This window comes from Xiphias gladius, chromosome 8 (genome assembly GCF_016859285.1).
Source record: "Xiphias gladius isolate SHS-SW01 ecotype Sanya breed wild chromosome 8, ASM1685928v1, whole genome shotgun sequence".
Taxonomy (NCBI): Eukaryota; Metazoa; Chordata; class Actinopteri; order Istiophoriformes; family Xiphiidae; genus Xiphias; species Xiphias gladius.
The window spans coordinates 27496842-27603048 of NC_053407.1; the positions used below are offsets into that span (position 1 = coordinate 27496842).

The window sequence follows — 106207 nt, forward strand, 5'->3', positions numbered from 1 at the left end:
AAAGCCTTGCCTCTCCTGAACATAACGTGTAACACTAAACGACCTTAGTTCAGCTCCACTATCCTTCACATGTCACATATGCATTTTAGACAAATAAATCATAATGTCACCTGCTTCTGTTGGTTAAAAAATAATACTTTTATTAGTTTGCTTTTTTCTTTTCTCTCAATCATTTTTTTAACTGTAGCTTTACTCAGACTGATACGGATACACTCATTTTGGAAAAAATCTCTTTTGCTTTAACAAACCAAGTGCGATCTTCATGACCAAAATAAAGACATTTTATCCCCAAGGCTAATTTTTCTCTGTGTGGTTTCTTCTCTCTGATAACGTCTTTCTTTCGGGAGAGGAGGGCGGTTGGGATATGCAGCAGAGTGCCAGAGAGGTCTCGTAAATCACTCGGCTGAGATTGCATAAGACACTTTTCCTATACAACGATGAGCTGTCGTTCGATGGAACATGACCCGAGGCTCCGCCGTCAGACCCGCAGCCCCGCACAGCATTTCTACCTGTCGCACTCCTCTAACCCCTCTGCACTTAAACTTTGCGCCGCCAGCAGGGCTCAGCGTCTTTCCTCGAAATTTTTGATGTCCACTACTCCACGTGCGAACAGCGCAACCGCTGACACTGCTATTAACTAACAGTAACAGCCGTGCCGTGCGCTGTGTGTGGCTCGGTCAAGTTAATGTCTGCTCTTCACTTGAGCGAGCCACACACAGCACACAAGCTGGGAGGACGCGCTGCCTGCCAGGGGTCAACTGAGTGCATGAATTCTCTCAACCTTTGTCAAAACCGCAGACCAACGTGTCGGCTGTCAATGGCTCCCATTTTTAAAAAGTTAAAAAAAAAATGCATGGTATGCAGCTTGGCCCTGCGAAGCCCGGTCGCTCTGACTTGCATCGCCCGCTTGTGACTGAAAAATAGCCGGAGCAGTGCAGCCACCTTAACCACAGCCCGCGACGGAAGAAAGCGGTGCGTTGTCTCTTGAATAAATGTAAATTTAAGGGTCATCTGTCGCCTTCTGGTGTGTTTCAGCTACAGATGTCCGCCTGTGGGGTTAAAGGATTTCGAGGGGGAGGACCGACCTTTGACCTCCAGCCATAGCCGAAAATAATCAACAATAGCTGTAGTGGTTGCAGTGTAATTAAATTAGTTATGTAGCTACAGCTACTACCACTAGGGCTCCCGGACATGCTGCTAAATGATGCGCAGAGGCAACAACAGTGATCAGCAGCTGGCCCTGACCTTTGACCTCTGGCCTTCCTCTGGCCGGCAGAACTTCCCAACCCGGTTTGCAGCAGTGATGGCATGATAATGAAGCGAAGCAACTTCTACTGTATGCGGTACCGCTGTCGCTGCTATGCAACCACTCCTGGCAGCTGAGGGTACCGCCGCTGTTACAGCTGCCGCTGTTACAGCTGCTGCTGCTGCTGCTGCCCACACTGCCACTGGTGTGGTTAAATGAGCTAAACTGCCTCGTTTCGTTCCCCACCACCGCTGCTCCACAGTAATCTATTACTACGACTGCCTGCCATCACGTCGCCCAGTCACGCCTCCCTCACTGCGGCCCTCGCTGTTCCCGCATTGCTGCCGTTAATGACAGTCGGGCCATTTCCCACGAGTCTTTGCGTCGACCGAGCTCAATGTGGCACCTGAAAAGAAATCACACGCTTTCTCCCATTTTTTTTCAATTTTTTTATTGTTTCGTTTCACCTGCCTAGAATGAGTCCAGTCCACGCAGCTTTTATCGATCGAGCCCGGGCTCGTTATTATCCTCTCAGGTGTGGAACGTTTGAGCCATCGGTCGTTTTACCGGCGTCGTGAGTCACTCCCAAGGTGCGTTGATGCAAGAATGTAAACAGACCGGACTGGCCGGCACGGCTTCCCCGGTAAACGTCTCCATTCTCATCGGTTCTGATGACTCCCCTTATTGAATGTGTTTATTTATTCGTGCCAGTTTTAGTCCTGGTGCGTCTTTCCTGCTTTTCCTTGTCTCCATTAAAACCACCTGAACTGCTCTCCCTCGGGGCATGGCAGTTATTTACACCTTGCCATCCCCAGTTAACGCCCACGTTCCGCTGAACACAAAACTTTACCGTGCCCTTCCTCGATCCCCGACTAAAGTAACTCCACGCAGGCCACAACACCCCGCCGCGCAGGTTACACGGTGGCTCTCCCGTCTCACGCTCGCAGGTGAGTCCCGGGCTGCGAGGAGGCGACCTGCGGGGTCAGAGGAAACGCCGGAGGATTCCCCTCACAGCTCTGGCATTAAATTCAGGTCGCGTTCAGCAAAAAAAAAAAAAAAGGGCAGGATTTAGATCACCGCGGGTCCCCGAGAAGAGCCCCGGTCCACTCAGTTTGCCTCCACGCCTCCCTCTCGACTTCCTGCACTGCCTTCTTGTCTGTTCCACCGCGCTAGTCTGTTCAAACGCGAGGACAGCATGACAGGAGGACTGAAGGACGGCGAAACAGAGGAGGTACAGTATGGCTCTGCTTTGCAGCCGGCGCCGCTTTTACTTGACTGTGTTTTAGCTGACGCGCATTTTCCTTCACCCGGGAGTCGATTATTGTCGCTAATAATTTGCAATTATGAAGGAAAATGTGGACGTTTTTCCAGCTCCGGAGGGTCGTATTCAACCTTTATGTTTTTTTTCTTTGTTTGTTTGTTTTTTGGCACCTAGTCCCGAACGCCTCTCCCGCACCAAGTGAGGGGAATGTGGAGAACCATTCAGTGTGCAATAACATGAGGGTGTCAGGTTTAACCTGCCCCGGCCACCGTCGACAGAGCCACCGATTATTGTTTTTTACGCACCGGCTCGGAGTTGACATTTTCACGCGCAAAGCCCGGAGGAGAGTAAACCCACAAAAACCCTTTTCTGACATTGAGATTTCAGCCATAAGTCACGCACGTGCTTTAACACTGACTAGTGAAGCCACGCGCCTGTGAGTAGAGACGAGAGCGTGCTCGAAAGACCCGCAAGGGGGACAAAAGCTGGACTGTGGGGACAGAGGGGTCTTTACGCGCACACTATTTAAAGCGACGGACGCGGAAACCTGACGTGGTTTTTGCATTAACTCTGAACCTATATTCACAAGTCAGAGTACGAATGTAGTCCATAGCCCCCCGTTTGTTCAAAAAACTACAAAAATATGTTCAGACTAAAGAGAGGCGGGTTGGAGCTGAACTGGAATACGCGCCTTTACGCATTTCTTAAAAGTGTCGCCAATGCTCGCAGGCACACGTTGGATAAAGTCAGTGTGAGGATATTAAGCTTCTGTCTGGGTGGTGAGGACCCCTTGCGGCTAGTTCGAGGGGTGTGGTGCTTCACTCTCCGTTCATTTAAACCCATCCCTGTTTGTAGGGCAGCTCCAGTCTCTCTCCCTCGCCCTCTCTCCCCCTCTCTCTCTCTCTCTCTCTCCCTCTCTTAGCGCACCGCACACTATCCCTCCTCCTCTTCACTCTCTTCTTTTTCTGCCTCCTCCGGATCCTCGCAGGAGTTTCTGCATTCGCCGTTCATCCGAAAACAAGGGAACATATACAAACCCAACAATAAGGACATGGACAGCGACAGTCTGAACGAGAAGACGATGGAGGACGTCCACACCAAGGAGATCGACCTGGTCAACCGGGACCCCAAGCGCATAAACGACGACGTCGTCAAGGTGAGTCAAACCCTCGAGGGGCTGTCAACCCCTCGGCTTTTAAATTCGGGGCTAACGTGCATTTGCCGGGAGCTCTCTCGCTCTCTGTTTCGCGGGCACCTGAAACCACAACGGCGCCGAAAAACACCTGTTGCGGAGTTTGCACTTTATTTCTGCCGAGTGGAGCCGCCGGACAATCACCGCAAAACTTGAAATAAGCCCCGGGAGACCTTGAGTTTACGAAGCGTCGCGCTGGTGTTATGCGCGGCTGTGCGCGTCAGAGGCGCACTCGGTTCTTCCGCGCACGGCCGCGCGCCGCGGTTCCCGTCGTGCGACTGCTCAGGAAGACTGACTTTTTTTTCTTTCTTTTTTTTTTGCAGAGGTGTTAAAACTCATTTCGGCCGATTACAATGGCGAACGGGCCACGTTCGCAAATGTCCGTGCGTCGATCTGAGACGCGGGCTTGGAAACGTGAACACCCTCGCTCCAACGGAGGAAACATTACGAATTTCCTGTTGTTGGAACACACGTTTCCCACAGTCCTCGCTGCGCACGCGGTATTATTTCCGTCAGGCAGAGAGCAGCCCGGCCGCATCGGCCCTGACTGCTCGATTTGTTTAAAGGAGGCAGCACAGGCGGGGAGCTCGTAGCGGCGGAGGAGCGCTGCGCCGGGTGCCACCTGACGCCGGACCCCGCTCCAGCTGAAGCGGGCATTTCGCATCAGAGTGGGGTCGAACGGCTCCCTGCGTGGGACAGGAGGGGTTTGAAACGCGCGAACTCTGCCTTGTTAAAACAGGGAAACACCCAAGTAGCTGGTTAGTCTGAGGGGATATCCCTCACCACTCCCCGTCTCTCCTCCCTCCTTTCCTCCCATTCTGCTCCTCGCCTCCCACCTTCCCTTCCTCCCTACATTCCTGCAGTCGCGCCCCTGTAGCAAATATCCATGTGCTGCTCTTTATCGGCTCCTGTCAGCCAGAACATGACAAGTGACAGTCGGACGCGATCGATTTTACCGATTGGGAAGATAAGTGTGCCGACTGTCACGGGGCTCGTTTCAGTTCGGTGGAGCTTTAACCGTTTACTGTCCTCATCCCGCACGAGAGTGTGTCACATTTCACACGTGAATGTCCCCCAAACTGGAATCTATCGCTTGGGCAACGCCTGAAAACCAGATGTGCCAACATGTAAATCTGTCCCATGTCGCGTCCTGCCACACCTGTGAGAAGCATGTGAAATGTGTCTCAACACATGAGATGTGCTTCACATGGGATAAACTAACAGTAGCCTTTTTTTTTTGTTTTTTGTTTTTTTGAAAGGGAAATAACTTACGTTTGGTCAATATTTGGAGTGTTTAAAGAAAAAGGAGGAAAGTGTCCTACCAATGACCAACAGTCACACGCCGTTCTTCCAGCTCTGCCACATGACCCGTTTCACATGGGGGAGCTTGAATAAGCCAATTTCCTTCGAGAGAAGCAAAGGCTGAACGTCTCGATTAAGTTTGGGGAAATTTTCATTGAACCCTTTCGGAATTTTTGGGCATTCTTTCAGAAAACGAGCATCCGTCTCCACTTCTGCTGTTTTCTGCTTCTGCCTCCACTTCTCCCTCCACCCTCTCTCCCTCCCTCCCAACTCCCCCTCCGCTGTGACAGTGAGTCAGACTCTCCCCCGGGTCTCGGAATAGAAAGCAGCTTTGTGATTGGCCCACCCCCCTGTCTAATCAACTCCGCAGACCGCTGGTAAAATTATCTCTGACCATCACATGCGAGTACACCGTGAAAATTCAAACCTGCTGCAGGAAACTTTGAACCTGTAACCAGAGGTGGAAAGTAACTAAGCACATTTGCCAGAACTGTACTCGAGTACAATTTTGAGGCGCTTTCGCCCAATCTAAGTGTTTCAGTGTTATGTTATACTTCTACTCTTATACTTCTACTCCAGTCCGAAGATTCATTTGACAGCTGCAGTTACTAGTAATAGATAATTAGCATTAAGATACAATGCATTCTTATACACATAGTTAAATCCCCCAAACAGTTTGAAAAATAATTTAAATAAGCTTCAGATCAGCCAACTACACCTTTAAGATTCTATTTACATCGTAATGCAACAGTTGTGATTATTCAATACTATAATATATGATAATATAACACTGGCAGGGGCCATTGTGTCTTCATAAAGAACACGTTTACTCTTCATACTTCAAGTATATCTCTCTGATTGGTACTTTTTACAACATTTGAACGCTGTTTTACCTGTTTTTAGCAGTTCGGTTTGTGACATACGGTAGTTAGAAACAGGGGTATATGAAGTATTCCGATTCTGTGCTTGAGTAACAATGCAACCATGTAAGACGGTTCTTTGAAAGATCCCCCCTCGTGCAGACTCAACGAACCCCCGGCAGTATTTCCGAGGCTCGTCTGACACACACACACACACACACACACAGAACTTCGTTTTCTGTCGTGAAGAACCCGAGGCGGCCCACTGCCTCCCTCTGCATTTCAGGACAAATGAGCTCATGGTTTTTTTTACAATCTGCTGCATACAGCGGCGTCGGAGGTGTCTCGAGGTCGACGAAAACTTGGTCCTGCCAAGTGGGAGCGTGTGCTCGGTGCGCCCCAGTGAAAAGCACGCGCAGGGGAATCCCTTCCAGCAACCCTCACGCTGCAATCCACCGTGACCGCACACACCCCCACATGCAGCGCTCGCACGTGAATGCGTGTAATGTGTATCCAGATGTAATGTATGTATGCGCGCGCGCACGCACACACACACACACACACACACACACACACACACACACACTGCAGTGCTCTCTTGCCATCAAAGGGATACAGGCTGCTCTCCCGTAGCTGCTGCAGCTGGCCCCAATCGCCTGGCCACATCTAACAAGTTCCATTACTGACATGCATGTGGAGTTTTTCCCCCTCCGGAGAAGTCGTGGGTCTTTATATAGCGGAGAGGAGGGGCTCGAGCCCGGTGCTCAGTGCAGTGAAAATGCCCCCACTGGAGAGAGAGAGTTTTGAGAGGGAGCTGTGAGAAGTTTGACCCAGAGTCCTGGGGGTCAAAGTGAGAGGCATGAAACACTCCCGCTGAGACCTCAGATCTTCTGACTCGTTGACCCTTGACTACCTCATTCTGGACGTTCATCTTTTAATGATTTCTGTGCCTTTTTTTTGTCGCATTAAACGATTACACATTCCCCCGTGGGCCGAGACACCTGGTGCTAATGAAAGTCATCGCAGTGTGATTTGTTTCCATCCAAATGTCATGCAAATTTAGCAAAAACTACTGATACACGCAATCGCAAAAAAATATGCAAAGGTGTGTTGCATTAGTTTTTCCATATATTCATTAAAACTGATGAGATACGTGGCAGCTAGTTCCTGCTAAAAGTTAGACACATTTTGATAACAGGGTTTATGCGAAGTTCAGCTGGAGTGGTTTTGTGATACTAGGAAAACCAAGAATTTCCAAAAAGCAACTTGGATTTTTCTGACCAGGGGAAAATTACTTGAGTAATTTTGACATTGGTTTTCTGAGATTTAATATGATATGTGACATAAATTTGCGTGAAGGTGGTTTCCTGAATCGAAAGTACACTTGACTTAAACTATGGTGGATGGAAAACAACTTCTGCTTAACTTAGTGAGATGAGCCTCGGCCTGTGACTGTTGGTCACACGCGTCATCCTAATCTCTCCCCTGAAACAAAAACCAAACATTTCCCCCTGACTGCCGGAGCCCCCAGACCAACAAAAGACTCCATTGCGGCGGCGCAGTCTGACCTCCTCCTCCGGAGACCCGCTTTGTCTATTCAAGCATAGTTGACAGCCCGAAGATAGAGCTCTGGAAATAGCTCATCGCGTTATTTACTCAATAGCACAGTTGCCTTCCCGACCGGTCACATGCTGACCCTGAGACTCCATTGTTTCATATCAAACCTCTGACATGACTTGACAGAGGTCCACTCTTTGACTCAGCATAACTCAGGTTCTCAGTACTTCTGAGTGCTTTTTATACGGGACATGCTTATATCCCACCGCCGCTACTGAGAGTGCCTCATTCAACGGCTAATAATTCTCGAGGACTCTGCCGTTGACCACATTTTATCGAGCGGTTTTGTCAAACACTGGAAACCTGCTTCTGCTGGACAAAAGTACTCGCACGTAATTAGAGAGGTTGATATTTCTGTGTTTAATCCGTCACAACACTGACACTGCTGAAACTGAAGGTGGGGCTTGTTTTATAGACTGGATACCAAGCGCCCTACCTGAAGTGACTTCAGCTAATGCCGATGATTTGCCTCAAAACGTTGCATGCACAACGGTATTTAGAAAACTAAAAAGCTGTAAAGAAGAAAACAACAAACAACCTCACTTCACGATGTTATAAACTCTCCACCATCCCGCTGTGGTTGTGTTTGTGCCGCTCTGCAGAAGGCTCTCATTTAGTCTCAATCAAAGTTCTGGAAACTGGCGCAGAGTGGGTCCACTTTAAAATTTGTAGCTGTGGAAAAATTAAATGGATGCCACGCTGGTTTTGTGGCTGCAGTCAGATTTATATTATAAGGCTGTAGTGATCTCCGCGGGTCGGTGCTGTGAGAGCGGCTTTATGCTGCTGCCTGGAGTAAAAGAATTGGACTTACAAGCTGCTGTTTCAAGGCAAAAAAAAATTAACTCGGCTGGGATATTTGAGGAGTTCTGTTCCAAAGTGAGACATCCAGGATTGGAAAAACATGATGTTTACTCTTACATAATGAATAAGAGCATGCATTTAAGCCCTAAAATAGGATTTTGTAGTCTGCACTCACTAAATGTTACAGACACTGAAATATGAACTTCAGGAAATTATATATATATATATATATATATATATATATATGTGAAATTATAGAGGAACAATCATATTGCATACTGTAATAATAGTGTTGAAAATAGGGCTGTTACAATAAAGTTGTTTACATATTATAAATGCAGTTTATCTGTTTGCCGTAAACATAAATACTGTATATATGTATTTTCAGTAGAATATTTAATGAAAATGCTACACTGCTACACTGAGACGGTTAGCTTAGCTTAGCTTAGCATAGAGGCTGGAAATAGTCTTTAAGCTAAGACAGTGTGAAAAGCACAACTTGTCCATTTTACACTTCAGTTTCTGTACAGATTAAACATACAGGATATGTCATGGCAGTGATGTAGTGAGCTTCGGAGGGGCTGGTGTTTTTATTTTTTTGACCTTTGGACAGAGCTTCTAGTCTTCATGCTACTGTACGCTAAGCTAACCAGCTCCTGGATCCTGAGCTACGCCTGCAGCAAGACGAAGAGCTTTGCAGCCGGATGTCACCTAAGTGATTGGAACGATCTCTATTTAAATACGGACATTTGGCTTTACAGAGAAGAAACCAGCTCTGAATATGTTACGTGAAATTCATCAGTCAATTAACAGATCGAGTTCATTCTCAGGGATCTAAAATAGTAAAAGTAAATGCTAATGTGCTTGTCCTTGATGTCAGCAGTCACTCTGTGTGGGTGGGCATGGTGTCCTCCAAACAGTGGCTAGTATCACACGTAGGAATGAAGCACTTCACTTTGCCATTTGACCGTCCAGTGTGACGCAGGATAATATCTGGCTGACTTATTGGTGTCACAGCCATTAGCCGTGAGTGTCTCGACTAGTCCGTTAGACAAGCCACGGTCTCCAAAGTAACGGTGTGTTAAATATTGACTCGGCGCTCAGAGGCCTGTGGAGCCGGTGAGAGAGGGAGAGTCTGCATTGTGTTTACGGTCTGTCAGCCGCCACTTCTCCCTCCGTGCCCTTAAACAGCGCCGGTCAGGTCACGGACGCTGGCGGGGATCGTCCCGCTAAAGCCCCTGACAGATGTCGACGAAGGGGTCCGACGGGTCCCTTGTCGATCCAAATACCGCGGGCGGTGCCGGGGTGTATGCCAGCTGAGTGCCACGCTGTTTCTGTCGTTTGTCCGGTCTGGACCAGACCACCACCGATCACACTAACTGTGCAGTTCTCTGCCTGTTTATTCCGCACAAGCCAGCCACATGGAACACTCCGCTTCCTGTGCGCCTCAAGATTTTTCCTAAGAGAGGCGAACCAAAGTGTTTAGAGCAGTAAATGTAGAAGCGTCTAGGAGCTGGATTTAGCCTGATAATTATTTAGTTTATATCAAACCACCAAGTAGCTGAATCCCGACAGTGTTTTATTGGTTCCACCCGGTCCACCTGTGGCCTTAGTTTGTCCCTTTTTGGCACCTATCTATCTGTCTGTCCATCTCTATCGGAGGTGCATGTTTTTCTAGACGCCCTGGAGACTAACGTCCTCGAGATGATTTGCAGAAAGCAAAGCAGATGCCAGAGATAGTGTGTGTTGTAATCAGTATTTTGGGCGGGGCAGGTGTTAGTGGTTAGACAGTGTACCAGTCACTGCCGGCGGGTGTGTAAATCTTGCCAGGAATCCCACCCTGCATCTCAGCAAACTGACATATTACTGTAACAGTGAGTGAAGCAGCTGATGTAGGTGGAAATAATGAGTTCAGATCTGAGGGGACTATTGGGGCAGTTTGCACTTTGGCGCCTCTGACCCCAGAGTTAAAACCTGACCCGAAAACCCCCTGACGTCACTGTTTTTTCCCCCCCGGTGACCGTCATACTTTTTGTCACCAGGGAGCCATCTGCCCTGTTTGCTGAGATTTGTTCTTGTGCTGTTTGTGCTGCTTCTAAACGATACACCATGTGTGTGGTTACTGCAGTGGACGTCCTGCCCAACTGATGTGCCAAATGATTCCGAAGCTATTTGTCCTTCCTTTTTCATAGGCGAGTTCAGTCGTGACCTTTTAACAGTGCATTTGCACATGATCCTTCAGACCTTTTTAATTCAAGTATCGGTAGAGACTTAAAGGAGCTAAAACGCTGGCTCAAATCGAAAGTATTTATCTTTGATATTAAATCATCGTGACTGATACAGGAACAATCAACGTTAAAGTAAGACGAAAAAAATCAGTTTTAATAATTCATTCTGCTTCTTCGGGACTAGTTTGGTGGTTGGGTGTGGTGCGATTCAGTTTGATTGATGCTGGCATCGTGTGGTCAACAGCAGCACACAGCTGCTGTCATCTAATGAATTAAGTTAGTTAAATTAGGATTGGGATGTCGAATTACGCACTGCCACATTTTCCACCGCGACACTCCCTCCGGAACTAGTGGGAATACAGAAATCTCCATGTGGATGCAGTACACTTCAGACCTGGCAGACGATGGTGTGTTCATGCGGGACCACATTGCTGACAGTAAGAAGCTAATGGAGAAAATGGGTTTGCTAGAGCCTTCACCGGATAGTATCACTGCATCTATAATAAGTCAGTCCGGACCTGACAGAAGTGCCACCGCCTTCTCACTTTTTCTCTTTCTTCCTCTTCAGGTGGACTTTGAGGACGTGATCGCCGAGCCTGCGGGGACCTACAGCTTCGACGGCGTGTGGAAAGCCAGCTTCACCACCTTCACCGTCACCAAGTACTGGTGCTACCGACTGCTGACGGCGCTGGTCGGCATCCCCTTGGCACTAATCTGGGGAATATTCTTCGCCATCCTGTCCTTCCTGCACATCTGGGCCGTGGTGCCGTGCGTCAAGAGCTACCTGATCGAGATCCACTGCGTCAGCCGCGTCTACTCCATCTGCGTGCACACCTTCTGCGACCCGCTGTTCGAGGCTATGGGCAAGTGCCTCAGCAGCATCCACGTCCGCACGACCAAGGAGGTGTAGCCTCCAAAAGGAGGAGGAGGAGGATTAATGGAAAGAGGGGAGGGAGGATGGGAGGGCCAGAGCGACACAGATGGAGGGAACGGAAGAAGAAAAAAATAGACCTCTGGAAAAGAAGAAGTGAGACGTTTCCAGAGCTGGGCGGGGGATGTTTGGAGGTGAAGGGGCGAGGTCACGTGGCACCTGGCCCCGCCCTTTTCCACCTACAGTTTTTTCTCACCAGTGTTGACGTAACCAAACGGGTGGGCAGAGGAAATCAATGGGTCATTCTCCTGGGTTTTTGTAGTTATCTTGTTCGTGTTCCATAGTTTTTTTTTTTTTTTTTTTTAACCTCACTCTTAACTTTGTCAAGCAAGCAACCGAGCTCCGTATCTGTTTTCTGTTAAGTTTTGCCACGGGATGTTAAGTCCTTCCATTCTTACTGTTTCTGTGAAGAGCTTATCGCTTTGATTCGTGTGAAGAGGGGATGTTAGAGTGTATCACTGTCTTCTCTTGCGCTTGTTTGTGTTTGTTTTGGAGCCTCTAGGCAGGGCAGGATGGTAGGATAATAAAGTTGGGAGGGTCAGAGCAGAGAGAAAGAAAGGCCGCTGCCAAATTCTATCTGACTAAGCAAAAACAGAACAACGCCACAAGCCGATCAGCACAGCAACGCCCCTCCCACGGCCCCACACGACCTCCAACCCACCAAAAACAACCTCCAACCCCCCCCCTCTGCTCGGCTTTCCCGCAGTCTGACACACTGAACCTGCCCTGGTCCCTGCATGCACCTGCGTGACCTTGCCAGCAACTCGCCGTCCACAACCGCCACGCCTGCCACACCACCTGATGACGCAGGAATGATTTGCATCTCAGCTCACCCGCTCTCTTCATCGGCTTCTTGCTTCGCCTCCACTCCAAACGAAACTTTTCAGTGCAGGTTTCAGCACCGTCATCCCCTTAATCACATGAGTGTGTGACAGAGAATGTTAGCATTTGAATCTGACAAAAACTATTGTTTTTTTGTTTTGTTTCGTTTTGTTCTGTTTTGTTTTTTAACTCCAAGTTAGACCTTTAATTTTTCAGTGCAGCTCAACGCTTTTACATGCACATCATCATAATTCCATAGTGAATGCTTTTTTTTTTCTACACTATGAAAATGAAGAACTCTGCGGGGTTAGTTTCAATGCAATCGTTTTGATATCCTATATGTACTGTATGCGTGTTTATGCAGAAGAGACTTTACAAGCTATGGCCTCATTCCAGTGCACTAATCTATGGAGAAGTATTGTAAGTGAATAGCACTGATGAAAATCTCCTTTCTATATAACTCATTTGCAAAGGTAGTAGAGTACTAACAGTTACTTTTGCACACTTTGCACTTAGGACGTGCAGTTACGAGCGTGTGTGTGGAGGTTTTTTTGTTGCGCACTGTGGTACTTACGCAGGTTAATGCATTGGAATAAAGACAATGTGAGGTGGAATGTGTGATTCTGGATGCATTTTTCTTTGTTTTATGGTCATCATTTTGCAGCCCCCCCCCCCTTTTTTTTGTCTTCTTCATTTTAATTTTGTTTTTATTTCTTTCCTCTGAGGAGTTTGTTCTGCTGCCCTGCTTCTTGACTGTGGACACGATGCTGAAAAGCATCAAACTGACGCCTCCCACACCGGGGATGGGCGGGGTTGGGGTTGGGGTTGGGGTTGGGGTGGGGTTGTTATGTTTTATAGAGACACTAAGCTCGCTTTAACTCCGTCACCTTCAGTCTACCTGCTGTCTTCTCACAGGATGGTAATATCATAGCACCTGTTTTTTTGAAATGAGTATTTTAAGCTCAAAAGGTGATATTTTTATAAAAATATTTTTTTTTCCTTCCTTGCTTTTACTGTATAATAAAACGCTGTGCACATTAAAATTTAATATAATCCAGTGTTCATTTGTTTATGTTTTTTTTTTTCCTCCACAGTTTCATCACTAACACCTGCCTCTCCATGAAAGTCTGATTACAGGGGATTTTTTTGTTCTTTTTTTATTTTTAACTTGTGATATTGAGTCATAGCAAATCTAATTGTGCAATGATTCACAGTAGTTACATGGGGACTGCTTTCATTTCTTCTGTACTGCAGGAACAAGCCAGTTGAAGCTACTTGTGGAAAAAAACCAAAACAAAACACAAGAGTGAAGCTGGAGCACCTGAGATATAATTTCCAGCGGCAGCGCCCTCCAAAACGTCTGTAGTATCTGTATCCGCGTCTGCGTCGGTAAGGCCCCATGCCTGCGGTGTTGCTCATAGCCTTGTTTTTTTCCAAAGCCTGGCACAGCGTTTCCATGGTTACGGCAGCAACAAATAAAAGTCTGGCGCAATGCTCATGAGCCTGGAGTCAAGCCTCTCGACAGTAGCCAAACTCATTTACACCAAATACAGGCAAATAATTATGCAGCCCGAAACAAGCCTGGACTCTTTCTATAAACTGTGTTGTAAAACAGTATCAGATCCAGACTGAAGTCAAGTCGTCTTAACAATGGTTAAGTGTTGTAATCATTCGAGGGTTATTTTCAGGGATTCGGTGATTACAAAGGACGAATGGATACAAAACGGGAACGAGAGAAGCTGTTAAAAGCCGCCTCCAGGATTTCGGGTGAATTAACGAGCAAGAGCCGGCAGTGGCCCAGCCCTACTTTTGTGTCTCTCGTGTTTTATCAGAGCATTTCAGTCACGGAGCCACACTTCACGGCCAAAAAGTATATGGACAATTTACACCCGTGTGAGATTGCACGTGTCTTTCCAAAACCACTAATGAAGCTACAACAGCCTCCTCCGCTCTGGAAAGTCTCTCCACAGGATTTTTGGAACCTGGCTGCAGGGATTTGTTCCCATGCGGCCTCAAGAGCAGTAGTGAGGCTCATGCTAACGTTGGGCAGTAGGGCCAGACTCGCAGTCTGTGTTCCCGTTCCTCTGTGAGGTGTTGAAAGGGGTTGAGTGGAGGGTCTGCGCAGACCAGTCAAGTCCGGGATCTGGCTTTGCTGATAGGGGCATCGTTATGTCGGAGAGAACCGCCTCCAAAGTGTTGTCACAAACTTGGGAGCACGCCACAGCCTAGAGCGTCATTGCATGCTAAAAGAAGAATTTTTAAAAAAAAACTTGTTTTTCAAGTTGTGTCTCCACAATGAATCAACAAAATTCAAACGACTTAGAATCAACGAAGTGCATGAATGTCGATTTTACTTTCCATTGTTTAACATTTGCTCATGAATAATTACACTGGCATCGTACAAGGCCAGGAAGGAGATCTATCACGTCTGACTACCACCTTCGTTGGGATCGACAAATGACGTCACAACTTGGGAAACAGGTAAGAGCAATGTCTTTCCCATGCGGGGGACAGAATATGTTTGACAGAGGCGAGCGGAAGTCTTTGACGATTATGGAGATACCTTCAGAACTGTAGAAAACGACTCCGACTGACCGCAAACCGGGCCCAAGCGCAGCCTATTCAGCGTCACATAAACCAAATAATGTAGATAAAGTCCAGCAAGGTGAACTGAAATCACAAATAAGATGCTGGGGGGGGAGCAGGGAAAAGGGAAATCCGCCTTCAACACCCAAGAAAATGACAACTTTTGCACAGACTGAACCTCCCTCAACGGTCTGACCCCTCGGACACTCAGGCATCATTGTATACTTCAGCCAAGCCAGGCCACAACGGAGAACCGTCGAGCAGGATGCAGCAAAAGGCCCTGGCAGAGCGAAACCCGCTCATTTTTGCTCCACGTCGGGGGCATTTCCAGTGCCTTGCAGCGCGGGACTAAGGCAGACAGGACAGGAGAAGGAGAGGAGACGGCACCGCCACCTCCACACGGGGCGGGACAGGATTGGACAGTGGCACCTGTGAGCTAATGGCAGTGACCCGATACCACCCGGGTGAGAAGTCACTAGCGGCTGCTAGACCCATGCTCCTCTGCGAGCTGGTGGCTTTGCGTGTTTGCAACAGTTTTCTACAAATCACATATACTGTAGTTGAAACGTGGTGTTGTGTCTTCGCCACATTCAAAACTCTAAAACCCTGCAGCCTGAAACTTATCTGCTCATGTGTAAAGCTTGATACACACGATTTCTAGGCAAATATTTGCTGAGACACTGGTGTTGATGTTTTTTCGGGTTGTTGCTCTGCACCGTCTACTCCCGAAGAGAAAACCCCGGGGTTCGATAAATGTTATGTCACTAGCGTGATCTCTACCGGTTTCCCGTCGGCCCAGGGACACGCAGGTCAGGGTCGTTTAAAGACACCGAACTACCCATAAATGTGAACCCGTGTGCCTGGATGTGTTTGCTAAGCCGGAGGCTGTGGTGGTTTCTCGAGCTCCCGCCCCGGCGCTTTGCCGGCGAAGGCCTCGGCATCCTCTGAAAATGAAAGGAAAAGGGAAAAAGGTAGAAAAAGTTGATCAAAGTAAATATTTTCCACCTGCACTGTGTCACATTGCCATGAAATCCAAGATCAGATGCCCAACCCAGCTTTCACTATACAACGGCTCCCTCTAGTGGAATAAAGCCGGAAATCCATGTGTACAGACCGTATGGCCAGTAGTATTCGGACAGGCAGGCGTTACATCTGTAGGGGACTGATGAACATCTCGATTGAAGACGATGCGCGTGGATACGGTTCTACGACAGCCCCCACTCCTCTGGTCTCAGGTGGACCGCCAGGTTTCGGAACCCGTCGGCTGCAGGGGTTGGACCTTCAGCCGGAGGTCAGACACAAATGTTGGGTGATAAAAGCTCGACCGGCAGTCAGCGTCCCGGTTCTTCCCAAAGGTGTTGGATGGGGAGGGGGGGGCGATGGGCCAGCCCGGTTCTTCCAAACCGTTTCAGCGTCGTGCTGAAACGGGTCAGGGCGTCTCCCCAGCTGTTGGCAGAGTGTTGGAAGCAGGCTACACTGTCTAAAACAGCCGTGCCACCTCGGTTTTCCCCCGCAACTGAGGATCCCGAGGCCCGACCCAGGAACAGCCCCAGTCCGAGAGCACACCCGCGGTGAGATGGACAAGGGTGTCCGCATACATTTGGCCATGCCGTGTACCCGCCTAGAATCATCCGGCATTTCTTCTTCATGCTCTTTATTTTAACAGCTTTTCCGATACAACAAACTGCAGACTAATTATTTCAATTACTTCACGTCTGCCATGTTGCATCACCTCACACTGTGAGTGGAGGCAGGTTTTGCCTATTTAGCTCTGATTTTTAATTTTATTTTATTTTTTTAATGAGAGCTCTATCAAACTGTTGACTGATTTATCCACACTTCAGATGGATAATTACATGTTGGGCATTTACCTCCCGCCCGAAGCCAAAACCACTAAATTATTCCTTGTTATCTGCACAAACCCCCTGTGGCAAAAAAACAAAACAAAAAACACAGCAACTAGAGAACAGATGTAACCAACGCGAGGTAAAGCGTGACGTTCGGTCTCCTCCGTCCTGACTCAGCCAGCGTCAGCGGCGGAGAGAGACAAGAGGCCGCGGCGGGAGAGGGGAACAGCTGGTTCCCTCTCCCGCACCCAGCGGTGACTGGGCGCACGGCTCCCGGCGAATCTGGGTTGATTTGTGGCCGTCGACAGACATCGAGCAGAGACACTCACCTTCGCTCGGGAGCGGTGGGTCGAGGCTGATACTTTCAGATTCGCGTCTCTTCAGCTCTCGCTGAGGTAACAACCACTGGGGGCCCTGACCCCCTGACCCCGAGAAGTCAGGCTGCTGCCCCTCACCCTTTTTTTCTGTGGTGGTGAGGGGGCCTCTGTCATGGCATTTCTGGTTTTATATCCTGAGCTTAACACATACCCCTGTCACGACGTGGTGGGTTTTCTGGGGACATCGTTTGACAAACTGCTTGTGATCCGCAGACGCCGAAGCCGGTTTTGGTCTGTTCCGGTGAGGAGAATACCGGATGGGTTAAGGCACCTCAGAGCCAACTGTAGGTGCAGGAGAAGTCAGTTCGGCTCACTGATTTACAGCTTTAGCCCGCAGCGGCCTTACCGGACCAGTATTGACGGTGTCAGATTAATGTGGTCTCAGGGTAAATCATCGCACTGTCCAGGTGTAAAGACGCAGAAGTATTCGTTTCGTTTTACCTGCTAAAACTCTTTATATTTCTGAAGCGCAAACCTTTTTTTTTATTCCATCACAGGACATTTTTCCCCCTTTTTTTCCCCAGATGACCGGAACGGGGCTTTTAGCCGAGTGCAGCCTGCCGCTGGTGGCTCCCGACCATCAGTGGGCGCTGCCCGACCGCACATCCGTCCGGCCTAGGAGCGGGGCTCTGGCCTTGCCGAGCTGTAAACGGACGTCCGCAGCGAGGTCCTGTCTCTGAGCAAAAAACCCCAGACGCGACCCTCTGTGTTCCTCAGCGTGCCCTCTTTATCTGGTCTCAGCAGACCCCCCCAACGAGCTGTCTGTATCCCTCAGCCGAAGTGACCACTCCCGTATTATCTCACACACTGCACCTCGAGTGGTCTCACATCTTTCTTTCTTTTTTTTTTAGTTGAATGTAATTTTTCAGGTATTCTAAGTGAGTCTCCACTCGCATTTCTTCGTGGTAATAGTTTGGCTTTTAATTAATTTCTTCGGACTTCCTTGGGGGGGAGGGTGAACCTCGCGGCCAAACCAAACACAAACGCATAAGATGCAGCAAAAGACACGGGTCATATACCCGGAAACATAATTCCTCACTTGACAAATCTCAGGGTGAGTATCAATTTCTGTGCGAGCTTGTTTGAGGCACTCCTGGTGATTTCGGAGGCCTCCGATTGGGCAAAAGGGAAGTTTTCCTTTTTTGTTTTCTGCCCGGTCACACTACACTATTTGTAATGCTCTGCTGTGTTTTACTCCACGATTGTCCTGCGCAGAACTTCTTTTCCCCCCGGTCTCCTACGTTTTCTTTGGCCACGCGCACTCGCAAAATGGAAAAACCCGCCGTCCAGCATTTGCAGGGGAGCGACCCGCATCGTTTTTTGGCCTCGGACTCCCCTCAGCTGCTGCGGCGGTGCATACTGAAAATGACGAAGCGCGCTATGTCAAGGAGGGAAGTCTGGCACGGATCCATCCCCTCCGGCTCGGTGTCCACCAGCACCAGCCCTTTACAGATGTTCACCCCCCCCGGCACACCTGGTCCTCCTCCTGTCAGTGCACTCTTTGAGATGACACGTCTCTTTGACCGCGTCTGTGTTCGGGGTTTAAGACAACACAGCTTTCAGCGGTAAATTTTAAAGGCTGAGCCTGTGACACCTCGGCTTGTGGATCCGGCCTCGGCCGTTTGTTGCTCTTTGCATCCCCCGTCAGCTGAGCACTGGTGACCTCGGAGGCTGCGGTGATGAATTTTGCTTCTCTGCAAGTGGCGCTGTTTGCTTTTTTTTTTTTCTTTTTTTTCCTCCGCGGTTCGTGTTCTCCCTCCGCGCGTGCCGAAACAGATCGGCCCCAAAACGCGAAACTTTATTTGGACGTTTTGAGAATTTCAGGGAAGAGACCTGTCAGGACGCGGATACGAGCAGAAACCACCGCTGTGTTACCGGAGAGCAAAACCTCCTTTTCCTAATGCAGATGTCACATCGATTGTCGCCACATCTGTCCCCTCAGAGCTGATATACATGTCGTTGACACGCGTGTCGCCAATAACCGCGTCGTCCGAGCAGACGCGGCCGCCATTGCGTCACGCAAACCCCCTCCTCTGCGCGTGCGTTCAGAGTTGACCCGTGTGTCTTTTCCGTCTTTCCGCGGACCCGGGAACGAAGACACGCGGGGAGTACGACGGATTGCAGCAGCAGCAGCAGCAGCAGCCATTACCTCCGTCCCGTCCGGCTCGTTAAACATCTGCACGGCTGCAGATCGGCGTCATGAGGATGAAAATGCGGTTGGATCTCAAACTGAACGAAGCTTTTTATCCCCCCCCGCAACAAAACCGTCAAATAAACACTGACACTCGCGGCAGATTGCTGCCTGCATTAAAAATAGGAAGAAAGAAATACGATTGCCCCCCCATATGAACAGTATAGGGGGGGGTGCATGCAGCAGAAAGATCAGATGTCGTGCTGTGATTTCCCCGGCACTTGACTATGGTTTATTTTAGTCAAAGCTTCAACGTATAAACAACCCGGACCTCGAAGGCCCCCCCCCGAACTGTTCAACAAGATGAGGCCGAGGCGGCACGGAAAGGGAGCGATCCGGCGTCCCGAAAGCCGCAAGGACTTTAAAATAAAAGGGAAAAAAGAAAGAATGTATTTTATTAAAAGTGCTTTGGTTACATGACAGGAAAACAGCACGTCAAACGGGAAGAGGAAGGGGGGGGGGTCAAAGAGCAGAGACTTCTCGTCTGTGAATCTGCAGCTAAATGGTTCCGCCTACTCAGGACGTAGATGTTCCTCACGACGGAAGTTCAGATCCGGGTCGAGGTTGTCGGCTCTGCACACCGTTTGTCCCGCGGACCCCCCTCACTCTCTGCGACTGGGAGCAGAAGTCAACCGGCCTCTGCCCGAGCAGCGCCGCCCGCGCTCTCGTGTCACTCGCGGTCACTTTGAAACGCACGTGCACTACACGTGGTTCTAGCCGTCTGACCCCACTGAGACCGAACCGCGTTAAATTAAAAAAAAGGCCCCTTTTCCCCCTCTTCTCACCGCGGGGACGCGGTTGAACCACGTGTGCTGGGTTTCGAGAGAGGCCGCGCGTGCGCCGACGCAATCCCCTCCTTAATTATATTTACAACGTCCACTGATGGACCTCGGCGGGGCCTCATATGAGCTGCGTCCGCGACCGGACAGATCGGCAGATACCGACGCAGCGGCATCTTATTGCCAGTCCTCCCGTGCGCCCGCCGGGGAGTAACCATTTCCCGCGATGCGCGAGATTGCGATCTTTTGGTTTCCCCTTTCATTAGGAGCGTCTGTATCTGACACGCGGGTAATGGAAGATGCGCCGATCTCACCCCAGACACGGGAGCGTGGGGTCTGGCAGGTGACGAGACGTGCGTCAGTGAGCAAGACATGCGTCTGGAAAACGTCGTCGCTGTCGAAAAGTAACGAAGCACAAAAACTCTCATTTTCAGCAAAACAAAAATCAGCTTATTTCGAGATTTCTCAACAGAAAAGCGCCGTTTGCTTAACGCGGGGCCTTTTTCTCGAAACTCACATCCATTCCCCAAAGCTCCCGAAGCGATGGAGACTGCGCCGGGAGCAAAAAACTCTGACTCTGGGATTCAGAATAAAGTGTGTGTACACCTATAGGAGCGACAGATGTTTACAGCAGAGTGTGTTTTCTGATACTGAGAAAATGCATTTGGGAAACCGCAGACGTTCACCAGCCTGACGAAGGCCCCAATTCACACAATCATTTGGGGAATAAACATAGTTTATTGGTTAGGAGTTGTGTGACCTGTGATTTCATCAGTTTGATTTAATTGTCATATTTTCACATTTTCCCCCCTCAACGTTTTTTTTTTCTTTTTCTCAATCTTACCCGCGCTGTACAACCAAGGGACCGATTTAACATTTGTGAGGAGCCTTTGTCAGCGGACGCTGAAGTGCCCCCTCGCTGAGACTTAGCACGGCAACAGGGAGGCAGCATCAGCTGTGGGCTGAAGGAGCTGTGGGGGGCGAAGAGTCCATCGGCAGAACGAGGCAGGCCGGGGCCTGCGGTGGGCCAAGAGCGTCAGTCGGAGTTCACTGTCCCGGCGGGCGGTTGACCGGGGTTTGTACTGACCCTGCGGACGACAAACGAGCTCTTTTTGGACCAGGTTCGGGTGCATAGAGAAAAGCTGATAGAAACAGTAAAATCGAGACTGAGCGCAGCCCTGGCCTGCCCCCCCGCCCTCGTCTGTGAGATTGCTCTCCCCACTTTCCCTTCGATAGCTTGGACGTTAACCCGACGTGAGGCTCCCTTCGCGTCTCCAGGGACCAACCATGCCCGTTCCCCCGGAGTCCCAGCAGGTGGCGCCGTTACAAGTCAGATGCATGCTGTCGGAGTAGATTTTAAAGGGTCAGCTCGATCGATTTTTTTTTTAAACGTACACCCGAGTCTCCCCCCTTCGTGCTTTGACCTCGGCTACCGTGCAGCCTGGAGCAGATGAAGAGGAAGCCTTAACAGAAAATAGACAGTGTGTTGTCGTCGTCCCGCAGCTGCCGCGGCCCCCAGATGCAGATCATTCCTGCAGCTCGAGTCACTCGTTGGGGTGTCAACGTTGTGCGCGCCGGCAGTGTGATGTTTACCGGCGCTCCGACCTTCTTCCTCCTTCTACTTCTTCTCCTTCCTCTTCTCCTGCCGCTCGCTGCCAAGAAACGGGCCCAGGCCAAAAGCGCAGTTTACCACCAGAGGAGCCACACGGACACACCCCTCGGGTACACAGCCAGACGCACACAGACACACGCCCTGCGTCAGACACACCCCTTGGCAACTGTGTCAGAAATGCCCCGAGGTCAGGCTAAACACACTTCCTCTACCCACCAGTGACTACAGAGAGTGAAGGGGTGTGTTGTGAAACTTGTGGCTCGTTAGTATCCAAGTTCCACACAATGAGCTTTTATGACAGTACTTTTTTTTTTTTCTGCAAGAACACCCTTCTAATTGCTTTTTAAATCTGGGGCATTTGGCCCATGACAGGGTCACTTCATAAAGTGATCCGGTGCAGATGAAGGAGATTTGTGAGGCTGTGAGGCAGCTTGTGAGGGTGAAACCCTTTGACATTTGATTGTAATTATGCTTAAAGTTTTGTGAGCACACAGGAATAGTTGGACATCTTGGGAAACTCACTAAAGGACATGTAACGTGTTCATTAGTGGGCTTTAGAGGGGTTTCGTTGGCCAGTCTAGCTCTTTTCCAGTCTTTATGCCGTCGAACTGTTCCTTCAACGATCTTCTCTGAGCTCCGAGAAGATGGATTTTCTCCGTCTCTCTCTGGTTTCCCTACCAACTGCTTTCCCTTTAAATTCAACTGCCGTGTTCTTTATCCCTCATCTCCTGCACTTTGAAATTTAATTTAGCCGTTCATTTATTTTGTTACTCGGTTCAAATCCCTCTGCAGCGGTCCACCCAGGTGAGGCAGAGGCTGACGATGCGCCCAGGGACAGTTTAAGAGGGCTCTCTGGTGCGGAGCGTCTTCCTCCGGGAGCTCGGGGAGGCGCGAGTAGAAGTGCGGGGTGAATCTGTAGGGGTCCCCTGTCCCCGTGTGGAGTCACAGATGGTCAGTCTCAGCTCTGACGGGGTGACTGTAGCAGATGAGCTTTATAGCTTTGGAGGTAGAGGAGGAGAGAGGAAGGCAGCACTTTGTAATGACGCTTCACCCCCCTGAAGCACCTACTACATCCATACACAGAGTGAAGTGTGTAGTGTTAGGATGAAGATGTCACACATGGCTTCAGATCACTCGTCTACCTACTTGAGAACACTTGTCCCAAGTCTGTCTGTCTGTCTGTCTGCCTGCCTGCCTGCCTGCCTGCCTGCCTGTCTGTCTGTCTGCCTGTCTGCCTGTCTGTCTGTCTGTCAGAAAGCGGGTGCAAACAGACGGTGTGCCTCCTCTCAGCCACCCTTTGCCCATTAATTCCACATCCAGACTCTGTTATCAGGGTTTCCAGTCTTCATTCCAACTGCCCTCCTTTCAGGAAGTGGGACAAAGGAATTTTTTTGTGCTGCCCGCTGTGATTCATGTCTGAGGCAAACACACACACACACACACACACACACACACAGTTGGTTTAGCCTTTATAACTTAGATCATTATTTACGGCTGAGTGAGCCGTTTTAACATGACAGCCAGTATTCTGACTCACCGGGGTGCTGGAGGAGAGTCAGGTGGAGGCCGGAGAGGAGAGAACTTGCCTCTGCATTCGGCCGGTTTCACCTCGTCTTTGTTTTTCCTTTTTTTTTTTTTTTTGATGCTGAACTTCCGCCGGGGTCACATTAGGAAAATAAAGTCTGCTGTAAAATAAGTCTGATTTTAAAATCCTCTCATCCTGGGAAAATAATGTAGGATGAATCTCTCCAAACCAAGTTTCCCCAATTTCTGTGTTAGGTAACAAGGTATTTACTCTGATATCTACTCTCTGAGTAGGTATCAGACTTTTAAAAAGGAGATATAAAGTAATTTGAGTTGTATGAGGTCATAACACATATGGTAATGCATAAATACGCACATAAAATAAATACAAAAACAAACAAATACGTAAAAGCGCCAATCAGAAGTGCTTCTCTGATAACGCAACCGATTTATTCGTAATTGGTGTTTTTGTGCAACGCGACAGCCACCGAGTGGAGCCGGTTGTGTAGCGTTTGCTGCGCTTCGGTTTCCCGTCCCACCTGAACTCCGCAGACCCAGGAGCCTCGGCAGCACCTGGACGCGTCACGGAGCTTGCGGGAGAAGGAGGCGGAGCTCCGCGCGCCGCCGCAGGAACTGAGAAGAGAGAGCGTGCCTCCGAGTCCGCTGGATGCGGTCAGTCAGTCGGCGCCGAGCCCCGCAGATCTCAGCCGGAGTGCAACGAACTACAGTTTAACGACCGGAAAACAGGCAAAGTCGGTTTTGGGTTGTGCTGGGTTTTTTTTTTTGCCTTCTTGTTTTTCCCAGAATTAAGGAGCGAAGAGAAAAATTCCGAACGATCGGTTCGGACTTGATGTGAAAGAAGGTCCCGCTTTTGCAGAGACCAGTGGAATATGATTTGAACCAAGGGGACTGGCTACACTGTTGCTCGCTAACAGGTGAGTTTGTCAACGCAGATTTGTTCGTTTCCATTCAGCAGGTCCCTCGAACTGTTATTTCCATGCGTAAAAAACGCGGAGATGTTGCCCGATTCCCGAAACCCCTTATCCCCTCTCCACCTCCTCCTCGGGTTCTCGTATCACAGCGTGTCTTGAAGTGTTTTTACTGGCTCCTAACACCATTTTTATCAGCTTCCCATTTGTGTTTTCTGAGACCTTTCGCCATGAGTCACTTTCCTCTCAAATTGGAAACATTTTCACTGTTCCCCGCCGCCTTTTGTCCTTTGAGCAAAAAAAACAGCCCTGCCGTAAATATAATGTGTTTGGTGCAGGTGCGCAGTGATGTGCCCTCTATTACTCATAGTTTTAGACGAAAACAAGTCGATTCTCATCCCACCATCCCCTTAATGAAAGCAAAGTGCCTCTAATACTGTGGAACATTCTCTAACATTTCCTTAAGGTGTGTTTGTAATTTACCCTTCTTTTTATCTTTTACTTTCTCTGACACTGTCGCCTCCAACTCTTGTGCCATGTCTCTGCCACTTATTAGTGACATTGTCTGCTCTGAACTTGCGGCGGAGTTCGCCAAGAGGCACCTGTTAGTTCTGCCTGTCTTTAAAACCTTCCTCCTGACACACTGTGGTAGTATGACAGACGGAGCTCCCCCCCCCAAAAAAAAGAAGGCAAATGAGCCGCTAACAGTGAATCTTCGTAAATCAGTCAAAAATATGTGCCCTGGGAATCACGGTGAGTCATGACTATGAAGACAGACTCTACCGTACTGGATGTTATTACCTTGTTTTCGGTTTATAATTTACATCTGGGGATTTTTTTTTTTAAACCACATCCAAATAGAACATGCAAATACACATTTTGCAATTGCTTTGGTGTCGATCTCCTCCTTTCCCTCTCCCTCGCTCCACTAAAAGCATCTCCCAGTGGATTACCATTTAGCTGCTGGGGTTATTTATCATTTTGCAGGACGGCCCCCCCCCCCCCTTGCCCTTCTCCCCTCCCAGCCCTTTTGTTTTAATTGAGTTTATCTCTGCTCCCTTGGGCTTACGCTGTCTAAACTTAGGCCCATGGTTGTGTCGCCCTGCAGAGCGGGCTGCTCTCCGGGTGACTCACTGCTTTGCCTTGCGCTGTGGTCACTTGGGAACGGAGCTGAGCGCCACAGAAGTGCTCACCCAAGTCTCACTGCCGGATTTTCTGGGGTCAGTGGAATTCAGCAGTAGAAGCATTGATGACTCGGAGGCAGATATTAAAGCTTTGTGACACCATAAAGCCTCCAGTCATTTCAGTATGACCGATTTCACTCCTCGTGGTGAAGTGAGTAAACCCTGGTTTTACACCCAGACACAGGAGTCTAAAAAGGGATTTCGATGCCCCTCTTGTTTCTTTTCAGTAGTCCCTATTCAGCACGTTGATGCACTTTTTTCCACACAGTCACACTCCCGACAATTGGGGCCACCCATTCAGTGATATCTGTGATTAATGTTTTGAGGTCTTAGTGTTCAAGGGATGTTTACCAACCCATCTCTCATGTCTCTTATTTTTGGAACAGGATGCATCTCGGTTCGCTTCATGCCGTCATGCTGCTGTGGGCCCTGTGCTCCAGTACGCAGGAACAGTGTGATAAATCATCAGACATCAACAAACTCAACCTCTCGGTCACCTACGAGCTCCCGACATTCACTGCGGACTTCCCCATCCAGAACATGGTGACCCTGGATGGGATCATCTATGTCGGGGCCGTGAACCGAATCTACGCCCTGGCCCCAAACCTCACGAAGCTCTCGGAGTACCACACGGGGCCACTGCTTGCCAATGAGACATGCGGCCAGAGGCTGACAAGGACGGGGGGCAACGGCAGGGTGGACAACCACAACATTGCCTTGGTGGTGGAGAACATTTACGACAAGGGGCTGTACAGCTGCGGCTCAGCAGACAATGGTGTTTGCCGCCGTCACGTCCTGGATGATGACATTAGCCCGAAAACTGTAGACGAACAGGTCTACTGCTTCGCCGACAAGGTGGGGCAAGGCAAGGGTCAACCCAGCGACTCGGATGTTGTGGTCAGCCCCTCGGGCTCTCAGGTGCTCAATGTGGAGAGCAACGTCATCAAGTTTTTTGTCGGGAACTCTGAGATCCCCGGCTTAGAAAACGTATCGGGCAGTGCAGCGCATCCCCACACCATTTCTCTGCGGAAGATGAAGACGAGCCAAAACGGCTTCACTTTCTTCTCCAACCACTCGTACATGGACCTGATTCCATCTCTCCGTGGAAACTACTACCTGCGCTACATCTACTCGTTCCACAGTGGACCTTTCACCTACTTCCTCACCGTGCAGCGGGTCAGCAGGGACTCTCAGGCCTACCACACCCGCATCGTTCGCATGTGCTCCTCAGACCTGGTGATCCGCCGCTATGTGGAGATGCCCCTCGAATGCATCAGCACTGATAAGAGGCGGCGACGTTCCACGGAAGATGTGAAGGTGTTCAACATCCTGCAGGCGGCACACGTCACCAAGGTGGGCAACGATGTTGAACTGCAGAAGCAGCTGAAGGTGGAAGAGGGCGATGATGTGCTGTTCGCTGCCTTCGCGCGGGGAAAGCGGAATTCTCCAGAGCCGACCGCAAACTCGGCCGTCTGCATCATGTCACTGAAGCACATCAACAAGATGTTCAAGATGTACATGCAGAGGTGCAACACAGTAGACCCGTATCACTTCACTGGATCAGACAAGAAGTCCTGCTACAATGTGGTAAGAGCTGGGCGGGGGCTGGGGGGACTGAGCAGGCGCAGCCATTGTAGAACAACCACTTTGCATTTGTATTTTGAATGGAAATGCAAATGTTGGTTTTTGCTCAAAAAAGCACAATGAATTTTTAAACCCACAACTTTATTCAAAGAAGATGGAAAGAAGACATTTCTCCTTCAACTGACTTCTTTTCTGCTCAGATGTTTCTAGATTTTCAGCAAAAACAACCAAGTTTGTTTTAAAAACATTGGTTACATTGGTTTAAACTCTTTCCTTGCAAACAGTTCCTAGCATGGTCTGAAATTAATGAGCCCAAATCATATCGATTACACTTGAGACTGAGTTTACTAGCAACCTCTACAATGGCTACTGCTGTATCCAGATGTAATTTATGGCACTTTTTATGACTCCACAAAGACATTAATTTCTTTTTGATGAGTCTAGTCATGAGCGTACAGCCTGCACAACCTTGATCGGTGCAAAAATGTACTCACTTACGGTGCTTTTGACGTGGTCTGAATTGCTGTCAAGACGACATCACAGTCTGCAGATCAACAACCAAGTTTGAGCATCATCATCGTCGTGCAGTTTGTTGATGTCTTTTAAACACGTGTAATAATCAGTCATCTGCTGTAGATGCATGGCTTGGTTTTTATCCTTTAGACTTACAGGCCTTGGCTGTTTATCTGCTGCAGGCACGAGGTGTTTGTGGCTAGAGAGTCTGTCTCGGTGACAGGGTGGTCTCGGGTTCAGGCAGTCGGTGTGTCTACTGTGTCCCTGTCCAAGTGTCCTTGAGCAAGACACTGGCGCATGACCCGCTCCTGACTTGCTCCCCTGACCTCTGACCCCTCTAGTTAGGATCGTACATGCACGACTGCCTTTCAGGAGCATGTGAGTTTACCACGATGATGGAATTGTTCCAAAAATCTTTAAATGTCTGTTTTATATCCCCTTTTATGGATTAATTACTGGCGTTATACAGTGCAGTGTTCACGATAAAATCACTTAATAGACTCTCATGGCACATTTTCACTGTTTTGGCTCTGTATGCAAGCACATTGGAGTTTTAATGAAACAGTGACTTTGAGGTGAAAGTGCTGACTCTCAACTTTTATTTAAGGTGGTTTACATCCAATATTGGCAAACTCACAGCCTTTTTTTATACTTAGTCTTCGTCAATTTTAGCACAAAATGTCAGAAAACAAGAAGGCAACCGAAAATATTTCTATATTATAACCAAGTCGGTTACCTGACCTTAGTCCAACTGATCCCGTGTGTCACCCGCTGAAGAGAAGACTGAGGCCAAGATGCCTGGAAACAAGCAGAAAGTGAAGGTGGATGTAGTGTGGGCCTGGCAGAACGTCACAAAGGAAGGTACCTAGGGATGTCTGTGTTTGAGACCTCATTTTTGACACCAGGTATTAAACATGGGTACTTTATTTTACTTTATTTTGATTTGTCCTGTACATTTTGTCCCCCTAAGACTGAGGGTTTGCGTATAAATGTTGCTGCTATTCCTTCGCCGTCATCTGACGTGGATGTAAACACCGTCAAATTATAGTCGAAAATCAGCACTTTAACCTTGTAGTGATCACTCCAATTTGAATGCATTGTACTGACGTAGCAGTCCCCCTTCCCCATGCTGCTGTGAGCCAGTCGTTACCTTGCCGGTACTCACTCCCCTCCAATCCATCAACATTGACCCAATCAATCGGCCGAATCGCCTCATCAATAGTGACATGAAGTTAAGTGCCGACCACCCTGCCAAAGGGTCTGTCAATATGTGCTCTAGTGCTTCCCTCTCTGTGACTTCCTCTTTACTTAACCTAAACATCAGTCACTCCTGTATATCACCAGTCAGGCAGTGGATTACCTTTGTATCCAAGACATATTATATGCTGACTTGGTTGCCAAAGGGCAAGCACGTACAGGAGTAACGCTAGAGTCGTGTGCAAACAGCCAACACACTCCCGAGGAAGACTTCTGTCAAAACATTGAGTGTGTGTGTGTGTGTGTGTGTCGCTATGCAGGCTGTTTTTCTGTATTGTGAAGTAGTTAAAACATCGCTGCATGCGCTTCCACAGTAAGGAACATTTGTTGCATTTATTAGGCGCGTGGCTGCAAACCGCAACCATGCACCATAATACTGTGGGTAGGAAGCATCTGAGGTTGGTTGTGCCAGTGGTTTAGCATGTTTTGTTCTGCAGACTTGCAGACTTGATGTTCACTATAAAGGATTAAAGATATTCAGATGAATCCTCTTGTAAACTAAATGAATTACTTTTACATTTGGTTTTTATTCCCATTTTTTATATCTTTGAGGCCTAACGAACATGTTGAATACACTGACTTTCACATAGAACATTTGCAAAGCCAATTTTTGGAATATTTTGAAACTTACATTGTTTATTTCCATGTTCATGTTGGCTAGTTGTCTTCCTCTTCCTTGCCTTTTTCCGGTGCATGACCTAATTTCCTGGGATTTTACCTCCACTAAATGTCCATAAGTGGAACAGCATCAACCTTAAGCACCACTAGGGCTACGGATATAAAATAAACGGGGATCTGCCCAACTCCTTAAATCAAGCCGCACTTAAACTGCATTACCGCGAAACGATAATGTACCTTTAACAAAATCAATGCAGACTTGATGTTCACAATGATGGATTACACAACATAAGCAAGATTCAAGTGCTAATTGATTTTCATACTGTACGGAAATCAATAGAAACCAGTGGCTGCACAAAGACAATAAAAACCTAAAACTGTATGGAATGCATTCCAAATTGGTCTCCAAAAGTGTAAAGCATAAATGTTTTCCAGTTAAGGAGCTGTAACTTGCAAACACACGGTTCGGTTCTTTAGGCTCAGTATGAAGTGATTTTTAAAGGCACGTGCTGCAGTGGAGAGATCATGCAGACACGTAGAGTGACGTGCTCCTAAAACATATTCAAACCAGCTTTGCAAATATATGAAAATACATGGTGGGTGGGTGTCTGGGTACACGGGCGCGTCCCTGACAGCTATCGGCATTGGAGATCCGCGGGGGAAAGTGAGGAATGCTGGGAGCTGGGGGGCTCAGGGGAAGCGCATATCTGACTCTCAGCGAGCCGTGATGAATGGCTCGGGGATAACAGGGCATCAGCAGCTGGGCGGAAGATGATCCCCCCCCCCCCGACCCGCTGTGGCAGCCTGCCACGCTGGCGAGGCTCCTCCTCCGCTCCCCACGACCCCCACCTGTCGCCAGCACCTGTGGGAAAGTGGAAGTGGCATGAGTAACACCAAAGAGCCCTTTTTGAAGGGTTGATGTTGGGCTGGGCGATAATTTGGTATGGTCTTCTATCGACTTTCTGTTGCGTCAGATCTTGATTGGATCACAACAGGGCGTCATTTTGCGAAACCTCTGTGGTCTGAATCGGCGCTCGGTGCTTTTCGAGGAGAAACCTTTCTGGCCTCCACGCATTTCAACGCAAACAGGTGACACATTTTTCGTCAAAAAGTACGAGGTGGAACAAACCACGGAGCCTCTGGCTTCCCGGGGTCTTCGGGGGAAAGATGTGAAACCCTTTCTCTGATGTAATGCCTAACGGTCAACAAATTTTGCGGTGTTTTGGAATGTGCAACTGTCAGAAGCAGTGGCCTCCTGTAAACTGATAACTCACCGAGCCTGTTGAGCTACTGTGCACAGGATCAAAGCTAAAATCATCCTGCTACAAATCAACCACCTCTTGACAGCGATGGCATGAAAACTGTTGTTTTGCTCACTCTTGAGAGTGTACTATCCCATTATTGGACATTCTTTCCTGTTGACTCACTTGATTACTGGGTCAACATGAGGTATGTTGTCAGTTTTAGCTGGAGGTACAGGAGCGTTTCTGTGCTGTATAATTATCACAGGAATCTCTCTGTTTCTAACTCAGCGTAGTACTCTGCGTTCGTTTTGATATATCTGCGAACGACATGATTTGAAAAATCTTTTCTGAAGCTGTGCTGAGTTCATTCTCAAACACATATGCGCTCAAAACCAGCACATTGACTTTTGTTTCCCCCTCTGAACGCGTCAGCAGAGCACAATGGCACAAAGGTCAGCTGTTTCAAAATATTTCCAATTCCGTCCGTCCATCTCCGAACACGCAGACGCAGCAGGTCAAGTACTGAATCACTGTAGCCAAAAGAGCTTTTATCTCAACTGGGAAGTTGAGATAAAAGTGCAACTGGGAAGCCTTTTTCCAATTTCAGTTCAAATGGGAGGCTGTTTTCCACTTTCTCCTTGATTGCTGACAGTCTTACGTGTATCCTTTTTGTCCTCAGCTTCCAGCTTGAAAAACAAGCTGTAAGGAAGAACAGACCACTGAACAACCGCCCATCTGAAGCTCGTGCTGTGAGCGTTGAAAGATCTAATCATAGCACTGCTTAATAGATTTATGACATGTATTCAGAAGCATATGGAAGGTAGACTTTCTATTATCACGAGGTTTGGGAGAGATAAGGGCATCCATAAATTCATAAAAGTTCAAAATGTTCAGAGGAGGTGTACTTAAGCAAGCAGGAGCTTATTTTTGTCATTTGCCCCACTGAACCGTGTATTTCTGGTGGAAAACTCCCAATAGGGATCTGGACGAGGTTGAAAGCCCCGTGTAAGAGTGTGTTTGAAGTTTTTAAGAGGTGGTTGTCAGCTCAGACGTGCCTCTTAAATCCAGTTTAGGCAGCAAGATATGATAAATGTTGTAATGATGAGTGCCTCTCTTTTCAGCTGTCTACGTGATGGTTCAAATCTGCCGTTCTTATTTGTTCCATGGGGCCGTTTCTGTCTTCAGGCTGCTCTCAGTTCCATGAAGAGCATGGAACTAAAGAAAAAAAATGACCGTTCTTCATTTCGAGACGCTCGGCATAACTGCTGCTTACTGTGGTGTAATTTTGTATGGATCTGTATTTATAGAGCCAGAAGCATTTTAAGCAATGAGATCAGTCACCACGGTCGTACTGTCGTACGTTAATGGTACCTCTCAAAAAGTCCTCAGTCCGCTCAGTCGTTGATTTGAGCAGATATCAGATGGCCAAACTGGTAATCAGTCCATTCATTTATTTACAGGGGTAATCCACTAATCTTGTTGCACACACTAAATACATTAAAAGTCTCCGGGTGCTTGAGGAGCCGGTCTCGTACTTTTGCTCTCATCGTTTTTAAGCATGTATGCTAAAACTTAACCTGTATTGAGAAAAGATTTAATGCGATTAACAGATGTTTTCTGTGTTTCGGTAGCTCTCCACCACTCAGAGGAATTCGCAGTTGTTAAAAACACTCTCTAAACCATTCATCCGACCCCCAGAATGTTCTGTTGCTTGACCGTAAAAAAAAAGAAAAAAAGAAAATGGCCATGCTAGGCCATTTTCCTGGGTAATGTAGTGTGCAAAGTCGTGGCAGGGATTTGGCGCATCCCCAACACGCCTGGCATCTACTCCCCTAAGTCTATAGAGGGAGCAGGGACATTTGAGACTGAAAATAAAGAACGGCCACATTCGAGGTCAAAATTATCATTGGGTTACCATTGATTCGAGAAAACCCACCAAATGCTGATTGCTTTTAAATTGAATCTTCGGTCTGATTGATTATAGTGGGTGTAATACAATTCCAGCCTGGAGACGCTTTTGACCGACAGTCATTTTAATTAGCTCGCCTGTTTTTAATGAACAGGCATTAAACGCTGGCTTGAAAAAAATGCAGAACAAGCAGCCACAGACGCCCGCCGATCCGGTGTTACCCTGCTGAGGAATTCCTAATAAGTGATGGTGAGATAGACGGGATCCAGTTATGTGACTCCCAAGGTGCTGTAGAGCCGCCTCTGCCAGTTTAGTTGTTTGATAGCCTGGAAAGATGAGGTCACATTTTATTTGCACCTAAGAAATTTGCATACAGTAAGTAAAGAAAGGAGGGGAAGCAATTCGTCGCAGTTTCCGTCTCTTGCAGGTCCCTTCCAGGACAATCAAAACTCCATACGACACGATGCACAGCACGTCTGTGGTTGTATCAAGAAATTTGTAACAGCCACAGCTGGTTCATCGTGGAATTAACCAAATACCGTCAGCCTACCTGTAAATCTATTCATCCTCGTTGCTCTCTCTGAGTTTTTCCTTTTTTTTTTTCCCATTAAAAGGATTTTTGTAGAGTTTTTCCTTATTCAAACTGAGGATCTCAGGATAGAGAGTGTAGTTTGTACAGACCTCGGAGTTAAATTCTGGGTCGCTTACATAAAATCGTTTTGAAAGGCCAAGAAAAAGTGCCAGGTTGTTGACTGAAGACTTAATTGTTAGATTCCCGCCAGACGTCTGTCACAAAAGTAAGGACTTAAGACGTCATTGCTGTGAAACCTGACTTACTTCAGACTGGACTCTTGGCACGTCATCTGTTATAACACTATTAACAGTTTGCCGTGCCCTTTTTAATGGTCTGCAGCCAGGTGCCCACAAGACGTGCATCCTGACTTGCAATTTGATTCGACTTGTCTCTCCTGAAAAGACTCGAAACTTTACCTGGACCTGCTCTTAACGGCCCAAAAGAAGAACAAAAAACACGAAAAAATCCAAATTATAAAGTTATCACATCAAGAAAATACCTCAAGGGGAACAAAATGTCTTTTGTTCAGTCTCAGTCCGTCTGCTTCTAATCTGTATTTCACTGTGAGTTTTAACGTGAAACTGTCGTATGAAATGTACCATTTAGTTTCTATGCGTGCATCAGTTGCCTTGCAGCTACCGTAAAACACTGTTAACTGCATGTGCTTTAAAATCAATCAATCAACAGGAAAAAGTGCCCGTGATGTTTTGTGCATCTGCACACTGCGAGAGTTTCGGACGATTAGACCCGCGGTAGTCTGACAATAGATGAACCTAATACTCTCAGTCTCTTAGCGGTGCTGCTGATTCAGTGGGTTCTGCTGTGGATGTCACGGTTTTGAGCCCCACATGCCCGAGCCTGCTCATGCCATCACTTAGCTGGTATTTGATCGCTTGAACTCTCCCTCTGCAGGAACCAGATGTACAGAACAGTGGGCGTTGCTTGGGCTGGTGCATGTAACATCATTTCCATCAGCTAGAAGTCATTTTCTACAGTTACCTCTTTTTTTCTTTTTAGATGCTGCAAGGCATATATAACACCCCAGAGAGGAGAAGTCTTGGATGAATAATGAGAAGTAATTTTTATGCCGCCACTTTGTAGCTTTTTGCATAATGTTTTGTTCCTGTGACCCTCTTATCTGGTTCTGGAAATCTGCATCATTTATCTTTTTATATTAGGTCCGACTAGACGAGGCATTTGGAACTTGCGCGATGAAATGCGGTATATAAACATTTACATAAAAACACTTACCACTATTGGCAGCCACAAAGTGGAAAACGAGTGTGTTCTTAACGAGCGATGGTGGATTTAGCTCTCAAACTGACAGACGGGCATTAGTCACCGCGTTTACCGAGTAGACAGAAGTAGCGGTAGTAGAGTTCACACAATGGAAAAACACAAGTAAAATTTTAAGTAATTAAAGTGCATAACGTAGCGAAAGTAAAAGTGTTTGGAGGATCAGAAATAAAACCCCTAAGATTTTTACAAAATTTGATTGATTAGATTTTTCAAACACATTTCAAACACTTAACAAATATGAATCTTGATATGAAGAAGTCTGTTTTCGAGTGGTATACTAAGAGTCTCTGATTTCCTGACTTGCTGCATTTTATTTTCATATCTGATCACAACAGATAAGAAATAATTATCTGTCAGATGTCATGCCTGTGTCGTGCCACACAAGAAGAAGCTAATCCCTGCTAAAGGCGGATGAGCATAAGCATAACATTGAAAATTAGCAAAGCGGCATCGCTGCCCTTTACAGGTTTTTTGGGGTTTTTTTTTTTTTTTTTTTTTTTGTTTTTTACCACAGATGTCACAGATTGTGTAACACACGCCCAAGCCTGTCCATGCCATTGCTAAGCCGGGTGAAGAACCCAGCGGCGCTCCCGGCAGGCGGGTGGGTTCTCAGCAGTGTACGGGAATGAACAAAAGAATGATAATACTGTGTTCTTGTCCTGTCCTGTCCCTCTCATTTTATTCCTCGGTTTTGATAAAGAGAGACTGTGTGTGTTTGTAAAGGGCACGAGATTAGATCTGCTGCGTTTTGGTGACCCGCATCTTACACATATCTTCACACTAGCATATGCACACACGCATCTTACATATCTTCACACTAGCATATGCACACACCGGTATATACACAAGGAGATTTAGACAAATTGTTGATGGATCAAGCTGTGTTATGGAGCTTTTTTTTTTTTGTCAGATAATCTGACCACTGTAACGTTAAATCTGCAAAAACAGCAAAATGAATGCAGTTGCTTTGGATATTTGCAAATATTCTAGAGTTTGAAACAGTTGGTCAATTAATCGAATAGTCCATCAACTGAATGTTAATCAGCACCTACTTTGATGATCAGTTAATCAAGAATGTCAAAATGTCACTGGTTCCGGCTTCTCAGATGTGAATATTTTCAGTTTTTTTTCTTTCATGATATTAAACTACATATTAAATGCGTTAAACTGCCGAATATGTCAACTTGGGCTTTGGCAAATTGTGATCTGGCAAATTATGGACTGACTGGACTAATCCATGATGAAAATATGGTTGGTTGCATCCCTAAAGTCTTAATTTCCGTGTTAAGCACAGGATTTCCCTGGAGAGATTTAGTGTCAGAATAAAATAAATAAATGTTATAATAAAAACCGATCGTCTCATTGCAACCGTCAGACACATCAGCGAGTGTAAATCGATTTTCAGGCTGACGCAAGCCGATGTTCGCATATTATAACGGCATGGAAAACAGTCTTGTGTGCCCTGGCCCAGCGCACTCCGCCTGCCCATGTGGCGATGTGTTTTCGGTGAGGGCTGCCAGCCGCGGGCCCTCCAACCCTTCCAACCTCAGGTTGGCCGTTGCGTCACCAGCCGTGTCCAGGCAGGTCCCTCTGCCTGAGGGGAGGGTTGGTTAGCAACCAAATCCGCCTGCATAGTACATTAAGAAAAAACAAAAAAACAAAAAAACCCCCGCAAAAACACGGACTGTATCTCATGTCATTGTATCGTAAGGCCTGCCCGTGAAACAGCCTCCCTGTGAAGCTGATCCAAACATGTAACCACCAGCTTGATTTGTGCCACAGTCAGTCATTAAGATCACTTTACAGACTAACAGAAGATAAAAACCATCATGCAAAGATCGCGGCGGCACTATTTCAACATGGCCAGTCCACCCATCAATGGGAGCCTCTTCGTGTCTGCAGGTATTTGCTGGCGGTTTTCTACATTATTTTACATTCGCTCAATGTCCGTGTTTAGTTTTGAATCTGCAGAGTTAATCATTAAACCCAGGAGTCTGGTTTCTTGTTTTGCTGGAAAGATGGTGTGTGTAAATCCTTTTGCATGCAGGCTTTTGTATGCACATCTTATCTTCGTTCCCTAGATAAAGAGTAGAGTAGTGCATATGCAAACCGTCAGTGCCTGCAAGCTGTCTTCCAATAAGCAGGGTGGGAAATTACCGAGAGCCAACATCAGCAAAATACTGTTAAATTTAGGACATGGCTGATAAGATGTTTAGTGCTAACTAACACTTTGTCAGGCAAACACCCATCATTTGTTGTTTTTATCCTCTCTTCTTTTCTCGTTAGTCATATCTTTGGGGTTTGCTGTGACGGTGAGACAAGAACAGCAATTAAACAATGTCAAGTAGGCATTGATTTTCCCTTTGTTCACTATTTTTATGACCATTCACAGAGTAATTGATTCATCTTTTATGGAAACAAAATCATCTGTTGCAACTCCACCGAAAACCTTTAAAACATATCTGGTGAATTTTGAAATCTATCCCGCGTTGTTGTCGGTTGATGGATAAAAGACTCTGTTTCCAGCCAATTACACAAAGTGCCTCGGTGATCATTGTGGTCGAGTCATGTCATCTTTCTTGCTTTCTTCCTCGCAAATGAGATACTTTCCTTAAATACCATCCTGCCGACAGACTTTTCTCTGATTGGATTTCCTAAATGCTTTCCTTACCAGCACGGAGGCACTTGCCAGCAGTGCCAGAAGCCATTCGTGATACACTTGTTTAGTGTCAAATATGGAGGAGCTTTGCTCCGCTGAGCTTATGAGTCAAGGCCCCCAGGCTATTTCCTAATCAGCAGCGTGCCTCCTACTCTTCTATTTCACCACATGGTGATATCCTGCTCTCTACTGAAATGAGGCGTGTGGATGCTTATCTGTCATCCCCCACGCTCTAAATGAAGGACCAAAAGCAATCTCCTTTTTCTTCATGCTGCTGTCCCGAGGAGCGGCCTCACCTCGACCCCGGATCGCTCTCATTTCCTTGGCTCGGGACCCTGAAGTTGTGTCATAGGGTCTGAGTCCGGCCCATTGAAACGCTCGTAATCACAAAGTTCACTAGAGCAGCAAATGATCCCAGCAGGCCTGTGTCCACAGACGCCAGGAAGGCAGAAATGAAAGCTCACCTCAGCTTCATACTTCTCAAGCTTTAGTGAGTACATAAAAAAGGCAACATGCGACGTGTTTATTTACGTCGTCTGGTCGATCGGGGGCCAGTTCTACAAAGCAAGTCCAGCATACCCAGGATATCTCCTCGTTACCTGGCTTCACCGAGCCAAACGTGGGCCGTCCTGGATAACCGGAATCACAGAGCTGGTCATCAAACTGGCTCCGTCGACTCTGGGTTTTCCTGTGCGGCTCTGAGCGCGTCCACGTGAAAGAGGTGAACCTGTCGATTTTACAAGCAACATCGTCGGATCCATGAATAAAGCACTCAGTATGATCTGGGAGGAAACGGTGATACCTGCAGGGTAAATTCGGTTATAGAGACATCCAAAAGTCATAATAAACAAGGTGAAATGTGAACAATATGATCCCATAACTAGAATAGAAAAAAATACACTGGAAATAATTTCCAATTATTAAAGTCAGGCAAAGTATATACTCAAAGTAAGTACAGAAGTTATTATGAAGTTTCCTGAGTGAGTATTTTTGCTCTTTTGTCTGATGATGAACAAACTATTATGAATACGTGATGCGGTTTTTAAAAAAAAGTAATGTCACGACCGCTTCTGCTGCCAGGGCGGAGAGGAGAAGAAAAGGAGTTCATGTCTGATGCGGTCAATCTGATCGGCATGTTCTTTAGCAATCATGGGAAACATTTAACGGCGCGTGGATAACTTTTCGAATAAAAGACACCAGATTCTCCCCGTGTTGTTCTGAGGAGTCATAATAGTTATTATGTGGTTATTTAGTGGGAGAAACTCTCCCTCCCTTTGCTAGAAGCTCTGTTTTAAAACCAGATTGGCCACATGGAAAACCTCAAACAGCAAAACAGTTGGACTGATCTATAAAAATATCTATTGCTCTTTATTGTTTGTCGCTTTATCGTAAACGCTCTGAATGAATGAATCTGGTATTTGGGTCGTTGACAGGTTTTGATCTCCGGAGCAGGTTAGCCGCGCAGCGTAAGTTACCATGGCGATGTAACCCGCTAAGAAGTGTACCGCCGTCACAACCCCGAAAAATCCAGGGTTAAACCTCAAATCCTGCTTCGTAGTACGGGCCTCTGGCCTGTACCATAAAGACACAGGGACTGGGAACATCTGCCCAGTCCATCCTGTAGATGCATGTGAACCTAACTGTAATTTACAGCTGAGGAAAATTGCAACATGAGAAACGAGGCACTGGCCGGATCATCAGGAGCAGTTTCTTTTCTCAACAACACTTTGGCCTGTGGACAGGATGAGCAGGGGATCGAACCACCGGCCCTGCAACCTATGTATAGAAAACGTCGCCTCCATCGACAGCCATACGTGTAGTCAAAGACCCTGCGTCCTTAAAGGGGAGACGTTTTGAGATGCTCTGCCTTCACACCAGTAGAATAGAGGTGAATTGAATTTTAGGGTTCGAAGTACATACATACGTTTTAAAAAAATCAACAGAAGCATGTCTTTCCAGAAACAGCGTCTTTTTTTAAAAAGAATTCTCATTACATATAAGTTTTTTGGTAGACAGCATTTTATTATTAGATATACCTCTAAATACGTGTTGCTATTACATTTTCCACAATAAGCGGCATTTTTCAGTGCAGCCTGCACCACAGATACAATTCCCTTCTTCTACATTATACTGGCTTTGAGGCAGAAATCTCAGAGACTGATACCTTTTTAAAACGTGGAGAAATAAAACCAAAAGCCTTTGCACACTGGCAAAGGTAAGGGAGAACATTTTTAGATACAACGAGTGAGAAGGTTTTTCTGGCATTTGGGCAGATTAACCCTTTAAGTCTCTTTTGATCTGGACAGTCTGCTAAATTCCCTTCAGAGTCGGAGACCTCTATCAACAATTTCAACAGGCTTCCTGATCGCACAGATAGCCGATGAAGTATCCCACATTTCTAACCAAATGAAAGTGGACACCGTGTCATTCCAATCGAAGGCCTCATCTCAGATGAGGACTAATCCCCTCGGTCCCATTCAACCGGTAATCCCCTCACAGTGCAAGCCCAGGATTGTTCCTGCGTGTGTACTCAAGTAATTGAGGCGAATACAGAAGAAACCCTCCTCCCCATCTCTCTGTCCACACACTGGCATGGCTTTTATCACCCTGTCCCGTTCCCAAACAATGCACCGCAAACAGAGAAGGTATCCGGTCGATCCCTGGGACAGCGCAGATATTGTCTGCGGGCTTTGATCTTATCCTCCCGCCGTGATCCTCGCTTGAATCACACTGCATGAGGAAGGCGAGCTCACACCTGAGAGGGCTGAGTAGCCTTTCTCGGAACTGAATGGTGTGTTTTCCGGTTAAAAGCCTGATTTTCGTCAGCAGCTGGACTTTGCCAGGAGTGTTTGTAGTGTTTTGGTTTAAGCAATGATGAGAGAGTCTCAAAAATATCTGGAAAAGTAATTCCCCCAAAAAGCTGTTGGCTGTTAATAGTTTTATGGGAATACAGAATTATTCATTATTTTTTTGTCAGGTTTGCAAATATGACTAAATTGCTGTTTTTGTATTGTTGTGGGGAAAATATCATTACCGGTTTGCTTTCAAGTTAAGAAACTATTGGGTCTCTATTGTGTCTCACACCCAACAGCCCGCATATTTTGTTAAACTTAAACATGGAAGCCAGCCCTCAGCGTTAAGTTAGTATACTGAGATCCTCCCGTCCTGAGTGTTTTTAAAAACTCTGGCTTCAGGCCTGGTGGCTCAGTAAGTGAACGCAAGCAGATGCAGCAAAGTTATTCAGAACCCGATCCCTGACCATCTTTGATGTATGTGTGTGAGTGTGCAGGGGGGGTTGAGCAACACTGCGAAGCCAGATGCCAACTTCCAGGAGATTCAAAAGTGTTTAAAAAGAAGCACAGAAGATGCATTGTTGCGCTCGTGGTCAGCTCTCTGAGGACAGAGGCTATGCTGATTTGTCTGTAATTTGCTCCTCCATGCAGTTCAGAGACTGAAGTGCACAAATGGCGGCCACCTGCAAGCTGTCACGGCATGCAGTGAAATATTTTATGGCGACTTCATGGAGATCTCGCTCTATAAAACCCATGTTTTTTTGAAGTTTTTTTGGATGAGGTTTCGGTTGTTTGTGTAGGGATTTTGTGATTATTTTCAGCTCCGTCGGTTTTCATGGAAAGCTGCTGGACTATTACATTTGCTTTTCTCTGTCACTTGGTGACAGGGGACGCGCTCAGTATGAAAGGACACGCAGCTGAGCAATAAAAAGTACGTGCGCTGTGAAGAAACTTTTTTTTTTTTTTTTTCCAGGCTGCCACATTTCAGATTTCTCTCGCACGGTCGCCGACACCCCGCAGTCGTATTTGTTTGGTTTTCCTCATCTGGCTCCGATCTGAGCTTTGCTGGGAGTGTGAGCACATTGTTTCTGCCAGCGCAAAGCCTTCCAGTGAACTCATCCCATCCAGGACGGGGCCGATGTGAGGAGGCCCGCGCGTTCAGACCTCATGTTGACTCTCAGTTGATAAGCCGCCCTGCTGCCGGAGCACAGGCCGGTGCTGTTTACAACCTGAGGTTATCTGACTGCTCCTCAACGGCTGCCGTTGGGCTCCAGCTCTCCAGCTGCTGTTTCCCTGTCTTACCTCGTGTAAGAGCAGTCTCCCTGCAGTTCAGTCTGTCTCCGAGATAGAAAATTACCTCTCAGGTCTGGGGAAAAAAAGGAGAAGCAGAAGGAGCCACTTATAGTCATGAATGTTCTATGCTTTAAATGGTTATGAGAAGGCCTGTGGAGCTGTTTTTGGCGATTTCCACTCGCACTGAAATCTTCACTGTGGAGGTTCTGCCAAGTGTCTACATCGGTGGATGGATTTGATTATTCCAGACTGCTAGGAAGCAGGAATTCTGGAAAGAAAGGAAAAAGAGATTTGGCTGAATAACTTTGAAAAATGTCAGCTTATTTCTTTTTAGAACTCGTGCACATGTCCCCGCTTCGAATCGAATGGAGTCCTTCTTGGCATAGAGGGCCAGGTAATTTGACATATTCAGTGAAGCTGTTGGAGCTGAGCGTGGCGTTACAGCTGTACTTTTGAACCCCCCCCCCCCTCGGCTGTAGTAATCAATGGTAGAGGGTAACACTAATTCTGATTAAAATCGTGCGAGTAGATGATTGGTACTAACTCTGAAGCAGCCTCAATCCTAACCCCCCCCCCCACGTTCGTGGGCTTCTATGATTAAGATCACATGTAGGAATGGCAGCTGCTTTAGTAAATACAAATGATCGCTCTGCTGAGCTGTCAGTCTGGTGATCGATCAGACCTCAGAAAGACATTAATGCTCTAAAATATTGTCCCAGGTGAGTAATGTGCAGGCTGGAAAAGCGGAGCATGATGTGGTGCCCATTTGCACCCTGAAAATTACTGCCATTACTCATTTAGCTACAGAAAGCATTGGGACAGGGTGTTTGGGGTTGTTCACATCTATATTCATCCACATTATCCTTGTAGCCCTTTTTGCCCCTGGGGACTATATATATAAAAAGCACTGCGATGCCTCCAATGCCATTAATCTGATGTGAATGTCCTCAATTCAAAGGTTTGGGTTCACACAAATGACCAAAAACAGACACAATCACGTACCTACAGTGGTATCTAGCCACGCAGAAAGTTTTGGTTTTATTTGTGCAGGTTTTGAGGGATCCACCACTGAGATTTTTTGCCTCCACCAGAGGTAAATGTGGATTTTTGTGACATTTCCTGGAAGAAGAAAAAAAAAAAAAAATCAGCAGCAGTCTGTACTGCATTACTGTCTTTGGAGCAGCTCTCATTCAGGAAATTTTCTTTACAAAATCATCTCACAGTGAGGACACGGTGATTCTTCAGAGTAACAAGGACAAGTTTCTGGTCTCAAAGGCTGTCAGTGTCAAAAAACAAAACTGCCCTCATCTCCAGGGTATTAGGGTGAAGGCAGAAATCTCAGACGCCGAGATCTCGAAACCTGGACGAATTAGACCAGAACTATCTGCACGGTTAGATACCACTATCATAAGAGATCACAAGCTTTTGTGGGTGTACTGACTCCCTAAAGCTGAAAGCCGGCACTTAAGCTCAGTCATGGTTTAAACCAATCTGCTCAGCGAAAAAGGTGAATAACAATTCTGTTCAGCAGTTACCTTGAACTTGGAGCAGCCCCTCTGTTGCATTTTATCTCATCTCTCCCTGTCACATTCACAACAACAAGATACTTATTTTGAAAGAAGGTAGGTAAACAGTTTGGGAGGTTGGTACAGTTTGTCATCGTGTGTGTGTGTGTGTGTGTGTGTGTGTGTGTGTGTTAGGATATCCAAATGTTTGACTTATAATTGCCACCTAGCTTTTGTTTCTGTAATGATACCCCTCACCTCCGAGGAGCGGTCCACAAAAGTGTTGATACCAAAACAGTTTCAGTCCTGGCTCACTTACATTCCGAGCAGCCATCGAGGAACCACCGTGAAGGGTCCCTGCCACATCATCCTAAGAGCGGATGTCAAACGCAAGCATCAGCGCGACCTCGGTGTTTCAGCACGTGAAAGTCGGAGTCCAGTAGGAGTGTTTTTACTGTATGTTTCAAACCGAAAGAGCGAGCCAAACATGAAAAGCCTGGGTTCAAATGGCGTAATGCATCTCGTATGTCAGGAGCTTTTATGAAACACCTAGAGCTACGAGCTGCATGGATGTAACCTAATATCAATCATCAACCTGTTATGTAAATACCACAGAACTTGGCCCTGCTGAATAATTTCATCATTCATTAAAATTACTCATTTAAAAATGATTCTCTCTTGGTCTCTCATCTCTATCTGTAAAGGTAAGAATTTATTAAGGAGTTGACATTTCTCATTCCCTTTTGATCTGCAGACTGTAACTTCAGCTAGTGTGTCAGTCCGACCGAGGGGTGAATTTGCAGGGCAACTCTGGGAAGCTCATCTGAAGAATGCGCCGTTTGCGAGTGGAAGTGGAGTCAAAGAGGTTCTCAGACAGCAGAAAGAGTGACTTTTGGCCCCTGATGGCCAAACTCGGCCGTCCACCGTTCTTCCCATTGTTTTGAATTGCATACATCCCCAATCTCTGAGAAGAAGAAGAAGAGAAAAATATGCTGATCCATGCAGAACAAGAAGTTGCTGTGTCAAGTGTGGATGTAAAATCATCCCTAACTGCGTTCTCGGAGATTATATTTCAGTCTTTTTCTTTTTTTTTTCCTTTTTTTTTTTTTTGAACTCTGAAATGCAGATTACATGTTGTAATGTAAAAACCACATTCCTTCACAGGAAAGGACGCAATTTCTCATTACGCACACCGTCGCCTTCCTCTGTGCGGAAAGGTCAACCGATGGTTGAGGAGGGGCAACTCGAATATCTTTGCTTAAGAGAGTACTCCAGCAATTTTGTGTTACACTTCCATAAAGCCTATAAAGAGAAAGGAAACAGAAGTCAAAATCGATGTAGCAGAGGGTGAGACGCTCTTTATTTTTAGTCCCTGGTGAGGTTAATAATCCGAAAACACTGGGTCCTTCCACTTCCCACAGGAAGTGTGGGATCACTGGAGGCAGGTAGTGTGCACATTGCACGACACTTGGGTGCAGGTGCAGCACAAAATAAAAGTATGTGAGGAAACGTGGAGCCTTCAGAATTCAGAGTGCGGGCTGCCTCTGCCTTTATTTAGCTGTGCGCGGGCTTTTCTCACCATTCATGCGCAGAGGAAAGACCTTTTAAGTAGTTACTACTTGCAGCCTTAGATGCCGGCAGATGGCAGTTGTGAAATTTGATGACGGATGCATGAAGGATGTCTGTTTTAGAAAACCAGTGATTTGAGAAACCTCCGGTTTGCTGCATGGCTGCAGCGAGAAGGCCACAGAAAGTGACACCATGGTGACTGTCGTTCCCAGGTTGCTTTCTTTAGCGCTGGTGTTTTTGTGTTTGTTTGGTTGGTTTTTGCAAAAAGCTGGCTGTCCAATTTTGGAATCAAATATGTCAAAGGGATCCGAAACAGTGTTTCAAAAAGCAAATTGTCAGTGGCAAGTGCAATCTTTATCTATCAGACTAAAAACTGGACTTGAAAAGGTCGATTACAAAATCATACGTCGATATTATCTGTACTACATCGCCACAAGGTCTTCAAACGTAGATGTCCAGGTTTCATGAAATGGGAAACTTTTTTTTTTTTTTACTGCCGGTCATTTTCTACATGTCTGACGTTTTTCAAAAACAGGATGTCAAATTAGACTAAAATCTCCACATGTTATTCTCCCTGTCTTCTTTTGGACCTGTTTATGTGTGAGGCCTCTTTCTGCCCGTGGCTTCGCCCACCTCGTTGGCTCCAGTATGAGCAAAGCTGTAGTCCTGCCTGGCGTCTGGTGGGCCACTCGACTGTGGGGCCAGCTGCACTGTGAGCGCCAGTGCCTGTCTTCGCCTTATTGTCAGCTTCTCTCACTCCTTAAGCTGTCTCTAACACCCTGACAGCCCCCCTACAGCAACACACACACACACACACACACACACACATTAACACTTGACTGCATGTGCTTGGCACAAGCAGCCACCTGTGTACTTAGATACACGCATACACACCACAGCTATTACAGCTACTGAGAGTCAGGTTGCAGAGTAACGTGCACCCTGAGCCCAGGTGGAGTACTGTAATGTGTGTTGTAACATTACTGCAACAATACACTCCCCCCCCCCCAGCACATGCACAACCACAAGCATGAACCCATATGTGCACTCCACATTCCTTTTGCATTTCCCTTTCTCTAAAAAATGCATTTTCACACAACCCGACAACAACCAAACCTCTCCGCTGTCTGGAGCTCACAATTGCACCAGCGATCCGAAGGTCAAAGGTCTGTTATTCCAGTGAGAGAGCCAGCTGAGCGACCGGCAACAAGATGGACTCCGCGGGTTTGTGCGTGTGTGCGAGTCTGCTAACTCCGGCTAAGCCTCCGCAACATGACGTGTATTTTTGTACATTAGCAGCAGCGCCTTTACTCTATTTTTTGCGCAGCACTGAGAGTGTTTGTATTAAAATCCTCTTCTGCCGGTAACCCAGTCCATGGTTTACAATTCAGGCATTAGTGTGCCTATTCACACAAGACCCAGGGGCCACAGTGAGAGTATGAAAACGACATTAAGCCACGCAGATCACCTTTCACCCCATCTTGACTCTCCTGAGCGGTGCTGCAGGGTTTGGGAGCTCCACCACACCGAAACCCTATCGTCACGCCGTTGTTTTCGGGGACAATGGCTGCTGGTTAGGTATGGGGCAAAAGGTGTATGATATCTCGCGTATCTGCCCCACGGTGCCGTGTTCTACGGCTGAGAGACACGTTTCCCTAAATGGCTTGGAAGGTGTAGAACATCAGGAGCACTTGCCAACACCGTAAATCTTCCAAAAGATTAATGTGTGAGAATCGTGAGGAATGTTATTTAAGTGCAACTTAAACTTCAGATGGAATCAGTATTAATAGAGATTTATGGGGTTATCAATCGATAATACTTTTTGATATAGACTAAAATAACATAGCATCAGAAACTTTGAGTACCAACAGCTGGCACGACATGCTTGCTCATTTTGGTATTGGTAGTAAAACTGTAGGTGAAAAGATGTCTATCAGAATTGGAATGCGTTTCATTGAAAGGTTGACAGGACTAACCATTAGCTTGTTGGCGACTATGTAACCGGTTCAAGATCTCTTATCTTTTAGAAGAGACCAAAATTGGTTAATAAAAAAAAAGAAAAAAAGAAAATGGTTTGTATGCCTCCACCTACAATTCAGATTAGCAATATCTAACCCTACCCCCCAGCATATTGACCTTTTGAAACTTACTTCTGAAACTCTTGCCAGCGTTCACGAGGTTTTAAGGTCAGTTTAAAAAAAAAAAAAAAGTTCACCTTCTCTTTGCCAGAGAATTTTGTTGTATTTCTTGTCTGCTTGGCATGAAAGCTGATTGTGAAAATCTTGTTTTTCTGTCTGTTAATGGCCAAAAATAAGCTGTTGTGTCAGTTCTGTGGTTGTCGATAGAGGCTGGTTTAAACTTGTCATGAATAACATAACTCCCCTTTTATTAAAAATATATAATAAAGGTCTTTATTGAAGTTTGTGTAAGATTTGACTTTCTTGAGGAACCTTTCTGCCTCCATGAGAACGTCAGTGTGACGTCCTCTTAAACTCTCTGTTTCCAAGCCAAGAAACAGCCGAGGATAACAGCAGCGGAGCTTCAAACGAAGCTCGTCAAAACAGCCTTTCCACTGTCCAATTTCACTTCCTTGATCCTCGCGAATACCTCAGCAGAGGCAGAGGAATGCCCCCAAGACCTTTTCAGTTCTCCCTCCCATCGTCCTGCTCCGCTTCAACAAACACCAAAAAGTCCTGTTTGTTTGCTCTGAAAATAATCAGCCAGAGGACTGTTTTTTGAGCTGCATGGCAGAATCTCGACAGTGATGATGTCTCGGTCTGCTCTAGTTTTAAGAAGTGAGAGGGGTTTTGGCAAATTCCATGTTTTTCATAGGTGCTCAGTGCTAGCCGTCCTGCTCTGAAAGTGCCAACAGGAGTTAAGTTGGATCACATTTTGAATCAAATTTGTGGCTAAAGGTAGACATAAACACAAACGTACACAGATTCACACATCAGAGGCAACTTGTCCACCATGTATGAAGAAGAGGAGATGTTTCATCTACCTTAGCTCTCAGACTCAAAGCCTCATCTCTTCCTACGTGTCCTTATCGTTATCCGATTCCAAATCAATTTCAGTCAGAGACTGTCATTCCTTATCTGGTTTGAACTGTTTGTCCCTTCTTTAACACTGAGTAACTCAGTGCAGATCAGCTGGCCTCACCACCTCCCAGCTGTGTGTTTGGCATAAAAACATCCAACCTTTCTGCCAGCTTTCAATTTCCTCCAAATTTTCCCTGCATTTGACTTAACCATTGTCTCTCTAACTGCAGTCACTGGCCTTCGGGACATTTAATTTAACCAAGATTTGTCAGTTAGCCAGTTTTCTCTGCCCTCCTCTGCTTTCCTCCTCTCAGCCTCGTCTCAGCCATGTAACGTCACCAAGAAAGAAACCCTCCTGATTTATTGCTTCACCATTGTTCTCTTCATCTTCAAAGCTTGCCTTTGAGAGCTACACTAAACAAATGATGCAGCATGTTTCACGCAAACCACAAAATAGTGGCCTTATGACCCAGACAGCTCTTTAGGTGGAAGCAGAGAGACGGTCATTAGTATGTTAATGATTAAAACCAACTTTGTTTGATGCGGTTAGATCACTTTTCAACCCTCTAAGTCACAACAAAAGCTCACAACCAAGGTCACAAACATCCCTGTGAGGAACGTTTCCTGCTAAAACTGTACACACTAATTGCACAGTGAGGCACTTTGGCGGCGTCCAGCAGTCGTCCTGATCATTCTACCTGCAATCGCTCCAACTCTTGTGACTCCACTGAAGAGGTCATCATCCACTGAAGCTGAGAAAACAACAGAAAGCTCAGGTCCGGTCAAGCGGCCAGGTCAAGGACCTTTTAAGAGCCACAAGAGGCCCGCCACCCTCTGGGTCATTAATAATTAATGAAACCTGAGGCTAGGACAGGAGGCCATGACTAAACACAAAAAGAGCCAGAGTGGTGAGAGGGCAGGGCTGGGTTAGTAAGGGGAGAGGAGGGGGGTTATTGATAGAGAAAAGGCGCTGAATCCAGCTCTGGCTACAGTCTGTGCTTTCACTGTATGCTCCAAGGGCTCCAGACACAACAATCTGCACTAGCCAGCGACATTTGAAAACCAAAGAGGGGGAGCTGGAGTGGCCGATTTTGGTTTTAAACTCAAGAGAGGAGATGGACGTAGAGAAAGAGGAGGGTGGATTAAAGGAGAAAAAGTGGGGTTTGCCCAGTCGGAGAGAGGAAAATTAGCTCATGGAATGAAAAACAGCATGAAAGTCTGCTCCCTGTTTCCCATGAAATCCTGCCATCCACAAACTTGTATTCAACAAAGCGTGTACTTGCCCTAGAGGTACTATCAAGCCGAGACCTCCATTACGAGCTCGGCCTGACGAAAGAGGAGCTAAGGGGGGCTTAGGAGGTTTGGCTCTTAACCCTCCCCCATCGGGCCAGATATGAAAGAAGATAGTTCAACACGATATTATATAACGAGTACTTTTTAGGGGACTAATCTTTTTGGACAAAGTGATCCGATCTCGCTGATGAGTCCCAAAAAGTACAGTGTATTTTTGTGTCAATCTGCAGTCTTCCTTGCATGGTCCAGATTTTTACTCTTATGCGACTTTACTAATTTGAAGTATACCTCTCCGACAGGATCTTTTTTCAGTGTTGAACATGGCCGCACAGATGTTGCTGACATTTCTAGGCTGCTTCTCCTGTCATATTACTATCATGTCCATAACCACAACAGAGAGCACTCCCTCGCCTGTTTTCTCTCCCTGATCCCTGTGGTTTCTTTTGCAGAGCTCCTCCGACGACTGTGACCCACATGAGGGAATCCACCAAGGGAAAGAGGGCAAGTACCGCCTGCAGGTGACACAGTTTGTCCAAAGGTTGGAGTACTGGCACAAAGAGCTGACAAACACCTTGGTGACCACTATCACTGTGCTACCAGTCCATGGCCGCGCAGTGGCCTACCTGGGCACCGCCGATGGACGCCACATACAGGTAAATAAGTCACCTCATACTCTCCTGGGTAATTTTTTACAGTGGACACTTTTTAAAAGACTGGAAAGAACTTAATTTGCATGTAAAACACTAGCAGTTAGGCCTAAACAGAGACCCTGTGGTTACAGTGGCCAGTGCAGTTTCCCTCTGTCATTGTTCATGTGAACGTGGCAGGATGTTGGTACGTGAGGAGTGAAAGCACACTTCCGGAGACGCAACACAGAGTCAGCTGCAGGTGCCTCAGCCAGAACGCGAGTTGGGGGAAACTAAAATTTACTTACCTCTGACCTATGCTCAGCGAGCCGCCTAAAAAGCCGTCTGAGCAAACACGGTCCATTTTGCCTACAAGTGTAAAAACCAACAGTGGATTCAACCCTCCCGATCGTTTGTTAGCAGCTTTCAACGTCTCATAAATGACCTGTCAGTGCTGCCTCTTTAGTTTTAGGGGGATTTAAGTCATTGGAGTCTCACTTTGGTTCATGTTTTCATGCTTTGTGTCTCGGTTAAAGTACAGTTTGAGAGAATACGTGGCTGGCATGTATCCTCAAGAACCAGACCTGTGAGATATTTATTAGCAGGCAGTTGAATTACTCACATAGGGCATTAATTGAATGATCCACCTGCACATCAGTTCACAAGACTAAATTATAATCTGAAGCGCCTCAACTACAACGGTTATGCAGGTTACTTGTGTTGGTGACACTACAGTGAAACCGAAGGATAAAATAACGGAAACATTTAACAAGGTACGAAGATCAAACACATGAAATAATTTTGTTGCCTTGAACGCCGGTGCACCTGCAGATCAAATGAGGATCTGGCTGGTTGTAGGTCCATTAGTCGCATTACTGTATGTTGCTTTGAAGAGTCATCAGGGTAGAATATGGCGTTTTGGCATTCAGCTTAATGAACTCAGTATGACTAGCCGGCGTAGCTGCATCTCAGACTGTGATTCCCTCCCTTCTCGTGTGGTGTTTTGTCCACCCACCCTACCGCCGATGCAACTGTGTGCAGCGGTTGCGAGCTGCACAGTAAAGTGCAGCAAATGAAGTTGCAGTGGTGCATCAGTTCAGCGCCCCAAGGAAATAATGAGGGTGAATGGAATGAAACACATAAAGTAAAAAGCTGAATTACCTCACGTGTTTTTGAAACACAAGAATGAAAAGACATGCATGGAAAAAAAAAAAAACGGCAAGAGAGACGTGGAAAAAGGGGCCGACAGCTGCACGGAAAGGGGGGGTGGGAGGCTGGAGGGAGGGTAGAGACGGTGGTAGTGGGGTACGAGGGGGCTTACAAGCTGAACGGCACGTTAATGGTGAACGGCGGGCTTCACTGACACGTTCCCTCGCACGGCATTTTCTACTCACTGAGCGTCCCGTGCAGCTGTTGCTGTGTGTTTCTCTACCATCACCCCCACCCCCATGGCCCTCCTTCAGTCCTTTTTTTTTTTTTGTTTTTTGTTTTTTGTGGTTGGCTGAATTGGCAAAAGTTCATTGTTTTAGTTGAAGGGGAAGGAGAAGGTCTGAAAAGGAGACCAGCTGTCCTGCAATGTAAAAATCTCCATTTTATCGCGCGATTACGTCCTAAAAATCGTACTTTCTTAAAACAAATCTGCCATTTTCGATAAACGATTGACTTTTGTTGACTCAAAAATTGTCTCGAAAAGAGTGCTTGAATTTTGATACAAGAAAGATTATGGCGGTTGTCTGCCCTAGAAGTGATTTCAGATAATACTTTATACATATATCTTCATTTGCATTGGAGAAAAATATAAATAATCTTGCTGCGCTACTGCGCTGGCAATTTTTTTTTTTTTCACTTGTGTTGAGGAAGTAACACTTAATAGAGGCAAAAAAGGCTTTGTAAGAGGGACATGTTTGCATTGGGAGAGAGACAGAGATTTGTGACAGAATTTGACAAAATCAATGGAAAAGCAAAGGAAATTTAATGAGCAAGAGAAAGGACTTAAAATTAACGGACAAGTATTAGAAAGGTTGTACAGGACCTGGTTGTGGGAAGTGAAAAGGAAAAGAATTGAAGAAGAGAATTTGTCCATCATTTCTATCGGTAATAATTGTATTGCCTTCTCCGAGATACAGTAATTCTGGCTGGTGCGGCGGAATTGCCAGGCGATGGTACGGGTTTTAAATATATTCCCAGCTAAGCCAAATTTATTCTGAACAGAAAACGAAGGCAAACGGTACGATTATTACCTACATGTCCCTGGTTCAACTTTCAAAAACTCTACTCTATGAAGTTCTGTGGAAAAAACAGTTTTCTTGTGATTGGGGGAATTCTTACTGACATGTCAAGCGCTCTCACTTTTTATTTTACAAATAAATTGGTAGAGATAATTTGGCTAAACTTGTTTACTTGCCCAGTACCTCCAAATAAATAGGTCGCCTTGTTCCCAGATTGCAGCACTTACTTTACTGCGTACAGTGTTACCGCAGATAGAAATAATAGCTAAGGAATATGAAAATAAAAGGTATCCGGGTGCGTCCGCGGCGTCTTGCTCACTTTCCCTGCCCTGATTTTCCTCGCCAGGCGTTTGAACCGATGACCCTCTTGCCACCTGCCCCCCCTCGATTCCAAAGCCAAGCAGCAACAAGAATCTGTGAGAGACGGTCGTCATTGCTTCAGCAGGTCATTTCATTGTTAGCACAGTTAAAAAAGACCCTGTCAACTTTTCATGTATTTCATTTTCCTGGTCGCTCCCAGTGGACGAGGCAAGAGGGAACATGGAGTAGAGGCAGTGAAAGAAAAAGAGCGCTGTTCCCCCCCGAAACGTCTCCATTCTGGCTCAGGAAGTGTTTCCCTCGGCTTCAGTTGGGCCACTGTGGGAATAACACAGTAGCCGTGTTTATAGACCAAACTTCCCCCCGCCTGCATAATACAATAAGCTGTAATTTACACCACTATTACCTCCAGAGAGATGCCTGTTGTATGGCCCTGTCCCGAGAGGAAAGCCACCCATTATACTCACCGTCACAAAGCTAACGTTGATCATGAGGCCCGAACAGTGGGAGGCATGACGCTGGAAAACAAGGCATTTCTGAGGGTGTGGCGGGAGCAAGCGGTGCATCGGCCGAACAGCGAAATCAAATTTAAAAGTTTCAGCGCAGAGCGTTTTACGTTTTTACTGGATGCTCTGGCGCACGGTAACTTTCAATAAGCGGATGAAGGAAGAAAAAAAAAAGAAAAAAGTGCCTTGAAGGATGTTTTGTCAAGCACAGTAAGTGATAAGCACACCCCGTAGCTCCCATCCCTGCAGTTCCTTGTCAGTGTGTAGTGGGCTGCCAGGTGTGAGTTATTCTGCATGTGTTTGTGAGTTTAAGATCAGTTTTACCGACAACACCATAATGCAGTGTTTTGTTTTGTTGTGTTTTGTTTTTTTCAAGGATGCTTGGCACTGCAGCTCCATTCTGACACGGCAGAAAGATTGTGAGTGTCAGTGGACTATATCTGTTTGTGTGTGTTTATATTTATTTGTGTGTGAGTGCGTGTTTGTGTGTGTGTGTGTGTGTGGGTATGTGTGTGTGTGGGTATGTGTGTGTATGATGGGGGTGAACAGTATAATTTAAAGGGTTTCATGTAACCGGAGCAACCGCACACCCCATTAGAGACCCTGTTCTTTTCTGTTTGCTCCCAGGCCTGTAATTGCCGCGTAACCGCAAACGATAAATGCTGTTCCAGGTGTGTGTGTGTGTTTGTGTGTGTGTGTGTGTGGGTGTGTGTGTGTGTGTGTGTGTGTGTGTGTGTGTGAGGGAGAAAGAGAGAGAGAGTTACAGAACAAGTGGAAAATTCTGTGGGAACAAAATGTTTGTCAGCCTGTCTGTATGTGTGTATGGGTATCTGTGTTTATATGACAGAGTGCATGTGTGTTTAGCGTGTGTGTGTGTGTGTGTGTGTGTGTGTGTGTGTCCTCGCTACAGAGGGTGTTTGTGTAAATCCTGCAGGTGTGGGACTGAGTGTGTCAGAGTGCGTGAAAAAGTGTTTGTATGCGTGATAGAGAGGCAGGAGAGAGTGTGTGTGTCCGTGTGTGAGAGTGTGTCTTGAAACACAACATGTCAGAGTACATGGTGTTTCTGCCAACGGCTGCATCCTTTTATTCCGTGCCCGTAAACCCGTCTGTCATCTCTCTCTCAGCGCCCTCAACTACAGAATGTTACAAGTTCAGGACTAGATCGAAAGTCTCTCTTACGAGTCAGCTCTTCACTTCAGATTGTAAGAAGTTGGACCGGAGCATGTTTTCTGCGTATTAGGATAGAGGCAAGTAATGTATTTCAAATAAAATGCAGTTATTCAAGACATTAAGATTTCGCAAGCTGCAGGAAGAACACGGTTGACTGATTACAAGACTAATTTTATAGCTGCCAAATGCTGCTAACTGGATGCTACCTAATATGAACCATTAAGAGGGTTTGTAATTGTGGTTGAAGCGATAGACATTATGGAAAGGTCCTCATTAGCTGTCTTATCAAGAGGTAGAGGTAAAACAATATCAAATTTGAGTACGTAAGCGTTTAGTCACCGAGTTTAGTACCGAAACTGAAGCAGGGGGGCACAGCTGACCTCCACCAGAGGGCCTTCCAACAACTCAAGAGCTTATTCACACGTTGCGTCTTGTTAGCGAGTCAGGATTTTGTGCAGACGTACGAACGTGTGAAAACCAAGAACGTCTCCGTGAGGACAGAACTTCAGAAGTGCAGTCCACAGTTGCCGAGTCCGGCCAACCTCTTGTTATGTCACATTTTAATAAGACAGCTCGGGAGCTGATTGAACAAGCCTTCGGACGGGGCTGCAGCTAGCTTGCTGTTTCTTAGCTAAAGCTAAACAGGTCCTGGACCGATTTCTTCACTGAATGCACAGAGATCAAATTAATATTGTTCTTCGCATTTAACAGAAAAGGCAACAAAAAGGGAAAATTCCAAAATGTCAAACCTTTGACTTTGTTTACTTGTTGTTTGAAGCAGGAATAACAATTAGGCAAATTACATATTCTAAACCATTCTTTTAAAAGCACTTGCTGGCCCTTTTTAAGTGGTTACATTGACCTCCAAATGATGGAAAGCAATAAAAAAAAAACATGTTCCAAGTTCAAATGTATTCAAGTTCAATTTTCCAAGCTTCTATAAAATCTTGACTGAAACCTCCTGTGAAATGACAAATAATCAGGGTTGGTTCTAAAGCAACTCCAGACTTTTGGCCGTGCGGACGTTTTGACTTGTCAAAGAGAGGTATGACTGATAACAGTAATAACGGCTGCATTCATTTGATTTAGCACGTTTACCTCTTCTACAAAAGCCTTTTCCTCAGAAAAAGTCAGTAATAGTTTGAGAGAGCGCGAGTATAAACGCAGCGAGGCAGTAAAAGCTGACCGGTTAGTAGATCGGTTTTCGTGTTGGGCGTGGTGACCTCTGTAGTCTTATTGACCACTTGTTAGCTACCGCCTTTTTTGAGACACGCAAAAGCTTAAAAAGATCACGCTCGTGGAATAAAGCGTAAAAATGTATTGAGCTTGTGTTAACCACAGAGCTTATTTTCAGGCAACTGACCATAAACCCGTTCAAAAAACCCACTGACTTCAGAATGAGGGAACTGGACGGGCAAAAATACCAACTTATGTCCGCGTTGTAGGACCCATTCCTGCAGAACTCTGTTCCTCCTCTAAACTAGTTAACAATTTAGAATGTCTACTGTGAGAAAGGCCTCTTACACAATTTGTCTTGTTATTTTTCTTGTGTTTCCTGTGTTAATTATTCTTGTGTTTAATTTGACACCACGCTGTAATGAATTTACCCGAATATAAATCTACGTTACACAATGGATCCATTACAATCAGCCAAACTCCAGCGAAAGTATTACCCAAGGAGGGATGACACAATCTGGATCATAATCTTTCACCAACTCCCAGTTTTGCTGGAGCATCGCCAGAAAACTTTTTGATGTCTTCCAGTTTTTCATCCTCCCGGCTTGGTTTGTGTTCCCCTCTTATTTAATTTATGACATGCATCAGTGTACAACATTTTGAAGCTCTCCAAATAAGCATAGCAACAAAGAAAAACAGTGGTGACAAGTGAACAAAGCCCAAGTCCCATCCAGGTGTCCTCGTCTGACCTGTGTGCTGGATGCTTTAATAAAAACAAACATCAAATATCGTGCCAGGTGCCTTGTGGCTGACATGTTTTTGATTTGATATAATCCTACTGCAACTTCAGCAAAACAGATGGAGCCGTTGTAAGTGCCTTGTTTTCCATTTTATGCCTGTTGGCAAAGTTTGACTGCATCCACAAGAAGTACTAGCCGGTGGATAGACAAATATAGATTTACGACACTGCATTGATTGTATATGTTGACAAATGCAAAAAACTAACTGTAACATGCCATACAATTCTGAAATAATTGATGTTTTAAGGTGTAATTCTTTCTATTTTAGATCGGCATCCACTTCATATTCACAACAGATTATGTTTGAATACATGAAAACAGGTCACTGGGATTTCTGCCACTGAATCGCCGGAGATGTTTTGCTGACTGACTTGTTATTGTTGAGTCACCCAGTTCTGTGGTCTAAAGGCTACGTTTTTAACCACACTCTGGTTTTGGCAGGAACCATCACTAAGTTTGTTCGTTGGCCAGTCAAGTGTCTCAGAAAGTAGTGTTCTTGTTACCAGAGCATTTGGTTTGGTGTCTGGTTATCCGTTTGCTTGATGTTTCTGTTGAATGTCATCTCTGCTTATCCTGTTGTTCTTTCATGACAAAGGGACTTTATTATTCCTCTCAGTCACAATCTCAGTGCCAGAGTTATGACACCGTTTTTTTGCCGTTGCATCAATAAATGCCCCTTTAAAGACGACTGCAGTGACGTGTCCTCCGTCCTTCAGGTGCTGTTCTCCCGATTTGCCTCTCCTCATGCCGACATCCGCCTGGACTCGAGACCCGTCTCCTCCAGTGTGGTACTGCTTGACGACAGCCACTCAGAGGGAGCCCTGCTAATGGCCACGGGAAACAAGGTGGGCTTTGGAACCACAGGGATGGAGGACACAAATACACCCCTGGTTCTTTTTGGTTCTTTTTGGTTCTTTCCTCAGCAAAATAAGAACTGGTTTAAAAACGGATTTCTATTTTAAACATTCAGTTTAGACTGAACAATTATTACACTAAATGCTTTACACCAAAACAAGGAGAAGTTTCTTGCAGATTTCTTGGAGTTCAGAAAACTGCTTGGAGTGAAAGCAAGTAAACAACAGTGAACATGAATCAGAGCCAGCTGATAAAAGAGAATATTGTTCCTAAAGGCTTGCCCTCAGGGCTCTTCATCCGAATGTTTTGGTTTCCTCTTGTCAGCCATTTCTGTCTGAGGGGAAATACAGAGGGGAGCAATTTCCTACAACAATTTCAAGTTTGAGTAGCTGTATTTTGCCATCCTCTCACTACTGCCAGCGTTGGAAGAACCTAATCTTATTTCTGCCGTTTACTCGTGTCAGATTTTTGTCACTTGTCATAAATGCTATAAACACTTGTTTTACATTTTAAGGGTCACACTAAGCTTTTTGTCCTCGATTCTGACCACCTCCTAGATCACCAAGGTCCCTCTGATTGGCCCCGGCTGTGGTCAGCTGACCACCTGTACTTCCTGTTTGCTGTCGTCACGGGTGACTGACTGTGGCTGGTGTGATGGACGCTGCACCAGAGCCAACCAGTGTCCCTCCTCCGTCTGGACACAGCACTACTGTACACCTGTCATTACTAAGGTAATCACGATGACCAGGCACCGTATGGTGGTGACCAGGGCGGAAAGGTCACAATTTTTATTAAGTCACAACTGTCCACTATCCAAGAGTTCGCCGGCCGAATAGATTTTCAGAACACACAACACGATGGCAGTGTGAGAATCTTTAAACCCCATTTTCTAGTTGTGTGTTTAAACCTATCACCCATCTTCATTGTTCAGTTCGATGCATTGTCAGCACTGGGCAAATATCCCGAACCTAACGGAAAACTTTAGCAACTTTGCAGCCTTCTACTGACTCAGCTTGCTGGGACACGCATCATGTGCTCACACCATGGCAGGTTCGAACTTTGTTCAAACTCTCTCTCACTCCTCTCCTCCCAAAAACCGCCCATACGATCTGCCTGTTGAACCTGTGATCTGTGTGTTTGCACTGCATTTATCTCCGCTACAGTGTGTGAAGGTCATGGTCCCCCCTGGAAAAAAAAGCAGACCTTTTGCGGCAGCGTTGTCCTACATACTACCGCTCGGACACTGTGGGACTTTTGCTGAGCTCAGTGTGGGCGGCGTTCGTTCCTTCTGACGTTTAATGCAGCACCCCACGCCGTGTGCACTGTCTCCATTTGAGAAAGCCCAACAACATGATACCTCTGCTGCTTAATGGGACAAAAACCTGTTGTTGATTTTGGAATTTGATAGAGCGTAATTTCATCGCCTAAATATAGGTGGAATACAAACATATTCATTTAGAAATAGATACAGTGACATTTGGAACAGCTGCTTTACTTACTGAGTCCTCTCTGACCCTTTTTTTTTTTTTTTTTAAAGAAATGACTTTCAAGAATGATATTCACCTCTCTGATCACATGTTTCAACAGATAATTACCACAATGAGAGGTTTTTAATCGCCGTAAACAATACCATACACAAATAAGACCATTCCCCAGAGTATTGGTAGTTTCTGTACGTAAGACATCGTGTTGCTTTACGGCACAATGTGACCTTGATATTTAGCACAAAACGGGCAGAGAGCACGGTGATTTCAGATCGAACAAGTGAAGAAATCCCCGTATCGGCAGATAGTTGAAGAAGTGAAAGGCCGAGGGAAAAACCGGCTCAGAAATGTTACTTCTGTCAGTAGAAACAAGAAAACAAATACACCTGGAACAACACCAGGAAGAAGGAGGTTGAGCAGCAACATCCTCTTTGAAACAATAAGCAAAGAATTTATGGCAAAGGTTGAATTAATTTGAGGAGACGTTTGCTGTGCTACAACACTGATCTGAGACAGAGACCAATCCGGGTGATCATGGTGGCATTTGATTACAGGAATTCTACCAAGTTGCACCAGATTTTGACAGCTCCACTGTATATTAATGCCCAAAAAGGTTAGAGACAGGTGATGACAGAGGCTTCCTTGTATTACATTGATACCAGACTGACGAGTGGATCTATAAAGTGTAAACGTTCCTTGCACATGCATTAGGTTTTCCCCACCTCCGGGCCAATACGAGGCTCTACGACGGTGACAATTTGCGGGCGCAACTTCGGCTTCGACAAGACGGAGAGCTTCAAGGCCTCCCTGGTGACTGTGGAGGTGGCGGGAGCTCCCTGCAAACTGCCCAGACAAGACAACGTAAACAGGTGAGTGTGTGTGTGTGTGTTTGTATGTTCCAGGGATTACACAGCTTCCGCGTCTTGCAAAATACATTACTTGTGTGTAGGTTTTGTGGAGAAATGTTAAGGGTTTTTGAGAGATTGTGTGCATGCGTGTGTGTGTGTGTGTGTATTGTGCAGGTCTCGCTTTGCTATTTTGTGCGCGCATTTTGAAAAACAACACTGTTCCTGCGCAGTATCTGAAAAGCCACCTTTGAGAGGCAGAGAGAGAGACAGAGTGTGCGTTAAGTGGTGGCTGCTTACGAGATAAAGGGACCCGTTACACTGGCGTCCTATAGGGGCTGAGCAGGTTTAATAGGAGTTATTGTGTTGAAGGAAGAATGTTAAGAAGCCAGCCCCCCCCCCACAGCATGCCACATTCAGCACATGACTCCCCTAACTGAAAAATTGCTGGGAAAAATCGCTGCATCCAGACTTTCCACTCTTCCAAATCCACTGGGGCCATGTCCCATTCAAAAGCCCCTTTTGCTACAAACAACCTCATTGCAAATTGGGGAAAAAAAATAAAAACGCCGCCTTCTCGATCCCACATGAAGATCGACCGCTTTGTGCATTCCTGCAGGATGGTGGATGATCATTGAATTAGGATAAATGCTGGATGGCTGTGGCAGGGTATAATGCCTGGTCTGTATGTTGTTTTGGGGGGGGTTCGTGTTTAGGTGGACTGAGATACATTGCTCCCCAGTGTTCAGTGGGAACTTCACCCCATCGGGCAGCACAGTGAAGGTCACCACTGGCAACAAGGTAGCAAAGATGGAGGCCTTCACCTTTGTGGTAAGAAATGAGCTTTTCCTTCGTTTCGTTTGCACTTTGTGAAAAATCTCATTTTGTCTTGTACGAGGGGATTGTGAGTATTACATCATGTCTTGTTTGACTTGATGTTTAAAAAAAAAAAAAGCCAAAATAAAACCTGTATACACATGAATGCCAACGTTAACCATATCTCAGCATGGTTACTTGATGAGTTTCTGTTAAAGCTACTCTTTAAAACTGTCTATTGATGAATAATCTTTTAAATTCCAGTATTTTCGGACAGTTTCAACAGAGAATCTTCTAACGAATAAACAAATTACGCCGAACTCAAGTACCTCAACTTAAGACTGAGTTAGTCAAAGTGTCTGGTGCTCTCTGCATCCAGGAACCGGTGATCGACGAAATCTTCCCAACATTTGGGCCCAAATCCGGAAACACCATGCTGACCATCAGAGGAGCCTTCCTGGATACTGGGAACAGGCGAGAGGTGACTGTTGGGAAAGCAGCCTGTACAATCAAGAGGTCAGTTCACACCGGTCTTCATTTATCGCTCCAAATCTGTCTCTCCCTCTCTCTTCTTGCCTTTCCTTCTGTCTTTTACTTTTCTTTTTCCTTTTCTCATTCTCTTGGCCTCACCCTCTGTGTAACAGGAACGCTCTTCAGAGTATAGTGGCTGATTTATTCTCTCTACCCATTTTTTTTTCTTTTCTTTTTTCTGTCCTTTGGCAAGGTTGTGCTGTGCACATGTAGGAGTTGTTTTAGGTTTTATGACACATAGTCACAAATTTGCCTCGACATTACTTTGATTTCACTGACAAAATGTTGCCTTTGAACCAGAGGACTGGTCAAAAGGTCAAAGCTTTTTCTTTCATTCATTCTTTTCCTCTGATTTTTCTCTCTTTTCCTTATTCTGTTTCTTTTCCCGCTCGAGCAGGACTTATTAGGAATTGTCTGCCGGACTAATGGAAGAGAAATGCATGAATAGGGGCCTGGACAATGGCTGCCACTGTACACACTAACACAACACTATATCCTGTGTTTTTATCGCTCCCCTCACCCCCCCCTCCCCACCCACCCACCCTCATTCTAACCTCCACCATCAGCTCGTCGTCTACCATGCTGACCTGCAAAACACCTCATACTGTTGTTCCCTCCGAGCAACCCGTGAAGCTGACGGTGGATTCAGTGGAGCTCCACGCCCCCATGCTGTTCACCTACAACCTAGACCCCATCATACAAAGCATCCAGCCCTCACGCTCCTTTGTCAGGTTAGTGCACAACATTCAGAGTAGGTTTTCAGTCTATATGGTTTTTTTTTTGGATTTGCAGGAATGGTTTTTGTATCACTCTTCGTCAGCGTCAATTCAATTTATTTTCTCCAAATTTGAGCCCTTGCATGTTTCTTCACCTGAGGGGAGGTACGAGAGAGAGAAAGCGAGGGCGAATTTGATTTAGAATATCTGCGGACGAGCCAAGACAGATTGACGCTTCAGTTTTACGGCAGGAGGAAACGAGTGGGAGGTGACAAGTGGCTAAACTGCTAACGCTAACAGCAGGTCCCTCCCAGTGGGAATCTACTGTGTCTCTGGTTCATGTTAATGCTAATATCCGTTCTCATCCCCCTCACTGTAGCGGAGGCTGCACAGTGTCGGCTCACGGCTCCTTCCTCCAGTCCGGCCTCCAGCCCCAGATGGTCCTCAAAACCAGTCAGGATGCTGGGGTCTTCCATGTGGTGCGTACAAGAAGGGTTTTTATATCCATGATGTGATGTGCGTCATTTGAGTTGCAAAGTAAAAAAAAAATAAAAATCATTTGTAATGTTTGCACATCGCATCACACATCACACTGGCTGAGCACATATGCAGTGTAGATCCTGTCTGAGACATATTTCCCCCTTGGAGCATATAGGAGCTTTTCCTGGAACTCAGGAATATCTTTTGGACCTTTCCATAGATTCCGACTGCAAGACCATTGTGCAGGTGTTAGCTCCCTCCCCTAGAAAAGTCCCTGCTCCTGAGCTGATACCGGCTAGGTTGCTAAGAGGGCAGACCCCGCAGCACCGTGCAAGTCTGATGGATCGACCGTCAGCCTCATCACTGCAAAAACTTACTCGTGTCAATGTTAGCGCCTAAGGAGGGAGTTTCTTTCAAACCTCTTAACACTGAAATTACATTTATGTAGAACGGAGATCATTGCTACTTTGGAGACAGGTGTGCTTCCTTTCTGACGCGTCAGTCTCCCCTTTGCATCTCTGTACGTTTCCAACACCTGTTCAGAAATCACACCGGAAGTGCCAAACTTGGTTCCCGATTAAGTTCTCGTTCACATGCTGAACGGCAGGCGAAGTGGGGAAAATAAACTTTTCAAGTTCCTCGCTGTCACAGGCAATGTTATTGTCATTATACATCATAACGCCCCCCCAGAAACCGTTTGTGAAAGAGTTTCTTGACAATGGAAAAGAGCAAAAGTGTCAGACAAACATGAGAAGAAAGGAAATGGAAAATCCACATACTGATCTGTAGGATCCAGCTGTAACCTCTGACTCACGCACAGTAGCAGAGCGAAGCTTTTAGGATGCTCTGGCTCTCTTCACCTCCGTCAGGCTTTATTCTACTTATTGCAGGAAAATGATACACACACATGCATGCCTGAGGCACGTCGTCGCTCCCTTAGACTGGCTGGTCTCCACAGCAACAGCCCAGAAGTGCTTTTAGATACCCAACCCCGACGCGCATCAGGGTTTCACCACGCTCTCTGCAGACCTTAAAAATGCCTGAAATTGATCTAGCTTGATTACAAGAGGCTTAATAGGTGTCAAATGTATATAAATTGACATCCAGGTCAGAAGGCAACATGGCTTGATTTAGTTATAAAGACATTTCAAGGTTCCATCAGGGCCACTGACTGATCCCAGGCATTAGGACCAGGACAAACGATACCTTTTAACTTATATGTTGTATTAGCGGATCAGGAGGATCGTAGATGGACACCCTGCAAACCGTAATCTTTCCGGCTAAATGTACATTTTACAATCAAACAACGCTCCTCACAGCAAAAATCTCCTTCCTATCAACTGCTTTTGAGTTATTGACAGTTTTATTTTCATAATACAAGTGGAAAAAAATCTTCCAGGGCATTAAGACTGTTATTCACTGCAAAATGTTTCAAGCATTTCAAGTTGAGTTTTTCTTGATTGTGGCGCTAAGACCTCTCTTGTTCTGTCATGTTTCTCGACACTGACACTAATTTCTAGAAAAATGTTCACACCAGTTGATTTCTTTTGAAATTAGGTGGAAATATCCTTAAGGCAATGAAAGTAAGCCTTTTAGGCCTCAGTGATAGACCGAGATTACCTGAGAGGATGGAGAGTGGTGCTGTGCTTCCCTGTGTCGCTGTGTTTTTTGTTGGTTTTTTTTTCTTTAACAAAGCTAGACACGACTTCATGGGAAAATCCGGATTCCCAATTCATAACGCAGACATAACATTCAGTAAAAAACCATATTCCAGATATCTCTTTGGCCAGTGTTGAGCGGCCCTACCGAATTTTTCATGTTGCAGCCAGAAAAGACTCACGGCTTCCCTCTACTTCCTTGAACTTAGTGACCCTCTGATCCACTCTTATAGTGCGCTTGGATAACAGTCTCGTAGCTTGGATTTCATCACGGTTGCTGCTGAAATGATACCACATCCTTTAGGGAAAAAAAGAGAAATGGGGCACTTTTTTTTTTTTTTTTTATATCGGTTGACCTGCACAAAATTCTCAATGTAAAGAAGTCATTTAATATCTTGAACTGAAACTGAAAGCAAAGTTCCTGTAACGGTTTTTTTTCAAGCAACTCCACAACTTTTCTCTATAAACGGGGCAAAACTGTTCTAATCTTTCCACCAATTCCAACTGACTTGGTTGGAGTACACACTGTTTCAGAGCGAAGGTGACATGTTTCTGGTGAGTCATAAACAAACAGCCCTTTACACACAGTGAGGGTGTTTGTGTGTGTGTGTACTTGTACTCCTTGCGAGGACCAGTTTGAATTATAGACCTCACAGAGCGACAACGTTTTGGGAAAGCGAGGACACTTCACTCTCTGACACAACTTCAAAATGGCCGTTTGAGGGTTCAGGCCTGGTTTTAGGGTTCAAGTTGGAATCGGGTTTCGGTTAGGGTTCGGGCAGGGGCCTGGGGTGAGGCATTTAGTTGTGATGGTTAAGATTTGGGTAAGGGGTTAGGAACGGATTATGTTAATGAGTGACTTCACAGACATAGAAGTATACGTTTTTGTGTGTGTGTGTGTGTGTGTGTGTGTGATGTTTGCCTCTGGGAGGCGGTTTGAGGACAAGCAGTGCTTTGTAATGATGTTATCTGTCATCCTGAGGCACACGCTGCTGCAGGTTCAGTCAGAAGATAATAATGCGCTCAGTAAACAAACACACACACACACACACACACACACAGTGATACAGAACATGCACTCTCATGGAATAAGACTTCCATCTCAAATCTCAGTGACAGAACATCCCTTTATGTCTAATCTGTCTTTCTTCACTTGTTTGTCTCACTCTCTGTCTCTTTCTCTTGCACACACACACACACACACACACACACACACACACACACACACACACACACACACACACACACACACACACACACACACACACACACTCCCTGCAGTTTCTCGTCTTTCAGTTTCCCTTTCCCTGGTCATTGACCTGTGTTCAGGTCAGTGGTTGATGGGTCTCTGGGGAGCTCAGGCTTCGTTATGCAGAGACAGCGCGAACAGACGCAGCTTGAGGGCTCTGAAATCAGACTTGTGATCCAAAGCTTGCTGGTTTCGAATCCCCGTTTCACCCGCCAAGTATCCGGACTTGTAACTGCCACTGCCCTTAGCAGTTGCTATCAAGACATCGTTGTGCTCTTGGATCTCAACTGCTCCAATGGAGCCGCTCTGGGGGGACAACAGTAGGCACTTGCGGCCACGCGTGGAAGTTTCCGTGTGTGAATGTGTGCATCTGTGTGAAGTAAAGCGGTTTGTTTGATCAAAAAACAGTTGAAAGGTCAAAAAAAAAGGAAAAAAGAAAAGAAAAGGCCGGGCAAACTGGAGATTCTAGGGCCCTGAAGGGTCGTTTAGGTTCCATTCAATGGCTTGTATTTGCTAACAGGCAAAAAAGTGTCATGATATCAAAAAAGTTAGACAAGATTTTTTATTATGTCATGTATTTCCTATACCGTGGCCACGTAACACTGTCGAAAAAAGAAGCTGTGTTGAAGTTTCATGTGGTCAGTCTTCGGTCTCACGGTTGTGTCCGAGGCAGAGGCACTGTTGCCGTGGTCACCTGCAGTTTAATATACTTTGTTTACTGATTCCGAGCGCTGGTTAGCAGACGGGAACTGTGGCACCCTCCGGTTAATCAGAAACAAGTGTCCCCCCGTGACCAAAGTGTAACATCGCACAGACACGCCTCTATGTTGCCGAGTCAAGATGGCTAAGTCTTCGGTTTTGGTTTTCTTCTGAACCGCGCTTGAGAGTCACAGTCGAGTTTACCGGGTGTAATTCCACCTGTAATCTTAGATGCGCGGGGTCGTTCACGTGATAAAAATGTCTTTATGAGTCACCTGGTGCTCCAGCATTAGGAGGTTTAAACCAGGGTAGTCAGCGCTCGGTTCACCTTCAAGTCAATAACACACGCTGTGGCCACGCAACCAAAAAAAATACTTTGAAACCTTTTTTAAAATCCTCTCTGGTAAAATGTCAGGAATGAATAGAGAGGGAGAGAGGGAGTGCATGAAGCGGGCAGCCTGTAGAAAATGAGGCTATCATTACTAATGATTTAGGATGGGATCATGCCCCTCAAGGCCCCAGCTGTCGCCTGTTAAATTCTTTCCAGTAAACGGGATGAGTTAGGACTCAGCCTGGGACGGGACAACATAGCTGTCTTATTGTCTTAACCCTTCAAAATAAAGGCAATGATCTTTCATAAACACCCCAGAGGTTTCCATCACCGGCAGAAGGGCACTCTGGGTATGGTGAGTCCGTCGTGTCCCCCGCGGCTGCGTCGGTGCAGTCTCTGAGAAGAAGCCAGAGTTCAGTCGGAGTTGGAAAAGAATCTGTTCCCCAGTCAGACGAGAATCTAGGAGATCTTCACACCGAAGCGGACTGGGGAGAGGAGGAAACCAAGACCTGCTAAAGGGCAACAACAGAGGTTCAGGGGTCTCAGCTAGAGTCAGAGCATGGAAAAAAAACCCACCCAGTGTTGACTTGATATCTGCCTCTCAGATCTCCAGTAAAGCCTGGTCTCAGCCAATCTCAGCTTTCCCACAAACATGAAAGAGTTTTTTTTTTTTTACGATCAGTCGTGAAAAGCTGGCATGGTCACAAGCCCAAAGGGGGCTGCACATATACAACAAAACTGAAGAAAAAAAAAAAAAGTGATCTGTGAATTTTCACAGAACCCTCACAAAGCTCAGGGAGTTCCTCATACCAGTGTTGCTTTGCCGGGCTGCACCATCACATATTGTTTGGTTTAACTAGAGTCTTCACTGTAGCCAGACACCTGTCGCCTGCATTCACAAATTGGCTTGTTTAGTGTCAGACTACTCTTCCTACCTAACCCCAGCGGGCTAAATCCCTCCAGCTGGTACCTAAAAGCATCTTTCCTTTCCCATGCCCCCCACAGTGGGGGGGGGTCTCTGAGCGGAGGAAGTGGCTGAAAGTGGATGAGCAACATTTTCCCCCTCCGTTAACAGTCAAGATGCTCCGAAAGCTCCAACCACTGAGGCTTTGGCAGGTGTCTAACTGCGGACAGATTTTGTCGCCACGATAGCATCACACCCGTGCAAGATGCACGCACGGAACTCCACAGATGTGTAGTTGAGACGGCTGTCCCATGAGCACCGAGTCCTCGTGTAATACTGTATAGCAGCGACTACTGAGTACTCACGGGTCAGAAAGTCAACTTGTTGACGGGCGTCGCAGCTGGTGCGATCCCATCGCAAGATGGTCTCCAGTGGTCAATGTCTTTACATTTATCGACGTAAAACGGGACAGCTGCTATAAAAGCATCAGGTTCCTGTTGTCATGTGAGCAAACCAAACCTCCGTTCTTATTTTGACCCCAGCTGAAAACACAATATCACAATACTATTGTGATATAGTAAATATTATGGAATGACGTTAAGGGGTCTGTTTCTTGGCGCTTCTGGGAATAAATACCTGAAAAAGGAAGGTACGCCATCACAGTGATGCAGAAATCCTGTGGATCCAGTATGATATAAATCAATTATGCTCACAGACTGCAACGTTGGCCGCAGTGGCAAAATACACCCAGAGATGCTGAAGAATTATAAATAACAAACGTTACAGCAAACAAATTTCCCCCCAAGCATCATGTGCCATGCGGTTGTCGTTTGAGTCCGGGTGGGGCGGCATTCCGAAAAGTTGGGCTTTGGAGAAATGCGGCTATGGTCGGTCCAACTTATTGAAATGGGAGTTGAAGAGATGTTGCAGAGTTTGGATCAACGCGGGACAATCTGTAATTCACCAATTATTAATAAAAAGATTAATGATTATAGTTTAGTGTTGGTCATTTACACTCAGATGAACTTGAGACCTTAAATGCAGAGTAAATGACAACAACACACAACACAGCACGGAAAGAAACAGCGGAAAACTCTACCACTAAATCACTCTAGATTTGACAAGCATTTTTGTACGTGGGAGCTCCGTTATGATTTGGCTTTTTCGCAGGCTGTTACACTAACGATCCTTCAGGGACGGCGGAGGTTTTTCGGGATCGCTGGTTCTCTCATCACCCCACAGTAAACCTCTCGGCTCGCCCGCCCGCTGCCCGGCTCTCTGAGCGATTGTATTTACAGCTGCTGCCGACCTACAGCCCTTCGCCTCCTCTCCCCTAAATAAGAGGAGACATCGGCTGAACAATGACACTGACTGAGGTTTCCACTAATTCACAAGATATTTTTCCTTTTGCCGCACCCCTGGGAGACGGGGGGGGGGGGTTACCCTACAGTCCCTTCTACTCACCCCTTATTGGTGTGTAGAGGATGGAGGTTAATTGGATTGCTTTTGTTAGGCGACCCAGCCGCTACCCTCACATGCGTGTGTGTGTTTCTGAAATGTGTTTATGTCTTTTATGCTTGTGCAACTCTGAGCGAGTATTCCTGTGTGTGTCCATCTGGGCTGCTATAGCTCACTAGGGAGTCAGACTGGGAAGTGTATGAGGAAGTTTCAACAACACTTCAACAGAGCTGCTGCTACTGCACTGGCAGGGGTCGGAAGTCAGTCAAAGTGTTGGAAGTCAAATTACAACCATTTTGTCAAGCTTTTTATTTTTTGGGGGGGGTAATGGCAAACCTTCAGGGTCCACATTTCTTCTTTGTTCTCGAATCGATGTCCACGTCGACTGCCCCTTGTTTACTTTTGTTTCACAAGACAAAACATAAGTTAGGTGGAATTTGGGCACAATTAAATCCCAATGAAAGAAATCTTAGTGTAGTATCCGTCCACATCTGCCCATTACCTCTAACTGCTGATTATAACTGCTTATCATGTGTAGGGTCACAGGGAGCCGCGGCCAATTCCAGCTTACGCTGGGCAAGAGGTGGGTTACACCCAGGACGGGACAACAGTCCATCACAGGGCTACTGTAACAAGAGAGGGCCTAGGCGTTAAGAGCGTAACACTCAGAAACTCATATGACCCACTTTAAAACGAGCTAGAGAACACAAATAGAGAAATATCTCATGAGAAATCACCCAAATTGTTCCAACTTAAGCAGAAAAACAGTCTGATAATGTAGGACCTAAACCATAATTGAGGAAATAGGTTTTCAGACTTGTCGTGTTCAAGCCAAGTTTAAAACCAGGCCAGTGCACACTGATGTTTTAGACCTCTTCTGCTTTTTAATGTAAGAAAAAGGAAGTTTCACATTCAACATTCAGGATTTGTATTGTGGAACTGCCGTGACATTGCAAATTATAGCTACACTGGTAACTCAACCAGGCAGGTAAATGGCACTGTAAAAATAAAAATAAGGGTCACAGAGTGGATGATCCTGTGTGTCCATTGGTCTTAATTAAAGCCAGTGTGTCCATGAGGATCCAAAAACCCCAAACCCCTCCCCAACTGCTCTCCAAGTAACAGTCACACTTTGTAAATGAAGCCGTTAAATGACCGCAGCAACAAGTTAAGCGCCCTCCCACTACACACAACAGTTTGAAGGTGGCATTTGTTGTGTTCAAGGGTTACAAGAGGCACATTGATCCGAGCACATGTTTCGACCTCCTCTCCTCGTGGACTTTCAGCTGAAGGACACATCAGCCTTTGTAGCCCAGAAGATAAACACAGGCTATCGTGGCTGTTACCACAGCACAAACATCAACATCGATCTCTCAGAGCGCAGCCAAATGAGTCTGGTTGGTTCTGAGTGCACCTGCCTAGAGGACTATGATGTCCTTACTCTTTAGTGTCACGCATTTGCGATGTTTTCCCTGCATGGTGTCTAAACCACCGTCGCCATAATGATAAAACACATCCTTCTTTTATTCTGGCCTCAGCTTAACCACAGTTATACTGAACCTAAATTTTGGAATCTGGACATAAACTGAAAATGGGAGGCGTGCGTGTTTGGGGTCTAAAAATAAAGAAATAAAAGGGATACTACATCATTTTATAGTCATAACTGGCCTCTCAACTGCTCCCGTTGCTGTCTCTTGTGAAGTCATGTCCTCTACAACATTTCCCGTGTCCCTGTTACTCTGGTTCTATTGATTTCTTGTTTCTGGGAATGTTGCCCCGGATCAGGATCCCATCTGGATGCTGTTCCCTCACAGGACGACTACCTCAACGAATTTCCCACAACTCCATGTTTGTAAAACTGTTAATGGCTCAGTGACTTTACTGTTTACTACGTTGTGTAAGAGTGTGAGTTTTACAGCACATTGCTGCTGTTGTATTTCAAGCCCCTTATCAACACCATGTGTTGCACATATGTGTCTTTATGAACCTGTAGGGGAGAGCAGGGCTAGATGAGTCACATTATACCTTTTTGGCAGATTTAAAAACAGTAATTGCTGCGTACCTGAAGCTCTAATCTGGATTTAGCACAACTGTCCGCATGTTCCACTTTCCGCTTTAGGCCCACTGTACATAATTCAACCGGAGAAAACACCACGATGTTCTACTTAGGTCATTTGAAAGCTATTTGGCGATAAACCATCTGATGAAATTTAGTTGCCCCAAAGTCAACGACTGTGTAACACCTCCTCAGCCTCCAGCTTTCAGTCAGTCACACAGCCATGCGGTAATCCTCAGATTGGCAGCTTCTTTTATACTCAGCACATTATATGAGACATCCCTTGTTTTCAGTCACTGGTGTGTTTGCGTGTGTGGCCCGAGGGCCCAACAGAGCTTTATCCCACGTTGGATTCAGCCCAGGTAGGCCTCGCAGCTTTTGTGCTTATTAAGACCCCCGAGTGAAAGACAGAAAGCTTTGAAAATAGAAAACAACCTAAGCCCCTTTTTTTATCGAGGTGTGGCAGAATTTCATCCTGTTTACAGCGAATGTGAGGATAGAAATGCTGAGGTTGACGTCTTGTGCGTTTACACGGCAAAGGCCTTAACCCTACGTGAATGCATTAAAGTGTGAATGGTAATTTTATTGGACGCTCGAGCGGAAAATCTATGTGAATCCTGGGCCTCCTGCTTGTGTTTGCTCATTCATTTTTCTGTGCAACTTTTTTTGCCATGTGCAATTATTAGAGGAATTACACTGTGTTACACTGTTTAGGTGGCACAGAGCCAGAGGCTGACATACGGGAAATTCACTGTGAACTGGCGCATAAGAAAGAATGGTAGAGGTCACGTAAGCACCGACAAAGTCCACGCTGGTGTGCTGAACATGGAGATATCAGCTGGATACCAGCAAGTAGCTCAGTTATTTTATTTAAATGTTTAGTCAGAAACGACCCCCCCCCCCACGGTTTGCACATACCATTAAGTTATTAGTGGTAGTCCCGGCTTGTTAGCAAGAAGAGAAGAAAGATACAATGCAAGTGCGACCAAGAAAATAACATTCAGAAGAAGGCGATGGGCGCCAATGCCTTTCGCTCCGGCCACCTATACATTTCTCTCCAGCTTCCCTGCATTCATCTGCCAACATTGTTTCCTGATAAGGGTGGTAAACACCTGTACTTTTAATGAGGAAAGTGTTCCTCAGCGTAACCACAGATCTGCACAATAGTAAAAACGTGTGAAAGTAGACCAGTAGGGTTGAGGCGACGATCAAACTCAAAACAAGTCTGGTAAAAACAATCTTGATTTGTTTCTGCGTTCCCTCGATGCAGTTCTCAATTCTTTAAACCTGTGCTTAGAAACACACGTGCGTGCTTACAGGTGGATGTGTGAACTGGCACAACAAGCTGCCTCGGCGTGTACTGTTTTTCTAACTTGCATGTTTTTTTTTTTTCCCATCTGTGTTTCCCAACCACCTCTCTCCTCCAGAGCTGTGTGTATGGTGAGAACAGGACGTCCATCCAGTGCACCACACCCTCTCTGGCTAAACTGGCCCTGCAGCCGCCGGTCGTCACCAAGGTGGAGTTTGTTCTGGACGGCTACTCCACGAGTCAGTGGGACCTGATCTACGTGGAGGACCCCCTTTTCCAGGACCCCAAGCTCACCTCAAAGGACAACAAGAGCATTGTAGAGCTCAAGGTGAGAGAGCTTTTACAATAGACATCCTCAATCTCCTGTAGTTCTCAAAGGTGTCGTGAAAGGCACTTGTTGTCACTTTGTCTCTTTCATTCATGATGGAAGATGTCGGCTACAGAAACGGCAAAGGTCAGAGGTCAGATGTGTGGGTCGGCTTACAGAACTGCACCCTTCAAAGTCTTGTACAGGGGAATTACAGCAGGGCGGACACCTGAGGAAACTCTAATCATCCAGTATAAGGTTGTTAGAAAGAGAAAGAAAATCTCTGCGTATGAGCTGTGGCAAATTTCAAAGGCTTAAAAAGTGATTCAGAGAACAACATGAGCAGGATAAAAGCCATATAAAAGCCATATAAAAGCCATATAAAAGCCATATAAAACCTGAAACCAAAGTACAAGAAATACTGAAACCCCTGCACTACTCTGCTAACCTTGACTAATATACAACACTGCTGCAGGTCTGCAGAGTTGTGCTTGGGATGTTAGCTAGTTACTTATTTAGTTAATAAAAAATCAGGAGACTCTGCAGTTTTAAAAATAGCAGGACACCTCATTTTAATGGCAGAACCTGAGTAAATGGAACCAGCTCGATGTTCATTCTGCATTCTCCCTGCACTTTGCCTTCCAATCCACACATTCACACGTACAGCCATCCATGGTCCAGGTCAAGTGGGGAAGGAAACAATACTGAAAGAAAAACAGGAAGTGGAGTCTGTTTCCCATCGTTTACACCCCCGCCCCGACCTCCCCATCCCTCCTCCACTGCTATACCTCTCTATGTATTCTCTCTGTTGACTTGCATTGTTCTGGCTGCCGAGGTCAAAGCTCTTGACATATTAATGCCGCTTTTCAAACAAGCCACCACAGCCCCCAGAGCCTGTTTTAAGAACACAATGAAATACATATTTCTCCTCTTTTCTTTCTTTCATTTTTTTTGTTGACTGCGGCTCGACAGTTTGTGGCAGCTGTGCTGAACCTCTCGCAGGGGATCCTGGCCGTTTTTTTTTTTTTTTTCTTCTTCTTCTTCTTTTTCCCAGACATGACCTTGGCCCTGATGCTAAATCCACCACCAACCCCCCCCCCTTCATCCCTTCCTTCAGCCCAGACAAACCCCCAGTTTTTACCCTGGGGGGAAGGTACCAGGCATCGTACCGAAACAGGCCACATTTAACGCCATCTGATAACCCTGCCCTGCAATGGCCTCTAGTAAAGGGCAAATGCTGGGCTCATTTAGCACCGTCTGATAACTTCAACCCAAGAAAAGGCTGCCAATAACAGACAAATAAAGGAATGTTTAGCTCTGACTGACAGATCCACAGCAGTATGACGGCACATGAAGATACCAAGCTGTTGGCTGTGGCTCACGGCCAGGCTCCTATCGCTGCCGATTACTTCACGGGAGCTCGAGAAGCATCTCACTTCCAATTATCATCGTAACAGATTGTTTAGCGTGGCTGGTATTACCTTTTCATGATTTTTATTAACTTCTAATTATAATGTTTAATAACTTAATAACTTTTAATACTTTTTCAATAACTTTAGTCACTCTCCTCTGCAGCGTGTACAGCATTGTCACACCTACAGCCTGTAAACAAACTAAGGATTGTATTGGGTGAACTTGTTTCAAAGTGTTGTCTTTGTTTTGCGGCCTAATTGCAGGCAAGAGGGTGAATTAGTGGTTCGTCTTGCTGTGTTTGTAGACGGCCAAAGTGGTGTGTGTGTGTGTGTGTGTGTGTGTGTGTGTGTGTGTGTGTGTGTGTGTGTGTGTGTGTGTGTGTGTGTGTTTGTGTGAGAGAGAGGGAGAGGGAGAGAGAGTGCAGGAACAGGTGCAAGCCTCTACTCTGTGTCAAATTGGAAAATCCCAAGCTGTCACGCAAGGAATGTGATCATTCTCTTTATTGCCCTCTGCTTCACTCAAACAAGTGTGTTTATGTGTGTGTGTTTGAACGAGAAGAGAAAGCAAGGGGAACAAGAGCTAGTCCAACGGTAGGGACCAAATGGAGCGACACAAGAGCAAAAATCATACTGCCGTGTTCTTTCTCACGTTCCCGTCAGACTACATACACTCACTAACTCAGACACACACACAGTCACATGGACAATAGCTGCGTGTGTGTGTTTCGAGTCAGATTCTCTTTGTTGTTCATCCCGCTGAGGGGCCACAAGGCCACAATAAGTCGCATTATCCTGCTCGTATCAGCAGCGAAACATTAAATTTATGCTCGCCGCTCTCGATCACTATGACTCACGACGCGCTCTGCCAAGAAGCGGGACCTCCCACTTCAACCCGATGCATCTAATTTACTTCGGTATTACCTCAACTCACTGGTGATATTTTCTACCCCCCCTTTTTTTTTTCCCGCCAAGATTCGAGGCCTTCTGTTTTCATATTTTGTCCTAAATAAGCCAAATGTCCTAAATATGGTTCCAGACTAAAAAATTCATCGCGACCAAACAAACATTCCACTATCTGCCGTTGCAAGTCCTATAAATAGGTTAATGATACTGAACAAGGAAACGTTGCAGAGTGTGAATGTTTAGGACTCCAGTACATGTAAGGTCGGGGAGTTGCACAGAGCATAACTCATGTCGCCTGTGATCACTGTACGTCAGTTCAGGGTCAGGGTCTATACTCTCACGGGGCCTTTGGGCGACGTATACTTCAGGCCTTTTCTCAAACACCCCACCAACCCCCACCGCCGTCCCCACGGTGGTCAGCACTGTCCACTCTGAAGTTTCTGCCACTTGGTTGCATTGGGTTTTATTCTTTTTTTTTCTTTCACTCGATCCGGAGTTGATGTCATATTAGATTTCGCGTTAGGGCCCAAATGGTATTACCAGCTGCCCAGTGATGGAATATACCTGCCGTCGGGTTTTTCCTGTGCCAATAGGTTGGTGGTAATTTGATGAACTGGAAAAATAACAAAGAGCCCCTGTTAAGGGCCACTTTCACAGACCGCTTATCGTGTATATTCCAAAAAAATTGCACGTAAGCACAAATACCAAAAAGGAGTATGAAAGGAGTAAGAGATTACTTCTAGTTTTTCACTTCATGCGTTCAGATAATGGATCTTACCTGACAACAGAATTTCATTTGGGCAACGGGGCGTAACCTGAAGTTTCTCAGCGATACGCTTCCATTCATTTAATGCAGTTTAATCAGTGTTGACACTTTATTTGGCATTCTCAGTAGTTTGTTGGGCTGTTCCTTTTGCTGTTTGAGAGCAGAGCCCTTTGACCTCCGTGACAGCTCTCTGTAATGCTGGCTTGCAGCGACTGTATTGATCTTACCTGTCCGTCTCTCTTGCTCCCCTTCTCTCTATCTCTCTCAATCCCTTTCTTCCCCCTTTTACTCCCCTTCTTCCCTCCTCCTGCCGTTGTTCTTTCCGTCCTCGCCCTCTCCTCTTTCCTCCCCCTTCCCTCCGACGCAGGGTGACCGGATGGACAGGGAGGCGATGAAGTGTCAGGTTCTGACTGTTTCCAATCACAGCTGTGAGAGTCTGACTCTGGTTGGAAACACTCTGGAGTGTACCGTGCCCACCGAGCTGCAGGCCACCACCGCCAAGGTGCTGCAGGTGGAGGTGAGATACATCCGCTGCATACACACACACCAAGACACGTGCGATTTGCAGGTTATTTTGCATTGAGAGCACAAAGGGTCTGTTTGTTTTTTGTTAATCAGCAGCAGGTCGTGGTCAGTTTTCAAACCTTTAAGCCCCTTTATTGCCTTTTTTCTAGTTCGATTAAGCTGCACTTTGACGCACTCTCGCAAAAATAAAGACGTAGATGTAGACTCATATTCACACACATACAGACCACAACAATCTTTGTAGAGAGATTCAGAAACAGGTGTGCAGCACAGCACAGGCACAGGCGTACGCGCACAAACACACAAACCCTCCATCACCTTGTGCAGCAGTTGGTAAAGAAAGACAGTTTCTTTCATTGTGACAGCATTTTTTCTGGAGTGACGCCTAGCTCACCACAATTACACATCAATACCTAAAAAAAAAACACAAACACACATACACAGACACACACACACCCTCCTTACTCCACTCTATAGATATCTTGTTCCAGCTTCCCTGCAGGTTGACAGGAGAGAAAAGCTTCATTGTGTGTTTTAAAGCTGTGTTTGGATGACAGTGCAGGGTTGGGTGGGTGTGTGTGTGTGTGTGTGTGTACGTGTGTTAAACTGTTTGTTGATGCTACAGATTAATTTCATTTGCACGGTAGTAAATTAACTCATTGTCCTTTTTGAAGGGAGGAACGCAAGAGTAACACGTGCCGTACATTAAAGAAGTCACTGAATCAACTCGAGATGAAACGATGGATGATTTTTGTAGTGACGGCAATAGATTTAACACCGATAACCGCAGTTCTCTGAGCACGAACGCTGCTATGAGGAAGAGAGGTTTTGATAGTACCTGCCCTGGGACAAGTGGACAGACACAGCAGAGATCCACAGGACCCACTTCTCATGCATTTGTATGAAAATCCCCCTCTGTTTATATTATTAGGCTCCAGAAAGGAATTTCAGCAATAAAAGGTATCATATCCTATCCCAGCACCTGCTTCTGGGGAGGAAGAGGCTGACTCGCCACATAGCAATAACATAACACGCAGCGATGATAGACGGGCAAAGTATGTGCGGAAACTAGTCAGTTTTTTTTGTTTGTCATGATCATTTTTTCTATTTCATTCAGTTGAATTTGACTAATTTCGTAAAATTCCGTTCAGTTTATTTATTTATTTTTTTTGATGAAATGTTCCACAGGTTAACAATGACTAATGAATAAAACACAGAGTGAAGACAAGCCTGAGTGTAGTAGCTCCCAGAAGGCAGCGACAGGCTCACTCTACCATTGGCCACATTGAACTCCTCATTCTGCGCTGTGGGAAAATTCACGGAAAACACCACATTCCTCCAGCGTTGCAGATCATTTACAGGAAACTTCAATAACTCCCCTGTCCTAATGCAGTCCCTTTATAAGAAGCAGCTCAGGGAGAATTTACTACACAGTGTGTTGAGTGAAAGGGCTTCACCCTCACCATCCAGCTGTCTTGTCACGTGAATATAAGTCAAGCGTCCTCTGAGTCGGGAGAGGGGGGACGCACAGTATGGAAATGTCGAAAGGAAACCCAACACACACCGTGTCTCATATTAATGATAAAGCCATTTTAATAGACAATGGATCTGTTAGGTTTCCCTCCTGCGGGATTCTTTCTCCAGGCTTCGATTGTGAAAAGAAGACATCGGTGATGATTCAACATTCAAATGCTCATTTTTAAAAACACATGTTTTGTTTGTTTTCAAAAAATCAAAGAGTAACTTAACTCCAGGGCTCCAGCGGTTTAACCTGCCACCCGGCTGCGGTGATGTACGAGTGTACTCCAAGACCTTGTTACGTCACTGCAAGGTGTGATTTAGGGGCGCAACAGAGCGCACTTCTGACCACCCTCAACCACTCCCATCACCGGAGAAGGAAGTGAAACACTGCTTGTCAACCAGGTTAATCTTTAAGAGCCTTTAACTAGCTCAGTTAGTAAATCTAACAGCAGCATCCAACGTATTATAAACTTTATTTTAGAAAGGAAAAAAAACAAAACGAAAAACTACTACTAGCTCTCAACATCTGGGTCTGTTTTAGTGTATTTTGATTCTCTCCTTGAGATCACTGGCCAAAATGCACACGTGTTAACCGAATGTCAGCCCATTTCCAGCAGCTAAATTCCATTTGACATTGGGAAATGTTTCAGCGATGGAGAACGTCAGCGGTGAATACCAGGTTTTGTTGTCTGAAAGGAGGGAGGCTTTCGAGAAAAAAACCTTGTGGACGGATATTCAAGAATTATACAGAGAGAAAACTCTCATGGAAGAAGTAGAAAGTCCCATTTTGACCCAAGGTACACCAGAGTGTGACTAAGGACTTTTATTTTTTTGGGTAGGAGGCAGACTGTCATTTTTACATTGACTGTTGACTGGATAAAACCCGCACCTGGTTTTACTATGCTGTCCCATCTGTTCCTCGAGCTCTCGCTGAGTTTCAAGGGGGACGTCAAAAGACATTCTTGGAAATTTAGCATGAACTAGAGAGGGAACAAAAGGAGAGAGTCTGGATGTGCACTGAACAGCACACGCTCATTATACGCACTGTTAAATCTCGCCCGTGGCGTTTTTTTGTTTCATATTGCAGAAAAATGCAAGTCATAGTTTCTCAGTACATTTTGAATCTTTGTTTGCAACAAACATCCTGATAGGATATAAGATGGCTGATTTGGGGGAAAAAAAAAAAAAATCTCACCATTATGATACCAGCTAATATTAGACGCTGAGCTTCAGACATCCTCATGTCGTCCTTAGAGATAATATCCAGTGGTCGCCTTCTGGCGAAACGCCGGCGCGCTGCAGACCAGACGTTATCAGCCCTCATCACTGTTGACTTGTGAACCGGCCTTCAGAAGAAAAGCCCTTATCTCTGGGGAGGGTCAGCCAATATCCCTTAGCTCCACAAACCTAGACACAAACACACACACACACACACACACGCACGCACACTCGTATATCCCCTACCTCCAGACATGCCCACATTGTCTCACATTTACACAGCCACACACACACACACACACACGCACACACACATACCGTCCCATCTGCAGCTTCACTACAGACCTCATTTCCACTAAACCTAATAATGGCAGAGGCAATATCACTAATGTAATCTGCCTCCAGACTGTGGCAACAGAGTGATGCGTGTGTGTGTGTGTGTGTGTGTGTGTGTGTGTGTGTGTGTGTGTGTGTGTGTGTGCATGGTTATTGCATACCATATGTCTGAACGCCAGCTCCATGGCTTTCGAAGGCTTGTGTGTACACCATGCTGCATATGCCATGCATGACATACTGTGTGTGTTTGTGTGGGTCTCATGTTTACCTCGGTGGTCATTGCTTATCGAGCGCAGTCTGTAAGTATCAGTGACGGGGACAGATTTTCCTATATGGCACTACAGTTTTAAGAAAACAATCATCTGGCAGTATTTGGACAGGCGAAGAAAAACTTGCGTGAAGCTACCGCCTGAAGCCGCCGACCCTCAGGTGCTCTGTCGGGCCCGTGCTGAAGCCATCGCCACTTCCTGCTGGTTTCGGGAGCTTTTTGCCTTTAGTCTGGTCTTCAGCAAGACACAGCAAGAAACACACGCTGCTGCCCTTATTTGGGCTGAGGTCAAGCGATCGACATGTCGACTCAAATACATTCCACTGTTAAAAAGTGAGACAGAGTGAGAGAGGTGGATCGTTGTCCTGCTGCGTGGTCCCGGCACTAGCGGGCGGTGCACTGCGCCGTTGGCCCAGTCAAACGCCGTTAAAGCTGAAAGTGAGCACATCGTCTCCGTGTCACTTCAAATCACTTATGGTGGAGAACAGGACAACTCGAACTGTGCCATTCTACTCACACCTGTGTGACTTGCCGTCGCCTCATTTTTTGCTGCTTTGCACTGACGTGGCAACGCCACCGCTCCGGCGCACTGACTCCAACCAGCGCTGCTGCTGCTCACCCTCCCGGCATTTCGTCAGACAGCCATCACCAGCTGGCAAGTCGGGACCCGTTGATGTCACTCCTGCAGTTCACGTCCAGTTCAAAGTTAAAAGTGACGCGTAATAATAACGTTTAGACTATGCAAGTAAAAAAAAAAAAAATGTACCCGGACAGGTGTCAGGTTTCCAAGTTTGACCTCTGAACTCCATGAGGGTGAAGCGTGGTCCACTAGTTATTCTCGTTATTGACATCTACTTCCTTCACACTATGCCCCCCCCCCCAAAATATTCCACCTCTTTCAGTGGCGCCAGGCGGACTCTATCAGGCATCTGGGCAAGGTGACACTGGCGCAGGAGCAGGACTACACGGGCCTCGTCGTGGGCTGCGTGTGTGTCAGCGTGCTGCTGCTGATGCTGGGAACGCTGCTGATGTGGAGGAGGAACAAGCACATCGACGGTAAGAGAAGACATGTTTACCAAAGGGGGTCAAAGGTCAGTTCGTTTCCACTGCTGCCCCATACACAGAGACTTGCACTCAGACCTAAACTCAACTTTAATGTTAGACAGTGACCGACTGGCACTGATTTCACAGTCTTTTGTGTTGTTATCTGCTCTGAAATATTATGTTAATCGTGGAGTTTCAGCAACTAGGTTTGGCAGGAATATTTGCAAACTGAGTGAATTTTACATATTTTGCAAGAAGGTAGCAGCACAAGTCAGGAGCAAAAAAAAAAAAAAAAAAAAAAGCAAATATGCACATTATTAAAATCCACCAAGAAGAAACTTTAAAAATGCAAATGATTTAAAATAAGCTTATAGGCAATTTACCTGTGTAAAGAGTAAGAGAAATAAAAGATATGACAAAAACAAGACATTGATTGTTACATATAAGGTATATTTATATTCATAGATATTAAACTTATACAGTATTCAGTATATATATGCATTAAGTGATGTGCTCTGTACTTGTTTCGAGTCAGTTGCAGTTTGGAGAAATTTATATTTTGGACGAGTTGAATTAAAATGAACTGACTCCAAACCTGGTGTGTGAGGTTTCACGTGTGCATTTGCTTGTCTGTGTCTGTGTCTGTGTGTGAGTGTTCATATATTTGCGTACTTGCAACTTGTGTTCAGTGTGTCTTTTCTAACCTGTGTGCATGTGTATCTGCTGGGTTTTGTTTTTGCCTGGTGGGTTCACAGTAAGTTGGAGAATGGGGTGCACTGGTGGAACGCTTTGCCTTTCGTAGTAATTCTCTCATCTCTCCTCATCCCCCTCCTCTTCTATCTCATCCTTTACCCCCCTTTGCGTCTTTCTTCTCTCGCTTCCCCCGCTCTCTCCATCACTTGTTTCTCATCCCTCTCTGCCTCCATCCCCTCCTCTCTGTCTCATCATCCTGTCTCACTCTTCTTATCTTCTTATGTTGCTATCATTCCCTTTTTCACCCCCTCCTCCTCTATCCCTTCCTCTCTGTCTCTAGATCTGTCTGAGGTGTGGTATGATGACCGGGGTCACATCCAGCATCTGGACAGGCTGGCTAACGCGAGGAGCGTCAGCCCCACTAATGAAATGGTCTCCCACGAGTCAGTCGACTATAGAACAACCCTGCTGGAGGGTACGTCAACCAGATAAGCCCCTCCCCACCCCCACCTGACATCTTCCTCTCCCCATCCAACCTCCCTCCCTCCCATCTACCTGCTTCCCTCCCCGTGGGGCTGAACACTATGCTAGCGGGGCATGCCTTACATGTTCTTAACTAACGAAAAAATGTAAGTTTCTGAGAGAATTTGAGTCACTAAAATCATCCATGTACCCAGTGTAGATAATCATAACCCCAGTGTTTTGCCGCTCCCCGCTAACTCTGGGGTTATAACACTGTAATAACTGACAGTGAATGAATTAGCTTTTTGAAACCAAAACACTGTTGGTGTCAAAACTCACGTTCCTTCTCAGAGTTTTAATTCAATCGTGTTTAAAAACACATTAGCGCACGTTAGTTGTTCCTAGCATCTCCAATGTTCATGACAGGTAAACATCTATAAATTTGCGTAGAATTCATTTTAAAGTTGCTCATAAGTTCAGATCTCACCTAATAATCATCACATTTATACAGTCTCTTCAGCATCGAAAGGAATGAAATAACTGTAAACCTTTTCATGGTGCAGGTTCATCTGAATGTACCTGCTGTTGCTGGGAATGCGGTTGATGAGAGCGGATTTGTTGGGCCGTGAAACCGAAACAATATACAAAAAAGGCTAAAAAGCTCCGTAGAGCTGCAGAATTCATGATAATTCTCTGTGGGTTCCTCGCTGCAAGTTACCTCTTTCAGATTACATAGGTTTAATTTGATTAATTATCGTAAATGTACTAAATAGTGGAACTTACGTATGTTAAATGATAGAAGGCTACTAGCGTGATTCACAGTAACCTTTTGGTAATAACAGGTTGTGTTTTGCATAATGTTGCCTGCGAATTCAGACGCTTAAAAATTAAGTATCTTTATCGCCCTTCAGTCTGAGGGGAAATACCTCTTATTTGTCCTCTGCAGACTGATTTCTAGCCGAAGTCAGTCGTCTGTCACGTCGCTTCCTGTGGAAAGGGGAAAGGAATTCCTGCTCGTCCAACTGTCGTTTTATATCTTATGTCATTTTGACCTGTTTCTGACACAACGCTGACAAGAGTCATGGATGATTTTGGCGTCTGTGTCCTCGTCACAAGTAAGATGACCATCAGGCAAATCCTCCAAAGCTTTGATGTAATCTGAGTCACCTGTGCTTCTGGTTCTCTCTTGGCTTGAATCCTGAGGGAATGGGGGGCGGGGGGTGTCCTTGTATTATGATCCTGAGAATAATGGGCAAAGCAATTTTCCTGCTGCTTGAAATTGGCTTGAAAGACTTAAAATCTGAGATGGTTACTAATGAAGTGTTGCTTGTCCTCAGGGAGAGTTTGGGGTGCACGATCCGTGTCTGAAAGTCCGTATCTGAGTTAGCCATTTATGCCCACTCCGTCTTCTTTTTGTGCTTCTTAGATAAAATTTGGATAATTTTGCATGTAGTTTCTTTGCATTTATTCTCCTTCCACTAACCGCATCAAAGGAGATCAGAAACTTTGTTTTTCCAGCTCTGTCAGCCTCCATCATAGTGTCAAGTTGCTCTCTGCCTTTGTAGCCGTCCCTCTCTGATCATGAAACAGACCTTGACCTCTGTTGGCCTCGCTGATACAGTCGCTGACCTTCGACCCCCTCCATCTCCCTCGCTTCTCCAGATCAGGGCACCGACCGGCCCGAGACATGCCGGGCGGCTCCTCCCATCTACGGAGGCAACGGGGAGCTGCTCTCTCCCAGACTGGGGTCACTGGCCGGAGGAATGGGGATGGGTCTTAGGATGGAGGGCGAGCTGGTGTCACCCCTGCTGATGGCCCCGGTCCACATAGATCCATCCTGTCTCCACCCAGACCTGCTGACTGAGGTGCAGCACGTGGTGATCGCCAGGGAGCAGCTGCTGCTTCACCTCAACCAAGTCATTGGCAGAGGTCAGTCTCAGAAACTCTCTTTACTGTTGAAATAGCTCATTTTAAAACATTACATATCACGGGGTCTTTAGTGGTAATATTCTACTTCTTTCTCTTGAAGAAGTACTTCTTTTCCTACTTATTCTAAATAACGGGAAATGTAGAACACCTCATTTCCTAAGCCCCAAAGGACTAGAACGGGCTTCTAGCTGCTAATACGCAAAATAAAGTAGCAGGGCAGACTTTTTATCGAGTTGAAAATGTTACGTATAAAGATCCAGTCAATGCAAACTGCCGTGTCAAGGCTTTTAAAGCACACATGCAGAATCATTCATCCAAGTGCCAGCGCAGGAAGGAGATCAGAAGATGTTCCTGATGTATGACGCTGATGCGGTGACTATGATGCGCCGTAGAAATAAGAGCCTCACAAAGCAGATTATAGCTTTTTACCACAGCAAAGAATAAATGTGAATAATCATAAGTAACAGTTAAAACAAAAAAGGCATACATAACTCAATTAGACATGAAAGATTGTCTGTCCAGTCAGTGTTTGGCCTTTTGTATAAACACTGTTATTCACTGCTATATGGTAATCTCCATCCACAGAGCTGATATCATGACAAATGCTCACACAGTAGATAGCCATAGTCAGTTATCCTCCTCCATCTATTTGTCCTGCATCTCTTCTATCATGCTGCACAGTGTGACCAAATTTGTATACTTTAAAGAAAATAATATTTCCTGCAAGTCAGTTCATTGTAATGTGTTTTTTTTTTTTTTTTTTTTTGTATAATAAATCATTGCTAGAGTCAGTAAGTCCACTCCCACACCCTGAAACTGTGTAGATATTTGTATTCTTGCTAGATCACAGGAAAACAAATGTCTTAAAAAAATGAAACCACATGCAAAAGAAAGACTTCGACATGATACACAAAAAAAATTAAACCCACAATACTGTTGCCATGAGCAACAATACTGCTTTCTCTACTTAATTCATCAATAAAACATCTAGTTCATCGCAACGACCTCCACTTTTTAAGGCCGTACCTAGAGTTTCCAGTCTCTCCTCTGTTGAGGGTTGTTTGTACACTCTTCTAGTCCATGTAATTATGGGTAAATGTTTATATTTTTGAGCTTAGTTGCTAAATAAATAAATAATACAAGATCTCATCTCCTCACAGACAATTCCTGGTGGGGTTGTAACTGATGCGGAGTGATACTGTCGTCCAGCGAGCTTCGATTTAATTTGGGATTTATGTAAAGCTACACAAAAGCCAAAGTTGCCCACAAAGAGCTTAATTGCCTGCTTTATCAAACCGCAAGCCTTACATGCAGACACAATATCGCCTCGCATAGTGGCGTTTAAGTAGGTGTTTCAGACCCACCGATCAAATTCAACTTCAAGAGGAGAAAGACCCCAAATCCCTCCATGTCACAGAAAACAGCCCCCTGCCCACTCAGCTGAATTATCCCCTGAAGAAAAAGAGCCCGGATTTCGAGGAGGGAGTTTTAAAGTGGCGTAGGATGATTTGTTCGCAGCTAGTCTTCCCAGGGCCCATTGTTGGGAGTCGAAATACAACACCCTCAGCCATCTGCAAGGACGTGATAGGAGAACGCCGCGCTCATTTTATTCCTGCACCCCTCCCGGTCTGGGACAGGACCTCATACTTAAAGTAGACATATAATTCAATAAAATGCACAATAACTCAATGGGGTTTGGCATGGGCTATTAGCTCGTGCGGGGTATTAATGAATAAAGCTTCATACTGGGTTACTTGAGGGGGGGGGGGGTTTAGTGTGAGAGTGACGGTAACTTTAGAGAAACAGAGTTAGCTATTAAGGGTGTGATAGCTGTGAACCACTGTGCATAAAAAGCTGCATGCACCACACGAAATCTTCTTAATACCTCTGCTCCAAACTTTTTTCCCTTTTTTTTTTTTTTTTTTTTTTTTGCTCCAAAATTTTGATGTGTAAACAGACAGAAATATTTTTATCTGATTTCTGGAACTGCTCTGATCATGGAGCCAACTGGCAGGACACATGCTCCTAATCATAGTGGTACTGTCAAGAAGAAGGCTTCAGTAAGCCAAGATATAAATGAAGTATGCTGTATACATAGTCTCCCTGCAAGCTAAGTGGGTAATTTAGGTGGTGCCAAACAGTTGTTTCCATGTATGGGCAAGATTTAGTAACTGGTTTACTCACTGGATCTTTGAGTACAACAAGCAACAAGCCGCGGAGCTGAAGATATGATCAGAATCAGACTCGGGGTTTGTATGTTCACACATACAAGGGATTGGAATCTGGCTTTCAGTCACTCTGTGTACTTTCGCTGCCAAAATAAATGTGCATGCTCTAGTGATGTTTCTGTGTCATGGTGATGCTGCGGTGTGCCCCACGAAGCATTAATGTCAGTTTGAGCCTCAGGGGTTCTAGTAAGTTGTTATTGTAGTATTACCACATTTAACTGTCTTATCATTTCCCAGTCAGGTTTGCGATTAAGTCGTTGGTTTATGGGGCACAGAGTTAGCGTAGTGGCAAAGCTTCCGCTCGACACGACGGAGGAAAAAGATTCAAGTCCCAGTAATGGTTCCGTCCACCTTGGTCCTGCTTTCCAAAGGTGGCCATGTTGGTAATGTCAACTGTACGGAGGGGAGCCAGAACCTCCCTCTCAGGTGAAACTCATTGCCGACGGCTAGACGGTGCTCAGGCGCCCTCCCTCCGCAACACCTGTGAATTCAGACAAACAAAAAGAAATCTTTGGTTGAGATCTTGAAGCGCCAGCTGATTCTTGCCAGCTGACATGGGCCAGGCTGCAACTGCTAACCGGCTTTGCAGCTGGACCTCATTGTCACTGGGACTGAAAAAGGAGGGGGCATCTCTCATGTGACTGTCTAAAATTGGACTTTTTCCCAGAGAGGCTTGTTTTGTGTGAGGGGACGAGATGTTATTTGGAAGGTCTTTAAGGGTTTGAACGTCATCTTTTTGAACTCACTGATGCTGACGAACTCAGACTAACACTGTGCATCATTTTACAACCTGCAGGTCACTTTGGTTGCGTTTTCCATGGAACTCTGCTGGAGCCAGACGGGCAGAAGCAACACTGCGCCGTCAAGTCCCTGAACCGTAAGCACGAATCCCTTTTAAACGTATAAAGAACAGCACAGGACCTTTTAGAAACAGGGCCAGAGGCAGTGTTCCTCTTAACATACTTTCTTCAGCTATCCCCTGTTTCACACATACACATTTTTTCACTCATTCATGTGTAGCAGCTTCGCATTTATATTTTTAAGGGAGCAGTCTGAGGGCGAGTTGCTTGGCTGAGGGGATTTTCTGATGCGGAGCATTGCTGCTTTTGTTTACAGTTGTAACTGATAAATTCCTTATTTTAGATTCCGTGGATCCCTTAAGTAAATTGTTTATTATTTTTTTGTTTTGTATTGCTCAAGAGCACCGAAAAACATGTTTTATTTACCCATCCTGATTTTCTGTTTTGATTTTAAAACTTGCCATGTTGAAACTCGGACCCAGAATTGTTTTCAGAGGCACGCAGTGCTTTTGACGGCGTGGGAAACCATTTTTAGGTAACGCCTTGTCGTGAGCTGAGGTTTAACAAAGTCTACACGTCCTCCTGAGTCTGGCTTAAAAGTAACTTTTTATTTTATTCTCTCACATAGGAGTGAACCCGATATGATTTAGAATCGAATGCATCACATATTATTCACATTCTCACAAAAACAAACACACACACACACACTCTCAACACACTCTCTCCTTGTCCACATATATTTACGTCCAGCCATAATCATAGCATCCCACATCTGCTTATATACCATACTCGTTGTATGATATCACGACGCTCCAATAGCATTAAGGATCTCATCTCATCAGAGCCCCGAACCCTTTTCAGCTTGAAATGATGGTGATGAATGGGTGTCTGACGGTGAGGACGGCATTAGGGTCCCGTCTAATCGTGTAACCTGTCAGTTGGAGCAGGGAGATTGATGCTGGAACGATGTGGAGGAAAGACCCGGGCAGTCACGAGGAGCCACCAACCACAGCGCCTGCTGGGGCTTAGTCCTCTGGGACCTGAACCTTTTATTAGGTTTAGTGATTTCCTAAGGCACCACGTCTTTGTTTTTGGTTTTCTTTTGTTGTACTAGGAGAAGTAGTTTTAAAGAAAAGGCCCAAAGACACATTCTGTCCCTGTAGAATGATTACTGTACAATAAGAGAAAGGAACATCCATCCTCCTCTCGGCAATGACCTCATTTTCGTCCCCAACTTTCAAATCAAGGCTCTGAAAACCAAATGTCATCTCTTTCCGTCTTTGGGGGTCTCTCCTCAGTTGAGGGCCGACCATCGGGCTTTTCCAGGCCTAAAGAGCTTCAATCTCTAACCAGATTACAGCAGAGTCATTGGGGATAAAGTGCAGGTCACCGGAGGCAGGGATGCAATTGGCAAATTGGGAAATTTGGTGTGGGTCAGGTCTGTGTGGGGGTATTCAGGGAGGGCTTTTTCAGCTCGCTTTCCATCATCGTTCTTATTCCCCAAAAGCGTACAAGGAATGACCTTCCCACTGATGTCAGGACAGCCGTCTGAGCAATCGCCGTTCCCGCCCTCTACCTACTCTACAATTCTGACTGAAACTCAAAAAATATCAAATTTTCAAAACCGAGAAAAAGGACCCTATTTTTGCCCAAGTCTGCCCAAGGATTTTAGAAGACGTATCACGATGCTTTGTAGTCACCTGTAAGTCGCTTGGGATAAAAGCGCCAAATGAGTAAATGTAACGTAATGGAATGATCCCCGGAGGTCAAAAAACACGTCTTCCACTACAGAGTAGCCAACTCCTGAGCTGAATCGAAAACATGACAATAACTTAAATTGCAGTTTTGACAGCTTTTTTTTTTTTTTTTCCCCTCCAAGGCATCACAGATCTGGAAGAGGTGTCCCAGTTCCTGAAGGAGGGGATTATCATGAAGGACTTCAGCCACCCCAACGTCCTCTCTCTGCTGGGAATCTGCCTGCCACCCGAGGGCTCGCCACTAGTGGTTCTGCCCTACATGAAGCACGGCGACCTGCGCAACTTCATCCGCGACGAGTCACACGTGAGGACGTACAAAAATGCGGGACAGGACAGATGCATGTTGGGAATCTCTGCACGAGTATCTTCAGTACATACAGAGAGATACACACGTAGTGGGAAGATTTCAAGATGGTGTATCACTGAGGGGCTTTACTTAATAGTTCAGTCAAAGCTTCATGAGTTAAAAAAGATACGATTTCGAATCAAGTCAGCTGATAGTTGTGTTTCCTCCAGAACCCGACTGTGAAAGACCTGATGGGCTTCGGGCTGCAGGTGGCCCGAGGGATGGAGTATCTGGCCAGCAAGAAGTTCGTCCACCGAGACCTCGCCGCCAGGAACTGCATGTGAGCTCAAACCCTCACTCGCTATTCATTCAGTATCACATGAGTGTGTGTAATAGTAAGTAAGTAACAACCTGCCAGTCTGACTAGAGTACAACTACATACATTTGGGAGGAAAAGAGAAGGGAACAGATCAGAATAGAACAGAAGACAACAGAGCAAAGCGCGGCACTGCATAGGCTTATATTAGAATAGAGTTAAACTGTTGGACCAAGATGAGAATAAGAGATCGTCATCAAAATGAAGAGAAAATGGAAATGAGCAGAAGGCACAGAGACGAGTAGAACGCCGTAGAGTAGAAAGTAATAGTTCTTTGCCCTGACAGGTTGGATGAGAGCTTCACGGTGAAGGTGGCAGACTTTGGCTTGGCCAGAGATGTTTATGATAAAGAGTATTACAGCGTCCACAACAAGAGCGGAGTCAAGCTGCCCGTCAAATGGATGGCTTTGGAGAGTCTGCAGACACACAAGTTCACCACCAAGTCAGACGTGGTGAGGCCTCCCTTCTGTTGGCATTCTGTTTTTAACGCTGCAACGAACATGTAAAGTGCACAACTTGGTCAAAGCGTCTTATAAGATGTTACCAAAAGGACCACGGTGAGATAAGGAGTTCGTTTTATTGGTTTCCCCGCAGTGGTCGTTTGGCGTGTTGCTGTGGGAACTGATGACCCGCGGAGCCCCGCCATACTCCGATGTGAACTCCTTCGACATCACCGTGTTCCTCCTGCAGGGGAGGAGGCTGCTGCAGCCCGAGTTCTGCCCTGACGCCCTGTGAGTGCACGCACGCATCCCACACACACACACACGCGCGCGTATACATGCTTTTCACCGGTCGTTCGCCTCCTCGAGCAAAGCGCCACGGCTCGGTTAGTGTGAGTGATATACTGCGGAGCTGCAGCTAAATACATCATCAGGAGCGCGATGGAGTCTGAATTCAGGAGAGAGCGGCAGAGAGGAACAGTGAAGGTGAAAGAGCGGTATAAGCAATGGAGGTCATAAATAAAAAATTTTAAAAAAACCCTCAGCTTTAGGCCATCCATCATTGTCAGCGAGGGTCTGAAGCACACTCACAGCTCCTCAGTCTCCTCAGCCGAGCGTTACGTCTCATCACAGCTGTGGGTCTTTAAAAAAGATCCTTTTTTTTTTTTTTTTTTTGCTTCACCACAAAACACAAAGCCAGTTTTAAATGAAGATTAAATTCCAGTATAGTATTTCTTTTGTGTTTATTGCCTCCTTTTAGTTGCTAAGCAGTTGTCCGTGGTTAGTTTTAGTGCTGCTGCGCCTAAAGAACTCCCATCAATCAGAGCAGTGTTGGCAGGGCTGAGATGACCTTTTTTTTTTTTTTTTTTTGTTTTCTTTGGCTCTGGTCACGTCAGAGTTTGCCAGGCGAAATCTCCTGACATGCTGTGGTAGAACCAGGTGGAGTAGAGCATGACTTGTACGTGGACTATTTCAGGTGAACACTCTCTGGTTTCGCCGAGCTTCCGTCGCGATCTTTAGAAAAATGCACCTTTTGTTGCTGGAAATAAGAGCAACCCCGACTTTTGTGGAAGTGATGAGTGACAGGAACAAGCAAAACATACATTAATTTGTATGAAAATGTCACATCAAGTATTTCAGTGCCAGTGAAGCGCACACATCGAGTCACTTAACACTACAGTATCTGAAACGTCCTTATCCATTAAACTCTGACCCACTGGTACTGTGAACTGGATGCCAAGTGTGATCTCATACGGGGCTGATAACGTCATGAGGTACACCGCATGTGTAGTGTGTGTGTGTGTGTGTGTGTGTGGGGGGTGAAATTAGAGGGGAGTGCGGATGTTCAGGTGAGGGGAGGCTGGGGCCCACTGTTCCCAAGCTGTAAATTAAACAGAGACGTCAGGCGGTGATGCACATCCGCAAACATTCTGGCCATTCTTCACTCCTGATTGGTTCACAGGGTGTCATGGTGATAGCAGTCGCTGGCAGACTCTGCGGAAGTGTGATAATGGGGCCATTTTTCTTCATTTTTCACAATGATAGGGTCACCCTGCTAAGTCAGACGGGGGAGAAAAAGGCGATGTCAGGTATGTCGGCTTCTGACAGGGCCAGGAGTTTTGTTGCAAAACGATAACAACGAGGATAAAAATGACTGCCGATGTGGAAGCCAAACTTATCTTCGAGGCCCGTTAAGACAATTAGCAGAACTTTTCATTTCATATATACAAAACCTGTGAGGGAGGAATAACTCACAGTAGAGTTCGAGGCTACTGAGTGATGAAATGAACTACTAAAACCTATTGTAGCATTTTGGAATTAAAAAAAAAAAAAAAAAAAGAGTTTTTCCGTATCTATTAGCTACCGTTTGAACTTGGAAACTTTATGTTTTCAACTTTTTTTTTTTTTTTTTAAAAAGAGTGAGAGGAGAAGTGGAATCTTATGCCGCTACAGGAGGTTAAAAAAAGAAATAAAAAATGACATGTTAAACCATTTCACAACTGGAATAGCAAACACAAATTTGACAGCAGCACTGGGAAATGACAGAAACTAGACGACTGCGAAAGTCAACATGGAGGAAAACAAAAACTAGGCACATCACATAATCAATCTTTATTATTTTTGGTTATCAGTTTTCTCTGAGGACACTTTTAGTTTTTTGTTTGAGGATTTTTTTTGGGGGGGGGATCATCAATTTTTTGATGACATCCAGCTCTTGTACTCGTAGCGAGCTTGAAAACCCTCACTGGAAGTTGCTTTGGTCCGAAAGCATCTGCCAACAGAACTTAATGTAATGTACAGCATTTGGAGTAAGTGCTGTTATTTTAGGGTGGAAATATGCAAAACACAGTAGCCGTAGCCAGGCACCGAAGCCCCTGTTTCCTGAGTGCTGCTCTGACTCCTCTCCGCCCTCCTCTCCTCCAGCTACACAGTGATGATCGAGTGCTGGCATCCAAAGCCGGAGCGCCGGCCCTCTTTCACCGAGCTGGTGTCGCGCATCAGCGCCATCTTCTCCAGCTTCAGCGGGGAGCACTACGTCCTGCTCAACACCACCTACGTCAACATCGAGAAGATGAGTCCTTACCCCTCCCTCCTCGCCCACTCCTCCACCAATCCCGCGTCCCCCTCCTCGTCCTCCTCCTCCTCCTCCTCCGACCCCTCCACCTCCACGTCCCTGCCTTCCCAGTCCCCCTTCTTTTGCCACGTGGAGCGAGATTGCTGCACCTGAGAAGAGGAAAACGGAGGGGGGGGGGGGAATGGCATCCTCAGATATGGAGGAAACGATCAAGGAAGAAAGCAGTGAGGTGATGAAGAACTACTGTATGTACTTGCCAAACACTGGACACCGTATGCTGAGGAAAAACACAGAGCTCTGACTGTTGACTCAATGTACATAGATCCTCGACCTTTGACCTTCTCAGCCTCCGCGAACTACGGGGCTGACCTTATCGCCTTCTGTCAACCTTTCTGAGTGGCTGGAGGTCGGCCTTCCCGCGTCTTCTACAGGACAATTACAAGTCACGGGAACGCCTCCTCGGAGATTTCCAGCGGACGAAGCCACTGTCACAGGAGCACAACGCTATTCGTCAAACACCCCCCAAAAAAAAAAAAACAAATAAAAAAACCCCCCGCTGACTGCTGTGCCCACACGGGGAGAGAGGATAGATTTGAGGATTCTGCTCTCGTCTGGGTGGTGTGTGCTTCCATCCGCGGATGTGGTAACGTGAATGTTCGACAAATGGCCGTGTATTGTGTCGCATAGAAAGAAAAAAAAAAAAAAAAAAAATTCCACGCCTCCCCACGCTATAAATTAGACCGTACGCCTCCCTCATACGCCCGAGAGACAATGGAGCCCGCTGCGATAGATTTTCCGCCTTGGGTGAGTAAACCAAGGCGCGCTGGAGATCGACAACGGCAGGTAACGGGAAATGGCAGAGTGTAGGTGTAAGGTGGGATGTGTTTTTTAAAAGAAACCACAAAAAAAAACAAAAAAAAAAACCAACTGCTGCCAGCTTGCAGTTCACTGGATGCTTTATTTGTATAATTATCTTTGGAAAATTAGCTTTCAATGTGCTTGGTTTAAGAAAAAAAGAAGAAAAAAAAGCAAAACGTTGCGGTCTCACCGTGACTCACCTGTGTGGGATCCCCAGATGTTTCTGAGTGACGCACCTTTTATTTTCCTTTATATTGTTTTTGTTTTTGAACCTGAAACGTCCCGTCATGTCAAAACACTACAACTCTTGACAGCATGAACGCGCTTGAAAGCTTTGAGGTTTTCTTGGCAGGAAGAAGGAGAAGACATGAGAATCATGTTCTGGGTTTTTTTTTTTTTTTTTTTGGCTTTTTTTTCGGGGGGGGGGTTTGTTTTGTCTTGTTTGTTTGTTGATGAACCGTCTAAGTTGCTTACTGTTCGTCAGATCTGTGTGCGTTTGGTATAACTTACATGTGACTGGCAGAGAACGGGCTCTCCCTGACAAAACGATGAATACAGTTTGCAGCCAGAGGGGTTTTTTTTTTAACTGGCGTTTGCTGCGTTTAACCTAAGAGCCGTTTTATCTTCAGCGTTCTATCAATTAAATCACTTTTCTGCCCCCTAAAGAGCTTCAAGTGAAACTTTGACCTGTTCATATGGCTTCAAACCAGGAGTGTGTTATGATGCAACTATCGGTGACGGCCTTATATCACTGTATCCTTCTGATAACTGCCCATTAAGTCATTATGAAGAAATATTTTAATGTTAAAGACTATACCAGGGTGTTTGCAGAATTTAGTTTCTTAACTACAGATTGTATACAATTTAAACTTTTGTTGACCATTTTCTAAAGCATGTCAGAGTTTTAGATTTTTGGATTTTTTTTTTTTCTTTCTACCCTTTCAGGCAGCCATTGACTTCCATTCATTTTAGTACAATACAAAACTGTTTAACAGATTCTTGAAGCTCTCTCGAGTCGTGTAATCCATCATCTGTCTCTTTGCGTTGTCCGTGTTGTGTTTTAATGCCGTTCAAGTGCAGTTTTTTGTGAGCACAGCAACATAATGTAACATGGGGTTGTGCCAATTCGTGATCATATGGGTTATCGGCCATTGAAGAGACAGCCGCCAATGGCTATCGTTCCTCCTGATATTAAGAAAATTTATTTTAGGGGCAGGTGGGACAAACTTTCTTCATGAATTGTATGAAAATCTTTAATCAGTCTTGCTGCAGTGATCCACTAATAATTTACTGAATTTGTGTTTAGTAAATTCTAATCATGTATAAACTACCTACATAATTAATGTGAAACGAATCTGATGGATTACACAATTCAAGCAAGTTTTAAGAAATCTGCTGAAAGTTTTCATTCTCACACAGAAAATAATGCAAACTAACGGTCGCCTGGAATGATGGAACAGAATACATCCGATTTTCTAAAAGGCAGCAGCCTGATGTAAAGAGTTGTTAACTGTGACGTAATGTAAACATACTTTGTGGTAAATGGGCTAAAATTGCAAAATACTGTTGTGGTTTCTTCTTTGCTTTTTGTATCAGATAATGTTTTTGTTTTTTGTTTTTGTTTTTGAACCTGAAACGTCCCGTCATGTCAAAACACTACAACTCTTGACAGCATGAACGCGCTTGAAAGCTTTGAGGTTTTCTTGGCAGGAAGAAGGAGAAGACATGAGAATCATGTTCTGGGTTTTTTTTTTTTTTTTTTTTTGGCTTTTTTTTGGGGGGGGGGTTTGTTTTGTCTTGTTTGTTTGTTGATGAACCGTCTAAGTTGCTTACTGTTCGTCAGATCTGTGTGCGTTTGGTATAACTTACATGTGACTGGCAGAGAACGGGCTCTCCCTGACAAAACGATGAATACAGTTTGCAGCCAGTGGGGTTTTTTTTTTAACTGGCGTTTGCTGCGTTTAACCTAAGAGCCGTTTTATCTTCAGCGTTCTATCAATTAAATCACTTTTCTGCCCCCTAAAGAGCTTCAAGTGAAACTTTGACCTGTTCATATGGCTTCAAACCAGGAGTGTGTTATGATGCAACTATCGGTGACGGCCTTATATCACTGTATCCTTCTGATAACTGCCCATTAAGTCATTATGAAGAAATATTTTAATGTTAAAGACTATACCAGGGTGTTTGCAGAATTTAGTTTCTTAACTACAGATTGTATACAATTTAAACTTTTGTTGACCATTTTCTAAAGCATGTCAGAGTTTTAGATTTTTGGATTTTTTTTTTTTTCTTTCTACCCTTTCAGGCAGCCATTGACTTCCATTCATTTTAGTACAATACAAAACTGTTTAACAGATTCTTGAAGCTCTCTCGAGTCGTGTAATCCATCATCTGTCTCTTTGCGTTGTCCGTGTTGTGTTTTAATGCCGTTCAAGTGCAGTTTTTTGTGAGCACAGCAACATAATGTAACATGGGGTTGTGCCAATTCGTGATCATATGGGTTATCGGCCATTGAAGAGACAGCCGCCAATGGCTATTGTTCCTCCTGATATTAAGAAAATTTATTTTAGGGGCAGGTGGGACAAACTTTCTTCATGAATTGTATGAAAATCTTTAATCAGTCTTGCTGCAGTGATCCACTAATAATTTACTAAATATGTGTTTGGTAAATTCTAATCATGTATAAACTACCTACATAATTAATGTGAAACGAATCTGATGGATTACACAATTCAAGCAAGTTTTAAGAAATCTGCTGAAAGTTTTCATTCTCACACAGAAAATAATGCAAACTAACGGTCGCCTGGAATGATGGAACAGAATACATCCGATTTTCTAAAAGGCAGCAGCCTGATGTAAAGAGTTGTTAACTGTGACGTAATGTAAACATACTTTGTGGTAAATGGGCTAAAATTGCAAAATACTGTTGTGGTTTCTTCTTTGCTTTTTGTATCAGATAATGTTTTTGTTTTTTGTTTTTTGTTTTTGTTTTAATCTGAATGGCTGCTGATGTGACTGGGCCATTGACGGACAGGTATGAATGTTTGCTATGACAAGAAAATTGCTGTACTATATTTTTGTATTGACGACGAGCCTCTTCTTCGGATCCGGTCAAATGGGCAGCCCGGTGGTGAGCGAACAGCGCCGGGAACGATGAACAAGGCCGCTTAATCGATCATCCTATGTTTTCGACACGAATCACTGCCATTTTGTAAATAAAGAGAAGGGATCGTGGGGATCTCTGTTGGTGTGTGTGAGCGCGCCTGACCGATAAAGGTGTGGGCGTATGCTCGTTTTTGTTTTTGTGTTTTGGTTTTTTTTAGCTTCTGAGCATTTTATGCTACATCACTGTGAAAACAGTCGAGAGCTGAATAAAAACCCGAGCAACATCCCACCCAACGCAACACTCAAAGACTGCTGTCACTCCGATCATGTGACTCTCCACGACTTTGTCTGTGCCTAACACTGTCTGTTCTGTGTGTCTGTGCGTGCCTGTGTGTGTGTGTGTGTGTGTGTGTGTGTGTGTGTGTGATTTTTGTCTCTTAAAAAAAAATCCTGAAGGTACATGTTCCTATGTAATGTCAAATGACCTTTGTCAGTGTAATAAAGCTATACTATCAGAGTTAACCCCTGTTTCGACGCATCCCTTGTTAATGAGACAAGCAGCCACGACGGCCGTGCTGATGTGTTTCACTGAACAGACTGGTCCCCGAGGAAAACGGGACTGTGTAGAAACCGCAGTTGCTGGTACAGAACTCGTCGTTTAAATTACTAGCTGCTTCAGCCCTGCATCGCACTTTCCACGCGGTGGGTATTGTGCAATGATGTGCAGTTGTCACTTAGTCGAAAAATGCATTGGAAAAACTCGGCAGGGCGTGTTTGAAGGGTTTTTATAAAGAAAAACCCACTCACTCTTCAGACAAAGACAGATGATTATTTGGCCCGACACTGGGTCAACACACTTCATACTTGCACAACATTTTGACTCCACAGCCGCTGCCTTTTGTGTCCGCCTTTGTTCCCAGACATGCACCCTTTTCTTGTTCCCATTGGCTGGCGGTGACCTGCGACCCTTCACCTCTAGCTTCCCCCCTCCGCTCCTCTCGACCCCCTCTAAGCACTGCGGTCTAGACTTTCCCCTTCCCTTTCGTCTAACTGAGCCGTGACCGTGGCTCTCGGGACAGGTTGTCCTCTCACAGTTGCCTGGCAACTCGGGAGTTTTGTGAAGTCACGCCATATATGGTCTCACTATCGAGAGCCCCATCCAGAATTGAAGAAAAAAGGACAGAGAAAGTTTGGCTCCGCGCTTAACAAATTGTGGGCCGCTAAGCCGCATGGTGGCTTTACAGCACCGGGGTAAATCGCCTTAAAGCACAAATCTAAATTCTATCGCATCAGCATTAATTTGACATCGCAGGACATTGTTTTTTAAAATTAAACTCTATGCATTTACCTTATGTTTTGTTTGTTTTTTTGTGCGCGCTTTATGCTCTTATAATATCGTTCACTACTCTAGTGTACTTACACAAAGGGCCGGGGAAAGCTATACACAGGCCCTATAAGACATTATGAAATGTTTAGACAAATCCCAACATGTACAGCATGAAGAAAGGGGAGCAGAGGGGGAGAATCACGGCAACTGTTGAATCGTCCTGGCTGAACTTGACGACTGCAAGAATCCCCACTGTACCAAAGCCAAACAGTATGGATAGGACTGGGAGGATTTGAATTCTTCTCTTAATTCCAAAGAGAAACACACTGCGTGAAAGTAGAGTAGGTGGCTTTTACTGCCTGCGGCGATGCAAAAGGCGCGGCCCCAAGTGTCTCCTTAGAAAAGGTATGAGGTAAATCAAGGAATCTAATCTTTTAAACGTGATGTACTTTTAAACAAATAAGCAGTACAATCCCTTTGTTTTTATCCCTCTTGGTGTTTATTTTAATCAAGGATGAGCACATAGCTTTGAAAAGTCTGAAAAAAGTCTTATAGCGTTTAGATTCAAAGTCCTTATGTTAGCTATTATTATGAAGGGGCCTATAAATCACGCAGCAATTTTACCAAACACAATGGGACAATCCCGATTTCTGGCCAAGTCCATTTAATTTATATGTTCCTAAATCACAAATTTGTTGGAGAGGAGAGAAGACAGCTGTGGTGGAATTTTTTCCAGCATATCAGGAGAACGTGGACTTATCTTAACCACTATATTGCATTGTCTTTGTCCTGAGGCTTAAATTATCCCAGTAAAATCCATGTTAAGCCCCGGCTAACACGAGCATGAGGCATGTCTGTCTTTGCATCTCCCTCTGAGCATCCATCGCTCTCCTGCCACACCAGGCTTGTCTTGTCTTTCATCCCTCTTCACTCTCAGTCCGTCCCTCGGCCGCCTTCGGTGCTACTGGTCTCCTCCGATCATTGCTCTACGATGGTGTTTCGACACGCCGGAGCCTATTTTATGCACGCAACAGCTCTGAAACGTGTAGCGAAAGAAATTGTACAGTACTTAACACTGTCACAAATTGAAACTTTAGTCATTAAAATTGTGTTTCTACCTAAAAACAATGCTGCCGTGTTAAAATGCAGTGCAAGACGGACTTCTTAACTGTTTTTAGTGGTTAAAATTGTGCTAAAAACACATGGTACAATATGACAAATAAAAGAAACTATATTGTTTTTTAAAAAATCCACTAATAACACATCAACACTGCTATTCACCCTCTCTACTCTCTGTTCATAATCCCCTCTAAAGTCAACACCAGTAGGCTTTAATCCCACCCGCCAACCCCGCTCTCTACCTGTGTCAGTTTGTGTGTTTGTGTGTGTGTGTGTGTTTTTGTTTGACTGTCTCCCGCTGTAAGCGATACACACTTAAAAACACGGCCACACGCATGTTCAAAGGGAGGACAGGTGTGAGTGTTGAGAGCGTCACAGTAAAAAAAAACTTAAGCTGGGTGCAGTTTTTTGGTACGGGAGTCATCGGGTGAGTCAGCAGGATCAGTATGCATGTCAGAGGGACGACTGAACTCAAAACACACACCGCGCAGAGACTCCTCACACACGTGCACGCAGGCGCGCACACACATGCGTGTGTCAAAGTGATATCAAACACTGACCCCATGTAGGTTTGAAGGGAGGATGTTAAACACTTCTGGTTTCCCCAGTGGAGAACAGGGACTGTGATCGGCAATTGCGACGGATTTGAGCGGGGGACAGGTTTTCACAGAGGAAAACAGAAGCAAAATGTCCATAACGCGGCCGTTTGACTACAAAAAAAAACATGACCTGTTGTGACAATACAGAAACAGTAATTTTGCGATAATTTGCTAAAACAATGGTGTGCCACTTTTCTACTTCTACTCCACTACATTTCAGAGGGAAATAGGATGCTTTTTATTTCACTACTTTCATCTGACAGCGGTAGAAACTAGTTACCTTGCATGTTCAGATTTGTTGGAAAGGGAGGTTGTGAACATGGTGAGAAACACATTAAAAACAAAGGAATAAATCAGCGCCCCGGAGGCCAAAAAAAAAAAAAAAAAATCCAGCTCTTTTTTGTCTCAACTATGGATCACAGTCTAGAAACACTGGATACTGGATACATTTCCAGTTACGCAAGGTTGTTCAGACTCCACCACGTCCAGTTTCTGTTTTAAATGAGCAGTCTCCAAGCCTGAACTGATATGACCCTGGTTACTGCATCCAGGTTACTTTATCAAAACTCTGGAAATCTCCAGTCAGAGCAACAAAAGACACTGGAGACGCTGGAGACGCTACTCTCACAGGCTGAGTAGTGCTCCTCACGGAGTGTCCCTTGACTGGCTGAACCCTGCTCTACCTCCACCAGCTCCAGCATTAAAAAGCTGCCTTTACATTAATGATTCGTGAATAAGAAATCCATTGTTACAACTGATTCTTTTAATGAAGCAGTTTTACATAATTGTGTGGCCACTTTCACTTGAAGTAAAGTATCTTAAGTAGAATATTTCTTCCACCACTGCAGACTGAGCAAACAGATATACAGTGGAGAGTTGTGTTATGCGTCAGGAGTGGTTTGAAGTTTCTATTGACATTTAGATTTTTTTTTTTTCCCATGAAAACAATTGTAACTAACATGAATGCGAGCCAATACAAGTCACTGTGTTCTGCGACGGGGGAAAGTGCGGAGTTACAAGACACCTTTCTAGCCTACCGAGGACACACACACACACACACACACACACACACACACAATCTTATCAGTGCATAAAGCAACCAAAGCCGGTAGGTACCATTCTGACCTGCTGAGTCAACCCGTGCTCATTAAACTGTTATTTGAGTTTTGGCCTTGGTGAAACCAGGGAGGTAGATGGCACCGGATGGAGTGGGTACCTCCACCTACCCCCATAGCATTCAAACACACACACACACACACACACACACACACGCATGCAGGCACTCACACTCCTATACCATAAATACCTTTGCTGCCGTCATTGTTTCGCAACCGTTATGACGGTTCTTGGGTTTTGGGCGCCCCCTATTGACTCTGCACTGTTTCTGCACTTACAGAAACACTTCATCAGGCGTATGGACTCTGGGCAGAATAATGGAGACACCACATGAAAGAGAAGTGCTTTAACTTTGAAGTGTTGTTACAAATCCAGCTGCAACAGTGATTCAAGGAAGGGCTGCCAACTAGCAGAACTTATAAAAGATTACAATTTGTACTTGACCTGATCTGTGAGTTCATAAAACAACTTACAGCGCTCCAAAGAATCAAGGGGTCGGAGTCTAGAAGCGAGGAGTGAAAAACTTCGAGGCAAATTGCTTTGTTGTGGTAGAAGACAGTACAGGACAATGTATTGAATCCAGGAGATTTTTTCCCTCTCACATACAGTGTTGTTCATTTTACATCAGGAGCACCTGCTTTGTTTTTGTGCTTTTTTTTCCTCCAAGTAGCCTGTCCGCTGTTGTTCTTTTAAATAGGCCACAGTCAGATTATGAATTGCTGTTGCAGCAAAACTGAGGAAAATCCTTGTGGCATCAAAACCTGCATGTGGCTTTTGTGGCGCACCTGTCCCTCAGCACTTTTATAGAATGTCCAGAAACACATTTTCAGTGTGTCGATCTCCAGGTCCATCAGTCACATAAACTGCAAAATTATTAAATATAGCAAGGGGAACGGCCTCTAAAAGCCAGGACAGCATTGGCAAGCTAACTGCAAAAACAGAGCGAGACGTTGCCGATCGAAGCTCACTGACAAGGACATGACACCCAGGAGAATCGTTTCTAAATGCCACCGAAGCCTCAGCTATCATGATGGCATTAAATCGTACATTGTGAGCTTCGTAGGGCTTGAATTTATAACAGGGCTGCCATTCGGAAATGACCTCCATCCACGACCCCACACACAGGGACACATAACCTGGTGTAAAGCGCACTGAGACTGGAGCCTTGAGCCGTGGAGAAAAGTATCACTGTCTGATGAGTCATCCTTCAAGCTAGGGACAAGTTTACACTGGGATAGAGGTCTGGGTACCTTCAGGCCAAAATGTTTGGTGTCTTTTGTCAACTGTTAAAAACATGGCGAGAGATCCAAGATGATATGGACAGCCAAATCATTAAAAATTGATTAGAATCTTCCGTCAGTGCGTTTTTATATTCCGGGTGGATAATACCCCACATACACATGGCTAAACAACTTCAGATTCATTGCATGGACACTAGACTTAAATCACATTTTGACTGCCCTAAATAGCTAGTCTGAACATCCCTGAACATTTATGGGAAAAACCCTGGAGCAAGCAGAGTGGATTTCTGCTTCCTTCATCCCCACAAAAACTGGAAGATTTGAATCTTTATGGTCCGAGCAGTACCGCAAATGTCACATTTCATGAATGGTATGATAATATTTGAGTAAAAATGAATGCTTTTCGGAATTCTTTGCATAAATCTTTTGAGTGTAGAAGAAGAAAAGGAAGAGGACTCAGCTGTGGCCTTTGACACTTTGACCTAGACATTTTTTACCCCCATGTGATCTGGATGTCCTCTGGTGCATGTATTTTGTGTCAAGAAACACGGGTCTTTCTCTCCTGAATTTTGTTCAAAAGTATTACGTTTATGTCAATATGTCAGGATCAGGGGGATTTTAGTGCTACGGCCGAAGACTTGAGCCAATCATTCTTGTAAAACATAACATGATTTCTTTACTTTCCTTTACAATCAATCATCACGTTGTGTGTTTCCACTTGATGAACATCTCGCTTTGGAACACATTCCGTCTTTCCTTACACACAGTTTATCAAGACCTGTGTCTTCAGCCGCTGAAATGTGGGCTATTTCCCACATTTTTCACCTTCAGCTGTAACGTGTGTGAGTGAGACTTAAACGCATAATTCAACATGTGGTCCAAGGTACTTTTTGGTGAGCACATCTTAATTTCAGACCTACAGGCTTGTTGGCTGAGGATGTTCATTCCAGCATCCAGGCGTCCAAGGGAAGCATGTCTTACTGTATATCTCTGGAGATGAGTTGAAAAATGTTTTTACTTTTCTGTCTGCCATGAGCACAACTCTCTGGCTCTCCTGTTTGAGCACTCAAAGTCTTTATAGGTTTTTGCAGTGTCATGTGGTGAGAGAGGGTGTTAATGAAAAGACTGGCACTTTTTGGTTTTATTTTGAAGGGAAACCAGTATCGAGCCACCTCACCAGAATACCTCCACCATCACTCATACAAAAAATGTAATCACTGTGAAAGGACCAATAATCAGGAATGGGAGTGCTGGTGTACCAAGGAATTCCAGGGGAGTGTGATCACAGCCAGACTGGCGTTGAAAGCCTGTATCTGTGGCTTTATGGCGCACCAAAGTCCCAGAGGACCACGTGGAGGGTTAGCCAAGGGGGGGGTTGCTTTCACAACATTTACACAAAAACCATGCTTATTTGTATAACTTCAAACCTTGTTAACATTAAATAAAATTTATTTTTCATAATGATGAAAAGTTAATAAATCTACAGTTCTGTGACAACTAAGCAAGTCCCATCTGCAGATTAAGATTGTGGTATATGTCAAGAATGAACTGTCAACGCTAACATGCTGATGTTTAACGTTTTAGAGTACCGTTTAAAAACGCTAACATCTGCTAATTAGCACCAAACACGAAGGGCAGCTCAGGCCAATGGGAATGTAATGTAGCAAGGCGTCCAACATTGGTTGAGACATTTCATTTAAAGCCACAAATTTCAACCTTATGGTGGCGCTAGAGGAATAGTCAGAGGATCACCAGAGTCTGTAGGTTTCATCCGCTGGACACCATGAATATCTGTACAAAATTTAATGCAATCAATCTAACGTTTTTTTAGGAAATTTCACTGAAAACCAAAAAAGTCAATCTCATGGTGGCACTATAGAAAAGAGTCAGAGGATCAACAAAGTCTGTAGGATTCATCCCCTAGGGACCATGAATGGTGTTGGACCAACTGACCAACATTGCCTTCCCTATAGAGCCAACCCTCTAGCGTGGCTAAAAAAAAACAAACCCACAACATCTTGCCTATATCATCTCATAGTTGCCACAAACCACATCCTGACTTCACCCAGAGGTTTCCACCTGCATGTTTAGACCCCTGCCTTAGCTCATCAGTTCAAACTCTCATCCATCTGCACTGCGGCTGCCCACATTTCAACACAGCAGCTATTGAACTGGCAAAAAGCAGACTACAACAGATACTGTCGGGAGGTGTGGAAGTACAGTCTCAGTCATCCCCATGGCGCTGCCTCCTTAGACTTTGATGCACTGCCAAGAAGATATTTCTCACACTGATACTCAGATGGCTGGAGAACAGAGAGGGACACAATCACCCAGTGTGGCGTATCCAAAATGATACTCGCGTACAAAAGTTGTGCTACCTTTATATCGTAACACTTCATCATTCTGCATCTTTAATACCTCAACGTTTTAGTGCCTTTTGAGTCTTCCGGGTGGATTATTGTCTAAGTGGGAACAGTGTAATGAGTATCCGAGGTGACTAACCAGTGGCTGGGGGGTGAGTCACAGAGCGGCCCCCTTTTCACATGCAGAGTTCTCAATGCTCCCTTTGGTCCCCAGAGGTGATGAGTAGCTCCAGTGTCGACACAATGGCGGCACTGCAGGCCATTCAAGTTCTAGGCAGATTACAGAGCTTTTAAAATCCCTTGTGTGCCTCATCATCATCCCAAACCAGAAGATGCACAATTATTCAGCCACTTGTGCTGATGGTGGCCTCAGAACAAGGAGGGAGAGGCCTCGCTAAGGAGGGAGAGAAAGATTCAGCGATACTTTTGCGCTTCACCAATCATAATTTAGGTATTCAAGAGCAACGAAACTTTGCAAAAAGCCAGCCAAGATCATTTTTCAACAGGATTTAGTCTAAAATTAAATGAATATGGCGAAAGTGAGTCGTAAAATTGTGAGCGTGTAGAACTATAATGATAGATGCAGTAATGATATATTAGAGGACTCTATTGTTAGTTCAAAGTAGAGGCATGATTGAAAGAGAAGGTGAATAATGGACAGAGTCAGGCTTGTTGCAAGACATAGATTACTATCATCGTCGCTCTCGCTGCTGTCGCCCTGTAATAGTGGTATAATACAGTTGCAACGTGAGTACTCAAGTGACCCCACCAAAACAAACACAGAGCTACAGTGTTGGCATCCCATGAACACTGAGTCCTTTCAAAGGACGGATAAATTACAGTCTTAGAGGGAGAGGGAAAGGGAAAGGCGAATGGGAAGCTTAGCTGTTAGGTGGCAGCTCCCTTTCAAGTGCTCATTATGTATCTTTGGAGGCTTAACAGTTACCTCACAGATCTACCTGTGAATAACAAGCTCTCTCGAAAAGAGGTTGTTGTAATTTAGCTGTGGGCATTTAGTAATATTACAGCAGAGGTGGAGTGTAAGGCAGCTCTTGCTAAAAGGTTACTGTGTTATAGCGCTGTCTTCTTTTTAGGGCTCTGCTTCAAAACACAACTGAAATGTAGCTTGAGAGATTTGAAAGTCAAGCTAACTATGTGATAAGCTAATTAGCCAGTTAGCTAACCAGCTAACTAGACAGTAGACACATTTAACACAACCTGAGGTAGAGAGTAACTCAGTACATTACTCAAATACAATACTTATCTACAATTACTTGTACTTTACCTGAATATTTTAACTTTATGCTACCTTATAATTATATTTCATTAGCCTACATTTCAGAGGCCAGTCTCCACTATATTGCACTATATGCTTCTACAGCTAGCGAAAGCCATTCACAGATGAATATTTCACATATAAACCTATTATCAGTTTATAAAATACGATGCATAGATTATGCATAGAACTGCATAGAATAACCTACACAGGAGTTTGAAATAACCACAATGTGGTTTGCTAGCTAACAGGTTGATATAAACAGATTCTTTAAAACGCAAGTAATAAGCTCCCCACGTCAAAAAACTACTTATTGATGTCCAATTCTGTCACAACTGACAAATATATTTATATTTATGAATGCAAATTACATCCATCTGTCTCATGGCGTATGTGCCTGCATATATGTGTGTATTTCACTTAAATTACAGGGACTCACTTACCATCTGGGGGCCAAAATCAGGTCCCTACAAGTTAACTATTTATTTTATGGTCACCACTTATGTTTTTGGTCAAGTTTAGGTTAGGTTTCATTCAGGGCAGGGTTGGGTGTAGGCTTGCAATGATGGGTACGTTCAGGGTGGCCTCCTGGGGATGAATGTAAGTCAACACAGGGACCCAAAAAGGTCATTGTATGAACACAAACACTAGTATTAGGTTTGTGTGTTTTCTGCAGACGTAGAAGTGTCGCACTCTGTGGATCAGGATGATGCAATGAGCAAGACTTATGCGACCAAAAGAACATAATCAACCGGACTTCCTTCTACTCGGTGCTCAGACAGAATTCTTTGAACCTCCTAAACCTAAAAACCATTTCACCATCTGTGACAATATTTAACAAACCTCTCTGGTTTCTCTCTCTGTCTAACCCCCCCCATCCCCGTCTGTCTCCATTCGGCTGTGGGGTTTTTGTATTAAGTATTAAGTTACGTGTTGTGTTTTTTGCTGTTAGTGTGAAAAGGATTTAGTCAGACAGACAGTGAAATTGATCTCATCCCTCCCTAGAAGCAGACTCTCGCATCTCTATTAGCTTTAGGAGACAGTCTTTGCTCGCCATCTAGTGGGGAAAAGCCTGGCATACACAGTGTGACAGCATCTCTGTGTAGTCACTGGGCTTTCCCCAGTATTTTTTGCGACGATGAAGACGACATGACTACACCTTAACACAAAACATTCTGATGAAGGTGCTTGATCTCAGGTGTAAATGTGAGGGACTACATTTGACATGAAAAGACATATTGCCGTGAAAGGGCAATGCATGCTTCTGATTCTGCTTATATTCAAAAGAGGAAGCTTATTACTGATAACCTTATATTTAATACTAAATTAAAGGCACTTCAGCGTACTTACTTGTGCTGACGAGTGATAACAGGCGCCAGGCATGCGGACTTAGGAAACCTTTCAGCCTTCACACATTCAAATTAAAGACCGCACACTGTACACTGCTATGGGACAGTTATGATAATGAGGGGAAGAAGGCCCATGCGGTGGGTTATCCGAAAGGAAGGAATAGTTAGGTTTCACTGTTTATTGGGGAAAATCTAGTATTAGGGAAGAACCTTTGCAAGGTCACAGCCGTGCTTGCATAGAAGAACAAACAGCACATCTTCTGAAAAGGAGTTCCTTGGTTCTGAATTTACCGGATGAGGCTCAGTGGTTTAAAATTGTCCCTACTGGTTTTGCTAACATGAAAGATCGGGACCCTACATGCTTTGTAACTCAGTTAGAATGACAACTAATTAAATGGTACAAACAAGAGGCATACACAACAAATATTCCTTGTTTTATATCCAAAACCTGTACAAAAAAAAATATGGAATGTGCCCTTATGAGGAAATTAAAAAAATCTTAATTTGGACCCCGGATGTCTTTGCTCTGCAATATTGAGATAAAATAAAATAGTTTTTAAAAATGTTTTGATACTCGGAAGGATTTTTTTTGCACAATAGCAGCAAAAGAAAAAGGCCAGAAGGATAAATAGGAACAGGATACGAAAAAGAAGAGAAAATTGGTTAATAGTTATGACAAATAAATCAAGTTATAAAGCTATATACAGTATATTAGCCCAGACCAGTGTGCATAAAAATGTATGCGCAAGACCAATAGTTCAGCTATTACTTTGCAGTATACATGTTTGAATTAATTATTTAATTATGCAAATATTTTCTACTGCAGCAGTCATGGCTGAATTAATCAATTAGATGTTTGAGAGAAAATGACCGGAACTGGCAACAATTTTGATAAATGATTTATCGAAATCCTACATTTTTTTAGTTTTTTATTTTTTCCCTCAAAAAAAAAAAGAACCAAATTCTTTTTTCCTCCCTCTCTTTCCTCTCTCACCTGATGTGGACACATACATACACACACACACACACAAACACACACTCACACATACACCCACACTAACAATTTAAATACCCATCCTCTTTTACACACACAAATACACCACATGTACAAATGAACTTATATCTGTACCCTGCTGTCTGTTGGTCTAAGGTCTTGATATTGTAATTAATATTATATATTAATATTAATATAATATTAATATTATAATTGTATTTTGGTGTTTAAACATAAAGTATGTAAGCATGTTTGTAGTGCCACTGCTCTATTAAACTACTTGTTCTGTTTTGCCTCACCAAACTCTCTCACATGCGAATATTTGCTAGTTTCCCTATGGTAAACTCAACATTTTGGGGTTTT

General features: G+C 45.3%; 2 protein-coding genes across 2 annotated transcripts; both read left to right on the forward strand.

Moving 5' to 3' along the window:
- Positions 1-2358: 2358 nt before the first annotated feature.
- On the forward strand, positions 2359-13085 carry cav1 (caveolin 1). The gene is made up of 3 exons (XM_040133384.1): positions 2359-2477; positions 3496-3663; positions 11076-13085. Exons 1-3 carry the CDS (start codon positions 2442-2444, stop codon positions 11415-11417), a joined length of 546 nt encoding a protein of 181 aa, XP_039989318.1. The 5' UTR covers positions 2359-2441; the 3' UTR covers positions 11418-13085.
- Positions 13086-23845: 10760 nt separating this feature from the next.
- Positions 23846-92984, forward strand: met (MET proto-oncogene, receptor tyrosine kinase). The gene is made up of 21 exons (XM_040132949.1): positions 23846-24111; positions 25676-26876; positions 48886-49089; positions 55977-56105; positions 56673-56846; positions 58311-58468; positions 59161-59275; positions 59640-59776; positions 60358-60522; positions 60887-60986; positions 70770-70979; positions 74407-74556; positions 78810-78963; positions 79985-80119; positions 81769-82035; positions 85060-85140; positions 86943-87124; positions 87337-87446; positions 87769-87934; positions 88077-88213; positions 90347-92984. Exons 2-21 carry the CDS (start codon positions 25677-25679, stop codon positions 90648-90650), a joined length of 4278 nt encoding a protein of 1425 aa, XP_039988883.1. The 5' UTR covers positions 23846-24111; position 25676; the 3' UTR covers positions 90651-92984.
- Positions 92985-106207: the final 13223 nt, after the last annotated feature.

Excerpts from the sequence above, each read along its gene's own strand:
- cav1 (XM_040133384.1), top strand. The coding sequence starts at position 2,442 with ATGACAGGAGGACTGAAGGACGGCGAAACAGAGGAG. Across the intron at positions 2,478-3,495 it reads AGGACGGCGAAACAGAGGAG|GAGTTTCTGCATTCGCCGTT; the intron begins GTACAGTATGGC and ends GGATCCTCGCAG. Across the intron at positions 3,664-11,075 it reads TAAACGACGACGTCGTCAAG|GTGGACTTTGAGGACGTGAT; the intron begins GTGAGTCAAACC and ends CTTCCTCTTCAG.
- met (XM_040132949.1), top strand. The coding sequence starts at position 25,677 with ATGCATCTCGGTTCGCTTCATGCCGTCATGCTGCTGTGGGCCCTGTGC. Across the intron at positions 60,523-60,886 it reads CCCTCACGCTCCTTTGTCAG|CGGAGGCTGCACAGTGTCGG; the intron begins GTTAGTGCACAA and ends CCCTCACTGTAG. Across the intron at positions 87,935-88,076 it reads TCACCACCAAGTCAGACGTG|TGGTCGTTTGGCGTGTTGCT; the intron begins GTGAGGCCTCCC and ends GTTTCCCCGCAG.